The following is a 144,179-nucleotide window of genomic DNA, read 5'->3' as shown; positions in this document are numbered from 1 at the left end:
TATAATTTATAGTGCTTAAGCCTATAGTGATGACTAATATTTTGATCAAGGCTTTTATATGCGAAGAATGTCTTTAGGGAAAAGTGATACATGACTAGATGAATGCCCTAAAGCCCTGTGTAATGGACAACAATTGCTTAACTTAAGATGTTATATTTAAGCATGAGTTAAACATTTAGAATTATATACTTGGCAAAGATGCCTTGTCCATTTGGAAGTGGATTTTACTTCAGCATGCTATAGTCAATGTTTTTATATTTTAACTGGTATGTATATATTGGCTTGATTTTCAACGGTTCTCAGTTTTACAAAATAGTATAGTGAAAGTATGTACTAAGAATTTTTATATTAAGCTCGAACCACTTCCCAAGCCTACAGTCATTAGTACCCCTATAGCTAATCCTATGTTCTAGGGAAGAAATAAAGATTTATGTAATTCTTATTGGATTCCAATCTTCCCTTGGTCCTATGGGATTAGCCTTCATGATGACCCACACCATTTCGTTATCCGTACCTCTGACACCTTTAAATGGACATGTGAATTGAAGGTGCCTTTTTCTTTCATCAAACAAGCATGTTATGTATATATGTGAATTATTATGCTTATCACTCTATTTCAACTAGATAAGGCATGAAGACTGCTTTGGGATTTATCAGAAGACCCCTTTTTGAAGAATTTTCTTTGAACTCTTAAGAGTTTATCATGATAATTCTTTTCATTTTTAGCCTTTGATCTACTTCTAGAGTTATCTCCCTTTTCTTTCTCCAAATAGATAATTTGCAAAATTTTCTTAATCTTTTTCCTTTCAAGGGTGGCATGATATTCTTTTAATTCTTTTAATTGATTTGCCACCTTTTTATTATCATTTTGCAAAACTTTTTCTTCTTTCTTAGTTAGCAGTTTATGCATTTTAAATAAATCATTCTCTACATTGTTATAAGAAGGCATGCTAGCATCATTAAATTCATCATGTGATTCATTACAGAATTTAACACAATAATTATCATATGAATCACTACATGGGTTATGTTGACTTTTTGAGTTCGATCCCTGTTTTGATGCTAACAAAGCACCAGTATCTTATGTGTGCATTTAGTATGTGAACAAGTTTTCATTTCAGCATGAACATAAGATACCATAAAATGGAAGCTAACAGGGACATAAAGCTCACACACTCTTGGCGAATTCCATGGAAAATGAATAGCAAGAGAAGAAGACATTTTGATTTTAGTTGTATTGCATTTAATTTTAATATTTTTGGTTTGTAATAATGCATACATCTGCATGATATGTTTGAAAGCTCAGAACGACCTTAGGCTGACTATAGGGGACCTAAAAATTGCACCAAAAACCTTTTTCTAAAAATTCTAAAATCATACAAAGGTTTTGGAATAGCTTTAGGGTCAAATTAGGGTTTAAACTAAGGGAGTTAGTGAGCTCAGTCGACCTGTTTTAGTATTAATCAACTTGGTCGACCGAACCTTGGAAAAGTCAACAGTTTGACTCACCTTGGTCGACCGACCTGTTTTGAACTAATCTTCCTTGGTCGACCGATCCATTAAAATTTACTTTTCCAACCACTTGGTCGACTTACCTTGTAGTTCAAAATTGCCTTGGTCAACTGAACCTAATGAATGGTCAACCGGCCTCTTGCCATGGTCGACCAAACCCATGAAGGGTTCAGAATCGCATTTCTTTTGGTCGATCGTCCTGTTCAATTGGTCAACCGAGCTAAGCCAAAAAATTCAAAATTTACATAGGTTGGGCGACCGACCCTTACCCTTGGTCGACCAAACCTCTCGGGTTGCCAAATTTTTATCGTGGTTAAAGGAGGTTAATTTTAATTAAACTTCATTAATTTTTTTCCAAAACTCCTCTTATGTCCCCAACGGTCATAATTTTCAGGAAATCTATAAATACCCCCCCAGAACCTCAGATTAGCAACTTTGATTAATTTCAAAATCCTATCAAATTATTTTGTTAATCAAAGCTCCCCCAAACCATTTTAATGCAAAAATCTTTTCTTCGGGGCAAAATATTTTAAACTCTCTCATACTCTTTTTCAATCTTTCTTTTGAAAAATATTTTTAGAAGAGAGTATTTTACTTTGGGCATTTAGTTTGTATCCATAGCATATACTCTCACTTAAGCTTTTATTTCAAAATAATTTGGAGAGTATTCTTAGGGTTTCTCCCATAGTTTCTTTGATAAACATTCTTGTGGAGAAATTGTTTATGGCATTGTGAATCTTTGCACAACTCATTGCAAAGATTCATAAGCTCACTTGTGCTTATTGAGAAAATTCTTTTTGAGCTAAAAACCCTAGGTTTTTCTATATCCTTTATTGAAAAATATTTTGTTTGAGAAAATGTGTGTATCATATACATCTTTTTCAAATTAGTTTACTAAAGCCTTGTTATGAAAAGAAGTAAAAAGATGGGATTTTTTATGTTGTTTTCTATTCAACTACTGAAAAGCGTTTAAATAAAAGCATACAAATTAACAACTACTGGAAAGCAAGTAAATATCTATGTTACCTTACTCCTACAAAGCAATGCTGATGGCTAAATCAGGCACTGGGTGCCATTTTGCTGACTATGCTCCTTTAGGCTTCAATAGAAGTACTAACCCAAGAATCTCAGGCTAAAGCAGGAGAGGGACGTACAAGGTAACAAGGTAGCAAGGGTGCACCAACCAATTGGAGCATGGTTGGGAACCAAAGTATACCCTGTCTTAATGATCACATACACCTCTGAGGAATTCGTAGCCAACTATTTCCCCCCTAACAAAAACCTAGTAGTGCTTATCCTTATCTGCAACCTTTTATCACACACACAACAGTAAATCGAAAGCAAGTAAAGAAAGCAATAAATTGAAAGCACATAAAGGAAAAAGCATGTAAAAAATCATCCCTTTGTATTCATCACGTCTGTCACTAATGTGAGGAAGTACAAAATAAGACCATGTAATATACACTGGAAAACAAACGAATGCCGCCAGTTGTCACAGGCTGTCAGAAACTTCATGCACCGCCCAAAAATCTTCACTACTCCTAATCTAACTTGGCTCTCAATGACATCTTAGGTCTATCACTAACCTAAGAGAGGACAAAAGAGGAACCCAGAGCTTGTGATCATAGCAAATACTTATAGGCTCTAGGGTTTACAAGGTTTGTTTTATAAGTTAGGAAAGTTTGTAGCAAATTTCGCGCAGAAGATCGTCGCTGTCGACCAAGTCGCCCCTATGTCATTCTTGTGCGCGCCTTAGTCAAGACTCATGGGAAATTAGAAAGTAGAATCTTCAATGTCTTTGACTACGTCGCACCTCAGAGTCTTGCTGGTTGAGAGGATGGTTGAGACTTGTAGGATCTCGATCCTCAGGAAATCTCGGGAACTCGATGTGGTCGCCCCTTAAGGTCTCTTGGTCGAACACTTCATCAAGACTCTCGGTATTTTAGCTCTTAGTTCTGTCTCAGTATCTCGATGTGGTCACCCTAGCGAGTCACTTGGTTGAGCACTTGGTCGAACCTTGGAGCACTCTAATCTCAGTCTGAACCTTGGAGTCTGTAATGGAAAACTAGGTTGCCCTTATGTGTTGTGGGTCATGCCACATGGTCGAGCATCAGCTTCTTGTCCCTTGATGATCTAAAGCTTCCAGAGCTTGGTTGAGCATCTAATTTGAGCTTTGAGTACTCCAAATCCTCATTGGTTTCTCGTAATGCCTAACTCCATGGTTTTAACCTGTTTTTCCTAAAAAGACAAACAAACCTTGCATAACTCTGAACAATAATAACTCTGAGTAAATACATAGTAAAATGAGGATAAAAAAAGGTAAATGAGGGTCTAAAATCATGCATTTTAGGGACTCGTCGCATCCTTTCATTGGATTGTATCCTTGTTCTATTTTGTTATCATATTTAAAGGATACCCTCCTGTGGCGGTAAACGAGAAATGACCAAAGAGCAGTGCTCAAAATATTCATATACTCCATAATGCTCTTTGTCCAAATAAGTTAGGACATATTCTCTAGCTTGCTCATCCAATGTAATGTCCTGCTTCTTTTGAATACTCTTCTAAATGTAATAGAAAATTTTATTTTTAAGATTATTTATTCTATATTTCTCTTGTTAGCCTTAGAGGCTATGTGAGCTTAATTGTCTTGTTTCGATGATAACAACCCATTAGTGGTTCTAGGTATGCTTATCTTTGCATGTTAAGTCATGGTAATTATATTTACAAATGCAAAGATTAAGTAGATTCTTAATAGGTTAGACATCATCAAAAATGGGGGAGAATGTTAACCTTGGTGGCTACACTATCATAACTTATTGTGTTTTGATGATATTAACCTACTTGTTGTTCCTAGTGTCTTCCATCTTTGTAGATTATGCTTAGTACAGGTACAAGTGACACTTTCATGAAGTATTGGATTGAAGGAAAAGATTGGACCGATTTGACGATCAAAGTAGGAAATATCAAAAGGTCACGTACTCAGATGAGTCCAAGCCCAACTGATGGAAGCTTCATCATTGAATTATTTGTAATAAGGGTTGTGTGTGGTAGGAACTTGTTGTAACTCTTGCATTTTGTTTCTACATAATTTTTGAGCAAGAGTTGATCCAATGCATGCATACTAGGACACTTGAGTTTATAGGATTTCACTAAAAGTCACAAACTCAATTCATAGTTTTCAAAGTTAATATTTAAGAGTTTGTCAAAAGAATCTGAAACTCAAAATATGTTTTCAAAAGAGACAAGTTTTCAAAATCTTGGTATTTTGAACATGTTCATACTTGTTCCCGGTCTTATCAAAGCATGATTAATGTCCTACAGCTTCAAAGAAGTCAAATACTTTTTATAAAAGATATTCTAAGCATATAAGATATCAAATGATCTTTTAAAGAGGTTTTCATAAATCAAGATATCTTATATTTAAGTGGAAACTCACTTTGACAAGTTTTAATCTTCGTTAGACTTTATATATTTTATATACCTTTATCCAAGAATGTTTTAAGTGATTAAAAAGCTTTTTGGTTGAGTTTAAAACCTCAGTTATGCCCTTATCAAATTTCCTGAACATCCTTCAGTATTTGGGGCATAACTTTTGCTAGAAAAGTCCAAAAAGGGCGATCTTGGTGTCCTTGGAAAGTTAGGAAAAAATCTCACAACTTTTATGTTGATGACACTAGTCGACGAGTAAAACTAGTAGCCAACGCAAGTTTCTTGCCCAGGTGACAAGTCGATGAGTGCAGGGGACTCGTCGACGAGTGGTCTCAGGTCGAGCGCTATAACGGCTAGAAAATGACTAGTTTTGCTTGGGAGTTGCTCCCAACGGCTAGTAAGGGTTTTTGGATGTATATAGAAGTCCATAGACTTGTTTAGCATGGTTTTGATGATTTATACAAGCATTTAGTGAAAGATTTCTTTGAATCCAAAACCTAGGCACTCTTGCATTCTAGTTATTTATTTCAAAGTGCTTAATCTCTCTTACCCTCTAAATTGTGTTTGATTCAATGCTTGGGAGATTAAGTGTGAGGTTTGTTTTGTATTTATTATCAACTCAAATTAAAGGAGCATCATTTGTATTTAATCATCTTCTTGTAAAGGTTCTTTGTGAACCAAATTGTAAGGTTCTTGGTGAACCATTTGGTGAAGGCTCTTGGTGAACGGGGTAGGGATTTGTTCCTGAGTTGTAAGGCTTGCTCCGCCGGTGAAGGAGTATTCATAGTAGACTGTGGAATCCTTGGCTTGGTGCTAAGGCGTGGACATAGGCTTGGTGCCAAACCACATAAAAATACCGGTGTTGATTTTCTCTCCTTATACTCTTTATTATTTGTTTTGTGCATGATAATTTCATATATTGTGATATAATTGCTTGCATCTTACCAAGACTTTTGCTTTATAGAGAAAATTGTTTATATGTGAAAAGAGTCTATTCACCCACCTATAGACTATAAACTCCTGGTTGGGATGTCCAACATCTCGCACAAGCTCTCAAATTTATATTTTCATGCATTAAAATTTATATTTTTAATTAAATACCTAATTATTCTCAATATTTTAACATTGTGTTCTATTTATAATATTTGGGTTTTGTTAAGTAATTTATGAATTTTTGGTATTTTTTATTGCAGGACAATTATTGGAAGCTAAAATCAACACTACTCTGTAATCTGTGCGTAACTTTTTCGTTTCCGATCGAGGCAATTCAAAATGCTCTGGAAATCCGAGAAAGTACTCTACAATTTTCGTGTTTTGAACTTTGAGAAATATGAGCTGTAGGAAGGTCAAAATTATGCTTGAAAGTGTAAAACTAACTATGTTTAATGAAAGAAAAAAAAAAAGAATAAAAGCCTACTTTGATATGACCATGTGAGTGGGCTTGAAGCCCATGCGAAAGTCATGCGTTGGGGTTCCTTAGGGCAGCCGAAATTAAAAAAAAAAGGGCTTTTGATGGCTTTTGAAAAGTCAAAAAGGTAGGGCTAGACTTTAGGTTTTATTATAAAGGGCTCTTTAGTTTATTATTTCTTGAGGTGAGTAGGCTAGGGTCTAGGGATACTTTTGGGAGGTCTTTCTTTTTGCTCCTTTGGAGGCCGTGTGCAGCACTCTTGGGAGGCTTCTCCAATTCCTCCTCTTCTCCAAACACACACGACTTGTTCTCTCTCTCTCTCTCTCTCTCTCTCTCTTAGACAACACTTGTTTAATTATTAGTGTTACTTTTGTTTTATTTACAAGTCTCCATTATAATATTTATTTTTTTTGATTGGGTTATTATTATTAAAGTAAGTTTTTTTTATTCAAAGTTATTGTTGGAATTCCAAGTTGGTTGGGTTATTTTGGATTATTAAGTTTAGATATTTTCTTTTTGTTTCACTTAAAGTCTTTAGTTGAATTTAAATATTTTGTTGGGTTATTTTTCTCATCAAGTTTTTTTTTTTTTCAATATTATTGTTGGAATTAATCTTGGTTTGGATTAATATTCATTGTTAAGTTCTATGTGTTCTCTTTAGAATCTTTCTTTAGGATTTAAATATTTGTTTGGTTAAGTTTAACTTTTTAGTTGGTGTTTAATTGATGATTTTGAGGTTGAATGCTTAAATTGGTTAATAAAGTTTTGATCTTTAGGTTTTTGTCCGAAATTTTCATACGCAGTATTTATTTATTGTCTGAAGATGATTTGATGACCGTCATTCGTTACTTGTTATTTTATGCGTGTTAGGTTCTTATTTTATGTTTTAATTTTAGGTTTTTAAGTTATGTTTTAGTTTCATCACAAAAATCTCAAAATTCTTTAGAAACTGAATTTGAACTATGTTCAGTAAACTTTTTTTTTTCTTATTTTCTTTTGGGATTTACACGAAATTTGGAGTTCAAACTGCATTCTCTAAAGAGACAATCTAGCCATTGAGCTAATTATTACACGACTAAACTCCTATACTTGGGATAGCCTTCGAGCTGCTCATTTTAGAGTGAGTCAAGTTTTTGGCGTCGTTGCCGGTAATGTTAGTTTTAGTTTCAAACTAGTGTTTTTCCTATTATTTTAATTTTTCTCATAAAAAAGAAAAAGAAAAAAAAGAAAAAAAAATTAAGTTTTGAAGAAAATATGGTTGCACCTGCACCACGCACGCTTATGAATTTTTTGTAGCCCACGCCTGAAATGATATCTATGACACCTTAATTTTATGGGATGAAGTGTGAGAATCCATATCAACATTTAACTGATTTTGAGCTTGGATGTGTTACATTCATAGATGGAGCTGGTACTAATCAGACAATTAGATTGCGTTTATTTATTTTTTCATTGAAATATAAGGATAAGAAACTAAGCTCACCCATCATGCTCATTTCAAATTCACTTTGCATGCATTTGGAAAACTCATTACACAACTCATCATTAGTTGCTCCAAAAATGATATCGTTAACATAAATTTGAACCATGAGCATATCATCATTTTTGGATTTGACGAAGAGTGTAGTGTCAATCTTGTCACGGGTAAACCCATTTTCTAGTAGAAAACCACTAAGCCTCTCACACCAAGCTCTAGGAGCTTGTTTCAGTCCATACAAGGCCTTAGATAACCGGTAAACATGATCTGGATATTTACGATTTTCAAAATCGGGTGGTTATTCTACATATACTTCTTCATTAATATAGCCATTTAGAAAAGCGCTTTTAACATCCAATTGAAATAATTTAAAATTTTTAAAAGTAGGATAAGCAAGTAGCATATGAATGGCTTCCAACCTAGCAATAGGAGCATATGTTTCATCAAAATCTATCCCCTCTTCCTGATTATAACCTTGGGCAACTAGTCTAACCTTATTCCTAGTTACTACTTCGTTCTCATCTTTCTTATTTCTATATACCCATTTCGTTCCAATAATTATATGATCATTAGGCCTAGGAACTAGGGTCCACACTTTGTTTCTTTCAAATTGATTAAATTCTTCTTACACGGACATCACCCAAGACTCATCCTCTATGACTTCTTTAATATTTTTAGGTTCTTCTTGGGATAAGAAAGCTCAATGACTCACTAGGTTCTTCAAGGAAGATCTTGTGGCTACACCAAGAGATGGTTCACCTATGATTTGATCTACAAGATGGTTCCTAATGAATCTCCAATCTCTAGGCAACTCCTAAACTTCATTTTCATTATCATTATCTTCAGATGATTTATCATTTACTTTTGAACTTTCACTTGCATCGTTTTCAATAGATAATTTATCTAAGCATTTTCTAATATCAATATCGTCTTCGTAATCTTTCTTAGAAAATGGATTTGATTCATCAAACACGACATGGATAGATTCAATGACAGTCAATGTTCTTTTATTGAAAACCCTATATGTTTTACTATTAAGAGTATGGCCTAGGAAAATGCCTTCATCCGATTTAGAATCAAATTTCCCTAGATGTTCATTATCCCCAAGCACAAAGCATTTACAACCCAAAACATGAAAATAGGAAATATTAGGTTTATGGTTGTTCCACAATTCATAAGGGGTTTTATTAAGTGACGGTCTAATCAACACCCTATTCATGACATAACAAGCAGTATTTATGGCCTCAACCCAAAAATATTTAGGTAAGTTATGTTCATTCAGCATAGTTCTACCCATTTCTTGTAATGACCTATTCTTTCTTTATACCACACCATTTTGTTGAGGGGTCCTAGGTGTAGAAAAATTATACGACATGCCCTCTAGGTCATAATAATTTTCTATGCCTTCATTTTTAAATTCAGTGCCTCTATCACTTCTTATATGAGTTATCTTATAACCTTTTTCATTTTGAATTTTCCTACAAAGCTTGGTAAACTATTCACATGTTTCATTTTTATGTGAGAGAAATAGCACTTATGTGAACCTAGAACAACAATGACAAAAGCATATGATTTACCACCAAGACTTTGCACATAATTAGGATCAAACAAATCCAAGTGAAGCATTTCAAGTGGTCTAGTGGTAGATATAAATTTCTTTTTCTTAAAACTAGATTTTGTTTGCTTACCCATTTGACATGTATCGCAAATTTTATCTTTTACAAATGATGTTTTAGGCAAGCCTTTCACTAAATATTTTCTTTCTAGTTTTGACAATAAGTCCATGCTAGCGTGTCCTAATCGCCTATGCTACAACCAACTAGCTTCATTTATTATAGAAAAACAAGTTACTTGTTGTGGAGCTAAGTTATCAAAAGTCGTAGTGTATACATTTTCATGGTGATCTGCAGTAAAAAGCACTTTATGATTTGATTTACATTCAACAATGCACTTATCATTTTCAAATGACACTTTGTATCCTTTATCACACAATTGACTAATGCTCAATAGATTATGCTTCAAGCCATAAACCAACAGAACATCATCAATGAATAAAGAGGGATCCTTACCGACCTTACCTATGCCAATAATGCGTCCCTTTGCATTGCCACCAAACGTCACGTACCCTGCATCTTTGGGAACGATTGATGCAAATTTTGCATTATTGCCGGCTATGTGCCGTGAGCACTTGCTATCCAGGTACCACCTGTCCTTGGAGGAGGACGATCTCAAAAATACTTGCAAAATAGACGAAGTGACTGATGCTGGTCTCCAAATTTTGTCGGGTCCACGAGGGTTAGTAACTGGATCACCCTTAACTACCCATACTTTTCTAACTTTCGCATGCTTGTTCCTAAGTAGACAATCAAATTGAATATGACCAATTTGTTTACATTTAAAACATTTCATTCTACACTTAGGATCTTTAGGAGGGACTTGAGATTTTGATTCATGTGTGAAATGTCCCAAGTAAATATTAGTTCATCTAACATTTTCAATACCATTAAAACTTAGACCCTCTTTACTTAGAGAATTTCTTTCGGCACCAAGTAGTTTTTCAAAATTGCGTTTGCCCTCAGTGACTTTAAAAACAACTTTAGGGCTATCCTCCAATTTCCTCTCAAGTTCAGCAATAGTTACATCTTTTTCTTTCAAATTAGAAGCATGAGAGGATTTTGCAATTCCAAACAATTTTGACTAATTTTCACATTTCTTTTTCAAATCATCATTTTCTTTGGCCATTTTATTCATCAGTTTGGATGCACGAATATATTCAAATTGCAATTCTTTAAACGTAGGCATGCAATTAGAATCACAATCATCAAACGAATAATATGAAGATAAAGAAAAAGAGGATGATACCTCATCACCATGTGCCATCAACACAGATTAGCAACCTCTGAATCGCTGCGGTAGTCATTGCTACTTAATTTATCCCATGAAGTGTCTGCCTTCATGGCTTTCTTATTTTTCTTAGCCTCCTTTTTTAGTAGTGGGTAGTCCGGCTCGATGTGCCCAACTTTGTTGCAATTGTAACACATAAGAGCATTTGATTTTTATTTTCTTTTACTAGACTCTCCTTCCTCAGATGCAAACTCCCTATATCTTTTGTATGAATTTCTACTCTTCCTAAAGAATCTGCTAAATTTTCTAGTTAGCATGGCCATATCATCATCAGTGTCAGGTTCGCTACATTCACTAGATGTATTAGTGGAGGTTTTCAATGCAGTCACCTTTTTCGCCCTATTATATTCATTGAGTCTCTTATTTATGGCTAATTCATAGGTGATCAGGGAACCTATCAATTCATTTAGAGTCATGGCCTTAAGGTCTCTACCCTCAGAAATGGCCCTAGCCTTAGCTTCCCAAACAGGAGGCAAGCCTCCAAGGATCTTCCTAATCATCTCATATGTAGGATAGGTCTTACCTAATGCATGCCGTGAGTTTATAATGTGTGTGAATCTAGTGTACGTGCTCTGAATGGACTCACCTACATTCATCCTAAAGGCCTCATATTCACTAGTCAGCATATCTATCCAACTATCCTTCACATCCCTAGTACCTTTATATGTGACTTCTAACTTATCCCAGATTTCCTTTGTAGTAGCACACGCCATTACTCTATTAAACTCATTCACATCAAGACCACAATACAAAATATTCATAGCAGTAGGATTCAAAATAATAGCTTTCTTATCATCAACATTATACTCTTCTTTAGTTTTAGGAACTCTAGTTGTACCCTCTATTTTCATGGGAACATAATTTACCTTAGAGACAATCATCCACACCTTCCAATCTGTATTTTGAAGGTAGATGTGCATCCTCTGTTTCCAAAAGGTGTAATTAACACCACTGAAAATCGGAGGTCGTGTGGAAGATGGTCCCTCAGGGAAAGGGGTCACAGAGTTATGAGTCATATAAGATCTTTTGCAAAATAACTACTAGTCTATGCAACCTGGCTCTGATACTAATTGTTATCTTTACCATGATCCCAAGAGGGTGGGGGGGGGGTGAATTGGTATTTTTAAAATTAATGCCCTAGGTCAGTATCCTAACAACAGTGTATTCACAACCCTAAAATCAATTTAGTTCAAGTAAAATAAATCAATTGTAATACGTAGCAGAAAATAAATAACACAATTTAATCAACTAAGCATGCACCAGAAAGCAATAAAGAGAAGTGACACGCAGAAGTGTTATCGAGGTTCGGCAAATTACCTACGTCTCCGCCTTGGCTAACAAGCATAAGGATTACCACTATAATGCTCACTTAAAAGGGTGGAGCGACACCTAAACAACTAGGTCAATTAGCACAAGGCTGACCTCAACCTTTACACAATCCTTACCCAACTGGATTACCACCCCCTCAGACCACGCCTAGAAATACAATAGTATTTTTTCAATCAACTGGTACAATGATTATGCTTTCATGTAAAGTAAAGCAGATTTGTACCCAATACATGCAGTCACATACACATCAATGATATGGATATAGTGTAAGCTCAATGATGCAAATAGTTGTGATATCAACACTCAATATGATATAATAAGTGAGATGCTCAAGAGTGTTCAATACAAGCAATATCTTGGAATTTAAGCAAAGCACAGTTCAATGGCAAATCAATATTCCAAAGATATCAATCAGATATTCAAACTAGTTCAAGAGGATTTTCTTCAATGAAATAAGCACACTACTAGTTTGAAAATATTTTGCTTGTTGAAAATATCTTTTACAATAAAAATCAAAACTATTGGAAACTTGCAATAACAATGCAAATATCCTAAGCTTACTAGTTTATCCCAACACAAGATTTATAATATTAAAATTTGTGGGATAAACCTAAGCCAAACTCCCCAAAAATAATATGACAATCACACAAGCAAGTGGGAGTTTTTAGCAAGACTTAGCAATCACAATCACACAAAATATGCTCTCATAATCTCAAAATATATCAAAGGAATGGAAATTTGAGAGTATTTGGACAAAAAGTGTATTTTGAAAAGAGAGGATTTTTTTGCTAATCAAATTGCTAATCGTTCCTAATCCTCACAAATGAGCTTATATTTATAGGCAGGGATAAAATTATAACCATTTGGGACTTGTTGGGAATTATTAGAAAATTTTCAAATAGTTTAAACACAGTTAACTCAACTTAACCTGATTTTACCGTAGTTAAAATAATTTTAACCCGCCGAGGTTCGGGTTGCTGAACCGTGGTTCGGTCGCCCAAACAGACACAGTTTTAAAAGTTATTTAAATAAGTTTGGTCGTCCGTATCATGCTTTGGAAACCCGAACAAAAGTCAGTAGCCTCTGTTCATAAATTCAGGTGCCCGGTCATAGGTTCGGTAGCTCGAACTCATGTGTTCGGTCGCTCGGAGCTCAATTTAAACTATATAGATTGGTTGCTCGAGTTGGTGGAATGTCTCTTTTAAAGGGTTCGGGCGCCCATGGGCAGTACACACAAAATAGTTCGGTCACCTAAGAGACTAAGTCAACTGTTGACGTCTCAACAGTTCGGGCGCCCAAGGAGTTTTAAACTCCTAGGATTCGGTCGCCCGAGCTCCCTCAAGTTCCTTATAAATATTAAATTTAAGTTTATTTTTAACACTCCTGTATTTTATATAATATATGTGAGAGTGTTGGGACCTAGAGTCGTACTATGGTCTTACTGTGCTTACCATACATCCTATATGCATGATATGCAAGTAAGAAATACAGACCATATCCCTAGTTACTATTACAGACCCATATTACAATAATTGAATTGGCAATACAAGTTAAAATCTTTAGAGTCTTCATGTTGCTTCAAATTTCATTCCATGAGATGCTCATCTAAGCCTGCACAAACACTTGAAAAACATCAAATACCTAGGTATTTGTCATTATCAAAATCGGGTGTGACCTATAAGGTCAACAGATTTTAACTTTTTATGAAAAAGGTTTTGTATAAAGTGTAGGTGCCCTAAGGTCAATCTACGGTCCTCTGAGCATTTAAGTCATATCATGCAGATGCATGCATTATTACAGACCAAATAATAAAAAATAAATGCATATACAATTAAAATAAATATGTCTTCTTTTCCTTGTTGCTCTTTTGTCTTCATGGAATACACCAGAAGTATGTACTCTTTAAGTGCTTCTAGCTTCCATTTCCCTTTGTATTATGTGCGTGCCAACATAAAAACATGTACAAGCACTCAATGCACAGATAAGACACTGGTGTTTTGTCAGTATTAAAATAGGGATCATGCTCAAAAAGTCAACAATTTAGAATTTATAACAAAATAACACTTATGATCATAGAATCAATACATGTAGCCTTCGATGAGGCAAATTCATTCACTAAAACAAGTGATATTGAGGAAGCTAAAACAATACAAAAACTGGAAGCCTTTGAAATTAAAGAAGTAAAAGATGAGAACAATGAATCAATCTCAAATGATGAACCTATAGAAAATTTTGAATTACCTAAAGAATGGAAGTTTGTGAAAAATCATCCAAAAGACCAAATCATTGGTGAACCTTCACGTGATGTGTCCACTAAATCCTCATTGAAAAATCTGTGTAATCATTATGCATTTTTTCTCAAGAGGAACCCAAGAATATAGAAGAAGCTTTAAGTGATGATTCTTGGATAGTAGCTATGCAAGAAGAATTAAATCAGTTTGAAAGAAAAAAAGTATGGAATTTAGTTCCTAGACCCATTGATCATTCGGTAATTGGACTCAAATGGGTATTTAGGAATAAAAAGGATGAAAACAGTATAGTAGTACGTAATAAAGGTAAACTTGTAGCTCAAGGATATAATCAAGAAGAAGGAATAGACTACGATGAGACCTTTGCTCTCGTAGTTAGAATGGAAGTCATAAGAATGTTATTAGCCTATGCATCTCACAAAGAATTCAAACTCTATCAAAATGATGTGAAGAGTGCATTCTTAAATGGATTTATAAATGAAGAAGTTTATGTGGCACAACCTCCAGGTTTTGAGGATATTCATAACCCTGATCATGTGTTTAGATAACAAAAGCACTATATGCATTAAAACAAGCTCCTAGAGCTTGGTACGAGAGGTTGAGTGGATTTTTATTAGATAAAGGTTTTTCTAGAGGTAAAGTGGATAGTACACTATTTATTAAATCTAACAATGAAGATATTCTTATTATTCAAATTTATGTGGATGATATCATCTTTGGTGCTACAAACAAAGATTTATGTAAAGACTTTGCACAGTGTATGTAAGATGAATTTGAAATGAGTATGATGTGAGAATTGACTTACTTTCTAGGACTTCAAATTAAGCAAACTAAAAATGGAACCTTCATAAATCAATCAAAATATATAAAGGATAAGCTTAAGAAGTTTGATATGGAAAGTAGCAAACCAATAGGAACCTCAATAAGTACATCTATAAGTCCTAACAGAGATGAAAAAAGAAAACTTGTAGTTATGAAGTATTACCGAGGCATGATAGGAAGTCTACTATATTTGACAACTAGTAGACAGGACATAATTTTTAGTGTATGCATGTGTGCTCGATTTTAGGTAGCCCCAAAGGAATCTCACCAAATAGTCGTTAAAAGAATCTTAAGATATTTAATAGGTACTATTGACTTGGGTCTATGGTATCCTAAAGACACAGCCTTTGAAATCATTAGCTATTCGGATGCAGATTATGCTGGTTGTAAAATTGATAGAAAAAGTACAAGTGGTACTTGTCACTTTCTAGGAAGATCTCTTGTGTCTTGATTCTCCAAGAAACAAAATTCCGTAGCCTTATCTACTGCTAAAGTTGAGTATGTGGCAATAGGTAGCTATTGTGCACAAACTCTCTACATGAAGCAACAATTAAAAAATTTCAATTTGAAATATTCAGTTATACCTATAAAGTGTGATAATACAAACATCATAAATATTTCCAGATATCCTATATCACACTCAAGAACCAAGTATATAGACATAAGGCATCATTTCTTAAGAGATCATGTGCAAAAAAAAAAAAAAAACATCTTACTTGAATTTGTGAATACAAGTGACCAATTGGCAGATATTTTTACCAAACCTCTTCCAAAAGATTGATTTATATCTATAAGAAGAGAACTAGGATTGTTACATAGCAGAGAAGTTGTTTAAAGAGGATATTAAATGAGTAGTAAAGTAGAATTTGAAAGGCAAGTGAGGTCAGGCGATTGAAACATAAGGCATAATCAACTGAACCCTTTCTGACTTGGTTAGTATTTTAGGATCAGTAAAGTCAGGCTACTGCCTGGGTAAAATTTAAATGCGCTAAATTGTCAGGCGACTGATCCTTGATTTTAGTCGACTAATTGATGGCGATTTAAATACCTAAAGTGCGTGAAACCCTAACCTTTCAACTTCCCAAGCACCTGACCCTGTTTCTCTTAGCTCCTCCAACTGTTCTCCTTTGATCCCAAGTGCCTCCATCACTCAAAATCCTCCATTTAAACTTTGAAGAACATCTCTCTACATCATTCTCTCACGATCTTCTAGGATTTCACCATTCATTTTCTTCAAAATGCCAAGAACAAAACAAATAGCAAATCGAGATTATACTTCAAGAAAGTATGACAACAATATCAAGCAATGGCTTGTAACCCCTCATGCAAAGCTGCTATACAGAGAGAATATTCGTTCAACTAAACCTATTCTCAGTAAGGTTCTGGACACAACGTTCTTTGAAGAAGAATTTCGCGACATTTTATCCATGTTTAAAAATATAGGATGGAAGAATTTTATTACTTATCAAGCAAAAGGACTTTATCCGAACTTGGTTAAGATTTTCTATGCTAATATGGTTAAAGGAGAAACGGTAATCACTACCCAAATCATGGGAAAATCTTTTGCTCTCACTCCACAGACCTTGGCAACAATTCTTAATATTCGACAAGGTGAATTTGAATGTCCAGCATTTGGACAATCTTGGATCATGGAACAAGGTTTCACCCCTAAAGAATTTTTACCACTAATCATGATTGAGGAACCAGTCTATTTTGGTCATCCTCCACTGTATAAGCAACTAAACCTTAAGGCACAGATTCTACAGAAGCCAATCACATACAACATCTTACCTCAAGTTGGTTCTCACGAATACATGTCATATTTGGACTATTTTGTCATGTGGTGCTTATCGAAAGAGAAGAAGCTTGATTTATCAAGCTTTATTCTCAAATGGATGATCTCTCGTACAGAAGGTCATCGAGTAACTCTTCCTTATGGAAGAATTTTGAACCTCATATTTGCTCATCTCAATATAACCTCTCCATCTAACCCGTTCATCAAGCGTACCCATTATGATCTTTTCACCTCTACTACACTTAAGCAAATGGGTTATGAAAAACTAGATCAAGGTTGGTTTCCTAAGTTTAATCGTAGACTCCTACAGGCTCAGGAACAACACCAACCAATTTCACAACCAGAATAGCACCCTGCTCCTACAACTGATGATGCACCATCTTGGTTTTTATTTTACCATCAGCAATTCACCGATTTTAGTGGTGAAATGAGAGTTGGCTTTCGAACTCTTCATGACAACTTTGCTACTTTTCGAGTTAACTATTCTTCACTGGATCAATGACTTGGTCATATTGAACAACATATACCTGTTATTCCTAAGGAAAAGATCCAATGGAGATAAGTGAAGCAGACACTGAAGAAGAAGGAGATGAAGTAGATGATGAAGACTTAGATTTTTATTTTTATTTTTGAAATTTGTATGTCATAAATTTGCTTTGTAATTCTTGGATGTTTCTCATGTTGCTTTTGACTCCTTGCTTCCAACATGATGGATGTTATTTTCTGTTTTATGCAAATGTGGCTCTATGTTTTGGATGATATGTGTACATTGTCATACCTCTCTTTTTAATTTATGTCAAAAGGGGGAGAATTTTTTTGAGCAAAACTGAGACAAGCAAAACTGAGCATTAAATCTGAAATTGACATAGCATATAAATATGACTATAACTTGCTAAATATTGATCTTGCTAACTGATCATGATATTGACATTGATCTTTGACATATACGCTGACTTAGTATGCCTTCATGATATATAAATATTGTTAAGTTGATGCTTATTGTAAGGGGGAACCTTTTTAAGGCTAATTCATTTTTGTAGCTCCTTATTTGTCATCATAAAAAAAAGGGGAGATTGTTGGCCTAACAAGGCTTATGAATCTTATTTTTATGATAACAAATCAAAGGAACTTAACATATTTGGTTAAGTGATAATGCTTCAAGATTCAAGTAGTCTTAATAAAAGGTTCAAGATCTCAAGTGTTTAATGAAATTCATTAACAGCTTGGACTTAAAGATAGAAGCTCTAATGAAGCTTAAAGTCTATTGAAGAATGAAGTCAAGATAGACTCAAAAAAATGGAAGCAAAAGCATGAAGACTTAGTGTTTAGAGTATATAATTTTTAAAGTCTCATGTAAGTACTTCATTAAAATTCAATATAAGTGGTTGAAATTCTTAGGAACAATTATTGACTTAGAGATCTGATTTTGATCTCATTTAAGTTTTTCAAAATCAAAGGGATAAAATGTTGAAATAAAAGTTTTTGGAAATTTCTAAAAGTTGTAAGATCAAGCGACTGATAGTTTTCATCAGTTGACTAACCTAATTATGCTAAAAAATGTTGAGCAAACAGAATAGAATCAGGCGACTGATCTCTTAGGCTCGGGCGACTAACTTAGTACTATCTTTTGAAATATATTGAATTGTAAAGGCGACTGACACTACACTGACTTTCAAAATTTGTTGTTCTATAAAAGATTAGGCGACTGACCCCGCTAGTCTCAGTCGACTGACCTTCGATTTTTCGAATTTAAAATAGTGAGGGAAAGTCTCCAAAACTGATTACTTGGTCCCCAAACTTTGTGAAAACATGGGAAACACTACAATTAAGTTGGGGAATACGAAATTTAAGTTTTTCTATCTATAAATACATGTTAAACCTAAAGATTAAATACACCAAAAATTACAAAAAAAATCAGCTATTGATCAAATTCTCATACTTTCAAAGAGTTCTTGCTGAATACTTTGTTGAAAGTTATTGCTGAGTACTTGCTGAATTAAAGCTTACGATTCTTGTGCTCTAACTGAATTTTACAATCTAAGAAAGAACCCCGGTGATATTTACTTTGAGTTTCATCCATTTATTTGTTTATTTGTTGAAGTATATTGTGCTTTTAACTTGTAAAAATATGCTCTAACTGAGACTGTAATCATTGGAATCCTTATAGCTGTTGCTTGGGACAAGGACATAAGCTGCAGGCCGAACCTTGTAAAAATACTGTTCTAAGCTGTTCTCCCTACTCTCTTTAAATTTTTGCAAAGATATTAAATGTGTGTATGATCTTTATATCTTGCTAAACCTTTAGGAGTGCTTGAGTCTTGATTCTAAAGCATATTTAAATTCAACATACATTAGCTTCAAAGTTCTAATTTTGAATATTAAAACAATTGCAAGGTATTTTAAATTAAAAGTTTTCAAAAATCAAATATCTGAAAATTATAATTCATCAATTGGAGTAAAGGAATAAAATCTACATTTTTGAATTTGAAATCTGAGTTTTATTTTTAAACTATCCTAATCTGATTTTTTAATTTAATCAACTGAGTGTCAAAATCAAAATTTGAACTTGAGATTGAATATTGGTTAAACTTAATTGATTATCAATAGTATTGTGGTTATTGGTAAATTTCGGAAAGTATATATTGCTGAGATTAAAATTCAACTAAGGAATTTTTAAATACAAAGTAAAGAAATTTTAAAAACTCAATTCACCCCCCTCCCTCTTGGGAGTTCACCTTACTTTTTAGAGACGTTCAAAATTTCTTCTCATAAACTATGAATGAACAAATCTCTTCCCCGCCTTGTAAAATAAAACAAAAAATCAATTAAAGTATTCCAGTTTCCTAACAATCACTAGAGAAGGTAGCTCTGCCCGACCAAAACACAGCATTCCATGGTCCAACAGGTCAAGGGCACCTTAGGTTTTACTCTCTAATGACTTCAAAAGGAAATGGATTCGTGGAATGAAATGTTTAGTCGGGCTTTGTTCATCATTGTTCTGATGTGGAGGATCCACATGGGATGTGGCAAGCAGAGAGCATACTAGTTTGACTGATGGAGGCTTCGAAGGATTCCTTAAGTTGCCATGACTCTGATACCAATTGGGAACTTAGTGTAAGATTGATAATAAGAAACAAAAGTGTTGACTTTTTGAGTTTGATCCCTATTTTGATGTTTACAAAGCACTTGGAACTAATGTGTTCGTCTAGTACTTGAACAGGTTTATGATTCAGCACACACATAAGGTAAAGGAGAAATGGAAGCCCGAAGGGCTTAAAGAATAAATTGTCTATTGTATTCCATGAAGAACCAGAAGAGCAAAATAAGGAGAAGAAGACATTTATTGTTTTTATCTTGTAATGTATTTAATTTTAATTTGGTCTATAATAATGCATGGCATGCATGATGTGATGAAAAGCTCAGAATGATCATAGACTAACCTTAGGGGACCAATACCTTCAGGAAAAACTCTTTCTAAAAATGCTAAAATCATATAAAAATTTTTAGGGGAAAAAATAGGGCTAAAAACAATCTTACAAAGACTTCGTCGACCAACGCTACGTTTTTTAGCTTAATTAAATAGCTCGGTCGATTGACCCTCTTAGGCTTAACAAGCCTTAGTTGACTAACCTAAAAAGTTGACCAAAGTCAAAGCCTTAGTCAAATGATCGATTTTTAACACAGCTTCCATGGTCGACCGACCTCTGTATATTTGACTTTCCACCTTCCTAAGTTGACCGGCCGATTAGTTCAAAATGACCACGGTCGACCGACTTTCCTTCACAGCAAACCGTTCTCTTGTCATGGTCGACTAAACCCACAAAGGGTTCTAGATTGCCTTTAGTTAAGTCTACAGACCCGCTCCTTGGTCAACCGAGCCAAGCCTAAAAATATTAACTTTGTTTTGGATGGTCGACCAAACCTCTCCGGTTGGACCATTTTTAAGCGCTTAAACATAATTATTTTTTTATTAAACAAATTCAAAAATCCCTAATATGTCCCTAACTGTCAAAATTCTCCTGGATTTTATATATACCCCATTCATTAGTTTAATTAGCAAGGAGATTAGCATAAAATAAAATTAAAAAAAAACTCTCAAATTTTCACTCCCATTTTTACACTTTCAAGCAAAAATTTCTTACTCACTTCATCATTCTTTTGCAAAATCTTGTAAGAAAGCATTTGTTTATGGCATATATTTCATATCAAAAATTATTTACTCTCATTGTTATTCATTTTTCAAATCATCTTTCTAGAGAGTAAATCTAAAGTTTCTCCATATATTTTTCTTTTATAAATATCTTTAGAGAAAACTTATTTATTGCTTGTGAATCTTGCACACATATTGCAAGACTTCAAAGGCTCACATATTCTTCATTGCAAAAATTGTTTTGAGAAAAAAGCCTAGTTTCCTTTGAACCATATTTTATAATATCTTGTTGGAAGAAATTATTTGGGGTTAAACCTTTGAAGCACTCATCATATACACTTCTTTCAAAGGTTGCATTATATTGTGGAGAAAATTTACATACTCACATCTGAGCTTTAAATCACATCATACGTGAGTGTATTTGTACTTATTGTTGTACACATCAGCTTTTTAGAAGCAATCTGGTTGTACGAAATATTTTATTGAATATCTGTTATATTCCCAACCTGTGGTAGGAAAAGGGAGACTTGCCCTGTGAAAAGTCCCGATTTTCTCAAACTCGGTTAGGAGAGTACCAGACTAGTTTAGACCCGACTAAGAGAACTAGATGCACCATCCTGTAAGGTGTTGTAAAGGTTGGAGTCAGCCCTGTTAATCTGACCTGGGGTTTCCCTTGCCTAGTAAGGAAAGGGTATTGTAATTGGTGTCGCTCCACCCATAAGTGAGCAACTTAGTGAATCCTTTTGCTTGTGAGCTCAAGGCAAGGACATAGGCAGTATTGGCCGAACCCTGATATCATTTTCTATGTCTACTCTTTATATTCCTACACTTTAATTTCTTGCACATGTATGCTTATATCTGATTTATTTTATAGTTTGTACATGTGTTAAACATTGTGAATGATTGGAAAATACTGAGCTTGTCATATCTGATTTTAATATCTGCTCAGTTATATTGTCTTGGGTTTTGGAATTGCGTAGAAAGCCCCTAGATTGTGTTTCACTGAATTGTGATTTGAACCGAACCTAGGCAGAAATTTTTAAATACCCAATTCCCCCCCCCCCTCCCCTCTTAGGAATACACCAATTCCAAAAAGTAGAACAAGGAATAATAGAATAAGAAATACACTAAGAGATATTTCATTAATTGAACATGTTGAATACAAGACAAGAGGGGAAGGCAAAAGAACAATTATAGGAGACTTTTAGTTCTCGCTTGCTCTGTTGTTCTTCGGGCTAGAAGACTCCTTATATAGAATAGAGAAAGGGAATATGTTGTAGCATATGTCATTACAATACATGCGACTAAAGCTACTTTTCTAAAGATACTTTTTTTAAAGCTAAGATAAACAATGCAAGACAAATGATATAAAGTTGAGGTTGATAATACAGAAGAACTCTAAACATGGGACCAAGACACAAGAGAACAGAGAGCTAAGTTGGTGATGTCGTGGAATCATATAGATCATATCTTGCCTTGTATTCCTCTTCTTCCTCTACAAGATAGAGGGTCATGACTTCAAGGTTTTATAAAATACAGTGCCAACCTGTTTGTTATATAGGTTTTATAAAAGTGAGGGAAGAGGACTGAGGAATGGGTGGTCTTGGCTCTTCCATCATATTGGCATTCACTGGGTTGAACAGGTCTTGTGGTAGCTTCTCTAGATCAACATTATTAAAATAACGCATATCTTTCTTGTTTCAACCCAGTGGGAAGCTAGTAGGTGAGGATCTGTGAATGAATTTTCTTTGAAACTTCTTATTCTTTCACATATAGGGAAAATGTTGACATATCTCTCCCCTCCTTAAGTTTGGACTACACCCTTAAGATGGAAAGTGACTAGTAAACAAGGATTCAAGTTAAGGTCATATCTGTTGCAATGGACTGGGACCCTTAATCTCTTTCAGATCACTCAGTCCTTGGCAGAGATTAAGGCCCAGCTAATCCAAGCAAATTGTGCGGACAACCACAGTGAATTTTTAAAGAAATGTTCAAAGCCATTATTGAAGAATTTAAAGTTCTTCGTCAACCTTCCCTTCAATAAGAATGAATATATCAACCTAACAAAGGCAAGTCATAAGGGAATGAATCCATAACACTATTCTTTGGCCTAAAATAAGATAACCTAATTGTAAGAAGGACTTATTGAGCCAACAAAGTCATAATGGGCTTATGAGGCTTTCTATGTGTTGGAGTTGGTGTATTCCCAAGAGGGAGTGAATTGGGTATTAAAAAAATTATCCTTCCTAGGTTTGGTTCAAATCGTAGTCAGTAGCACACAACCTAGGGTCTTTCTAAAACAGTCTCAATTCCCCAATCAATTAACTAAGCAAAGATTCAAAGCATATATAGCAGGATCAATAATTTATAATCATACACAATAATAAAACATGAACATTCAAGTGCAGGAATTTAAATTACGAAAATTAAAATCAAGCATAAGAAATGTTATCAAGGTTCGGCCAACAATGTCTATGTCCCCGTCTCAAGCTCACAAGCAAGAGGATTCACTAAATTTGCTCACTTGCGGGTGGAGTGACACCGTTTACAACCTCCCTCTCCTTACCGGGCAAGGGAATACCCCAAATCAGAACAGGGCTGACCCCAACCTTTACAATACCTTAACGGGATGGTGTACCTAGTTTTCTTAACCGGGTCTGAACCAGTTCGGTGCTCCCTGAACGAGTCAGAGTAATTTGGGACTATTCACAAGGCTAGTCTCCCTCTTCCGACCACTCGTCGGGAATACAACAGATAATCAAATAATTTGTGTACAATTGTAATGCTTCTAATACAAGTAGATGATGTACAATAATATGCTCAATGCACTCACATATGATATGAAAAAAACTCAATGTGAGAATATGTTTTTCACAAAAAATAATCTTTGAATAAAAATATGTATAATGAGTGCTCAAAGATTTTATACCCATATAAAACTTTTTCTCCAAAAAAATATTTTTCCAAATGAAGTACTGGATAATCTAGGGTTTAACTTTCAAACTATTTTGCACAAACAAAGATGAGCTTTTAAAATCTATGTGCAAAAAGGTTTCCAAACAAGAATGTATTTCTCCAAAAATATTTATCAAGGAAATATGTGGAGAAACCACTAAGTTTACTCTCAAAAATATTTTTCAAGGAAGAGAGAAAATGAGAGTACTTGTGCTTTGAATAAAGAAGTAAATGCCCAAAAATATACCTCCTTAAACAATCCCCAAAAGCAAAGAACTTACTAATGAAGAGTGTAAAGGATATAATCTAAGCTCTCTTGAAAATGATTTTGAATCGAAAGAGAGTATGAAAGATAAACCTTTTGAAGATGAAAAATCATAAAAATGTTTGGGAGAATTATCTAGCTAATCATCTTGCTAATTATAAGTTATAAAGGGGTATATACAGGCATTGGCCAAAAATATGACCGTTGAGGGACACGCTCGGTATTTTGGAAAAGTTTAATTAAAAATAAATGACATTTTAGACCTTAAAAAATTTCCAACCCGAGAGGTTCGGTCGACCATAGTCAAGGTTTGGTCGACCACTTTTATAAGTTCAGTCAACTATGGAAATTTTAAACTACAGGTTTGGTCGACCATCTCAGGACGATTCTGAACCCTTCGTAGGTTTGGTCGACCATGGCTTAGGTTCATTTGACCGCTCATATGGTTTGGTCAACCAAGGCCAATTTGAATTACAAGGTTTGGTCGACCAAGTAGTTGAGGTGTCAGAGTATCATGGTTTGGTCTACCTAGGACAGCGCGTTCAAAACAGAACGGTTGATCGAGCGAAGTTAACATGTTGACTTATGACCGGTTCAATCGACTAAGGCATTTATAATGCCAATGGTTCGGTCGACTTGGCTTAGTCAATAATTTGACTTTTTAGTCAGCAAAGTGTTTGGTCAACCAAGCTAATTATAACTAGAAGGGTTCGATTGACCGAGGCTATTCAAAAACACAATTTTGACCCTAATTATGACCCTAAGTTTTACCCCTATTTGTATAAATATGTCATTTTAGCTTAAGGATAATTCTTGAAGTGCTTGGGGACTTAAGGTCAGTCTATGGCTCAGGCTTTTTAATTAAGCCCAAAAATCCAATGTCAGTCGACCGAAGTATAATTAATTTTGGCCCTAAATTCATTTTGAAAACCCTGTTATGATTTTAGTATTTTTGGAAAAGATTTTCAATGTATGAAGTTGGTCCCTAAGGTCTGACTACGGTCTTTGAGCTTGTCATTCACATCATGCATGTCATGCAATTATTATAGGCCACAGACTAAATACATATATAACTTAAAAACAAATAATGTCTTCAATCTTCTTTTGCTCTTCTTGTTCTTTATGGAATCCGCCAAGTGCATGTGAGCTCTAAGTCCTTTCTGGCTTCCATTTTCCTTTTCCATGTGTGTGTTCTGAATTATTAACCTGTTCAAGTACTAGGCGCACACATTAGTTCCAAGTGTGTTTTTAATATTAAAACAGGGATCGGACTCAAAAAGTCAACACTATGTCAACAAGAGGGCTGAACAAGCTAGGGGAAAACTTAGACTCATTATAAATTATCAGCCCCTCAAATCATTTTCTTACTGATGACAAATTTCCATTATCAAGTTGGGTCAGCTTATTCTCACAATTATTAAAGGCCCAAATATTATAAAAAATCGACTTGAAAGATAGCTTTTGGCAATTGGGTATCCATCCAGATGATAGGCCCAAGATAGCTTTCTCCATACCCAATTTCCACTACCAATGGACTGTCATGACATTTGGGCTTAAGGTGGTCCCATCCATCTTCCAAAGAGCAATGATTAAAATCTTCTAACCTATCCTCCATCATATCTTAAGATCTATATTGATGATATTCTGCTATTTTCAAAGAATACAACATCTCATGCTATAGCTCCTAAATCAATTCATAGAGATTGTTGCACATTATGGAATCATGCTATTGGAAAAGAAGATGATAATTGGTGTTGAAGCAATTGATTTCCTTACGATGAAGATAAGCCCAGGAAAGTATGAACTACAGCCACATATTGCAGCACAGCTCAACACTTTTCTAGACACTCAGATGACAATAAAGCAACTACAACAATTTCTTCGTATTGTCAATTACATGGTAGATTTTGTTTCAAGGCTCGCAGTATATACAGCGCCACTACATCAGCTATTGAAAAATAAAGATGTGCCCCCATGGGAATATAGACACACTAGAGCGATAAAGTCTCTTAAAGGTATGGCTATGCAATTGCCACCACTCTAGATTCCTGACAATGGAAAAAGAATCTTGCGAACTAATGCAAGCAACAAATACTAGGATGCAGCTTTAGTTGAAAAAAAAGAAGATGGGACTAGACGCATCTGTGGATACGAGAGTGGAGCATTCAAAGAATCTGAATTGCATTATCACTCCACATTCAAAGAGATCTTGATAGTAAGAAAAGGATTGAAAATTTCAAGTTTCGTTTATCTGGGCATACTTTTACACAAGAAATGGATATGCCATCTTTTTCGAAGATAACACAATTCAAGAAAAGATCCTCTCGCAAGGATAACTTCTTAAATAGGCTAACTGGTTCTCACATTATAAATTTGAGGTGAAGCACATCAAAGGAAAGCACAAGATCTTTAGTGACTTCCTTTCGAGACCAACCAACCTCCAAGTTCTTTTCATCATGATATCCTCGTCTTCTTCAAGCTCGTCCAGCTTCACAAAAATAATCCAAAGTCTCCCCAGTGAGATCCAGGACAATATTCTTTGTCATACCATTGATAAGGGAAACACCAAAACGATACAAAGGCTTAAATCCATTCTTCTTTCCAACTATGGTCTGGTTGACGCCCCATTTAAGTATGTTGACTGGCACCCACTCTGTCCCTACGTTGATGGTCTCTAGGTACCCACCTTGTCCGATATTAATTTCCTTAAAGAGGTATTCCTTCTCTTTGGCATCTTGCCAGATCATACTGTATTGCTATGGTCGTGCACAAGCCATGGACATACATGTTCATCACAAATAGAAGGCAAAGGCCCCAAAAGTACAACTATCTAAAATATTGGTTCCTATTTTTTAGAACTAAGGAAGAGTGGGTGAATTGGCTTGATTTCATGACAAGATTTCCATATTTACTGGTCACTTTCCATCTCAAGGATGAAACCCAAACTCAAGGAGGGGAGAGATATGTCAACATCTTTCCCCTATATGAAAAGATAAGAAGTTTCAAAGAAAATCAATTTGCAAATCCTCACCTATCAGCTTCCCACTGGGTTGAAATAAGAAAGAATGTGTATTATTTTAATAATTTGATCCAGAAAAGATACCATAAGGCTAGTTCAACCCAATGCATTACCAAGATGATGGAAAAGCCAAAACCACCCATTAATTAGTCTTGTTCCCCTACTTAGTCCTGTTCCCCCACTTCCCACTGGGTTGAAACAAGGAAAATATATGTTATTTTAATAATGTGGATCCAAAGAAGCAACCACAAGACCTGTTCAACTTTGTGCATTACCAAGATGATGGAAGAGCCAAGACTACCCGTTACTCAGTCTTGTTCCCTCACTTTTATAAAACCTATATAACAAACAGGTTGGCCTCTAGATTCCTGACAAGGGAAAAAAGATCCTACAAATTGATGCAAGTGATAAATACTCGAGTGCAGCTTTAGTTGAAGAAAATAAAGATGAGACTAGGCATATCTATGGGTACAAGAGTGAAGCATTCAAAGAATTTGAATTGCATTATCACTCCACGTTCAAAGAGATCTCGGTAGTAAAAAAAGAAAGGATTTAAAAATTCGAGTTCCATCTAATCAAGTATACTCAGAAATATGGGAACTATTGGCAACCATGAAGTCGTGACCCTCTATCCTACAGAGGAAGAAGAGGAATACAAGGCAAGATATGATCTATAAGATGCCACGACAACACCAACTCATCTCTTCCTTGTTTCTTGATCGCATGTTCTGAATGCTTCTGTATTGTCAACCTCAACTTTATTTCATGTGTCTTGTATTATTAGTTTTAGCTTTAAAAAAGTAGCTTTAGAAAAGCAATTTTAGTCACATATATTGTAACAACATATGTTACAGCATATTCCCTTTCTCCATTCTATATAAGGAGTCTTCTAACCCAAAGAGTGACAGAGCAAGCGAGAACTAAGAGTCTCTTGTAATAATTTGCTTGTCTTCTCCCCTCGTATTGTATTAAGTATGTTTAATTAATGAAATATCTCAGTGTGTTTCTTGTTTAATTCTTCTTTGTTTTACTCTTTCTTATTATCAATCCTACATTGAGTGCCGAATTGGACCCATAAAACGGCAGAGCAAGCAAAAACTAAGAGTCTCTTGTAATAGTTCTCTTGTCTTCCCCTCTCGTCTTGTATTCAACATGTTCAATTAATGAAATATCTCTTAGTATGTTTCTCGATCTATTATTTCTTGTTCTGCTCTTACTTATTATCAATCCTATACTGAGTGCCCAATTTTACACCATTAAAATACGAAGTTGTGGGGTCTTGAACAAAACACTCCTGAAAGATCAAAGATCCAATTTGTTAGAACTTGTCTTCCCCTCGTCTTATATTCAGCATGTTCAATTAATGAATTATCTCTTAGTGTGTTTCTTGTTCTATTCTTCCTTGTTTTACTCTTTCTTGTTATCGATGCTACACTAAGTGCCCAACTTTCTATCATTAAATACAAAGAAGTGAGGTCTAAAACAAGCACTCCTAAAAGATTAGAGATCCAATTATCGTCGTAACTATTACAAGAGACTTTTAGTTTTCACTTGCTCACTCTCTAGCCCTAGAAGATAGAAAACATGCACCTTGGAAACAGAGGCTGCTATATCATAGAGATTGAAGACCTACAAAACCGTTTGACCCATTTCTTTTTCCACTACATCCCCAGAATTATTGATTATTCAATCAATACACGTCAAGGATGGACTGCATTTACTGCTCAAGCCAAAAAAAAATTTGCCAAGCTACCAGTTCCCTATTGTTAAGTCACTGTTAACCCCATATATTCTTTATTTTTCTTGTTCACTGCGCTAATGTCTTTGGTTACAATTTTCTCTTTCCTCAATAAAATTATTTATCCAACAAACAAAAAGGAAAAATATTATTTCTACACATCAAGATAACAATGAAAATTAAAATTAAATTCTGCAAAGGGACCCAAGCCCCCCCCCCCCCCCCAGTCCACATTAAACTCTAGTATTAAAAAATTGGAACTTTAAATAGTGTTCGATAGCATGAATTTGTTAAATTTGTATTGATATGGGAAAAAATTACTAATACTTTTTTTTAATACTTTGTTTAAATCCACATCTAAGACCCAAATCGATGTTCCCAAATGCAAGGTTAAGGAAATTGCAGCAGCAGAACATATTGGCAGATCTAAATTCTTGCCATATTGGTGGCTCTTCACAACTTCCACTTGCAATTTCATTTTCACAAATAATAATAAGGTTCTGTAAAAACAAACATGTGCAAAGTTGTAACACACCTGCCGAATCAGGGATTAAAACACTCGATATTGATATATATTTATAGACATTAATGGCAACACTTTCATTAAGCACACATGGTGCATTATCCATTGTTGTGCTCTAGAAATCAGGGAAAAGTAATCGCTCTTTACTGTTCCATTATGTCCATGTATCAAACCTTTCCAGTTCGCTGTTTCTTCCTAAATTCAAGGAGAGAAGCAAGTTGAGCACAGTTCCTTTTGGCTTCCTTCAGTTCCTTCTCCAAATCCTCAACCTGTGTCACATTACAGCAATCAAACCATATTCAATTGTTGCATTTCCATTGATTGTCAAATACCACATCCTACAAATTCAAGCATTTGATCACAAGTGGGTCTACGAAGAACAATTTTACCTACCATCTGTTTCAACTCGTTCTCTTTTTGTATATGCGCCTCACGCCTGAAATGACACATAAGGGCAGCTGACTTCAAATGTCACATAGGCGCACAATGCTTTGCAATAAGGACAATTTTAATACATAGCAGTAAGCCCATGAAGAGGAGAAGCATTACTATGTGCCAGCTAAACTCTCTAGTATCAACATTTCATTTAATTTATACAGAACATAAAAAGGAGCAACATGTTCATTCATAATGAACAAAAACAGGAGAAAGGCACATAATTTAATGAACCAATTAAATTTGGATGTATTTCAGTCGAACATTATAGAATTATAAAGACACATTTACAATGCAAACATTTTATGCCATAATGTGGTGTTAGGTACAGGAATACAAAATTTGGGTAAATTTTCAAATTTTAAAAGCTCATTTAATTAATCTCTAATGCAGTTTCCTAATTTATTGATATGCCTAACTTAAATCAATTAGTAAACATTTGACTTGGCTTACCCTTCAGGATCCCCGTAATGTGTTTCATGCAATGTTGGATATCCACTTATGGGAACTCGTGGAAATCCTATGCTGCTAGATTCCCAGGGCAAGATCCCCAAAATATGGGTCTTCAAGGCCCATCCCTCCCTTAGGTAATCTTGAATGCCAGAATCCAACTTCATGGGACAAAAACATCCCTACCATTGACCGCTTTTTGGACAAAATTGTTCCTTCTTGTGCGCTACTACTACTACTACTAATAACAATATTAATAATAATAATAATAATAATAATAATTGTTATTGGTTATCATTATTTTTTTATATTTACTATTATGATTATTACCATAAAAATATTTTAAAAAGTCTTATTATTGTTTATTTGAATTATTACTATTAAATAATCATTGTTGTCTTTGCTGCTATTATTTTCATTATTTATTTTCTTCATTATGATTAGTATTATTAAAAATATTACTAAATATTATTGCAATGACTATTATTAGTATTTCATATATGCATGTAAATTACAAGAATGTAAGTTATCATTACAGGTTAAGATAGATCGTAATCTTATATTCCCAGGAATCCTAAAGAGAGCCAAACAAAAACATTCCCACAAGATGGTTGTCATATTCCCAAGAATAAGATTCCCAAGAAAGAGATTCCAGGAGGGCATTAAGGATAAACTGAGCCAAACGCTTCCTTAGATGTAATGCTTATTTATTAAAAAAAAAAATGAAGAAAAACATTGTTGGAACTTCAATGCTAACATCTTCAAATGCATGCCAAAAAGGATGAAATCTACAAGGACTGCAGAAACGTCTTCACTTGTGCTTGATTTGTAACATTTAATGGAGGCCTTCATTGAAAGTTATCCTTTCCTAACATTTTAGAACCTCGTGATCAATTAATGTCATTACACAAGATAATTTTACTTTAAGTGCCATACTCCAAAAGAACTACAATTTTATTTTTTCATGCAAGACCACACAATTGAAAGATGGCTGCATGTTTGTGAAGTTGTAACAAAACCCTAGACTGCTAGATAAAAATGTATAATTTTTACCTCATGAACAGTTCTATGTTCTCGTCAGCTAGCTGATCAATGGATGTGGACCCAGAAGAATCTATAGACATTGCTTCTTTGAAGGTACCCTGCAATAGATGGCACACAAACATAAATGACAACTAGATAACTCTTATAATAAGAATACTGCATCATACAAGTTGTATTATAAAAATGCGATAATTTGACACAAACACAAAGGTGCATGATCCTCCAATCAACATTTCCACAGTAGCATTCTAGAGCTCTTGCATACAATGCTTCTCAAAATTTCCACGGTAGCATTCTAGAGCACTAGCATATAATGTCTTTGTAGCTGTTAATAGTATGGCATTTCCAAGGAAGGATTGATCTCGTCTTGTCCCCACCTTCCCTTCAGCACACTTGTGTGAATGTACTTGATAATCCTTACAGATGCAAATATATCATTACTCGGATGAGAAATATTAGGGAAAAATACAATGACTTGCCTTGAATTTTGTCAAAAAAGAATCTCCCCTTAAATATAAAAAATTACACTGACTTCTCCTGTTAGTGATGTCCAATAAAAGGTGTAAGATTATATTTCTTTTGACATTTTTTACCCTCATACAAAAGAAGCTCCACCACTGTTTCTAGGCTAAAGACATTAGCATAGTAAATTACTAAATTGACATAGTTCAACTGCAATTCATGACTGTTTCAGGAGACATGAGATGAGAGATAATGGAGTCTAAGGATGGGAAGAGGCTCCATCATCGTCAAATTACGGGGAAGAAGGTTTGGGTTCTATGGAAGAGACACATGATGAAAGGGGAATAGATTCAATAAAGATTAAGAGGAGAAGAAGAAGAGAATGGTGATCGGGCACAGAAGAGGAACCCTCATTATCATTGTCAAAGCAGTAAGCACCAGGTTCTGAGTGTTCATCCTGGAAAGATGAAACAGAATAATTTCAGCCTGGAAACAAACATAAGAAGAAGATAGCATTAGAATATTTTGGAAGACTCAAAATGTTTTCATCAGGAAAAAAGGGCAGTTTAAGAAAAATAAGATGACATCATCAGATCCAGTGTGACTTGCTAACATTTGACAGGCGGAGAGGTAAGAAGTGGTAACAAAACTCAACGTTATGGAAGGTTAGAGGAAATTATTAATTATTAAGGGAAATTCCAGTCATTTTGATAAACTCTAAGGAAGGTCACGTTCCATTTAGGAGCATGAATTTTGGGCTTTGGATTTGAATTTGCGTAGATTTGGACAAAACTCAACACAATTTTGTATCACATTTATTCCAAATCCACACAAATCCAAATCTTAGGCTTCTCCCACACACGGGGTCCATGTATTTTGCCCAAAAGACTGGTTGAAAGAGGATGTTCTGGAAACTGTCATTGCATGTTGAACCCTTCACACATAATTTATCGCATTTATCACACCTGCTGTTTATGATAGAGATTATTTATGGTCACTAAAGCATCTTTTGTATCCCTCGCATATTCTGACTACATTTTCATCATATGGTATAATTTAGTACTTGGGAAAGGTTTTAAACATTCTATAATTAATGCTTATATCAAATTTAATGTTATTTAAACAAATTTAGTTCTTCAATTTGCAGGCACTAAAAAATGAATAATCACTAAAACCATACTATTTTTAAAAAAATATTTGATATTTCAAACATACATGAGTATAGAAATGTAGACATTATTACTAATTTAGTAATAACATTCCAATAAATATCATGCGTGTTATATGAATGTACAATGAATGCTACCTCAATTTTTTATTTTCATTTTTGGATAAACCTGTTACATTAAAAAATGAATACCAAGATATCAAGGCTATGATCTGGTTTGCACCATTGCCTACACTTAATTAAGCATTCAGTTAACTAAGTTCAGTTTTCCACTTTGCTCATTTCCGTTAAAACTGCACATTCTGGCAATCAATTATAATCATAAAGCATGCATAAATGTTGTAAACAAAGGTGTTTCATGTTACTCACATCAGCAAGACCAATAACAGGCCGAAAAGCAGGTAATTCAGTATGAAAGTTTACTGGGCAGCTGCTTCCAGGTTGCATGTTACTCATATCCTGCCTTGAATTTGCTGAGATACCAATAATAGGCTGGTCAACTGGCAGCTGCTTTTGCACATTAGCTGTGAGCCCAACAGGTGACTGCTTCTGCACATTAGCTGTGAATCCAACAGAAGGTACAGAAGGTCGAACAGGATACTCCTTTGGCACATTCCGTGTACCTGGGGCCTGGAGCCCAATTAAGTGACAGTTGTTTTTCCTGTGTTCACCAGAACAATTTCTACCAGGTCAAAACCATGTCAAGCCTCCTCCCACATCAGGTTGAAAACTAGGAAAATAAATAAAGAATAATAGAATACTAATAATCAGCATAATGGCAAGAAATTCCTTTCATCAAGGGAGCAGAAAATAATAAAATATAAATAACAACATTTGGTTAAAACATGAAAAAGAAAAAGAAAAACTATGACAGACTATATTCACACCACCATCAACTAATTCCACTTCACAATTGTGAATGCTATTCATATGAAATTTTTTAGTAAAGAAAAATTGAAATAATAAAGGCACCAAAGGGGGTGCTAACCCATGCACAAGAGAGAACCCATTTACAAGCCAAGAAATCTTTAGATGGACTGCATATCCAGTTCAGTTTTTTTCAATATACTAAATACCAAAAGTTTAAACCCTTTAACCACCTATCTTTGAGCCTTCATGAGAAACAGTTTCTCTCCTTCAAATGTTCTCACATGCCCTTCACAGAACCTCAATTTTTCTTTTTCCTTTTTTGGTTTAGGGCAAAAGAAAATTTTCATTAATAGGAAGAAGATTTACACAAGAGAGAGTGGGACATCTCCCCAAAAAAGCCTGGAACAATCCAAAAGAAAACTACAACTGAAAAATAACAAAAAAGAATGATCAACAGGCCAACAGGTTCCTCCAATCTCTCTGTAACTCCTGGAAACTAATTCCTATGAAAAATCTCAAACTAACACACCACAGTGAGGTCAAATACTAAATTTTATCCCAAACCATCATTCAATTTAATTTCCCAGTGAATATCCGTGCATTATGCTCCAATCATAACCCCCATAAAACTGCAAGTACGCCACACTTCAATAGAATTGCCCTTTCCTTCTTCCAAATTCTGCAAAAGAAATAGCGAACAATTCTCCCACCAAAGAAGGACATACCCAGCTCTCTCCTGAAATACCACACAGCTTATGCCAAATCCTCCAAGAAAATTCAGTGCAAAAGAAGATGAGAAACTGTCTCCAAGTTCTTGTATCAAAGCACACACACATCGGAAGAGAGCACCTTCGAAGGTCTCCTGATTTGCAGCAAGTTTTTGGTATTTATTTTACTAAGCACAACCAAGCAAGTGAAAGCCTTACTTTTTTAGGGAGTCTTGACCTTCCAAATGATATGATAGGAGTGGGAAAGAAGAATTGGAGTTACGAATTCATAAAAAAATCTGCAAGAATACACTCCCAACTGATCCAAAGACCGAGACCGAACATCCATCCCCAAAGAAAGATTACTCAAATTCAATAAAGATATCAAAGAAGGCAACTCAACCATCTCCCTGTCGTTAAAAGGTCTCCTAAAATGGAGATTCCAGCAAACCAATAGGCTACTCAAATCCCCAACAAGGAAAGATGACTCTTTTGCTCAAAACTCAGTCGAAAGAGACGAGGGAAAGAAGTGGAAAAGGACGTGTTACTCAAAAAATGGATATGAGAATCCATCCCCACATCAAATTTAGGGTGAAGGATGAAACAACGACAGATTTGACAAATGGACCTCCACAGACTCTAGATAACCCCAAAAATAGTGAGAGGGATTAACATAATCACACTTTTCTCTTTGAAAACCCACTGTAGTCAGCCCATAGCTTCTGAGCAAATAAATCCGCACACAGCTGTAGTCCACACTCCACAGTGATGGAGAGGCCCTTCTAGATTGGCCTTGGAGTTCATTCAGCTCGTTGCTGGTTGTTTTCGTCTAAACAATTTTTTTTTTCAATTCATCAGGTGGTCTGTCACCTGTGTTAAAAGAACTGTTGCGCACTTGTGAAAATATTTATTGTGCCACTTGTTTTTTGGGGGATTCGAAGTTAGAAACGAAGGTGAGGCATAATTGACCACAGATGTTTAAGCTTGAGATCAATTTTCTTTTGCACAACTGCATGACTTTTTTTTTCTATTTAGAGTACTCATCTTTCTCTGGTTTTATTTTGTTCTTTGTTTTTTCACCTCCTTTCAGTTTGATATTAAGACATGTTCCACAATTTTATTTTATTTTTTTGTATTTGAAATCTAATTCAACAAAAATAAGTTGAATTCACATTCACCAAGTTTTTCCACCCTCAACTTGTCCATTCTTCTTTAGATAAACTACCCCACAGAACCATTCTTCATCCCAGGACTTTGAATTGTTGGACCAAAGCTCTTCAACTTCCACAAAAACTGCCACCAATCTGAAGCCTATGTTCTTTTTGGGTAATAAACCTGGAGCCTCTTACCTTGGTCTTCCTAGAGAGGCTCGAGAGGGTGTTATCAAGAGAACTCCCTCATGCAAAAAACACAAAAAGGTTAGTGGCCATGGAAAGGAAATTGCTCAAGTAGGTATTTGATGCAGAACAAGACCTACCCAGGGTCACTGAATGCCGTAGTGGCAGAAGTGGAAGAGGCAGAGTGGTTGGGCTGACTTCGGGGCCAGCAACTAACCTCCCTAATGGTTTAGAAGGAAGAGGAAGGGGTGAAAACCCTAATGCTTCAACTCAAAAAGAACAGGTTTGGCAGGTTCTTAGCTCTGGGCCTCTGGCAGAAATTAAAGCAGGTGGATCTTAGTACATCAACTTTCCAGAAGGCTTTGACTTCAAGGGGTGCCATAAGATCTCAAAAAGGGCTGCCCAATTGCTTGGTTCAGGTGGGGAAATTAAAAACCAAAAACAAATTTGGTTTTTTTATTTTTGTGGGGGCAAACTGCACCAAAGCGATCCTCTTGTGAGAACTGAAGTTACTGAACAGAACCAATCAATTTAGTTTGGTTTTTCAAAATGGAAACCGGACCAAACTATCCGAAAATTAGCTTAGAGAAAAAATAACTGGCTGAACTGTTGAAATAACTCTTTATTAATTGTTTGGTTTGGATTCTTAAAATAGAAAATATTCAACTCACCTCATAATGAAGAAACCACCGATAGTCTACATTTGGTTTGAACAACTAAGCACAAAAATATGAGATGAAATAGCCATAGAAGCATTCACAAAGAAACCAATGGTGGTGTTCAATTGGTTTTAACAATTGAGACCCAAAATATGAGATGAAAAGAACTAAAGTTAAATTGGTCCTTGGAATTCAAACCTTGCAAGACACTAATATAACTATACAAATAACAAGCCTAAAAATCTTGGAAAGTGAAGAAACCTCAAAAGAACAATCCACTGAACCTTTAGTCCATGTTTTCATAAGACCATGACGTCAAAATAGACAGAATATAATAGTCCATCAAAAAAGAATACATTTCCAAATAAAAAATAAGATTTAACAATCCCTTAACTCCAAGTCTTCAACTCTCTGAGTAACCTTAGCAGTCCAAATGAAATTTTAAAGAGAAATAAATTCCCCACTCCATTGCTTAAGCCCATGGCCTCTCACTCAAACATCAACGATGGGAAAGGCTCCAAAGTAATCTTCAACAAATATGAAATTTTAAACATTAGAAAGTCAAATAACTAAAATACATGCCTTGCACATTTTTTTCCAATAGAAAAAGAAATTCATTAACAAGAGAGAGAAGAATTGACAATGGATGGAGGATAAGAAATCCTCCTAAAAAGCCAATGAAACAAAAGAAATTATAGTTAATGCTCCCTTCTAACTGCTTTGAAGATTAGCCAAAAGTAATCCCCAGATAGAACAGAAAGAATGAACCAAAGGCGCAAAGAAAACCACTGTGTCACATAGGGTACAAAGTGGGGTTGCTTTGCCATTAAAACTCCTTGCATTCCGTACTGTCCAAAGGATGGCAAATGCAGCACATCTCCAAAGAACCATCCCTTTCTTCCTTCTCCAAAAGCCTCTATAACACACTTTTAAGAAGGCTTCAATTGTTCGTGGGAAGGCCACATCCTCACCAAAGACTGAAAACAACCTAACTAAAGGCAGAGGCCTCAGCAGTATAGTTATCTCAAAGACCAGTTTCTATTCTTCAAAACTGAAGAACAATGGGTCAATTGGCTTGATTTCATGACCATGTTCCCATATGTATTAGTCACATTTCATCTCAGAAGTGAAGTTCAGACACGGGGGGTAGATATGTCAATTTATTTCCCATATGTGAAAGGATATGCAGCTTCAAGGAAAACCTATTTGCAAACCCACACCTGCCAGCACCCCATTGTATTGAAACAAGAAAAAGCATGTGCTATTTCAATAATATTGATCCAAAAAAACGGCCTGAAGACATGTTCAACCTGATGCATTACCAGGACACTGGAAGGGCCAAAAATAGTCATCATTCAATATTGTTCCCCAAGTTCTACAATACTTTCTTAGCAAACAAGTTGGCAATTTACTATGTGGACCAAACGAGCAACAATGGAACCATTAATGACCTGGAAGTAATGGCTTGTTATCCAGCTGAAGAAGAAGAAGAAGTACAAGGCATAATATAATCACTGATATGTTATGTCTGCACCAGCTTTATCATTATTAGTTTTTACTGTATTGCTTTGTGTCGTAGTCTTTGTAAGCTTTATGTCATTCTCACTTTGTAAAAACATATTTTGTAAGGAGTAAGAATAAAGAATATGCCACAACATATTCCCTTACTCCCCTCTATATATAAGGAGAGTTCTAGCTGAAAGATAGACAAAGCAAGAGAGAACTAAGGGTCTCTTGTAAGAGTTCTCTTGTATCTTGTATCTTGTACTTTGTATCTTGTACTTGTATCTTGTTCATTTAATGAAATATCTCTCAAAGTGTTTCTTGCTCAATCCTTCTTCTGTTGATGCTACTGGGTAGCATTCATTGTTGATAGGTTGGATATAGGAACACTCTGGACTTGGATCAACCCGATAGCTCTCAAAATCTTCATCTTCAAGAATCTGATGGGTCCATTTGCTTGCTTTGCAAGAAGGGCAAGGATGGGTTCTTCGTTTTGGTGATCATCTAGAGAGAACGGATTCAATGTCATCATTTGAATCCCAGTCTGAGACTTTATGCAACATCTGGATTAGTTTGATTCTCTCTCTCTCTAAGGACATTTCTTTGTGTAATGTCCCTTTTGGTAGCAGATTTAACATCGGTGATCTTTTGGGACCTTCCGTGCTCCTTATTTCTCAAATATTTCCATTTTTTCTCTTTATGCTTAGATCTTCTAGACTTTCTGGAAGAAATACATTTTCTCTTTCTCCCATCGAACAAGAGCGCTACTTATCTCCTTTACACTTGATGAGGAGATCCGTTCTTTTACATTCTTTTGTTATCTTCATGTCTACTTCCTGGACTCTCCTGTTCATGTCATATTTTCTGCAAAGTGCATCCAAATTCATGAGAGCACTTTGGTAAGTTTACTGAGAAAAGTATTTTCAAGTCTTTCTCCATTCATTTGGAGCTCTCGAAGAGCTTCTTCTACTAATGGATCTGGAAGGCTATTCAGGTATGTTTGCTTGAGATTGATATCATATGGTCTTGCAGAGAGTGTAGTATATTTTGGAGATAAGATTGTAATGCTTCTTAAGATCTTTTCTTTTAAGCGAACGGCATTTGATTTTCAGCCAGGTAACATGGTCTTCCCATACTCCACAGAATTCCTCAACGAATGTGGATATGAAGACAACGAGATCTGGGACTTGTAATATTTGCAATTTATCAATAGTCTCCAAGATTTACCCACCAAACTTTGAATCTACAAACAAACTTGGAGACAGCCCTTCCGATGACTTCCTTTAGTGTAATCCACTCTTTCATTAATTCAGTTGTGCGCCAGGCATGGAGCTCGAGGATTTTATTCCTCCACTTATTTGGTGGAATTCCTTCTCATGATATAGTTGATCCATTACCACTTGAACTGCTTGGGCTTTGCATCGAGATAGCAGATGAGGTGTTCTCTAAGAGATTGATGTTATCATTTATTTCTTCATCATCAGTGGGATTGTCATATTCTGATCTATGAGTGGATTGTTGGGTCATCATAGTGACTCTGGGGGGCTGTATCTCCTCTTCAAATGAACATTGAGATAAATCATCTTCTATTATGATGGAAAGTGTTGGAAGTGGAGTCTCTTCTTTTGGTGCTTCTTCAAGATATCTTCATGATGGATTTGCCATCTATGCTAGTAGTTTGGAAATTGAGTGGATACTTGACTCACCGACTTTTTGCTTGTCTTTTTTCTGTGTTGTGGAGGTTATCGTTGTTTCAACCCTTTAGGTTTGGGTTAGCTTCTGAGTATGTTGCCTCTTTTTCATATAGAGAAAGGATTCACTTCCTCTATAGGAAGTCTGCCTTGATATAGGCTGGTAAGCTGGTTAGGGAGAGCTAAATGTCAGAGTGGATAGTGGGAATAGGGGTTCTATCCTCACCGGTCTGTTTTGTTGTTGTTGGCTCTGCTTGAGAGAGTTTAGCTGAGCTTCAATTTGTTGCATTTCTGCTTCTTTCTTTTTGAAGGCAGGCGAGAATGCTATAATGTGTTGGATCATTTGCATAAGCTCTTCACGGACCCTCTAGATATGATTCTGGCATTTATCAATAAGGATGGTTGTAATGTCAAATTTATTCTCAACTCTGTTAGCTAGCTCCTTTTGGTTATCAACAATTTGTTTCAACATCCTGTTCTGCACAAGGGCATTTTCAGATTGCCATTTGAGAGTTGCTTTAGCTAGAGAAACTTGTTTAGTAAATCTATCTGGGTTGATGACAAATGGATCTCTGACCTTCCAAGAATGTTTTGATCTTGACCTCGTATCTTCATATTGTAATGGTGGGAAATCACCAACATAGTTTGAGGGTCTTAATATGTTCATATGAGGAAGATCATCACGTGCCTCTTTCTCTCCATATTTAAAATAATAGTCAAATTTTCCTAATGGTTCTCCCAGCAAGCCAAATGTTGGATCTCTGTCTTCGTATCTCTTTTTTAGCTTTTGTTGGAAATTCTTCTTCTTCTTCTTCCACCTTCGTCTGTTTTCTTCTTCAAAATCATAAATGGGATCCTTTAGACATTCATCACACATGCAGTCAATACCAAACCACTTATGGCCGCTCCTGGTCATGGGTTTGTAGACAGGAAGGCTATCTCCCTTGAAGTACGGGATTGGGACTTAAGATCCTAGAGATGTTGGATCGGCCAGGTTGATGGCACTAGCAGATGGTTTGATCTTCACCTTATGTTCTCTTGGAGGCGCTAATGACAATTGATGTGGTTAAATCATCATGGTAGGAAAGACATGTTGGGAAGTTGAGTCAAACAGGGATCGATGGCCTTCTAGGAAGGAGATGTGAAACATTGTCATTCTAAATGGATTTGTAGACAGGGTCATGAAGTATGATCAACTTGGGGATGCGATGTAGTTGTTTGTACTTGGTGATCCAACACTTTGGAAGGAGCTTGAGTGGCTGTTTCCTGGGTAACTGCCTTGGCATATATATGTGGCTTGGGACAAAGGTGGTATCATAATTGACAAAGAGAGCTTGTTGGCTTCCTCAAGGAGTTACCAAGCCAAAAGAATGATTTTGGAATCCGTAAACCATCTGGTGATGAAGAGTGGCTACAACAAAAATAGAGATTTGGGGTGCTCTGACAAACTGGACCTAGACCTTGAGAGCAATTTTCATATTCAAGTTTGATAAGTGCATGCAAAAGTTGGGGAAGATTGTGAAGCTAACAATTCTTGCATTTAGTGTTGTTTGTGTAGTGGCAGTGAAAGCATGCTCGTACTTGCAAAACTTCAAACCAAGGAGCAAATTTCTAAAGCAAACAGGGAGACTTTTCCTCCCATGGAAGGTAAGGTAAAGGGTGAAGCTTCAATAATCTCCTTAACGCCCCTTGGAACAGCTGTCTTGCCAGTGATCTTCTTCAAAAGGTTTAAGGGATATGTCGGCCTTACAAGGCTTAACATCCTATTTTGATGCTAACAAACAAGTGAAACCTAACATATTTGTTGAGTAATAATATTTCAGGGTTTAAGAAAGAGAATGTGCTAAAAGCTTATATTTCAAAGAAGGTTGATCATATGAAGCTTAAAGCATGGATTTCAAGATGATATTTTAAAGCTTGAAGTATATGAGAGAGAGCTTGAAAGTATATCAAAGCTTGAAGAAAAACAAGAGAGGCAAAAAGAAAGCAAAGCAAGAGAGCTTAAAGAAAAGACAAGCAATGAAGACTCAAGCGCCAAGAATGTTCAAAGTCCTAGAAGTCTTTATCTAAGTGCTATTTTAAATATCTTTTGAAATATTGTTGAAGCTCTTTTAGGGCTGAATATGGACTTAGAGACCTATTTCAAAATCCCGGAAAATGTTTTATGAAAGATCAAATCAAGAGAGCAAAACTAATTTTAAAAACTAAAAATGAAAAATGAAAGATTTTCAAAAAGTGGACTGGTCAGCCGACTAACCAGAAAAACACAAATATTGGTCAGCCGACTGACAAAACATCAGAGTGGATAAACTGCCCAGCCGACTAACAGTTTGCACTGAGATCAGTCAGCCGACTGACACACCCAGCCAACTGACACTTTGAACTGTGTCAAGCTAGTCAACTGACATTTATTTGGGTTAAATTCTAAATAGACAGAAAGGTGTCAGCCGCCTGTCTAGCCGACTAACCTGTGAAAATTGCTTACCCAGTCACCTGTCCAGCCAATTGACTCTACAGGAATTTGAATTTTTGAATTTAACGGAAAATTTCTAAAAATTAGTTTTTCAAATGTGAACGTTATAAAAACTTGGTGGACACTCCAAGTAACTCGGGGAACAAGGAAACTAATCCAAAAAAGTCTATAAATACTACCTTAATCCCAATAAAGTAATAACGAAGCAATTACACAGCAAACTTGCATTCAATCTCTCACTATCTCTCAAAGTTCTCTATTGCTCATACTCTTGCCGGGGGAAATCATCTGAATTGCTGCTGAAACATCAACATACGGTTCTCATACTGAGTTTTTCTCAAATCACTAAAGAACCCTTGGTGAATTCTATACTTGAACTTCAATTCTATTTCATATTGCTATTTAAATTGTTGAAGTGCATAGTGCTGAATTTGTGCTAATCTACTCTGTTTTGAGAGTGTTCTTGTATGCAGTGTTTACTTCATATCTCTTGTAGATTGTGACGATTCCAAGATTGTTGGATCATTGGCTAAGCGTGAGGATATCACTTAGAGAGGCGGGCTCTAGCCTAATTGAAGGAGTGACCGAGTGAGGTGATATCACTTGGAGAGGTGGGCTCTAGCCTACTGAAGGAGTGTGTAAACAGTATTGTTCCGCCCGGCAAAGGAACTGGTTGTAGTGAATCCTTTGGTGGTTTGCCAAAGGAGAGGACGTAAGCTGGGTATAAGCCGAACCTCGTAAAAGTCGTAGTCTCACTCTCTCTTTCCCTTACTCTTTATTTTCAGCACATATAAATTGCGTGGATGATTTAATTTCTTAATCATATATACTACGTAAATTTGGAAATTAAGTAAACTTAAAGTCCAATTTTGATTTGGGTTGCAGACACTGAAAGGGAGTACGTTGATTAATCCATACTTTGTGGAAACCATAAGGGGGTACGTTAATTGGTTAACACTCAAAGATAAATTAACTAAGAGTTTATTTGAATTCTGAATTTTGGGAAGAGTGTGAATGTTTTGTTGAAAATCATTTTGAGAAAGCAAATTCATTATCACAGGGCTTGAATCAAACTTTCATATATACAGGGCTGCAAACAAACAAAAGTGTAATATTATATCTTAGTTTGGATACTATGGTTGATTGGAAATTTGATTGGTTTGGTTGATTGATTGGTTACTTGATTGTTTAAATACTTGTGTTGTGGATGTGAATTGAATTTTGTTTTAAGTATTCATTGTGTATTTAATAACTCAAAAAGAAGTCAAGAATTCGTTAAAAGGAATTAAAAGAAATTTTTAAATCCAATTCACCACCCTCTTGGGACTACACCTTGGTTTTCAGGATACTTGGTCTTGTCACAGACATAATATGGATTTGTGATCTGGGGATTTTTGGTTTGAGGAACAAGCCCATCTTTTGGTACATAATCTACCTCATACATGCAATCGAGACAATCTAGGTTGAACACAGATGAAGATCTAGGAAAAGAAATGAAGATTGGAGACAAAGTGATCATGGCTCTAGAAGACATGCTTACTTGATTGACACATTCAGAGCCTCTTCTCACTACCTATTAATGATTGGACCTTTTGCGCATCTTATGAAATTATAAAGCACTCAGGCATTCTAAGTATTCCTATTTCATATCTATCACCAAAGAAGTCAGCTCTGCCCAACCAAAATACAACCTTCTCACGGCCTCTCTACAGGTCAAGGGCACCTTAGGTCTTAATCTCCAATAACTTCAATGGAAATGAGTGCTTAGAATGAAGCATTGAGTCTGGCTTTGTTCATCACAGTTCTAATGTGGAGGATCCAGACAAACTGCCTCCTCATAGTAACGTAAATGAGGTCTAAATACCCCGTCCCTAATTTCCCATCATCAAGGTATTAAACACACATGCTAAAGATATTAAAACTAGAGATAGATGGCATGCGATGCACAAAAAACCCTAGATGCTTAGCCCTATTTTTTTGAAATTTTCTGAAGTTTTTGAACATTTTTTTGAGATTTTTAATATAATGACAACAAGCATAAATATTTAAATAAATAGAAAGACTCCAATTTTTTGGGGGGGCTTTTTGTCATAATAACAACAACAATAATAGTGGGCCACACATTTACGCATACTTAAAACACATTTACATATGCTATCATTTCATATACAAGAAATTCATGAACCATAATGCAAGCTTATCTACTCACATAAACAAATACACGCATGCACACACCCACACTCATGCATGCATACACATGCACTAACACGTGCATATGCCCATCAACACAAACACATGCACAACAACACACCCATGCATGCATACACACATTTATGCATGCAAACTCAAATACATGCACATGTAATGACAACACGCACATGCACACACATGTATACTAGCATTCATGTTTATGTACATGCATGTCCACTTCTTCATATACACACATCATGCATGCATATTCACATACTCACAAACTCAAATGTCCAAGTTAGCATTCATGCATGCATGAACACCTATGATGCACTCATGGGCACACATGCACACGCATATTCAAGCACTCAAGCATGCATGCTTGGACACACATCAAGCTCACACATATATGCATACTTACCTACTCATGCACACATGCATGCATGCATGCACACATACACATGCATGCAAACATACATACATGAACACCTACACATCAATGCTCATTTTTACACATATATGTACATGCATGCAAACATTCATGCATAGAAACTCTCATACATGCACACTCAAATACCCACATGTACATATACATACATGCATGCATACACAAGCACATACCCATGCATGCATACACTACACACATATTCATGCATTCACTCATGAATGCAAACAAATCAAGACACATAAATATGCAGAACTAACATGCAATACACATGCATACAGTATACACATTCATGTTCATACCATGCATGTACACTCATGCATGCATGCATCCACACATACATGCTCACTTCATCACAACACACATGCACTATGCTACAAATGCACATACATACATGCATACATGCGCCCACATTCATGCACACAAGCTCCTACCATGCATTCACACACACACATCTGCATATGTGCACAAATGTGAGAGAGAGAGAGAGAGAGAGAGAGAGAGAGAGAGAGAGAGAGAGAGAGAGCAAAAGAAGCTAATAGTGGGTTGGTTTGGACCTCAAGTCCTCCTGACACTGAGGCAAGAAGGGAGTGCAAGAACTGGGAAAGGGAAGAGTAGCGTTGTACAAAAATTACCAAAAAATCAAAAAACCGGACTGAAACCGAACCATTTAACATTTCAATTCACTTTTTGGTTTTGGTATTTCATCTTTAAAAAAATTAGTTTTCAGTTTTTAAAATAAACCAAACGAAAAAACCCAAGACTGAACTATCAATATATAATTTAAATCATAAATATGTTGTTATATATTTATTTATTAGTTTTTTATTTACTGTAAACATGCTTATTAAGATAATTTATTATCATCATCAATTATACATAACTCAGATTTAAATAACTGATTTAGAAAGGGGGTGGAAGCTTTTATAGATGTGAAGAACGCAATTCCTTTCTCCCAAAAAGTGTGGGATAACAGGACTCTGAGTTTCATAAGGCATTGTAGGCTTGCAGCAGATAACTCTTTGTCGCACATCGAAAGACTTTGAGCATCCTCCCCCTTATACGAAGACCCCCTTGCACTCTCTTTCAACCATCCTGATGGATTTGGGCTTGGACTCTCACAGCGATGGTAGCATGGGCCTGCCTTCGAAGTTAATTTATGCTCTCCTGGTCATGAGCCAAGTATTTTTGAGTTATATATTAAAAATTTAAGTAACCAGTTAAAAAACCGAACCAAACCGATGAATTGGTTTTTTTTGTTTCAACCCGAACCACAATTACCAGTTCGGTGTCAGTTTTGGGAAATTGAAAACTGAGAATTTTGTTCAGGCATCAGTTTAGCACAAAACTGAACCGTTAAGAACTGATCACACCCATGAGAGAGAGAGAGAGAGAGAGAGGTGAAAACCTCTAGAGCCGGTGATTAAAGGCCACCCCCCAGTGGGAAGGCAGCGCTCCTTGATTTTTTTTGGTTATTCCTCCCCCTCCTTTATTCTAGCTTGTAGAATTCTTTAGGGCAGGACATGGAGAGGAAGGAGAGTGGCAAGGATGACCATGCAATTTTGTGCAATGGGTGGTTATGGTAGAGCATGGGGCACAAGTCGCTCGAGACCATGGGGAAAAGGCCACCAAAATCAGGTGGATGGGGCAACTCATGGCCACCAGGTGCGGTGCTGGATAAAGGATGGAAAGGGAGGGGACAAATCAATGCCGTTTTGCCCCTCATATATTTCTTAATTAATTTAGATACTTGGTGGAACAATGTCATTTTGATTATGCTAGATGAGTGCGTGCACACACTTGCATGCAGGTACCACATGCAAGTGCATGCGTCCACACACCTAACTATTTTTTCTTTTACTTAATTCTCGCACCAAAATGACGCTGTTCAACTGTGCTGCGCACATGCACGTGGGTGGCCGCACACATGTGCATGCACTCACACGCCAATTAATTGATTAACCCCTTTTTTTTTTTTTTGGCCACTGGACCCAGAAAAAGATACCCAAAAAATCCAGAGGCTAAAAAAATAGAGAAGAAGAATTATAAATAAATAGGTGATTTCTCAACTTTTCGAGCAAAGATCCCCAGACCTCCCCGTACAGTTCCAGACCATTCAGAACCAAAATGGTTAAAAGGAGCGAAACTGACATGAAATGGCAAAAATAAGGTAGGGAGAGGAAGCAACTAAGGTTTTGAGCTGTCCTGGTTTTTAACACAATGTCCCAAATACAAAATAGCAAATATGTGTCGGCTTGTGGTGAGAATGCTTCTCATTTGTTCCTGCATTGTTGATACACTTGGAAGGTTTGGAATAATTTGTTTACGGTCTTTGGGAATCAGTGTGTTTGCCCTTCGTCTCTGGAGAACGTGTTGTGTCTTTTAGGGGTTTTCGCAAAGGGAAGATGGGGAAGATAGGGAAGAGATAATGAGAAAATGTGTTATTTGCAGTGATCCAGAATTTTCAGCAGTTCGTTTCTTTATGTCGATCATTTATGGAGTAGGGTGACGTTTTTTGCATCACTTTGGACCACAACAAATGGTGTGTTTAGAGGACTTTCTTTGTTAATTGTAGATGCCTCATTCCCCCCTTCTGTTTAATCTTTTAATCTTTTTTTATTTTCTAGTGTAATTCTTTCTTCATCAAAAAACTAAAATAATCTTTTCCCCCTTACTGACATTTCAAATGATGAGCCAAATCCAAATCCATGGGTTCAAATCCCAATATCCAAATGACCCCTAAAGTGCCAACACAAAAAATATCTAAATGAATATATATGCACACGTGGATACTCCAGACCCTACAAAGCTTTGAAATTGATCTTGTTCCCACTCACTCCATGCTTTAGGATTCAATAACCTCGGAATATATCAAGACTAGTAGAAAAAGTACGCAGAGACAACAAACCAGTATTCCAATTGCATTTGTTTTAGCTTATTTTCCAGCCGGATAAAAAGAGATGATCTCTCAAAATCCTGCTTGTCATGTGCAGGTTCTATGAAATTTGCTTCGAGGACTCCTGCAACATAATACAGTAAAACAATAAAATAACTGAATTTTATAGAAAGTTTGACAGCAGAATATTGCAGGGAAATTGCATACCGACAACACCATTGCCGATTGAATTACCATCAGCAGTGATCTTCCAGAAGGGCTGGAAAAATGTGAACAAAACCATCATATTAGTAATCTGAGTAGTATTTCACTGACCTATTGCACAAAGTTCAAAGCATCCGTCAATTAAATCTTCTACTGGAAATGGTGTTTCAGATTGTCGTTTGAATTGATGTTCTGGATCTAAACTACCATTTCTCACTAGAGCAGTGAACACTCTAGAACTCAAGCTCATAATAGAAGAACTTGCATGAAGTTTCAACAAGTTTACATAAGCATTATCAAAACATACCCTGATGAGGCGGTTTTTATGGTATACATTGAATCCACAAATTCCAAGAGCTGGTGCCTCTTTGATGAATCCAAGTTTTGTTTCCACAGAAACCTGCACTAGAAGAATTACCAATACTTTATGACACGCGCAAATTTCCATATTTCAACTTCAAAAATAACTTGTATTCTAGCACTAGAGATTTTGGTGTTCAAACTTCTGTAAACTTCACTATCTCTGTATGCTTCTGCAAAGAAAATGAACCCTCGAAGTGACTGCCCCAAAAGTCAAAATAAAACTTCGAAAATGAGTGTCTATTTACCAAGCACATACTCGGAACGAAACAATGAGCAAGTAGTGTTAAGGTGAAAATATGGACTGCCAACCGTCTCTTCCATTGAAATAAAAGATCCCACAGCTAGTGTCCACAAAAAAGTAAAATAAATAATCCCATTCATGTCTCCCATTGTCAGAGGGAAACTCCACAAGGGATTCAAATAAATAAAACTGGGAAATTAAAAAAAAATGATAAAATTTGCCAAGATCAAATGAGCAGATGCTCTCCAAACTGGAAATTAACCAAGATATGGGTGCCTTTTTGTTGCCCTCTTTTTCATTCTAATGGAAAGAAAGAACCTTGTGGATAAATTCTTCTGTCAGAAATTTAAGCTGGAGAAAATGTGATAGTAGTTCAGGAAAACTCCAATCAGTCAAAACACTTGCAACATCATTTTGAGTCTCCTTGTATATTGTGTTCACATCTCAAGGAAATCTGAACTAAAATTCCAATCAGTCAAAACACTTGCAACATCATTTTGAGTCTCCTTGTAAGTTGTGTTCACATCTCAAGGAAATCCAAGATAAGGGTAAATTGGCAATACAGCGAGAACATTTTCAGTAATAACATGAAAACAACATTCCTAAAGTTGCCCAAAGTGTACATCATTCATCAGATAGACAATAATACACAGGAATATATTTGCTACCAAACAAAAAGATGTTATAGAGGGGAAATAGATGAAGGTGGTTCTTCTCTCCAAGAATCTTACCTCTTTAGATGCCATGCCAAGCTGTGGTTTATACACCACTACTTTGGGATATTTCAACTCATCTGCAATATTAAATTGCTGCACAGTTTTTCCCCTTAATATAATGCGAAAGTTCGTAAGTTTTCGGAGGTACAAAATGGAAGCATATGCCTGAATAGAAATATATCAGCAGATGGTATTATTCAATACATCAAAACGCATAATATAAATAATAAAATAAATGAAAAGAAAGTACTCAAAATACAAATCTCATGTGGATACCCTTAGGGAGTAGCGGATCCGGTATGAAATATGGGATTGGATTTCAGCCATTCTCTTGTTTACTTTTGACAGAGTACCTCGATTAGCTTCATCTCTCAACCGTATATCCTACATCAAAATCAAAAAGAAAAAGAAATAAATTCTTCAACCTATAAAGTTATTTCACCAATCCAATGGACAATGCGCATCATAATCACCATCATAAAAACTGAAAAAACACATAATCATAAACACGAAAATAGGTTAAACTATTAGTGCCCACACTTATATCAAACATGAGAGAGAGAGAGAGAGAGAGAGAGAGAGAGAGAGATGCATGCACAAACAATGACAATAAAACCAAAGGCTCATCCCACGGAGTTTCAATTTGTTATAAGACAAAAGTAAAACAATGCTCTGGGAATCTAAGTGACAGGCCACATAAGACAACAATCTTCGCAGTTTCTTCCATCATTTTCAAGGAGTGCGTATGGGCTGACTCAATCCACCACCTCTAATTCTACAAAGGGCGAGTTGCCCCCCTCAGTGGGCAAACTTCTCCTCTTAAAAAGTAGAAGTTGGATATACAATGTTTGGTATATAGATTTTTCAGCTTTAATAGAACTATCTCTTTAGGGGAAACTTTTAAAAATTAAGGACTTCTTTCCAACAGCTCCTTTTTGGCAAGGGAGCCAAACAATTTTTACAACAACCTAAATCAACTCCTTTTCATCAGTCATAGGGGGGCAAACTCTAAAACATCAAACTCAGCTATTGAGCTTACATCCTTCACATTTACAAACAGAAAAATCTAAAGAAAGAAAGAAGGGAAACATTTTCCTTGCATAGAATACTAGAACACAGTATAATGCAATGCAGATTGAAGCTAGCATTGATCTCTGTTATGTACTTAAATTTATATTATCCTATACAATGAATGGCAGAACAAATTTCCCCCTCAATTTTGGTATCAACTCTGATTTAGTACAATAACAACAGCAAGCCTTAAGTCCCACTGGGTGGGGTTGGCTATATGAATCATTTTCCACCAATTCACCCGATCGAGAGCATTTTCCACTACTAAATTAAAAGCTCTTAAATCCTTCCTCACTACCTCATTCCAAGTTACTTTAGGCCTACCTATAGCCCTTTTCATGCTAGAAATAATAACAAACTCACTCCTCCTCACAAGTGCGCTATTAGGCATGCATTTCAAATGCCCAAACCATTTAAGCTGCCGCTCCCCCTTATCTTGTATTCAATCAATGCTATGCCTTGTTTATTACGTATATTCTCATTCCTTAATTTATCTTTCAATGTTATACCACTCATCCACCTTCATATTCACATTTCAGCAACGTTTACTTTTTGCACACGTTGTTTCTTAGTTGCCCAACATTCTAAACCATAAAGCTAGCTGGCCTTATAGTCATCTTATAAAACTTTCTTTTTAGTTTTAAGGGTATTCTATGATCAAACAACAGGCCTAACGCACTCTTCCATTTTACCCAACCTCTATGTATTATCCTATTCAATTTCCCCTACCGCTTGGATAATAGATCCAAGATATTGAAATCTACAACAGTTATTAATTTTTTAATTTCTTGATTTTTAAGTTTAATCTTCTCTCAACTACACCCCCTTATGTTACTAAAATTACATTTCATATATTCTATCTTATTACTACTTATCCTAAAACCTTTAGACTCTAAAGCCGTTCTCCAAAGTTCTAACTTAGATTGCGTAAATCCTGCAGTAGCAACGGAACTGGGGAAAGTATATAGAAAAGATTCCACTCCACTCTTGCTTTCATCAATCAAGATAATATCATATTATCATCTACAAACAGCAAACACCAAGGGATCTTGTTTTGATATTCCAAGTGAATTCATCAATTACTAAAGTACAAACGATATCGACTCAAAGTAGAAACTTGACGTACACCTATTGTGATTAGAAAATCTCTAGATTCCCCTCCTACAGCCCTAATGCTACATACAAATCCTTAATAACATCAATATATCTATCGCATATCCCCTTCTTTTCTAAGCCCACCAAAGAACTTTCCTAGGACCTCTATCATAGGCTTTTTCTAGGTCAATAAAAACCATATGCAAGTCCCTCATTTTTTTCCTAAACATTTCCATTAATCTTCTTATAAGATAAATAGATTTTATTGTCAATCTCCCTAGCATAAAATCAAATTAATTCTCAGAAACCCTCATTTCTAGTCTTATTCTTTGTTCAATTACCCTTCCCCATAGTTTCATCGTATGGGTCATAATCTTAATTTTGTGATAGTTATTACAATGAATATCACCTTTGTTTTTGTCTAAAGGTATTAACGTGCTCCTCCTCCATTATTCTAGCATTTTCTTAATTTTTATAATAATGTTGAATAGATTAATTAACCATATACTTCCTTTATCCCTCAAATATTTCCAACTTCAATTGGTATGTTATCTGGTCCAGTAGATTTCTCACTTTTCATCTTTTTTAAAGTCATCTTAACTTCAAGAACTCTAATTTTGAAAATATATCTTCTATTTTTCATCTTTTCCTCATTTGTCACTTCTAAGTTCAATATTGCATTTTGGTTTTCATTAAATAGCTTATCTAAGCATCTCTCTGCCACCTCTCTTTTATGTCTTTCTTATTTAGTTAAGAATTATCATTATCGTCCTTTATACATTTTACATTACCTAAATCTTTGCACTTTCTTTCTCTAAGTCTAGCAAGGATATAAATGTCTCTTTCTCCTTTTTTTGTATCTAGTCTAATATATAAAGTATCATAAGCTCTATGTTTAGCTTCACTAATGGCCCTTTTTTTTTTTTTTTTTTTTTCCTTGCAACTTTACACATTTCAAGATTTTCTAGATTTTTACAACTTTGCGATGTTTTTTTGTCTTAATATCATTTGGGATTTCTTGATCCCACCACCAACTTTCTTTACCACCCAAGCGTCTTCCTTTGGACTCACCTCAAACCTCTTTTGCTATCTTTATGATAGAATTAGTCATCATATTTCAAGCAATATTTGCATCTATCTTACCCCTTATTTTCCAATCACACTCTTTGATCATTTTATCTTTGAATTTTACCATATTTTATCCCTTCAAGCTCCACCGCCTAGTTCTCATGTTGATTTATGTTACTCTTTCTCTTCCATTTTTTAGTCTGTATATCTAAGACTAGAACTCTATGTTGTGTAGCCAAACTTTCACCTAGGACAACTTTACAATCCTTACAAGAAAGACAATTTCCCCCTTCTTAGTTAAGAAGAAATCTATTTAACTTTTATTTTGCCCACTCTTAAAAGTTATTAAGTGTTCTTCTCTTTTTATCACGCAAGTATTCAATATAATATAATGGTAAGACATGGCAAAATCTAAAATTATATCACCAACCTCATTTTAGCCTCCGTCTCCATGGCCTCCATGTATCGCCTCATAACCTATATTATCCTTTCCAATGTCTCTATTCAAATCAGCTCCTATAAATGTCTTTTCAAACAATGGTATTCCTTGTAAAAAAATTTCATAGCAAAACAGGGAATCATTAATAGATAAAGAATTTACAATAGGGAGAATGAGATATCTCTTGAGAGAAACTAAGACACTCCAAAACTAAATGATGGGGATCGGCAGCCACTTCCCCTTTCGTTCGCCGACATGGTGACACGTGGACGGCCTCTAGAAGTCCACCACCATTAAATCTGTTTTGCAGGAACCCATGATTTGATGTGCAAATTTCTCTATCAAAACCATCCCATCTTCAAATGGGTTGAACACAAAAGTTGTGGGAAATTTTGTTAGCTTTCTTTTGATACCAAGATCGCTTTATTTGGAGCTCTGTAGCAAAAGCTATGGCCTAAATACTGAAGCATGTCCACGGCTGAAATTATCCATCAGCAGTTTGCAGATTTTCCTGAGAGTCTCGACTAGGTCGCGACCAGGACACCTTGAGGTGCGACCAGGTCACCTACGCACTGAGAAAATTCCAAGAACTTCGACCAAGAGTGCGACCAAGAGCAATGGGGATGCGACCTAGTTGAAAATGCCGTCGTCTGAACACCAAAACAAGCGAGCTTGAGTCCCATTAGGCCCCGCATAGGATTGGCCTCCCTTTTGACTTTGTTTACATTTATTTAATTGCTTTATGCTATATTATGAGTTGTGTTAGGTATTTAATTTGTGAGAGAATTGTGTGAGTTAATGAGTTTATAATTTGTGAACATTAAGTGAGTTGTCTCTCATGCCTATATGGGAAGCGTAGGTCAGTTATTGCTGTGTCTTTCTTTCCCCTACATATATTGCTATTGTAAAACTGAAAGGCGGCTAGGTATTGTTATTGAATGAAAAAAAAGGTTCTTCCTTCGTAAAGCTTTGAGCTTTGTTCCGATCCTTGAGATTGAGTGGCGAGAGGCTACGACGTTCTCCTCGAAGATCAGTTGGTGTGAGACCAACACCTATCAAGCACGTCTTTATCATCTCTTATCCTTCCACGCCATTCGCATACAAACAACAACAGCAGATCTTACACCTATTCACCGAAAGCTTGAGGATTTCTTGGTTTGATTCAAGCTCATTGATCATTGGTAAGATATTCAGCGATTCCACACGGTAATATCTATCCTAATCCCTTCCTAACTCTATTTAAAATCCTTGTTTAAGATCCCATAAGCCTCAGTTGCATAAAACCCTAAAAATCCAATTTTGTGTTTCAGTCCCGTCGTAGGTAAGGCGACTGACCCCAAGAGTTCAGTTGACTGACCCAACCCTGCCAGCCCAGAAAACTGAATTAAAACTTCCTAGGCGACTGACCCTGAACCCAAGTCAACTCAAGACCCCAGAACTTGAAATTTTCAATATTTTTACACATACTTGCTTGTCAATTGTGGGAATATGATTGTGATAGCATAGACTTATATTTTCTTGAATGATTGAATAGCATTTTCATAGCATATCACTTGATTCTTTTGTGAAAGAACCATTTGGGAATTGAATTTTGAATCACACTATAGACCTTTTCAAAATCCTTGAACCAATGTGATAAAGCATGATTTATTTTTTTTTACGTTTGGTTGGTTAAATTCTTAATTCAGAGTATTTCTCAAGTATGTTGATTAAGGGTTGAAACCCATAGGACTAGGTCACCCAACCCCATCCTACATCACTAAACAAATAAAAATACCCAAGAGAAAAGAGATTATCAAGTCAGTGTGTTCCTCCAATCTCTTTGAAACTCCTAGAAGCTTGCCTATAAAAAATCCATAACCAAAACATCACATTGAGGCCAAGTACTTAATTTTTTTCCCGAAACTAGCATCTAGTTTAATTTTTTCCTAGAATATATCCGAGTATTACGTTCCATCCATAAACCCATAATACCGCGAAAAAATCACACTTCCATAGATTTGCCCTATCCTTCCTTCAACCAAAGCTTACAAAGGATATATCTAAAAAGTCTTCCACCAAAGGAGGACAAACCTAGCTTTCTCCAAGCATATTCTTGTAATTAATTCACATTGCAAAAGAAGATAAGAAGTCGTCTCAGAGTTCTTGTAACAATGCACATATACGTTAGGAGAGAGAGCGCCTTCATAGGTCTCCTAATTTGCAACAAGTTATTACAATTTATCTTATTAAGCACAACCAACAAAGTGGAAGCCTTAATTTTAAGGGGAACCTGAGCCTTCCAAATAGTGGAATAGAGTCAGAAAGAAGAGTTAGTATGAATCAAAAATTCAAAAAAAAAAATGAAGAAATATTGCTCCCATTCAATAAAGATAACAAAGATGACAATTCCATCATCTCCCTATCATTGAGAAGTCTCCTAAAGTGGAGATTCCAGGAAACCAAATGGCTACTCAAGTCACCAATAAAAAAAGAAATGGCTCTATTTTGCTCAAAACTTAGATGAAAGATATGAGAGAAAGAAGTGGAAAATTATGTGTTTTCCAACCAAGGGTCTTTCCAAAAAGGGATATGAGAACCCCTCCCCACCTCAAGTTCAGTGTGAACGGCGAAAAAAGGATAGATCTGGGAAATGGACCTCCATGGACTCCCCAAAGAACATCTTAAATTAGCATTGGTATCCCACCCATTCTCCCATCACAAACTTACTTCTTATTACTTTATGCCAAAGGGACGATTCTTCTAAGGGAAGCACCATAGTCATTTAGCTAGAAGAGCGATGTTTTTAGACACTAGCTTTCCAAGACCAATCCCCCCCCCCCCCCTTTTTTTTTTCAGATCTACAAACCTCAGCCTAGCTCTCACTAGATGGACCCTATGCCCCCCCCATCCCAGGGCGACCACAAAAAATCTCTCATAATCTTCTCAAGCTTGCTAGCAATCCCCACTGGAATCTTAAAAATAGACAAGAAGTATAATAGGATGCTAGCAAGGCAAGCCTGAATCAAAGCAACTCTACCCCCAAGAGAGAAGAGGGCTCCCTTCCAACCACCTAAACACTTTGTCATCCTTTCCACTACCGGTTTCCAAAAACTTGCTACTCTAGGGTTACCTCCGAAAGGAACACCTAAGTCAAAGGTCAATCCAAAATACCACACCCCACTTCAGTAGCCCACTCCCTAACACACTCAAAGTTGCTAAATGCTAAACCACTCTTCCCCTTATTAATTTTAAGCCTAGACACCCTCTTGAAAATAAGGAGAATAACCAAGATTCTCCTAAAAGAAAGATTGTGATCATCTAAAAATAAGATGGTGTCATTAGCACACTGGAGATGAGAAACCACCATACCCTCTCTTCCCACTTCTAAGCCTCTAACCAAACCCCTCTCCACTGCCCTATCCACCAACTTAATCAAAACATCTAGTACAAGGACAAACAAAAACGGGGATAAAGGGTCTCCTTGTCTAATGCCCCTCAAAGCACCAAACCAAGACTTAGGCTCACCATTCACAATTACCGAAAACCACACACTAGACAAACAACCCCTAATCCAATGACGCCAACACTCACCAAAACCCTTTTCTTGCAAAAACTCAGAAACTCCAACTCACTCTATTGTAAGCTTTCTCAAAATCTAGTTTAAAAAAAAAAATCCCTCTTCTTAGTCCTGCAAATATCCTCTACCACCTCATTGGCAATTAAAATAGCATCCACAATCTACAATACTATCCATATCTTCCCAAATTTGTCTTTTAAGGTTTTTTGTTAAGCCTAGTTGGGGAGCATACACACTATTTACTATCTCCAAGCCTAGAGCTATTTGATTTTAACGATCGCATCCTAGATTCTTTTAACATCTACCATATTATCTTTGAGGCATTTGTCTACAATGATTCCCACCCCATTTTCATGTTTTTCTTTTTGAATGTACCAAAATTTAAATCCAGATTTTTAAATTTCTCTAGCTTTCTCCCCTACCCATTTCATCTCTTGAAGGCAAATTCAGTTACTTTTTCTTCTAAATATTATTTCCACTATTTCCATTTTTTTTTTTTTTTTAGCAAGTGTCCCTATATTCCAAACTACTAATCTAGTAATCTAATCCTAGTTTCTTGTTGCTAACTTCTTAGCCCTCTCCCTTCTATACTAACCCTATCTATTCCTTTAATCCGAGTGGATTTGGTATGGATTGATGATATAAGGAATTGACAAGTTTTGCGCTGGTTGTCAGTTACCTAACACAACCTTACTCCTTTATCTGGGCTTGGGACAGACTGTGTGTAACGATAATTTGCATTACATAGGCAAAATGTAAGTTCGAGTTCAATTTTTCTGGATGCAAACTTATTTCACATAGACAATAAAGCAAAAACTAAAAACCCACACAACATAACCTGAGCAATCTAAACGTAATTCAAAACTAATCTCCACTAAAAACCCTACTAAAATCTTACTCTGCATTGAGTTCGCAAATTTCTAAAGCACGCCCTACAACCAGAAACCATACAAACTTCACAATGCACTTAAAAGTCTAAAGCATGCAATTTTGGCATGTGAATCCAAGCTAGACTAAAATCAAAAACTCATACAATAGTACTTTTGAAAAATTTTGTATAATCCAAGATTTGCAAAAGGAAAACACAAAATGCATGTGTTAAGCCTATAAATTGAAAACACAAAATCTAAATGCATATGTTAAGCCTACAAATTAAAACACAAATTCTACTCTGCTAAACAGTAATTTAAGAAAAACCACATCAAGAGAGGAGAAGATCCCATCGATGGCCAAAATGGCAAGGTTGTATTCCAGGAAAGTTGGATGCCCAATAAAAGGGGCGATGATAGCCAACCAAAATACCTTAGTAAGTACACTTTAACACTGAAAATTTAACGACGATAATGAAAATCTATAGAAGAATATGAAAAGCAACAAGGGATTGCAATAATTCTTCAAACCAAATTCAAGATTAGCAATGGAGTTGAGTAGTCAACGATGAATACGTAACCTCTCATGTGACTCACGCCACCTTACACCGATGTGGTCAAAGCTGCCCTAAAAAGAAGAACGTTAATGGGGTTGCTCAACTGAGGTATAACCTGGGATCTCTTGGTGATTATTGTGAAAAATGAGCTTGATAGAATTTAGGTTGCACAGAGAACCCCAAATCTGTCCACGGGTTTTTATTTTATCCCAAATCTCACCGAAATGGAGGTCTGTGAAGGCCGAAATCTAGAATAACAAACCCTCCAGTACCTAAAGGTTCTTTTCTGCCACAATATTGAGCGAAAATGGGCAATCTTGCACAATCTTGAACAATGAGCGGCACAATCTTGAGCAAAATTGTATCTCACGTCGAGTGACAATGACCTTCGCTCAGAGAGAGCACAAACAATCAAATGGCTGATTTGCTTGATTATGGAAGTATGGAATTGCAAGGATGAACCGAAGAATCGAAAGAACGTATAATAGATATCAAATGCCAAAAGAAGCATATAATTTGGAGTTGGACAACTGGAATTGTTCTCAAATAATTCTTTTTTGAACTTCATTACGAAATTGTTCCTACCTGAGAATCAATCTCCTCGGTATTACTCCATTCCTTTGATCCTTTGGAGCGATAGAATGATTGAGAAATCAGGAAGTGAGCAGCTGTGCAGGGTTTGGGTTCTTGTGTGGAGACTCGGATGTGGCAAGGGTAGTGGATGCCGGCGAAGATAAACATGTGACAGTGGTCATCAATGATGAGAGCTATGTAGTCATAGCTCACATTGAAGGGTTCAAAGAAGCGCGCAGCGACCACCGAGAGGCAGACAGCCAGAACCAGAGACGATAATCCCAGAAGAAATAATGGGAGCGTCCAAATAATCAATCAGTCCTGATTTAGTCTCCAAAAAAAAAACAAGGCTTTTGATGATCAGCAACAAGAAGTTGACGAAGTAGTTGCTGCTATCAAGGTTAATTAAGAGTGAAACAGCAACCAAAAAAGAAAAAACGTTTTTCCAAGAATGCTGGGAATATGCAGGATGTTTAATGAGTTCAGGAGAAACCTGCATGCACAAGCCAAATCTGTTTATCACCATAACAAATTTAGAAAGGATCAAGTGGGGTCTTGGGCTGAAGTGCAGTCACAAAGATGAGTTGCTAATAAGGAAAATCTCTGGAATGATTACCGACAACAGAGAAGATGTTGCAAAAAAGGCAATAGAGATGCAGGAAACTAAAGGGAAAAATAACACTCATTTTCGATTTCCGGTCATGTGGAAAGAAACGCATGCACTGGATCTCTCAAATAGGCAAAAAGGAGCTTATGTTGAGTGATACTTAGAAGTGTGAACAATTAAAATGGCAACTCACACAGGTGAGTTTCTTCTGACAAGGGAGAAATGGAGGACTGCTGCAGCAGTGAAGCATAGCTAATATGGTTAGTTGCTACGATGTTTATTAGTTGTTGTCACCTATGTGTCACAATTATGGTCTAGACAAGTGTGTCATTTCCTAAGTCCCAACTTGATTTACCAAGTTCATTTATGAGTCAAGTTCCAAAGTTCATATAGATGGTCTCTTCTTTTTGTTATCAATTTTCCTAGGCACATTTAACATGCAAGTCTGTTATGTACTTCTATTTTATGTCCACCCAGATAATGAATGGTGGTACAGAATTTTTCCCCTACTATTCTGGTTATTAATTCTGATTTGTTCAGAATTTCTCAAGAACTTGGAAGTGTGTGTTGAGATTTCACCCAGTGGCTCCTTCCATAGCCTTCACGGCTTCACCCACTGTGTTTCTGTGCAAAAGGATCTCTCTTTGTCACTAAACCTCCCTGTATCCTACAGCACATTTCCACCATGCGCACTGCATCAGTAATATATTATTATTTCTCTTTCTGTTTTCTGTCTTAGGGGCAGTGAAGAAACATGAAGCAACATGTTTGTTTGCATTGCTAGAGCTAGTTTTCAATTTCTTCTGTGCCCATTTTCAACTGTGGTGACAAAACTTAAAAACCTTCAATTTGTTGTAGAAACTTGTTACCACAGTTTTTTACAATAAAAAATTCATCTCGAGGACAAAATCATTTTGAACACAACTTTTTAATGAAGAAAAATTAAAATAAACTTGCCATGTAAACTTAAAATAAAATAAAAATAAGATATCTCAAGTCTTCTAAAATTTTGAAAAAAAAAATAAGAATCTCAACCAAAAAGTAATTTACCATTTCCCAAAATGCATATACAATAGGATTGTTCTTGGAGTATTGAAGAGTGAGCTAAAAAGCACGATTTTTAAATAAAATAATAATTAAGTAATTCATAAATTTTATTATAACATCTCTTAAATTCTATTCTTTTGTATTTTTAAATATTCCAATCATATTTTAACTGACTCAGGCTTTAAATTTAATTCTAATGTTAGTTTGATTTATTGAGATTTCACAACAGTGCAGTTAAATTGCCTAGTACTTTATGACAAAAAATTTTATGGCGATTAAAAGATGGTATTGTTGAATAATTGGGTAAAATGGAAGACCTAACACAATGATAGGTCTCTCCTTCTATTTATAATATTTGTCAAGGACATGACAAAGACCATAATGCCCTCACTAACTCTCACACATTAACATAACACTAACACACTAACATAGGCAACATCATAAAATCTAGAAGATAAAGCAAACCCAACACAGTGCATGGGAATATTCATTTTTTCCTGCCTCCTAAGCACTATTCCTTCAATTTGAGGGTAAAAATCTGCATTTGTGTTGTTTCTCATGACATCCTTAATCTCATCAAATATATTATCTATTGCCTATGCACCTCATCCCAAAAATCCTCGCTGCCTATGCACCCAGTAATAGAAGCTCCAATTTCTTTTGTTTTCTCGTCACCATATGTCAACCAATCTTTCCAAGATTTTAGGCATAAAGTTGTTGCTAAAGCATCCCTCACATCTACAAGTCATTTAAGTAAAATATAGTGAGGAAAATCTTGTCTTAGCCACTTTCGGTAGTTCTAATCTGGATTGGGTTCTAAAAATTGCCAATGTTTGTTGGCAATTTTTTATATGCTTGACAATTTTTTTTGGCCCGTTGAATATGTGTCTTCTAACCAATCAAACTCAGAAGCTAAGTCCTTAAAAATCAAATTCAACATATGAACTACACATGGGGACCAAAAGATATGAGGATATACCTTTTCTACCTCCTTACCAGCCACTTTACCATTTGAAGCATTGTTGGTAACCATTTGGATCACACTGGAAGGCCCCACGTCATCTATGGCTTTCAACAATAATTGTGCCATGTTTTTTTGATAGAAAAAGAAATTGATTGGGTAGAGAAATAATGCACAATCAGGAGAGAAGACATCTCCTTAACAAAATCTGGGAATCTCCAGGAGAGAGAGAGAGAGAGAGCAAAATAAAATCAGCACACCCTACTAAGAGATTGCCAATCACACTGAAGATCTGAAATACACATCCCCTTGAAATTTCCATTGCCCACACACCATAAAGAATCCATAAAGAAAACCTTTTCCCACACCAACCAATATGGTAACTTCTTCTTTGAAAATATACACAAGTTACGTTACTTCCACAAGCCTCAGAAACTGCAAATAAAGCACAATTCCAAAATGCAATTCCTTCCTTCTTCCTACCAAACTCCACAAAAGATATCGCCCAGAACTCCTCCACTGTTCTAGGACAAACCCAGCTTTCTCCAAAATAATTGAATACCTTATTCCAAACCTTCCATGCAAAATTGCAATGCAAGAAAAGATTACAGATTCTGAACAATCAAAATAAAGCATAAATATATCAGGAGAGAGAGCCTTTAAAGGCCTCCTCATCTGCAGCATGCCATCAGTATTTATCCTATTATGCACAACCAACCAAAGGAATGCCATTTTAGGGAGGACTTTGACCTTCTAAACAACTTTGAAGAATGGAAAGGAGAAATTGGTAACCAACCAAGAAATCACAGAAGGATTTACAAAAACAAACACCCAAAGAATCCCACAACCAAGATAGACTATCATCTTCAGAAGATACCCAACAATTATTCAACATAACCAGTGTTTTAAAAGGCAAAGGCATAAGGCGAGGCGTTTTACCCTCCGCGAAGCAAGGCGTTTTACCCTCCGCGAGGCGAGGCGTAAGCCTTAAGGCGTTGAGGGGTAAGCATTTTGGGACTATATTTTTTAAAATAATTAATAAATAAAATCAATTTATATATAATAAAAAAATTAAAAATTATAGAGAAAAATATTAAAATATAATTTTTAAATATCATATAGGCCGATTTTAAGTTTTAACTAACAAACACAAACAATATATATTATAAAAATAAGTATGAGCCATAAGAAAAAGCCAAATTTAAAATGTCTCAAGATTCTAATTTCTAAAAGCCAGCTGCAGCCAACACAGTGGCAGAGAGTACGAGAGGGTAAGAGGGTCGCAGAGAGAGGCGAGAGACTGCAGAGCGTCGCTGCAGAGAGACGACAGCTCTGAAGGGTTCGTTGAAGGGAAAAAACACGTCAGAAGGAGTCGTCGGAGGCAGATCTGAGTTTGGAAGGGAATGTCAACTCGTCGGAGAGAAACGAGAAGCTTAGAGGAATCGTTGGAAGTGAAAAATAATATATATTATTTTATTATGCTTTGGATCTGCATTGCAGCAGTGATTTGATGGGAAATAAAATATTAAAACTTCTTTTTAATTTTTATAGCATAGTTTCCTAAGCCCCTAGTCCCTACCCTCAACCATGGCTAATTTTTAATAATATATTATTATTTCGACTCTTTTTACTCCTGCGTAACCCTATGTCCCTGCTCTGCCGTAAGCCTCTGTCACTTTGGCCACTACTTCACTTTTCTAATAATAATAAGAATAACAAAAAGTTTGTAACCATTAAAAACAATTAAAAAAACAAAGCTTTGTAGGTTAGGGTATGTTTTAAATCTTGGACTACTCGAGGATGGACTTGCTTTCCCAACGACGGCTGCTGCAAACTTGCCATCAATTCGCATTTGGGAACAAACGAACTGGAGCAAAAATCTTTTTTTTTTGGGGAGGAGGGGGGAGGGGAACCATTTTTGGTGATTTTGTACTTAATTATAATATATATTAAGTGTAAAATCAATTAGCTATGTACAAATTCATAATTATAAATAATAAAAAATAGCAGATATTTAAGAACTTAAATTTTAACCTTTAGCATTTTATGTGTTTACTCTTTTACTATTAATGCTTTTAAAATATATATTTTACAAATTAAAACAAATTAAAGCGGTCTAATCGATGCGTGAACCCATGTCTGGCCAGTTCAAACCAGGTTGGCTGGTTCAAGATTGGGTTGCTCCATTCCTGGTTTTCCAGCTTCACCTGGACCGAAAAGGTGGCCGGTTCCAATTGAACGAGGTTAGACCAGCCGGTCTGGTTCCATTTTTAAAACCATGCAAAAAACAAAGTACAACATAGAGGACAAGGAGTCCTCAGTGGATGACTAAAGATACCAAAACAAATTATAACCTACTAAATGAACCAGGAACAACAGTATAAGTATCAATTACAAAAGCGCTACATTCCATCTCTCGTAAGGTCGGACAATTATAATCCCCAAAAAAAATCAAGAGAGTGCACCCAAAGGGATGTGAGGAAAGTCACTCTATCCCCAAGTAACTGTGGACAGGTTGAACAACCTTTAAAATTCCTAGAATTCCTCTCAATCCACAGAGTCCAAAGGATGGTGAAGACAGCAGCAAACCAAATAGCTCTTCTGTTTCTATTCTGTCCAAGAACCCCAAAAGTTGACCAATAGCAAGTCCTCCCAACTTTCTCGGGGCCACCCACTATTCCCCTGCAGGGGAGAAAAGGGCATTCCAAAGCTCCAATTCTACCCTACAATGCACAAAAAATGGGCATTTATTTTGTTGCTTGCATCAGACATGAAGCACATGTTAGGACTAAGAGCTTTATGGAGCCTTCTCCACTAAAGCAAATCCAGCATGTTAATCCTTTAAAGGATCACTGTCCAACCAAAAGCTCAAGTCTTCCCAAGGACCTTAGCCCTCCAAAGAATGTGGATCAAGGAAAAGGGTTGGGGAAGGGAGGTTTTAGAACGTGAGATAGAAAGGATTTAGAAGTGAATACCCGAGGGATCACCCTCCCACACTCTTCTGTCTTCATGAATGGTAGGAAAATGATAATCTAATAAAAAAAGAAGGATAGTGAGCTCTTTGACCTCTCTTCCATTAAGATTCCTAAAGAAATGGAAATCCCAAAAAGGACAACCCTAGAAGAAATGAAGGAGATGATGGCAGATTTGTCAGCGGCCTTAACTTTTGTTGGCCTGATTCATAAGAAAGCAGATGCCTTAAGCATAAAGGAGTTCCAAACTATCGGCTTAGTGGGGAGTATATACAAACTCTTATCCAAGGAGCTTGCCTCCAGACAAGAAAGAACCCTGGAAGTCGTTGGACAGCATGACATGCTTTTGTATCAGGTATACATATTTTGGACGCTGCCGTTATTGCTTCCAACGTTGAGGATAACTTCTCCAAGACAAAAACTAGATATGGAAAAAGCTTTAGACCATGTTAGTTGGAATTTTCTCCTCTGCATTCTTTAAAGAATGGCATTAGGCAACCTTCAAGCAAATGGAATCATCAATGTATCACTACCCCAACATTTTAATAGCAGCAACTTCAGAATTTTCTTAATTTTTTAAAGGGTTGACAAAAGGAGATCCCCTCTCTCCCTTATTGTTCAACATGGGGATGCAACTGTTAAGCCTCCCGCTGCATAAAGCCATTGATGAAGAGCTTCGTAAGGGTATAGTATTGAGAAGAACGGAAGAGGAATGGAAATCGCCTATCTTCTTTTTGTTGATGATACCACGATCTTCTTTATGGAAGAGGAATTATCCATCGTTTGGAACCATTTATGCAGAAGTTCTTTTTAATGGTTATTTAGTCATTTAGCATTATTATTATGTGTTAGTTTGTTAGTAAAAAGTGTGAGTTAGTAAGGGTGGTCATACCTATTGTACTTGACATACATTATAAATAGAGGGAGAGACCTATCATTGAGGCTAGGTCTTCCATTTTACCCAATTATTCAACATGGTATCTGAGCATGATTCTGAAACCTAAACTTTAATTGTTACCACCACCATCAAAACCAAAGCATAAAACCCAAAATCCGCTGCATGTCTACCATCATAGAAGAATTTCCAGCAACACTATAGCCCTAGAAAATAGCCAGCAGCAGCCGAAAGTCAGACCAGTCACTGGAAATTTCCTAGGCAACACTGCCAGTTCAAGAACACAAAATCTACAATAGATTTTGCAAAAACAACACCATAGTCCCACAGGCACTGCCGATCTGCCTCCCACTAGAATCCCATCTCCACGAAGCATCCTACACGCCCTCACGCGCTGGTTGAAGGCTGCCAGGGCAGACCCCATGCACCGCACGTGAAGCTGCTTTCAGGCATGTTTTTGACCTGAAATCATCTGGCAGTGATCCAATCCCTCTATTAACATGTTATTGGAGCTTTTCATGATGTTTTTTGTCCAAAGATCTCACCTTTTTTAATTGCTCATGTGTGGCACCCATGGAATAGTTGTTTGACACTTCATGAAGCATTTTGTCAACGGTTATAGAGTTTATTGGGTCTGAAACAGTGGGATTCGCTGTGTTTTTTGATTCAATGTTCTAATTCCTTCCATATACCAAAATATCAATATGTTGGGCATGCATTTTGCTCAAAGATTCAACCTTTGTTGTGACCATGCACTCGTGGTAATTCGTTCGTTGTTGTTCGGTGTTAGTAACAGTCATTGGTGACTCGCTTGGAACAGTGATAGTGCTCATAAGCTGTTTTTTGTGAGGCTGCAGCAGTGTTATATAAGTTTGTTGGTGATTTGTCTAGGATAGTTTTGGTGGTTCACCTCTCCAATTGTTCCAATGTTGTGTGTTGTTTTCTTGAGGGCTGTGTCTTAGTTTCTTGGTGCTGCAGCAGCCTTGTACTGATTTATTTGTGACTTGTTCACAGTGAGTCCCCTTGTTCATGGTTGTTCCGATTGTTCCAGCAATTAATCTTGTGATCATTGGTCTGAGTTTGATGGAGTTTGCAAATCCCAAAAGTATGGTTCCCTCATTAGTCACTTGTTTGAGTGAACTTCGTACTGCGACAATATCAAAGAAGTATTCAAGGATTCTACAGTATCAATTGTCTCAACAAGCTTCTTATCACATTGCGTCTTTTGCTTACCCTACTGTCTGTATGTCATCTAGTATCTTTCCCACTAATCCTTGGGTTATCGATTCTGCTGCCATTGATAATATAGTGCAACCAACTTCTTTTTTGAACTCCAGTATCCTAAAAATCTACCTCAAGTTACCTTGCCGATGCGTCCACTATTGCTGTTAAGGGGATAGGAACAGTAAATCCTACTCCTTCCATCACTCTTTCTTTTGCTTTATACATTCCCAAGTCTCCTTTGAATCTCATGTCAATTAGTAAGCTTACAAAGTCACTAATTTGCTTTGTCACATTCTTTCCTAATTATATGGTTATTAAGGATTTGAAGACGAGAAAGACAATTGGCATAGGACGTGAGGCTCGTGGAATCTACTTTGAGTCGCCTTCTCCATCCATTGTCTGCACAGTCGCAGCTACACCACTTCAAATCCATTGTCGCCTTGGTAATCCGTCCTTGGACTAGTTGAAACAACTAGTTCCCACATTGAGTTCTATGTCTAATCTTGAGTGTGAGTCTTGTCAATTGGGAAAACATCATCGTGATCCCTTTGCTTCCCAGGTCGACAAATGGTTGGTTAGTCCTTTCATGCTAATCCATTCCGATATTTGGGGTCCTAGTCGTGCCACATCAAAGTTGGGGTTTCCGTACTTTGTTACATTTGTTGATGACTACTCTAGCATGACTTGGTTATATTTAATGAAAGATTGTTCCAAGTTGTTTGATATCTTTTCTGCCTTTTGTCCCCAAATAGAAACTCAATTTGACATGCCAATCAAGATGCTTCGTAGTCATAATGCTTGTTCCATTTGTTGACGGCTACTCTAGGATGACTTGGTTATATTTAATGAATGATTGTTCCAAGTTGTTTGATATCTTTTGTGCCTTATGTCCCCTAATAAAGACTCAATTTGATATGCCAATCAAGATACTTCGTAGTGATAATGTTAAGGAATACTTTAGTACCTATATAACTAACCCTGGAATGATCCATTAGTCCTCTTGTGCCCACACTCCACAACAAAACAGAGTTGCAGAGCAAAAAAAAAACATATTCTTTAAGTCACTTGTACCCTAAAGTATCAAATGAATGGCCCCAAAATTTTTTAGAGTGATGTTATGCTCACAGCTTGCTTTCCTCATCACTAAAATGTCATTCTCTATCCTTCGTGGCAAAATCTCATATTCAGTTATCTTTCCTAAGGCACCTTTGTTCTCCCTTCCTCCTCGTATATTCAGTTGTGTGTCCTTTGTCCATCAATTAACTCAGGGAATAAATAAGTTGGATCCTTGTGCTATCAAGGGTATATTTTTGGGCTATTCTTATACTCCGAAGGGATATTGATGTTATAGTCCTACTTTATATCAATTCTTTGTCTCTGCTTATGTCACCCTTTTTGAGTCTATATCATACTACTCTGATTCGTTGAGTTTTGTTGACCTTGATGAGTCCCTTCCTCTGCCTTGCCTACCATATCCAAACTCATTATCTATGCCCAATCCTTCTACATCTTCATCCAGCTTGAGTCCTTCTCGTCGCTTGGACCATCCCAATTTGCAGGTATACACACGACAACTCAAGTGGGAAGTGCCTCCTCCAGCTTCTACTACTATGCCTCTAGTTCCCTCGTCAGATGATCTTATTTCCCATGATGTCGATCTTCCTATAGTTGTTTGAAAAGGTAAACACACTTGCACCCAAAATCCAATCTCTAATTTTGTTTGTTACGATTTCTTGTCACCCTCTTATTACTGTTTTGTTAATACTTTGTCTTCTGCTGTTCTTCCAAAATCTATTTCTAAAGCCCTATCCCATTCTGGATGGAGGACGGCAATGGTTGAAGAGATGCATGCACTACATGATAATGATACTTGGGATTTGGTACCTCTTCCTCCTAATAAGCATGTGGTTGGCTATCATTGGGTGTACAATGTGAAAGTCAATCCTAACGGTTATGTAACTCATTTGAAGGTCTGCCTTGTTGCTAAAGGGTATACTCAGGTGTATGATTTGGATTATTCAAACACATTTTCTCCAGTCGCTAAACTTGCCTCAGTTGGTTTGTTCATTTCTTTACCCACCACTTGTTATTGGCCTTTACATCAATTAGATGTAAAGAATATTTTCCTAAATGGTGATCTTCATATGGAGGTGTATATGGCACAACCACCTAGGTTGTTGCTTATGAGGAGTCGGGCTTAGTATGTCGGCTCAAGAAATCATGATGGATTAAACAATCTCCAAGAGCATGGTTTGCCCATTTTAGTGCTATGGTACTTGAGTTTGGCCTCCATCAATGTGTAGTAGATCACTATGTGTTTTATCTTAATACTCCATCTGGAAGGATTTTGCTTATTGTGTATGCGGATGATATTGCGATCACTGGTGATGATGATCGAGGCATCCAAAATCTAAAACTTTTCCTACAGAATAAGTTTCAAACCAAGGATTTTTGGGACCATTGAAGTACTTCTTGGGAATAGAAGTATTGAGATCTCGTATAGGAACTCTCTTGTCACAGAGGAAGTATGTTTTTGATCTTTTAGATGAGACGGGGCTGTTGGAATCCAAACCTATTAATACGCCCATGGATCCCAATAGTAAGTGCTAAATATAGGTGATTTGTTGCCTAACCCAGGGCAATACTAGAGACTTGTTGGAAAGTAGAATTATCTCACAGTCACTCAACTAGATATATCCTTCGCAACAAGTGTTGTGAGTCAATTTCTCGATTCCCCGAGAACAAGTCACTGGGATGCAGTAATTCACACTTGAGTGCACCAGGAAGAGGTCTCTTATATCAAGATCAAAAATCACACTCATATTCAAGGATATATAGATGTAGATTGTGTCGAGTCACCTTCCGACTAAAGATCCACAATCAAGTACGGTATCTTTGTCAATGATTATTGGTGTCTTGCAAAAGTAAGAAACAAACCGTGGCGGCTAGGTCGAGTGCTAGATCAAAATATAGGACTATGGCGCACACTACATGTGAACTTGTTTGATTGTAGAACATGTTGAAAGAACTAGGCTTTCCACATTCTCAACCTATGGAGTTGATGTGTGATAATCGAGCTGCTATTCATATTCCCTCCAACTCAATCTTCCATGAGCAGACAAAGCACACTAAAGTTGATTGCCACTTTACTCAAGAGAAACTTGTATAGAAGCTCATTACAACCACTCATGCGAAGTCTAAGTTTCAACTTGCTTATTTGTTCACTAAAGCCTTGGGAAGTGCTCGTGTGAAATTCATTTATAACAAGCTAGGAGCATATGATATATATATAATATATGCTCCATCTTGAGGGGGAGTGTTAATAGTTATTTAGTCATTTAGCATTATTATTATGTGTTAGAGTTTTGTTATAAATAAGTGTGAATTAGTAAGGGTATTATTGTCATACCTATTGTACTTGACATACATTATTAATAGAGGGGAAGACCTATCATTGAGACTATATTTCCTATTTTATCCAAGTATTCAACAAATCTTTTCAAAAAAAAAAAAGTGCTGAATTTAATAAATGTGAATAATAAGTGTTGAGGTGGAAAACTACTAAAAGTTATAAGTAGTGTTTGGTTTTGTTTGAAATAAGTGGTGTTTGGATACTTTTACTTTTCAAATATACTTTAAATTAAATATTAATTTATAATTAACAATTTCATTAATAATCATTTAGTTATTTTAAATTAAAATTTGAATATTTTCTATTAAATAAATATATAAGATTATTATTTTTAATTAACAATAATCTTATTAATTAATGTATATTTATAACAAATGACTATCATATTAACTTGTGATAAAAATAATACTATTGATTAAATTAAAATTTTAATTTATTTAATATTAATTTAAATTAATAGATGGTTCTTCTTCATTCTAGAATTGACTTATATTTCACTAATAATTAGAATGTCATAATACATAGTAAAACAATGTATGATTCTTTTTTTAATATATTTTAAACAAAAATACAAATATTTTATAATTTAAAATTTAATCGATAATTATATTATTTTTTTATAATTAAAATTTAAATATTTTCTATCAATTAAAAAAAATATAATATTATTATTTTTAACTAAAAGTAATTTTTTTATTAATGTATATTTATAGCATATGATTATCACATTAATTTATGCTAAAAATTGTATTAATAATGTTAATTTAAATTTATAGATGGTTCTTTTACTCATTCCAAAATTGAATCATATTTCATTAAAAATTAATATGTTATAATACATAATTAAAAAACATATGCTTATTTTGTAATATATTTTAAATTAAAAATAAAATATTTTTAATTAAAAATTTAATTAATAATTATGTCAATTGTTACTTTAAATTAACATTTAAAATTTTTAATTAAGTAAAATCAATTACAAATTATCATATTAATTTATGTTAAAACAATATTATTAATTAAATTAGTATTTTTAATTCTTTAATATTAATTTAAATTAATAGATGGTTCTTCTTCTTCATTCCAAAATTGAATTATGTTCCATCAATAATTAATATGTCACAACATTTAATAAAATAATATATGACTATCTTCTAATATATTTTAAAAAAACTACAAAATAGCCACTAAAATTTCTTATATTTACAAAACTGATCCCACTATGAACAGTGCCACTTATAAGTAGCCAAAAATCTATCTTTCATTGCTTCTCAAGATTCATTTAAGTTCTCAAAAAAGTGGTTCTGGAAAATCACTTTTTGTAATAAGTACTTGTTACAACACAAGCCAAACACCACTTTTTTGTAGAAGTGTTTATTTTAAGTGATAAATGTTATAAGAAACTTTTTTTAAGTGCTTCTAAACGGAGAACATCAATAGTACCCTCTCAAATCTACCAAGCTACTTCATCTCCCTCATCCCGTTCCTTGATTAAAAGCCAAAAGGTTGAAGATATTCAGAGGAGATTTTTTTGGGGAAAAATGGGATGACAGTTCAATACCATCGTGTCAAATGGGGATTGTTGAGCAATCTATGCAAAACAGGGGTGTTGTGCTCAAGTCCTTCTCTACCTTCAACGAAGCCCTCCTTGGGAAATGGTTTTGGAAATTTATGAACAAGCAAGATCATTTTTGTAGAAAGTCCATAACTTCAAAATATGGTCCTGACCACAATGATTGGCCTTCTTTAGAAGTTAGATAACCTTACAGAGTAGGAGTTTGGAAAAGGAAGGGATGGGAAGAATTTTTTCTCCATCATCAATTTTGACTTGGGAAACACAGATGGGTGGTCACTCTCCTCTTGGCACAAGGCTTCCCACTATGATTAGGTTGGCCTGCCACAGAGATTCACTTATAAGCCAATGAGATCATGATGGCCATCCAACTTGTTAGGAATACACATGATTGGAAGACTCAGAGCTTTTTGTGGATTTCTTTGGCAGCCTTAAAGTTCGTTTCTGAAACATTTCTAATAAACTAAAGTGGACCCTGGGCAATGACAGCTGCTTTACAATGAGCTCCTACTACAGGGAAACTCATAGCTCCAGAAGTAACCAGAATACCCTGGAAGCTAATTTAGAATACCCCTGCCTCCAGAAGGTTGCTATTTATGACAGGGAGGCAACTCTTGGAAAAGATTCATGATAAACAACCTGCATAAAAGGGAACCGCCCTTGGTTAAGAGATGCTATTTGTGCAAGGAAGAAGCTAGACAATCAACCATATTCTTTTCAATCGTTCCTAGACCCATGGTTTTAAATTTCCACAAAATTGTTTAAATTTCCACTTTCCACCACTCTCAAAGTCAAACTGCGAATCACTTTCCATTTTAAAAAATTTCTGTAGAAATTTCCAAAAATCACCCCAAATTTATCAAAATCTCAAAATTTCAGCAAAATTTGCCAAAATTTTAACTATAGAATGAAATTTGTTCGAAATTCAAATTGGAGATTCAAAACCCATATTGAAATTTCTCTCTTAATCTATCTTCTTTCCTTATTGAAACTAAATATTATTACAAGAAGGATATGGATAGCTTTCATAACTTTGAAATTATATGGAAAATTAAAATTTATATGAGCTACAACATTCTATTTGACCATTGATGTCTAAATTATCTGTATTTGTATAATAAATTAATATAAAAGTTAACAGATCTGCAAAGTTTATTTAAATTAGTTGAATGTAGACACCCCAATTTTAACCAGGCCTTTCCGAGGAGACCTCATGTCAAACCTTTCCACATTGTTTGTGAACCCCACACATCTTTGTAAGTCCCACGCTGCTTGTGGACCCCCACACATCTTTGTAGGTCCCACACTGTTTGTGAACCCCCACACATCCTTGCAGGTCCCACGCTACTTGTGGACCCAACACATCTTTGTAGGTCCCACGCTACTTGTGGACCCCCACACATCCTTGTGGGTCCCACGCTACTTGTAGACCCCACGTCTCCGTTGGAACCCACATGGCTTGTGGGCCCCACATCTCCTGGTACGCTAGCTCCGATTCCTTTATCTGGTGCACATTACCCCCTTTAGTACGCTAACTCGGATCCCTATATTCGGTGCATGCTAGCTCGGGTTCCTATAACCCTCAAATGGCTCATGAACCCCATATGGCTTGTGGACCCCACATATCTCCATTGGACCTCACATGGTTTGTAGGTCCCACATCTCCGGGTAAGCTAGCTCGGATTCCTACATTCGGTGCATATTACCTCTTTCGGCATGTTTGTGCCTGCTAACTCGGGTTCCTATAACCCTCAAATGGCTCGGGGACCCCACATGACTTGTGGGCCTCACATATCTCCATTGGACCCCACATGGTTTGTAGGCCCTCATCTCCTGGTACGCTAACTCGGATTCCTACATCCGGTGCACGTTACCCCCTTTGGTACGCTAACTCTGATCCCTATATCCGGTGCATGCTAGCTCAGGTTCTTATAACCCTCAAACGGCTCGTGGACCCCGCATGGCGCGTGGGCCCCACACATCTCCGTTAGGCACAGATTCTAGGACCATTATATTATTATTATTATTATTATTATTATTATTATTATTATTATTATTTATTATTTATTATTTATCTAATTTGTCAAATGCAAGCATGCTTTGTTCCTCCATCATCACTCACCACATGTCTTGTTTCCTCCCTTTATCATTCTTCCCATGCTATATTCCCTTCATCATTCTTCACCCCATGCTTTGTTCCCCCCATCATCATTCACCACATGCTTTGTTTCCTCTCTTTTTCATTCATCCCATGTTATATTCCCTTCATCATTCTTCACTCCATATTTTGTTCCCCCCATCATCACTCACCACATGCTTTGTTCCTTTTTTTATCATTCATCACATGCTATATTCCCTTCATCATTTTTCACCTCATACTTTGTTCCCCCCATCATCACTCACCACATGCTTTGTTCCTCTATTTATCATTCATCCCATGCTATATTTCCTTCATCATTCTTCACCCCATGCTTTGTTCCCCCATAATTACTCCCCTATGTCTTCTTTCTCATGCTTACCCCAAGTTAAGTCTATAAATAGTCTTCTCATTCCAAGCACAAAAAGAAGAGGTCTTTCTTGATGGTAGGAGAAGATTTCGAACATTGAGGTCTTATATTGTGAGTTTGTGAAGTTTTATTTTTTTTTTCTTTATAGATAAGTAGTGAGGTTACGTTTCATTCTCTTAGAAGATCAAGCGGACAACCAATCCTATTTCCTACCGAGTCGAGTCACTCTATCTTAAGAAAGCGCTCCGTAGTGCCTCGAGTTAGAACCGATGAACCACCCTTGGGAAGACGCTGTAGACTAACCCTTGCAGATTCACAGACAGGAAAGGAAGACCGGAGGAGAGGAAGATGAGAGGTAAAACTAATGGACTTTCTCATCCTATGTTACATCTCCGCCCCCTTTCCCGAACCGGCTGCTACCAGTTTATTTATTTTTATTTCGGTTTTTATTTTAAATAACTTCCTTTTAATCCATAAATAAATAAATAAAAACATTAAAAAAAAATTTTCATAAAAAACACAAAAATTCAAAAAAAGATTCAAAAAAATTCAAAAAATTTTAAGGCTTTGAAACTTGCTTACATTTGAAAATTTTTGAAGAAAATCCAAGAAAGTTTCCAACGTGTTTTGCAAAGGTTAGATTTCTTTCCTTACATTCAAAAATTTCAAAAATACGTTTTAAAATCATATCTTTAAAACTATGGCTTTCATGGTTGTTGCCTCAAATTTTATTGTATTCAAAAGAACAGTGAAAAACCTCGAAAAATCAATGGTCTCCACCAAGACCTTAAACTAGTTTTCCCCCAAATCGGTCAACGTTTGACCGGTTCACCATTGCCGGACCGATTCACCCCGGTTTTCTCCATTTCGCTTGTATACTATTATTATATTCAGAAAATTCACAAAAATCACAAAATTTTCAAAAATCCCAAAAGTATTTTCACATTTTGATTTCAACTGATTTTATTTGTGTTATTTTAAGAGTTCGGGAAAAATCACAAAAATCATTTTCACACTTAGGAAAAATCAAAAAAATATCTTTTTAGGCACAAAAAATCATTTAAATCCCTAACAAATTTCAAAAACCTCCCGGAATAGTATTTTTCCTACTTAGAAAAACCTATAGATTCCATAACCCCGGAGAGCGTATTTTGTATCCTATTTTGATTTTCCTTCCCGATGATTACAATCAAGGGCATTGACTCTTTGTGGTATTGGATTAACCCAGTCTATGGTATTTTGGCTGAAACATTCCGATCACTTAACAGATGTCAAACCAGGAGGCATGTTAGGTTAGCCTGCTGTGTGCCATTACTCTATGTTTGGATGATGAGTCATCTGCCGTGCATCCAGGGATGCTTTCGGGCTTCTTTCTCAACGATCAGAATACCTTTGACAGAATTTGAGAAAGCTCGCTGGGAGGAACACGCCAGCAATACTGAATGGAAGGACAGGTTGCAGAATCTAGTCCATAAGGGGATCGTATGGCAGGCGCGATGGATCGACCAGTCTAAAGTAATATACAGATGCGGAAACCTTCCCTAGGTCCCACTGCTAGGCCCTTGGGGTAGGATATCCTACGCTCCACTTATGTTTCGAAAGCAAGTAGGTGCAATGCAGTTCATACCCATGACCCACGGGTTGGCAGATGCTCAGTCCACCTACGAGGCCGACGACAGCCAAAGGAAGATCGGAGAGTTCGTCTTGTCTTGGAGGCACGTGCAAATGGTCTAATCCAGCAGCTAGAACTCGAGAGCCTTGGACAATTATGAACTATGGAGGCGTAACAGGGTAAACCCCCGGGTCCGGCAGGAGACAAAAGCACCAACAGCGAAGGAACAGCCGAGAGAAAGCATGCATCCGTTTGAAAAGGAAGCCTCGAGGGCGCAGTCACCAGGACAAGGAAAGGAAGACTTAGCTAATCCTCGACACAAGCCAAACAAACGACCAAAGATTAAGAGCCCGCAGTCGGGGAAAGAATTGATGGTCTTGAGAATGGAAAAACAAAGACTCCAGATGGCACTTGGTCAAAGGATCCGATAGTTGAGAGAGTCCAAAGCAGAAGCTAAAGAAAAATCTCAGTACACACAGGAACTATAGAAGCGGTATGACAAGCAGAGATACCATTATAACAAAGTGCTTGAAAAGCTGGAGCCGTGTGTTACAAAGGCTAATTCCTAGGAAGCCCAGTACAAAGCACTAAAGCAAAAGATGGACAATGCGGCACTTAAGAAGTCCGAACCAGCCCCAAAAGATTCGAGCTGCCATGACAGGAGTGGACCGAGGAATCAGAATACAGCATCCACTTAGACTATGCAGAAATCCTTTGTATTGTCTGTTAAAAGAAATGTAAAAGGGTGTGAAATGATGATGTGGTTTTTTCTTTCAGAACCTTAGCTAAAGCGCATAGGACTACATGATTGTACCTTTTCACCTATAATTTCATGCATACTCGTAAACATCCATTACGTCCATTTGTCCTAAAAGATGTGGGTTTTTCATGAATAGGGGGTGGAAACAGGCTGGACGTGACTAAGGTCCGGCAAAATTGAGGCAAATAGGCACCCTTACAACACTCACGAAAAAGCTAAGACCATGGCAGAATAATTGGAGAGCCGTGTTTTGGGGATCGAGCAAGGGCAAGAAGAGCTGAGCAATCAAATGGAGAGGATACTGGATCTACTGTCTAACAAGGGAAAAATGGTCCAAGATCAAGAAGAGGAGGCAGATCCTAGCCATCCACCAGGCTTTACACCGATTCATGGGCAGTCGTCCAAATCGCCAATGTTCGCCTCGGAGAGGCCGCCACCTGGTGTGCCCACGTTTGCACCAGCAGCAACAGGAATGGGGATGCCCTCATCGGCAATGGCGGGCGTAGGGACAAGCAAAACTGCAAAAGAATACCGATGTGATGAGCTAGAAGAACGGCTAAGGGCCATAGAAGGGACTCGGGCCTCCAATACCACCAGACCCTCGGATTACTGCCTGGTGCCTAATGTAGTCCTCCCTCCAAAATTTAAAATGCTAGACTTTAAGAAGTTTGACGAGACCACTTGCCCTCCGACCCACCTCCGCATGTTTTGCCAGTCAATAGCCGCTTATGCCGACAATGAGAAGTTGATTGTGCACTACTTCCGAAGCAGTCTCAGGGGGACAGCAGCTAGATGGTATGTCCAGCAAAACAGGGCCCAAATCCGCACATGGGGAGATTTGGTAGATGCTTTCGAGGAACAATATTGTCATATCCTGGAAATGGCTCCTGATAGAATCTCTTTTTGAAATAGAGAAGAAACCGACAGAAACTTTCAGGGAATATGCGCACTGTTGGAGGGACGCGGCCAATCAAGTAGATCCTCCGGTTAGGCGACCGTGAAGCAATATCGATATTTGTAGGGACTTTGAAAGACCCCTATCGTTCACACCTGGTTGGATCCACCCCCCATAACTTCATGGACATTGTGACAGTGGGGGCCAGAGTGGAGGCTGATGTTAAGGCTGGACGGATTAAGGTTAGCAGTGTTGACAGTGGCCTAAGCAAGAAGTGGGTCAAAAGTAGGAAGGAAGAAGAGACCCAAATGATACAGGGGTCCATCAGGAGCCAAAAGCAAAAAGGACGAAGCCAACGGCCTGGGAAAAATTTCTATGTGGAGCCCGTAGTGAACCAGACGCTACACATGGGCCCAAGGCCCCAGTTCACGGCCCCCCAACCAAGGCCACTGCCGACAAACGATCAAGCCCAGGAAGGGAATATGCCCAAGAACACTAGAAGGATTGACCCGATTCCGATGCCCTATGCGGTTTTGTTCCCCCAGTTGCGTGAAAGGGGAATGGTGAGGACCATACCGGCCATTCCCGTCACCAACCCACCCCCTCGATGGTTCGATCCCAACGCCCACTGTGCTTATCATGCGAACTCTCCCGGTCACTCCATCGACCAATGCTGGGCTTTCAAATATAAAGTCCAGTCATTAAAAGATGCGGGGTGGTTCGCCTTTGACAACAAACCAGCGGGCATCCAAGGAAACCCCTTGCCAAACCATGGAGGAGATCAAGTCGGGACGATCGAAGCAAGTCTCAAAGGGATACAGGAAGCCAACCTGGACTGCATGACTTTTGACAGTTGATTTCCAAGATGCACATATGACTGCATGACTTTTGACAGTTGATTTCCAAGATGCACATATCCCTCTGAGACTTGCTTCGAACGTCCCGACCTCATCTCCTCCATGGTTTGGTAAGGGGTTTCCTTTGATGATTGGATTCGACCATGTGCACATAGTGAACTGGATTCGACCACCCCGCATCTTTTAATGACTGGATTCGACCACCTCGCATCTTTTAATGACTGGATTCGACCATGTGCACATACCTCCAAGACACGACAAACTCTTTGATCTTCCTTTGGCTGTCGTCGGCCTCATAGGTGAACTGAGCATCTGCCAACCCATGGGTCATGGGTATGAACTGCATTGCACCTACTTGCCTTCGAAACATAAGTGGAGCGTAGGATATCCCACCCCAAGGGCCTAGCAGTGGGACCCAGGGAAGGTTTCCGCATCTGTATATTACTTTAGACTGGTCGACCCATCGCGCCTGCCATACAATCCCCTTATGGACTAGATTCTGCAGCCTATCCTTCCATTCAGTCTTGCAGGCGTGTTCCTCCCAACGAGCTTTCTAAAATTTTGCCAAAGGTATTCTGATCGTTGAGAAAGAAGCCCGAAAGCATCCCTGGATGCACGGCAGATGACTCATCATCCAAACATAGAGAAATGGCACATAGCAGGTCAACCTAGCATGCCTCCTGGTCTGACATCTGTTAAGAGACCGGAATGTTTCTGCCAAAATACCGTAGACTAGGTTAATTCCTTCCTTCACTTGGGCCACGAAAGCAACAGTTGCATGATCGATGGTTCCTAATTCCTTTGGAAATATAAGCAAGCCATAGATGGCTAGTGCTAACAGGTGCAGTTGGGGCTTCTTCCTTTTCCTCCTTCTTCACCAACTCTTTCAGGTGTTCCCAAGTGACCTTTGAGTTTTCCAGCTTCTGGACCTTCCCCTTAGTGGCTTTAAACAAATCCTTGGTGATAGATGTTCGAGCGGGCACATACGTTTTGTAGGGCTTTGGAAGCTTAGCTAGATGCAGCAATGAGATGTATTCCTCTACGGTCGGTGTCAGATCCATCCCACCCATAGTAAAGCAGCAATACGACAGATTCCAGAATTCCACCAATGCTTCAATCATGTGAGAGTTTACGGAAACATGCAACAGAAAGCCGATGTGTCCGTACATTTGAGAAAACGTCAAACGACTGTGAGGCATCCATCCCTTCCAAATATCTCTCAGCTCCTTCAGAGAATTGGATCGGGTAATGATGTCAACCCTTTCTGGTACCTCAACCATAGATTCTTCGCCTGCACTATCGCCCCACTTTCTTTATTGACTTTCGGAATATAGCTGTACTGCTGACTCGGTGTCATGATGAACTATTGTACTCTCCATAAATGATTCGGGTTTTTACCGGGACCTCGACCAAGCAGATGGGAATGCCTAATATGAAATGCAAAATGTCAGTAAACATGCAACACATTTAAAGGCACAAACATATACATATGAGATTATGAGGAGAAGGATGGAGCCTCTATCCCAATCCCGGGGTAAGTATGTACAAGGGTTTTCTGAGGCCTTACCCTAGGCAATGGGATATGGTCAATCATGTGTGGTTAAGCTCTGACCCTTATTGGAAAAGGTCTACAGATTGAAACTTCATCCTCCCTCACAGAGGTCGGGACGAAACTCGCACTGAGCGGAGTGGTCGCGGGTCCCCATAGGCCATGTCACATGGGAATTGGCACTATTACACTCATTTCTAATCTTCAAAAAGGAAAGTCCGGGTATAGAGCTGTGAAGGTGTGTGAGTTTAACCATTTCAACCTACACCTTCTACCCCTCATCCATCCATTATTCATAATTAAACACATGCTTAACAAAACAACGAAGGAAAGAAAGCAACATGCTTATTCAAAATACAATTGATCACATGCTTAGCCAAAACAAAAGGAACTAATCACATGCTTATTCAAGTACCAAAGCAAGCGAGGCATTCACAATTATTCATGCATATGCAACCGAGTTGTCAATTTGTATAAAAATGAAAGGGAGTAATCAGGGAGGCTTATTTAACTTTGAGATCGAGATAACTCTCAATCTCTGATTAAAAATGGTTTCGGCTTGCGAACTGGGAAAAATGAATGTTTATTTTGAAAATGTGATTTTCCGAAGAAAACATGTGTGAAGGAGTCGCCACTAACCATTTGAAGTGTGGTTAGAACACTTGATTGCTACCCCGTTAGGGGTAGAATCGGTCTGCGTCACCAGAGTCGGGCTCAGGAGTACGGTTACGCAAGGGGAAGGTATTAGCACCCCCTACGCCCGTTCTTACGAACGGTACCAGATTAATCAAAAATTATCCCTGAAATAAACTTGATAAGCCTTTCAAAACTACTCCCTTTCAAAAATCAAAAGAATGAAAATACCTCATAGGTATTCCCTTAGAATCTGGCCAATCCAATACTCCAAATAGTCAATGCCCTTGGTTGCAATCATTGGGAAGGAAAATCGAAAATAGGATACAAAATACGCTCCCGAGGGTTTTGAAATCTATAGGTTTTTCTAAGTAGGAAAAATACTATTCCGAGAGGTTTTTGAAATTTATTCTGGATTAAAATGATTTTTTGTGCCTAAAAAGATATTTTTGTGATTTTTCCTAAGTGTGAAAATGATTTTTGTGATTTTTGTGATTTTTCCCGAACTTTCAAAATAACAAATAAAATCAGTTGAAATCAAAATGTGAAAATATTTTTGGGATTTTTGAAAATTTTGTGATTTTTTTGAATTTTCTGAATATAATAATCGTATACAAGCGAAATGGAGAAAACTGGGTTGAACTAGTCCGGGAATGGTGAACCGGTCAAATGTTGACCGATTTGGGGAAAAACCAGTTTAAGGTCTTGGTCGAGACCATTGATTTTTCGGGATTTTCCAATGTTCTTCCAAATACAACAGAATTTGAGGCAACAACCATGAAAGTCATAATTTTAAAGACATGACTTTAAAAACGTATTTTTTAAATTTTTGAATGTAAGGAAATAAATCTAACCTATGCAAAACACGTTGGAAACTTTTTTGGATTTTTTTCAAAAATTTTCAAATGTAAACAAGTTTCAAAGCCTTAAAGTTTTTTGAATTTTTGAGAATTTTTCTGAATTTTTGTGTCTTTTATGAAATTTTTTTTTATCTTTTTTTTTATGGATTAAAAGGAAGTTATTTAAAATAAAAACCGAAATAAAATCAAATAAACTGGCAGAAGCCGGTTCGGGAAAGGGGGCGGAGATGTAACATAGGAAGAGAAAGTCCATTAGTTTTACCTCTCATCTTCCTCTCCTCCGGTCTTCCTTTCCTGTCTGTGAATCTGTAGGGGTTAGTCTACAGCGTCTTTCCGAGGGTGGTTCATGAGTTAACTCAAGGCACTACGGAGCGCTTTCTTCAGATAGATTGACTCGACTCAGTAGGAAACAGGATCGGTTGTCCGCTTGATCTTCCAAGAGAATGAAACGTAACCTCACTCCTTATTCACAAAGAAAAAAAAAACAAAACTTCACAAACTCACAATATAAGACCTCAATATTCGAAATCTTCTCCTACCATCAAGAAAGACTTCTTTTTTTTGTGCTTGGAATGAGAAGGCTATTTATAGACTTAGTTTGAGGTAAGCATGGGAAAGAAGACATAAGGGAGTTATTATGGGGAAACAAAGCATGGGATGAAGAATGATGAAGGGAATATAGCATGAAAAGAATGATAAAGAGAGGAACAAAGCATGTGGTGAGTGATGATGGGGGGAACAAAGTATGGGGTGAAGAATGATGAAGGGAATATAGCATGTGATGAATGATAAAAAAAGGAACAAAGCATGTGGTGAGTGATGATGGGAGGAACAAAGTATGGAGTGAAGAATGATGAAGGGAATATAACATGAGATGAATGAAAAAGAGAGGAAACAAAGCATGTGGTGAATGATGATTGGGGGAACAAAGCATGGGGTGAAGAATGATGAAAGGAATATAACATGGGATGAATGATAAAGGGAGGAAACAAGACATATGGTGAGTGATGATGGGGGAACAAAGCATGGGGTGAAGAATGATGAAGGGAATATAGCATGGGATGAATGATAAAGGGAGGAAACAAGACATGTGCTGAGTGATGATGGGGGAACAAAGCATGCTTGCATTTGACAAATTAGATAAATAATAATAATAATAATAATAATAATAATAATAATAATAATATAAGGGTCCTAAAATCTGTGCCTAACGGAAATGTGTGGGGCCCACGCACCATGTGGGGTCCATGAGCTGTTTGAAGATTATAGGAACTCGAACTAGCATACACCGGATATAGGGATCAAAGCTAGCGTACCAAAGGGGGTAACGTGTACCAGATGTAGGAATCCGAGCTAGCATACCAGGAGATGTGGGCCTACAAATCATGTGGGGTCCAATGGAGATATGTGAGGCCCACAAGTCATGTGGGGTCCACGAGCCATTTGAGGGTTATAGGAACCCGAGCTAGCAAGCACAAACATGCCAAAGGAGGTAACGTGCACTGGATGTAAGAATACGAACTAGCATACCAAAGAGGGTAACGTGCACCAGATGTAGGAATCCGAACTAGCGTACGAGGAGATGTGGGGCCTACAAACCATGTGGGGTACAATGGAGATATGTGGAGCCCACAAGCCATGTGGGGTCCATGAGCCATTTGAGGGTTATAGAAACCTGAGCTAGCATGCACCGGATATAAGGATCCAAGCTAGTGTACTAAAGGGGGTAACGTGGACCGAATGTAGGAATCCGAACTAGCGTACCAGGATATGTGGGGCCCACAAGCCATGTGGGGTCCACAAGCCATTTGAGGGTTATAGGAACCCGAGCTAGCAGGCACAAACATGCCAAAGGAGGTAACGTGCACCAGATGTAGGAATCCGAGCTAGCGTACCAGAGGGGATAATGTGCACTGGATGTAGGAATCTGAGCTAACGTACCAGGAGATGTGGGGCCTACAAACCATGTGGGGTCCATGAGCCATTTGAGGGTTATAGGAACTCAAGCCAACAGGCACAAACATGCCAAAGGAAGTAACATGCATCGCATGTAGGAATCTAAACTAACATACCAGAGGTGGTAACATGCACTGGATGTAGGAATCCGAGCTAGCGTACCAAAAGTGATAACGTGCACCAGATGTAGGAATCCGAACAAGCGTACCAGGAGGGATCACGTACACCGGATGTAGAAATCCGAGCTAGCGTACCAAAAGGGGTAACGTGCACCAGATGTAGGAATCCGAACTAGCGTACCAAAAAGGGTAACGTGCACCGGATGTGGTAATCCGTGCTAGCATATCAGGAGATGTGGGGCCCACAAACCATGTAGGGTCCACAAGCAGCGTGGGACCTACAAAGATGTAGGGGTCCACAAGCAGTGTGGGAAAGTTTGACATGAGGTCTCCTCAGAAAGGCCTGATTAAAATTGGGGTGTCTACATTGAATATGTTTAATATTAATATTATATACAATTATTGCACCTTATACACTACATACCCATCCATAATGTATTTTATTTATAATGTTTTAGTTCTAAATATTGCATTACCATGTCTATCAATAGTTTCTAAAGTTTCATAAAAGAATTCCAAGTTTACAACAATTATCATCATTTTTTTAAATCAAAATCGAAATTGACATTGACATCGAAATTTCCATTCTTTTTTGAGGCTCAAAATTTCAAAATTTTAGACATTTCTTGGACAAGGCACTAGGATTTGGCCTTTGCACTATTGAGGCAGCAGTTGGTTACTGCTATGACAGAGGAGAAAGAAATTTGAGGTTGGAATTGCTTTTGGTCAAACAAAGAAAGAAAGACAGCTTTGGCACTTATTCCCCTTACCATTTTTGGATTATATGAACATAAAGAAATCTTAGAGCCCTTGAAGGATCATCTACACTGCAGAATACAATCAAAGATGGATGGACTAGCATTGTAACTAATTGGCACAGGCGCATAGAAGCAGATTGTACATGATTGACTCCATACTGTTCTTGACCTTCTTGACACCCTGTATTAAGGGTTTTTTTAACACTTTTTTTTGTTCTTTGGCAGCACCCTCTTGGTGCCTTCTAATGAATTGTATTATTCCTGCTTTTAAAAAAAAAATTGCAACAAAAACTTAAACATTTAGAGGCAATGGATTGTGTAATATTTTAGTTCATACTAAAGTCATTCCATCCTAAAATATTTAATGAAATGCCCAGATAAGAGATATCTCACTTAAAACAGTAACCCTAAAAAAACAGCTGTATAGAGTGCAGCATACCTCATCATCGTCATCAAAACTCAATTCAAATATGCCCTCATCATTCAGCCACAGGTTGTATATAATTACTTTTGTGCCATGCGGTCCAATGTCCTCAAACTAAGAAATATATATACATGAAAAAGACTAGTTAGAAAATATGAATAGATAGACTGCAACCAAGAAGTAGAAACAAGTCATATTTAAATATTCTCAAAAATCAAAAACTACTCAACCGTTTAAACATTTTCCCCGCACAAAATCTTAGAATCTAAAAGTCAGCAAACAGAACCCCCTCACTCATGAGCCCACTTATTAGGGTTCAATGCACGAATTAAATTTCCTAACCTGATTTCAAAAATCAGCTTATTGTCCAAAATATGTACAGTGCATGCGCGCATGAGTGATAAAAATCCAATCCTCAACTTGTTATGCCAAAGTGCACAAGCAGCACAACTCAAACCCCAAAACATAAAGCCTTGTCAAAATCACACTACTACAAATGTGTTCAGGGAAAAATGAAGGTGCTAGAAAATCAACAACCTGCACAAACTAGAATGAAGTGGGTTTAAGAAGTTGATCCACTCAAAATTGCCACACCTATCAAGTAAAAAATTCAGCAACTCAACAAAAACATATTATATCAGTGGATACAGTTTCCTTTCAAATAGTATCAAATTTTAAACCCAGCAACCTTTCCATCAAACACATGTAAATGAAAGGAAATGACATCAACCTTGACAAATCCTTTTACTAACAAAACAAACATGAAAAATTTGAATGCTGCTGTAAAAAGCACAAGCCATGTACAAGGCTACAAGCAAGGTATACAAGAAGCACAAAAAGAGAGAGAGAGAGAGAGAGAGAGAGAGAGAGAGAGAGAGACTGCTAAGGGGAGCTGCTATCCAAAAATCTTTTCCAGTCACAAGCTACACTAAACCAAACTTGATGCATATCAAAAATCACATGACCCAGTACCTAGCACAACCAAAAGGCAAGCCATAAAAATTTTCAATTCAGTGAAATTAAGGCAGTGACATCAACATCAGTACTATAAGAGGCAGTTTCGGCAATGAAGTTGGCTACCACAATGGGGCAGTGGTGGAGGCAGTTGCAACATGAGAGAGAAGGTACAGATATGGTGCAGGTAAATTGGAGGCTTAGGAGCTTGGGAAGCAGCAAAGGCAGTGACGCAGTAATATTAAAAATAGTGGCTTCAATGTTGGCAACATAGTTTTATGGAGGCAATAACATTGATGGCTCGCATGGAGACAAGCCAAGGCAGGTCAAGTGGGGAATTTTGGTTTTACAATATTTGCATGGTAGTGATGACAGCAATTATGGTAGAGGTGAAAACAAGGGCAAAGTTGGAGAAATACATGGTAACTAGCTAGCAGAAGTGGGCAGCCAATTTTAGCAGAGTTTACAAACAGTTGGCATTTTAGGGTTTCCAAAAAGCCCCCAACCTATCTAACATTTTGATGTCAGATCTTCCACAAAGAGCACCATACCTTGAGAGGCACTATAGTTTGCAAGAATTTTGAATAGTTTAGTTATGAGTCAAACATATTACAGTAATTTAGGGATCATTTGGAACTACTAATGCAGAAGTACTTTTCAGAAAAAGTGCTGAATTTAATAAGTTCTGATAATAAGTGTTGAATTAGAAAAGTGTTGAAAGTTATCGTAGTGTTTGGTTGTGTTTAAAACAGGTGGTATTTGGACACTTACTTTTGTTATAGAGACTATAAGATTATTTTTAAACATATTTTAAATTAAAAATTTTAATATTTTTTAATTATAAATTTCATTAATAATGATTTTGATTATATATTGTTAAATTTGAATATTTCGTGTTAAAAAACAATACAAGATTATTATTTTTAACTAATAATAATCTTGTTATTAATGTTTATTTATAACATATTACTACCATATTAAATTATGATAACAGTACTATTATTATTTAAATCTAAAATTTTAATTTATTTAATGCTATTAAATTAACAAATAATTCTTGTTCAAACCAGAATTGAATTATAATAGCTAATATGTATTTTAAATATATTTTTTAAATAAAAATATTAATAATTTTATAATTAAAATTTTAAATAATAATTATATTATTTTTCTAATTAAAATTTAAATATTTTCTATTATTTAATAATTAAAAAAAATCTTATTATTAATGTATATTTATAACATATGATAATCACATCAATTTATGTTAAAAATAGTATTAATAACTAAATTAAATTTTTAGTTTATTTAATATTAATTTAAATTTATAGATGATTTTTTTATTCATTCCAGAATTTAATTATATTTTAGTAAAAATTAATAGGTTATAATGCATAATAAAATAATATATGATTAACTTTTAATTAACCATTTAATTAATAATTATTTTAACTATTATTTTTATTTAATATTTAAATATTTTTATTAAGTAAAAATATCATTTTTTGATTAATAATAATCTCGTTCTTAATATATATTTATAACATATTATTATCATATTAATTTATGTTAAAATAATATTATTAACTAAATTAGCATTTTTAAAATTTTTAATATTAATTTAAATTAATAGATAGTTTTTCTTCTTTATTCCAAAATTAAATTATGTTTCATTCATAATTAATATAGTATAATGCATAATAAAATAATATATGATTATCTTCTAATGTATTTTCTAAATTATAAAATAGTCACTAAATTTTCTTATATTTTCAAAATTAACCCCACCTATGAACAGTATTACTTATAAGTGGTCAAAAGCTATCTTAGATTGCTTCTCAAAATTCACTTAAATGGTTCTCAAAAAAGTGGTTCTGGAAAAGCACTTATTGCAATAAGTGTTTGTTGTAGTGCACGCTAAACGTCACTTTTCTATAAAAGTGCTTACTTTAAGTGATAAGTGCTATAAGAACTTTTTTTTAAGTGCTCCCAAACGGGGGCTTAGTGTGCTGCAGCAGGTTGTAGAGAAATAGAATAACAGGGGAAACAGAAAAGAAAAGAGATGGTGGTAAGCTTAGGCAATCAAACTAGATTCCTAAGTATTAAAGCTTATAAGAAGGCAATCACACCCTCTAAAGATGGCACAAAGCTAGAGAACTTCTAATTCAGTACTGCTTCAAACGAGATCCATACACCGCTTCATGTGGCATCTTATCCATAGTAACTGAGCAAACTTATTGACCAGTAGTCAAAAGCACAAGTTCCTAGACAGCTACAAGTTTCTAAGTACTTGCCGCAATTCCAAGAAGAGCTCATTAAAGAAGGCCTCTAGTGCCACAAAATAAAACGTCTTCTATGGAACCAATATTACCAAAACACCCCTAAAAAAAGGCCCACATTAAAATAAAATAACTCAAATATTCTTGTGACGAGTTCTGCTATAAATTTGCATCTTTTTGCTTCATTTTGCTGACTTCATCCATTCGTTTCTCATTAAGTGGTTTGTTGGCTGAATGGATCAACTGAGTTCAATATTGAGCTCAAAAGCATATCAATGGGGCTAGCAAGTGGCTTCAGGGTTAAACTTCATAGCAGTAAAGATTCTCAAATTTACTGAATTGAATGGTAGATTGTATAACCAAAGGAACCTGTAGCATGAGCTCCTCCTTTGATGAAAAGGGAGACCATTCAAGAATTGTTTTCAAATTGGCAGACCAATCATCCTGAGAGCTATAAATTATGGGCTCTGCCCAATGGTCTGAAATGTCAAAATCAACCTACAATAAAAGTGAACAAACGCTAGTGTCAACCAGCCAGCAAAAAATGCAAATCCCAATTGGGATAATTTAAATTAAGAAATGAGAAGAATCACCATTGGAACAACTACATCATCCTGGCCTGTTGTCCGCAAATAGGTATAAGATAGAAGCCCTACACTCTGAGTTTCTCGGCTGGAGTGCAAACATCACACAATTAATGTCATCTCTAAATATATTCAAACATATTAGTATAACAAAAAATGAATTATTCATTCATTAAGGTAAAATCATTAATTATTTTCCTAAGAAGATGTTAATTAAGATGAATTTAATTATAGTAAATAGATTATTTTAATTATAGGACATTATCCAAATGTTCCATCCCAGCTTCGATGTATTTTCAGGCAATTTTTATATTAAAATGTGTGGTGATCAGTGATTGGGTCCTAACTTCTTTAAGATGAAAATTTGGGCAAATTTATTAAATAATATTCTTAATTAATTTTTTTTGTTAAATAAAATAATAAGAAAGATCTTTGTCGTCTTTTTGGCTCTTAAAAAAATTTTTCAATGATTTTAATTTTTTAAAATTTAAAATATTATATGGTATTAAATTATTGGAATTTGATAAATAAATAAGGGAAACCATTATTTATTTTTAATTTATTTTAACTTTTTTTTTTAATATTAAATTTTAAAACTACACTTGATCCATATGATTTGTTCACTTTTTTAGCTTCTCAATGCTTCTATTAATTGTACAATGTACTACTAGTTTCCAAAATTCTCAAACTACCATACGCACACGTGCGCATATGTGAGTATATATACTCAACTCAAGCCTAAGCTAGCTCAACCAATGTTTATTCTAATTCCTAGTCTACCTGATATTTTTTTTCTTTCCACAAGGTGCATTAAGCACAAGGGGGAAGTATATAAGAAACAAAACAAAGGCATTCATACTAGCCCCACAACAGTAAAAAGAAAATTACAACCATCAAAGCCCTTTAAACCCATAATCTACCGCTACTGTTAAAAAGAATCCTTCGAACAACAGTGTCAATGCCCAAAGATAATCTTTCATATAGTTTTGAGTTCCTCGCTCTCCAAATTGCTCAAGCCATTTTACAGATCACAGAGGAATTAAATTTGCTAGGGCCCAGAGAGGTGAACCACTGAAACTCAAAATCCTGACCATGACAATTCCTTTGAATACCCAAAGTAGCAAGAGAATTATAATAAATCTCCAAACAGAACTTGCAGTCAAAAAAATATGATCCTTGATTTCTGTTAGCAGTACATAGTCTGCATGTTGAAGTAGTTGACTTACCCCATTGTACGGCTAATCCGATGTAGTAATTCTTCTTAAGATAATCAGCCAGCAAAACAGCATGTTCAGGAACATGCTTCTTAAACCACACTAAAGAAGCTCAACAAATAACTGGATTCTTGTGTCTCAACCAATCCCAAGAAAAATTTAAAGAATGAACATCGGTGGGACGAGGGTCCCAGATCATTTTATCTGCTGCATTCTCACGGGGAAAGAAACCAACGGGCATTTTGGCTTTGATATCAGCTATTGTCCCAGACAACATCCTTGGCCAAACCCAAGAAGAATTTGCTAGTATGTCAGCAACCTTAGCATCACAAGGAAGCCAAATTCATCAGGCAACTGAGCACCATAAGAAACTAATGAGGAACTAGAAGAATGCCAATAAATCAAAAAACAGGCTAGCAGATCTTCCATTGCCAATATGACTTTAAATAAAGAATAAACATCCTCCATAGCACTATAGCAGCCAAGATCCTTTTCCAAGTCCAAGTGCATTTGCAGAGGATTTTAAGAGACCACGAGTTTCTCCCTCCAGCATGAATCCAGGTAACCCATAAGAATTAGAAGCAAAGCTATTCCTTTGCATTCAGAAAATTGAACCTTTGTTACACTCAGCAACTAATGTAAACCCAATCCCTCTTTATTGTAAGACATACAAGTATCAAACCAATTAACTTTGCAACCATCAATTCCAATCAATTTCTTTCCACAAGAAATCTTTAAACCTCTGTTCCTATCCCCCCATTACAGCTTTGGGGAGAACAAGAGCAGAACACCAATAGCCCTAAATGCTCTGAAGCAAATATTTAACTAACTAAAGCCTGCCAGCACAGGAAAGGTGTCTGCGAGTCCATGACTGAATTTTTCCTGAAATCTTATCAATAAGCTGCTCACAATAAAATTTACAGACTTTTTCTAATAACCAACTGTAGAACAAGGTAGTTTACAACTGACAAGAACCCTCAGGAATCACAGAAGGTGAATAATTTCCTGTTTGATAGGGCAAGAATTTCCAGCACCAAAAAGCTCCAACTTGTCAAACCTTTACGGATGTGAAAAAAATACAAGATATTTCAAATGCTGATAGGTAAAGTCATAACACCATGCGCAAAAGTAAGGATACCATCAGCAAAACAAAGTCGGAATAGCAACCTTACTACATTTGCTATGGAAAGTTGAGCTGCCAATAGAAGATGCTCTTTTGAGGAGTTCTGTGAGAACTTCCATAACCATGACAAAGAGGTAAGGGGAAATAGGGTACCCATGTCCTAACCTTTTCTTTGATTTGTGAAAACCCTTCCATAGAGCCATTAATTGAGAGGGAGAAACGAGGAATGGAACTACACCCCTGAATCCAACTTACAAAAATTGAGGGGAGATGGTGAAAGCAGCATAATGATGAAATCCTAATAAACAAAACCAAAAGCCTTAAGTACACTTTGAGAGCAAAATCTAGGAGATTTTTGTCTACATGGTAATTATGATGCAGTTCTCATGCCAAAAGCATATTATCCTGGTTGCATATCCCCTTTACGAAGGGAGTCTGACAAGTAATAATAAAAGTAACAAAACAGGATTGCACTTTATTTGCCATTATCCTAGTCAAGCATTTGTAAAGAATGTTGCAACAAGCTATATGACGAAAACCACAAGCATAAGTACGATTCTTAACCTTAGGAACCTGACTAAACAGTGCAGTATTAATCTGCTTGGGAAGCTTTAAACTCCAAAAGAAGGAAGGGCAGAAAGCAGCCCCAAAATCACCTTCAACAATATGCCAACAGAATTTAAAGAACAAAGCATTAAAACTGTCACGCCCAGGGGCTTTGTCATACAAGAATGACAACATGGTCTTCCTGAGTTATTTTTTTTTATAGGACAAAGAAACGATATTTCATTGTAGAGGAAAGAACTACAAGAGGAGAATAAAAAGATCCTCCTAAGGGGAAAATAAAAAAACAAAAGGCCTTCCTGACTTCTTTCTCAACTGAGCTAATAAGGATGTGTTTCTCTCTGTCAGACCAGGAGAAGATAAGACGAACCTTAAAAAAATCAGAAGCACAGGAAATGGGATCACTATAATCTGTTCCAACCAAGTATAAAAATTCAGAATTCATTCTTAATTTAAACAAAATTCTCAAGCCTAATCACCTCTTTATCATATAGGACCCTGTCCTCATTTCTCAATTCTTACTCTTTTTGAGTTATCATTAAGGGAGAAAAACTTGTGGTTCTGAGAACCTATGGCAACCACCCTTCACCTTTGTCTTAGGATCTTCTCATCAACATAACAAGCTCCAAATAATGTCATTGCTAAGCTTTATCTTCAGATACAACAGAATCCTCAATCTGAGACTATAACATATTCAACTGAACTTTATCCAAACCATCCTTCATTGTCTTTATCTTCAGATACAACAGAATCCTCAATCTGAGACTAACATATTCAACTGAAATTTATCCAAACCATCCTTCATTGCCTTAATTTTTCCATTCATTTTAGATAATAATTGCTTGAGTGCTTTTTTGAAAGCTTTAACTTTTTACGAAGCACAAACATAGGAGAACTAAGAGCACTTGTGCTCCAAACCCTCTCAACCATAGAAAGGAAGTCAGGATGCTTACACAGCAAATTAAAATCTTAAGAGGCAAATAAGAACCACCAATCTTCTTTCCAGAATGAAGATGAACCAAAGCAAGACTATGCTCCAAATACCAGGAGAGAGAAAATAAACTAAAAAGATTGAAATTTGGTATTGCATGGCTGATCTCTGATTTGTTAGAACTCTATCAAACTTTCTAGAAAAGCCAGAACTATTTTTAGTCAGGCAAGTGTAGAAAGGCCCAGAGAAAGGGAAATCTTCAAGACCAGTAAGAATAAGAAAATTCTCAAACTCATCAATTCCCGACATGTTAGTAACAAGAATCATGCAAATTACTTTCATTACACCTGTTAACAGTATTATAATCCACTAAATCAAACCGGGGATCTTTTCTGTTTAGAGAACACGACAAGCTGATTCCAAAGAGATTTCCCTCCCTAAGCAATTTGAAGCATGAATGGAAGGGATCCAACAGCAGGATACATTTTGAATTTCAATCTTTAGAGAAATACACTGAGATGAAGTCATAACCTCAATAATATTGATGATAAGGTGATTATATTCCAGTCGTCCCACCCACATCCTACACAGATAAGCAGCAGCACTGTAATTGTGAAAAAAAACCCAATTCTTTTGGATTTTTTATGAAATCTTTAAAAAAAAAAATTGCAGGCTTCACTTTATTTTTGCAAATATCAATCAGACTAAGAGAATGCTTTTTAATGACTTTACTGCCTTCTTTTTGCTTGAAAAGGTCTCATTTACACCCACATGTTCCAACTGACAAGATTAGTCATTTGAATGGTTAGGGTTTTTATTCTCTCCATGACTTTTGTCTTAGAGAGCAAGGGTCACCCTTGCTTCCTTCCTCTCTTATTCCCAATAGGCTGCTTTCAAGAATCATCCCCTCAGTAATATGAGATTAAGCACTTTAATCAGCATCACCCCCCATTTCCAGGTAAACTTTAAAAACACCACCCCAATCACCAGAAGATCCAGTAATCTGCAAAGAAGGAGTTTTATCAGAGTTATTAACTTCTAGTCCCTCCCTTAACAGATTTATACATGAAGCAATGGATTCTTATCAGAACAGACAACAATTCCACTCCCATTACTATGTAAATTGCAAATATAAGATAAACTTTCCCTCCGCAATGAAAACCTGAACTAGCAAGAAAGAGCTTTGTTGCTTACTGGAGAACCAATTGCACCAGAAGTAGATATAGTAGGCACTTCACCAGTAGCCTATAGAAGCAAATTCTTCCATCTCACATTTAGCCTCGGTAGAGACTTGTTCCTTAGTCATTTCGGTAAATACCAGAGAGTCATGCACGGCTTTGACTGAAGAGCACTTAATATCGGAGGGTCAAACAAGATCCTTACCCTTTTCATCAACATCATTTAGGATTCAAGAAAGAATTAGAGGTTTCAATACCACCCCAATCCTTGTGAAAGTCAGTGCCATTCCCTTTATTCAATTCATTAAGAAAAAAATCTTGACAGCATTATTCTGCTTCTTTTAAATGCATTTCATCTCATCCTTACAATCACTGGCCAAGCACCCAAGTATATTCAATTCCTCACGTACTGATTCTTTCCCAAGAGTCATAACCTCACAATTGTAAGTAAATCTACATAACAGTCAATCTCGATACAAATCCTGGCAAATGTTGAAGTTCTTCATCTACTTTGTGGAACTTAGACAAAGAGGGAATCCAACTGAACTAGCAATATAACCAAGTCCAACTGGCCAATAGGGGGTGGCAAAACGGGTCGAAACCCGACGGGTGACCCGTGACCCGCCTATTTAAACCAGGTTTGGGCTTTATACATGCCGACCCATTTATAAACGGGTCAACCCGGAACTGCCTCATATATAAATGGATCAACCCAGGTTCGCATCGGGTCACCCACTGCCTACTATATAAACACATTACACATGAAATCCTAATTTCTATCCACTATTCGTCTATTCCACTCCTGCACTCCACTGGCAGCGCCTGTCTGCCCAGCACACCGACTTTATCAACCAGTTTAACAAGCAAATACAATTTCTAGGAGGGAATCACAAATTCATCTACCACGCCCAACTCCTTCATTGCAGCCATAACAGTTACAGAACACAGAAAGACCCAAACTGGGAAGTGGCAAAGCTTGAGGCTGGAAGTACCTGAATTTTAGGATTAACAGCACACCTCACACCAACACCAAGCTCCCTCCCTCACAACGGTGAGCAGTGGTCGGTGGTCGGTGATTTGATTCTTCTAAAAGCTCACGATGGTGAGCAGTGGTCGATGGTCTGATTCTTCTGAAAGCTCCCTCCCTCACGACACTCGGACGGTGGATATCCATAGTGCTGTTCGGCGTTCGTTTCAGCGAAGAGCTCACTCTTTCAGCAACGGAAGAGAAGAACCAAAGGAGAACTGCGCATTCTAGGGAGTAATTTCTATTCGACTTTGCTTGAGTACTGGAACTCGAATCAAAGCCGAAGATGTGGTTCCAAGATCCAGGATTGGGTTCGAGCGCAAGGTGTTTGACGTTTTTCCTGTGAGGAGTTATGTGCCACGGGCCAAGCTTGTAGAAATCGCCCATCAAGGAGGAGCACCCAGGGCCGCCTGGAGCCAAATGGATTGTTTTTAAATAAATAAAAAAAAGTTATTTTATATGACATGTTTAAAAAAAAATTAAATAAATAAATTATATTTTTTAAAACAGGTGACCCGTTTATTAAATGGGTGGGTTAGGGTTTACCTTGTAGTGACCCATTAATAAACGAGTCAACCCAAACATGTTTAACCCTGACCCGTTTATGATCCTCCTGAACCTGGCCCGTTAACCCATTTTGTCACCCCTACTGACCAACATAGAGAGCGAATATTACAAAAATTCACCTGAACAGGTAGTCTTCTCAGTCTGATAGCCCTTCTATAACTGCAGGAATCCAATAGGATAAAATCAAAGCTGTATTGCCAACAAGGAACATGCGAGGGCTGAATGATAAAACCAAGGGGGCTGTTATAAGGTTGTTTCTTAACAACTGAAAGGGCATGTTACCTGCTTTCAGGAAACCAAGGTTGAATCTCTAAACTGCTGATTGTTGAATAGCTTATGGGGGTTAAAAAGCTGCAAATGGATTGCGTTAAATGCCAAAGGCACTGCAGGAGGTATTCTCATCATGTGGAATGATTTGGTTGTGAATTTGTTGGATAATTCCATCAATACCTTCTTGGTACCCTTGTTCAAAACTAGATGACAGTTGTTCATGGATTTTCACCGGGCTTATGGTCCAGGGGAAGGCTCTTCCAGGCATCTCTGATAGAATGAGCTCACGATGATTATAGATAAATTGGACATCCTCTAAAGTCGAAATCTTCCAGCATGTAAGAGTTTCATGCCTTCGCGAATGATTATTCCCTCATTGACCTTCCCCTCATCAGCGATTATTTCACATGGTCAAATTCAAAACTCTTCCTCACATTAAAGGATTGACAGATTTCTAATTTCCTCTGATTGGGAGGAACATCACACAAAAGCTACACATTCCTTACTCCCTCAGCCCATCTAAGATCACTTTCCCATCTTACTTGACACAGGAGGAATCAAGTGGGGGCCAACCCCTTTCCATTTTGAGAATATGAGGCTTAAGCACAGAGGTTTTGAAGATCTGGTTAAGAATTGTGGTATGACATGCAGATCTGAGACTCAGAAGGGAAGGCCAGCTTTGTGGTTCCCTCAAAACTGAAATTACTGAAGAGAAACTAAAGTGGTGGAATAAAATATATTTGGCAATATCACTCTAAAGAAGAATGAGATCTTGAATGATATTAAGGAGCTAGACACCCAGGAGCTTAGAGGGGGCTAAATACTAGGAACAGATCCAGAAGAGTTACCCTCAAAAAAGCCCCACCGAGGTCATGACTTTGGAGGAAATCGCATGGAGACAAAATCTAGGGCCCTTCGGTTGAAGGAAGGGGACAAGAGTGCCAGTTTTTTCCACCGAGCTGCTATTGCGCAATACAGATTCAACTTGTTAACCAAATTCAAAGTAGAGGGCGAGCTCCTTGTGGAAGAAGGGGATAGAGTATTTGCAATTTCTAGAGGAATCTGCATACTGAGTGGAAGTCCTGGAGACCAACAGTAAATGGTATTTCTTTCAATAAGCTGAACTTCTCAATGCTCGGTGGCTCAACAGGCCTTTTAAGGAAGAGGAGACTGTGATAGCCCTCAAAAGCCACCATGGGGACAAAGCCCCTAGACCTGATGTCTTTAACATGGCGTTCTTCCAAATGAACTAGGACATTCTCGGGCCAGATATAATGGGAGTCTTCAAAGCCTTCCACAATTCATGCATACTAGTGTCTTGCATTAATTCAAACTTTGTTTCCTTGATCCCTAAAAGAGTGGGGGCTTTAAACATCAAAGATTTCCATCCCATCGGCCTTGTTGGCAGCTTGTATAAACTTCTCTCCAAAGTTCTTGCAGCTAGGCTCAAATTGCAATTTCAGAAGTCATTGGGAAATACCAGCATGCTTATGTTGTATGCAGACAAATCATCGATGCTTCCCTCATTGTGAACGAAGTTGCCGACACCTACTTAAAAGGTGGGGAAAGAGGAGAGCTTTGTAAGCTAGACATGGAAAAGGCATTTTACCATGTGAACTGGAATTGTCAGCTTTATATCCTGAGGATGGGCTTTAGGGAAATCTGGTGTAGTTGGATCAGTCAATATATCTCTACACCCTCGTTCACAGTGCTCATAAATGGCTTCCTAAAGAGTTTTTCAGATTTTCAGAGTGTTTGAGAAGAGGAGACTCCATCTTGCCCTTTCTATTTATCATGGTTATGGAAGTTTTGAGCCATGTGATAATCAAAGCCAACAAAGATGGCCTACTCAAGGGGCTTAGCATCGGAGGAAATAGCAAAGATCTGGTAGTCTCCCATCTTCTTTTGGCAGATGATACTATCATTTTCTGTGAGGAAAAACCTGAGAAAATTCATACTCTTTAGTTGCATCCTACTCAAGTTTGATGCAGCCACAGGTTTAAAGGTGAATTTGGACAAAAGTGAAATCATTCCTTTGGGGCCTTGTGATTGTGGGCCCATACTAGCAGGCCTTTTAGGCTGCAATCATAAGAATCCTTCTTATTACTTACCTTGCCCTCCCCATGGAAGCCAAGTTCAAAGATAATAAAATTTGGGACCCCATAGTTAGCAGAATTGAAAGGAAACTGACCAGTTGGAAAAGGAATTACCTGTCAAAGGGTGACAGACTCAAGCTCATTAAAAGCACCTTAGCCAACCTCACTGTCTATCTTATGTCTCTTTTTACCATCCCTAGTGCCGTTACCAAGGGACTGGAAGGTATTCAAAGAAGATTTCTATGGAGGAACACAAGAGAGGAATTCAAATAGCATCTTTTTAGATGGGAAGTTGTTAAATATCCCATGGAAGAGGGAGGTCTTCGCCTCAAATCCCTTCTCACTTTTAATAAGGTGCTTTTGGGGAAGTAGCTTTGGAGGTCAATGTCAGAGAAAATTTTTTCTGAAGGGAATTGATTGCTACTAAATATGGTCTCCATCACAATGGCTTGGCCTCAAAAGAAGTGACTGTAGCCTATGGTACAAGTATTTGGAAATTTATCAGGAGAAGGTGGGAGAATTTCTTTCCTCACATTCATTTTCACGTGGGGAATGGGGAGGACGTGTTTTTTTGGCATGATATTTTTGGTGCGGCAAATCCCAGCTCAGCTCTAAATACCCATCTATCTACAGGCTTGCCTGTGATAAAGACGCCCTCATTTATCAGCCCCTGGACCTCACTAATCATGGGAGTCATCGGACCTTCCAGAAAGTTCCCTTGATTAGAAATGTTTTTGATTGGGAGATTGATACTCTGACAAATTTCCATGATAGCCCTTACAATATTCAATGCTAGGCCACCTCCAATAAGCCCAAGTGGTCCTTGAACATGGATGGAATTTTTCAGAGTCAAATCTTATTATAAACACTTTAGCTACCTGGCGTAGAGTGGCAACGATTTTCCTTGGAAGCAGGAAAACAGCAGCCTCATCAAAGGTTGCTTTTTTCACGTGGGAGGCTGCACTTGAATCTTAGGAAGATCCTCACTTATGATAACCTTCAAAAAAAAGGGCTTGTCTCTTGTGGATAGGTGTTTCTTGCGCCTTGAAGAAGCTGAATCAGTGGAGCACATCCTTCTGCACTATCATTGGACCAAGAACTTCTGGTCTGAAGTTTGGCTATTTCCATGGTCAAACAAAAGTGGGTCACTGCAGCTTCTGTAGAGGGCGAGATTTGGCTTGGAAAAGGATTGGCTCAAATAAGTTTAAAAGTAGGGCACTTTCTCTCATTCCCCTTGCTATTTTTTGGGCAGTTTGAAAAGAAAAGAACAAAAGGGCTTTTGAAGGAATGGTTTCTTCTTCGAGCTGTCATGGACAATTGGGTATCCACGATCTCTAATTGGTAAAGTGGCTGCTTGGGAGGGACATTTGTGTAATCCTCGATTCCTTGATGTATTACATAATGGTTGTATTGATCTTTTTTGTTTTTGCTGGCACCCCCTTGATGTGCAAGTCTTTTTTATTTTTAAAAATTATTCTTTACTTTGCTAACCAAAAATTAAAAGGATTAGACTTAGAAATAAGGAAAAGGCTAAAATTTTGATATTTATTGACAAACATATTTAATGAAGATAAGCTCACATTAAAAAAAGATGAAAAATGAAAAAGATGTAGGACCAGATGACATCCCAATTAAAGTTTGGAAATGCCTACATGATAAAGGAATTATTTGGTTACCTAATTTATTTAACATGATTATGAGAGCTAAGAAAATGTCAAACTGATGGAGGAAAAACACCTTAACAACTATATGCAAAATAAAGGAATATTCAAAATTGTGATAATTATCATGGAATTAAATGTTTGATTATGGAAATGGTAATTGAATAAAGATCAAGTTAAAAAAAAAGGTTTCAAAAAATTAGCTTGGTTTTATGCTTGGGAGGTTGACAATAGAAGTTACATACATTTTAAGAAGATTAATGAAAAAGTTTAGGAAAAAAAAAAGAGGGGCTTGCACATAGATTTTATTGACTTAGAGAAAGCTGATAGGGTACCTAGGAAGTTCTGAGTTCCATAAAATAAGAGTACATAGTAACTATACCAATATCATTAAGGATATGTAAAATGATAGAATAATGATTGGCGTTAGGACTACATGTGGGGAATCTAGGAAATCTCTAACCAAGTTCTGCTCTGAGCCTCTTTTTGCATTAGTGATGGATCAACTTACTAGGAGTATCAAATATGAGGTTTATGTATTGCTTGCAGTTGATATTTTCTTGATTTATGAAATTAGGGTGAAGTAAAATCTAAGTTAGAAGTATGGAGAGAAGCTTTAGAGTCTAGAGATTTTAGGATAAGTAGGCAAAAGTCAAAATATATGAAATATAATTCCAGTTATGGTAGGAGGAATATTAGAAAAAAGATTAAACTTGATGATAAAGAAATTAATAGCACTAGCAGATTTTGATACCTTGGATCTGTTACGTAGAGAAATAGAAGAAGATGTAATGCATAGAGTTAAAGCATGGTAAAATGGTGAAGTGTTCTAATTGTGTTGTATGATCATGGCATACCCTTCATGACCAACTATGCTATATGGATCAAAATGTTAGGCAAGTAAGGAACGTCATATTCAATAAGTAAAAGTTGTCAAAATGAGAATGTTGAGGTAGATGAGTGGTATAATGTTAAAAGATAAATTAAGGAATAAATTCACAGTATGCCGGACAAAGCACCAAGATAAGATGGGGTGAGATGGTTTGGTCAAGTGCAATGTAGGAGTGAGCTAGTTACTATTAGTTGGGTTAGACCTAAAATAACTTGGAAGGGATAGGGGTAGACCTAAAATAACTTGGGATGAGAATGCATAATAATTTAATAACCCTCAAATTGTCAAAGGAAATTGGCCAAGATCAAGCAATTCATGTAGGCGACCCACCTAGCGGGACATTAGACTTGGTTTTTTGTTGTTATTGTTGTTGGTGTTTGTTGTAAATGATTAAGTTGAACAAATTACACTCCAATAAGAAGGTATGTTAAATGCAATTGTACATTATCCATTCAATCATTTTTTACAATAAAATATTTAGTAATTTTAGTATTAATTTTTTTTAGACAAGAAAAGTGGGCAAATTATAAGTTTCACCCTTAAAGTTTTAATATAGTTTTGATGTGGCCCCTAAATTTTCAATTGTTTCAATTTGCCCTATATATTTTTTAATTTGCTTTCAAAATCATCGTTGAACTTCTTACTTTGTTTCAATCTCTCACTTTGTCTTTAATTTGCATTAATAAAACACCTAATTGACAAATTTGGCCTCACTTACCAAGACAAATTGACCCTTTTGTCATGTTTCTACTCTCATTTTTTCAAGTTGTAAGATAAATTAACTATTTGCTCAGAGATTAAGCCCATAATTTAAGAGCATTTTAGTAAAATTAATAATATAAATTTTCATTATTAAATGCCATATACAGCAAATATAAAATTTTAAAAAAAAAATTTCCACAAAATAAAAACAATTTTGGCATTTGTATGGTCTATTCATGCAAATTGACGTCAGACGGGGTTGTTGTAGCATAATAGAAAATTTATGGGGCTATCGAAACAATTGAATATTTAGGGAGCAATGAAACTTGGCGAAAACTTAGGGATGGAAAACATTTTTTTTTCTTTGAAAAATATTTGGGTTTATAAAGAAATTTTTAAAATTTTTCATTTAAAAAGCAAATATTCTAAATGCAAAAAAAAAATCTCCTTGAATTTTTAGAAAATTTTCACATACGCATTAATTATCAAGTATTTTTAATGTTTTTTATTTGATTATTAATCTCAGCAATAACTTAAAATTAATTTATTAAGTTATGTACTTCAATTATTCCAAATTATATATATTAATTTTAGTATACACACTTTTTTTTAATCCAAATGAATACATTTGTACTATCAACAGAATCCTACTATATTAAATGTTGTACTCAAATTAAAATTACTATACATTTATTATGAATTTAAAATATAAAAATTTTAAACATGTGCATAGCACAAGATCTCTGCTAATGTTGCATTATTATTTCCAAAGTTTTCCTAGATTATCAAATCACAAGTCTTGACCATGATCAGAATTTTTTTGCATTGTTATATTCAAGTCAGGAAACGTCAACCCATCTCTTTTGAATGCAATCAATTTCTCTAAACAAGTTTTAACACGATGGGATTGTGTTGAGTCCCCATTATACGAAATAAGTGGGAATTGCCAACTCAAGGTCCAAGCAAGCCTTTTTCACTTTTGGCGAAGTGTAGGCGCATCACTTCTGTGCAAGAGCTACCCTAGAGGGTACTACCAATGAGTTTACCAGCAGTTAGTATCGTTCCACAGTGAGCATGGCAGAATCCACCTGCCAAATGTGAGGTTAACCAAACCTAAGGTCATTCTGAATGTCGATATAACCACCCCTGCAATGAGGGCTGTTCAAAGACCCGCCCAATCCACCCAAACCAAGCCAACCTGACCAAAAGAAATGGTTTCGAACTACATGTGGATTGGTTGGCAGGTCCAATTTATGTATAACTTAAATATATGGTTTGAGTTACGAGTTGAGTGTGCAACCCACCCAACCCGACCCAAACTGAATGTAAATGATATAAATGTAAAATAATAATGGGACTTAACTATAGAAGTAAGCTAGTTAATACTATATATTTTTAAAGAGAAATCAAACATATATTTTGCTTAAATGGCATTTTTCACACTAATGTTTTTAAGGTGACATATCTTAGTTTGCAAATTTTAATCTCACATATTCCTTTTGCATTATTTTTCTTGTTCTTCTCCAAAAAAAGCCAAACCAGCAACCCAACCAAATTCAACCGACAACCAAACTGAACCAAACTATATAGTTAACGGCTTAACTTAGGATTGGATTTTCACCAAACCAACGAGGTTGAGTCGGTTGGAATTTTGGGCTCAATCCAACCCAACCTGACCCATGAACACCCCTACCTGCAATTCAACCATAGCTAGTCGTTCTTCAGCAAAAATGAGGTATATCATATTATTTTCCAAAGAAAATACAAGCACTCGATGAACCAAAACTACCAAACTCAAAAAACACTAGAATGACATTCAAATTGCTCAATGACAAAATTACAAATGCAAGTTCATTTTTCATAGAAAAAGAAGCTTTATTGAAGACATCAAGGAGAAATGGACATAGTAAAGAAGAACAAGAAGTCCTCACCCATGAGAACATTAAAATATATATATATATTAACATCAACTTAGTACAGCCACCCAATCTCGGATGACCTCTCGACAATGGTGTCCCTTAAAAAAGATTATGAATGAAATTGAAAAAAAAAAAATCATATGCACAATCCACATGCAACTTCAAAGATAAGAAAGTACGCTACATGATCCAATACGAGGGGAGGAAAAATACCTAGGATGATTTGCACGACTGAAAACAATAACATCAGCACCAAGTCGCATAGTACTTGTCTTGAATCCATTACCATCTGGAACATACATCCTCAATAAGCATCAAGTACAACAGAAACATGGAAGGATCTCACAATTTCAATGCTAGGAGAATAACTAAATATTCAAAAAAAAAGTAAAGAGAACACCTCACACCTCCAAGAATTGGATTCACAATAGACTTAACTTGCATATTTCATGGAATCAAGGCAGGGGTTCCTACTGATTACTTCAACTACCATACATGCCACAAGTTGTTCAAAGAAAACCCTAAATGCGAATTTCATGCTACTTATCAAAATGGATAAGTTTCTTTAATAAACAAACTCCATTTCACTTTTTGAACCATTAGGTTTGCATTAAGAATGTAAAAATGTCATGAGGATTTCTCCAGGCAAAAAATATGGAGCTGTTGTAATGTGTAGGAGAAGATTCATATGCCAAAAGACACCACAAGTGAGACATTATTGACAAGTGACCAATGAAGTATATGTTTTTCATTGACAATAGGCTTCGGAGAAGGTAGATCACCACCATGGAAGATCACCAATAAATCTGGAATTTGTAGTTATATTTAAGATCACATGGAAGCATATGCTCCTGAAAAGAGTCGCCTTCAGATTCAGAGGTCAACTTGACGGATGGGTTCTTCTTTTAAAAAAGCTTAAGTGCTGGATAAATTTCAGCAATGAACTCATTTTCTGAAAGGGAAAATAATGCTTTTATACTAGTAAGGTGAGTGAAAGGAAAAAAGAGATGGAAATCATTTTTTCCCTCTGTTGCTCCTGCTATTTGGCTGGATTATTAGATAATTTTGAAGTTCCATGAGTCAGCCTAGATCGGAATGGGAAATTAGAAAATGGTTGGCTATCCTTAGCTCAGGATGCAAAAGGTTTCCGCAAAATATTTACTTCGCTTACTAGTTTATTGAAAAGGAGAGGGACAAGAAGATATTGTTACAGACTGACAATGCGCAATTCACCCTCAATGACACATACTCAATTTTGTTCTGCCAGAAAGGAATTGAGTAACTGCTATAAATATCAAGATTAATCATGAAAATGCAATGGTCTTTAATTTTGCAAAGTACAAAACTTCAACTATATAAAAGGCACTCTATCTAACATGCATAGTTGCATGAACAATGACTGAGGCTGAGAAGCATAATATTATAAACACACAAGACAATGTAATTTTCCAATAAAAAAAATCATCAAGCCAACTATTCCTTGGCGGGGGGAAGAGTAAGGATATGCACCTCAAGAAACAATGGTCCTTGAGTCCTTGTTTCAAACCCTAAGCCTACCAGGTTCGAATGAGTTCTTAACCACCCCCAATCCCCCACCCCCAAAGGCCTGTATGGTGCACCATAACCACTGCATGGCTGGGGCTACTACGATGCCCAATGAGGTCAGATACTCTATAGCCATAGCATACACTATTTATCAAAATTATAAATATTGAAAATGATATCATCAAAAATTACATTGTCCAATTGTTGTGTTTGACTTTTTTGATGAGTAACCCAAGCTCATACATTTCCTCAAACGTTCAGGATCCATTCCACCCCCATCATCTGCACAAAACAATCCAAATTATTTAAAAAAAAAACATGAAGAAAATTACAAATCACCGTCTAAATAGTGAAAATAATTAAATGCAAGCACCATACCATGGAAAAGTAAAGCAGGGGAATTATCCTTCATATTGTTAATTTTATCTACCTTCACAAAGGTTGCACCATTTGATATCTGAAAACAGAATAGCGATGTGCATGACCCAATTAGTACCTCTTAGCTCAACTGAGCTTGAGTCAAATTTAAAACCTCAAAATTTCAACAAGTCAATTTTGTGTCCAATGTCAAGTAATTTTTTATAGATGCAACATAATTTCCTTATACAATCTATGTAATAGGTATACATTGGTCACAGCAGAAGACGTCAATTTGCATGGTTAATCATGTCATGTAAAAATAAAATAAACTAGACTTTTTATACATTGGTCACAGCAGAAGACATCAATTTGCATGGAAAATCATGTCATGTAAAAATAAAATAAACTAAGTACTATGGCAATTATAGTACAGTGGCACAACATAAATCACATACATGTTAAGAACAATTACCTCATCAACAGCATTATCCAATAGTTCAGCAATTGCTGCAGGCAAAGAAATGAATAAAGATCATCATCATCATCATCATACATGCGTAAAATACATACATGTTTACATGTTTGTGCAGTATGTCTATGACATCTATGTACAATACTGTCAAATAACACATGTACATTTACAGACACAAACAGCGCACATAAATACTCTCACACTAATCAATACACTTATCCCTCATCTTTATCAACTCAAAGAATTCAAAAACCCCACCAGTATATCCACTAATCAAAAGTCAAAATCAAAGGTTAAATTTACTTCCCTCGAAAATTAAGCTATGAAAGAAATGAAAACATTTAATGATAGCCTAAAACATCATCTCTACAAAATAGGTCATGTTGGAAAAGCAATGACACTAGCACTGTTTCGTGGCCAGTGATTGACATAATGATTCTAGCATAATCACCTGCGATTATTTTCTTAAAAAATGTATATTATTTTTTTTTTAAATAATTGCTAGGTGGTACATAAAACCGTAGAGTAGCAAATTGTGAATGCAAATTCCAGACTATTATAATAAAATTGCATTAATTTGGACAAATTCTGTTACAAAATTATATAAAGTTTTATCCAAAATCACACAGTTCCGAGTTCATGGCCCCATAACCAAAATCTTTCAAAGCGCAAAACAGGCGTCCTAGCCAAAAAAAAAAAAAGTTGAGCAAAAATGAAATATAAAAAATAAAACATAGTAGACATAATTTATGAGTTCAGTTACGTGGGATTTTTTACTCTCCTTTTTTATCCCTTCTTCATACAAGAAATTTTACCTCCAAAAGCCCATTTATGCGAGGTTGCATTGGAATGAAGAAACTTTGGATGGACACGGGCGTGTTCCAGATGACCTAAAATACCAACCAATAAACACAGCTCTATTCAGTTGATCAAATAGAGAGAAAGAGAGAGAGTTGAAAAAAGTAGAAGTAGGTGCAACCTTCGAAAGCAATGGATTTTGAAGGACCAACATTGTAATCCCCTGCTCTCCAGAAGCTTCGCGAGTCGAGGCTTTGCTTATCATTGATGGATGCCGGTGCTGATGGACCACTAGGGTTTGCTCCAGAAGAACTCCGCACTTCTTGTTTGGTTTGCAGTGGTAAGGCGTTTGATGACGACAATGGTCTCCTTCTTTCAGCTCCGGCGGCGTTTTCGTCATCGCTGCTGCTGACGTCCACAACATCCACATCCATTAATTGATCTGTTACTCTCCGTTTGGAAGTGCAACCTTCAAAATGACACAATTAAACTGTACTCTCAATAAGGGTTTGAAAACCTTCCTTCAATGTCTTTTGCGTGCAACTGCAACCCGAGACCGCCTACGCCCTCGTTCGGTTTGCAAAATAAGATTTGGAGTAGAACCGAATCTCAAGAATGAAATTATATTTTTGTATTTAATTTAAAGAATTAAAAATTAGATTATATTTTAATTGAAATATAATTTTTACGAGTGGAAAATTATGGTTGCGAGAATTCAAATAGATTAAAATTAATATTATAATAAAAAAATTTAAACAATAACAAATGCTAATAATATTACTTATTATTACTATTATAATAAAAATTACTAACAACTAATAGTACTTACAATAATAATAAGTAATATTTATGATTATACAATAATAATAACAATAAAAACAATATTAATAATAAAAAAGATCAAAATAATTATTATTATTTTAAGGATGATAATTACTATAAAAACAATAAAAAAATAATGACTAACAATAGCTACAATAAAAATAATATTTATTATTATAAAATAATGATAACAACAAGAGCAGCAATAATAATAATAATAATAATAATAATAATAATAATAATAATAACAATAAATCAAGGATAATAATTATATAAAAAAACTAGTAATAACAACAACAAACAATAATTACACTAATAATAATAATTACAATAACAATAACAAAAATTGATTATAATATTTATTACGATCAAAAAAATACTAACAACATGAACATTATAAACAAAAACATAGGATCAAATTATTATTATTATGATTATTTGAAGGATAATAATTATTATAAATAATAAAATCTAATAATAATAATAAAAAGGGAAATTTTATTATTATTATTTTAAGGATAATAAATGTTATAAAAATAATAAAAATAGTAATAGCAACAATAAAAAACAATAGTTACACTAATAATCAAATAAAAATAACAACAATAATAATGCCAATTGTTATTATTATTATAAAAATAATGAGAATTAATAATAATCACAATAACAATAATAAAAAATTAATAATAATATTTATTACTATAAAATAGTAATAACAAAGAGGAAAATAATAATAAGTGCAAAAATAATAATTATTACTATTTTAAGGACAATAATTATTAAAAATAATAATAATAAATAATAATAACAACTAATATTATTTATTACTATAAAAATAATAACAAAAAAGGAAAATAATTATTATTATTTCAAAGATAATAATTAGTATAAAAATAAAAATAACAATACCCAAAAAATAATATTAAAACAAATAAAAAACATTGTTGTAAAGATAAAAATAATAATAATACAAAATTAAATAATTATGTATTAGGGATTTTTAATATAAAAAAATGACTTATATTTCATTCCATTATAAAAGTGATTCAAGAATACTAAATGTTCGAAATAAATTGAAATTGGATTTCTGCGGTCATTTCATATTACTGACCAAATGCAATAATTACATTCCAAGAATAATTTCATCCTCCCTCAATTCCCTTCGTGTTTCAATTTTATTCTACAAACCATACACAGGATAATGCTAAATATACCCATTGAGGTGCTCCAGAGAAAGCTCTTACCGATTGTAAAATCCTTTCAAGTTCGGGTTTTCTAGTTAACTTTGGCTCTTTCCTAACATGGCAAAATCGATAAAAATTCATTAATCTAAATAGAATTCGGCCGATTTAAAATTACTTATAACTAATCTTGCTAGAGTTGGTGTATTCCTAAGAAGGGGGTGAATTGGAAATTTAAACTTTTTCTTAGGTCAATTCAGATTTCTCAAACAGCATTACACAAACTTAAGGTCTTTCTATATAACCATAAATTCAATCAAATGTTTAAACAATTAAATACAAACATTCAAGTGCTATAATTTAAAATGTAGAAATTAAAAACAGACACAAGAAATGTTATCGAGGTTCAGCCAATATTGCCTACGTCCCCGCCTCAGCTCGCAAGCCTGAGGATTACCACTATTACTCACTTAACAAGTGGAGCAACAACTTACTAAGATGGTGCACCTAGTTCTCTTAATCGGGTCTGAACCAGTCCAGGACTATTCACAGGGCTAGTCTCCCTTTTCCGACAACCAGTCGGGAATACAACGAATATTCAATATACTATTTGTGTACAAGGAAATGTTTCTGATATAAGCAGATGTATACAACAGTATGCTCAATACAACTACAAATTGCACTTCAGTATGAAATGAATGTATAAGGTCAGTGAAGTCTAAATATGAATACTTTCAAGATAATGTCAATATTATCAAACATTATGTGAGAGTGTGTTATGAATGAATCTTTGAGTCATGATATGCACATATATCAATCACTAGTAATATCATCAAAGATCTCAACAGCACAAGCAAATCTCTCAAGGATAATTTATCAAATAAGCATGAGAGATATTTGAATATCAAGCTTGTTTTAAAAAATATTTCACAATAACACAAAGACAAGCCTTTGAATACTTACAACAATAATACAAGATTCACAAGCTCTAGAGAGTGTTCCCAATGAAGACATATGAATTAAATCACAAGGGAACTCTCAAACTTACTCTCAATAAAATCAATATCAAACAAATATAATGAGAGTGTTAGCTAATACGAACAATCTCAATAATACTCTTACCAAAAGATTTTAGCAAATAGGATGAGTAAAAGGGAGATTTTTAGCTTATATGAGTATTTAGAGATTCATAGGATTTTGGCTAATGAAGTTTGTTAATTCACCCTTAATCTTTTCAAATGAACTAATATATATAGACGTTCACAAAAATATAACCATTGAGGGACATAGAAGTCTTTTTAGAAAACATTAATTAACCTTATTTTACTACAGTTAAAAATGTTAAACCCGAGAGGTTTCGATCGACTATATTTTAAGTTCGGTCGACCTAATTGCCAAGTTCGGTCGACTGAGCCATTTTTGAACTGAAGGTTCAGTCGACTGAAACAAGGTGATTTTTGAACCCTTCAAGGTTAGGTCGATTGTATCTGAGTTCGATCTTCTATACTTTATGGTTCGGTCAACTCAATCAAAAATGAACTAGAAGTTCGGTCGAATAAGTTGTTAGGGAGCAAACACGCGTGAATTCGGTCGACTAAGAAAAATACGTTCAAAAAGATTCAGCCAACTGAGTGAAGTCAAAATGTTGACTTCCACCCAGTTCGGTCGACTGAGACATTTTACACTACTAGGATTCGATCGACCGAATTAGTCCACAACTTATTTTTTATCCAAATAAAGACCTAAGTTAAATCCCTATTAAAGTGAATATGAGCCTATTTACTTGAGGGATTCGTATAGTCATTCTATAGTCTTTTTGAGCCTATGCAATCTATCATGCAAGTCATGCAATTTATTACAGACAAAATTGAAAAACTAAAAGCAATACAATGAAAACTTATTCTTCTTTCTTTTGCTCTTCAGATTCCCATGGATTTTACCAGGAGTATGTGCTCGTTGAGATCTTTCTGACAACTACATCACTTTCATGTGTGTGTTATGAATGATTAACCTGTTCAAGTACTTCAGCACACACATTAGTAATATGCGGTTTGTCATTATCAAAATTAGAGATCAGACTGAAAAAGTCAACAATCTCCCCATTTTTTATGATAACAAACGCATCAGAGCAAAATGAGGTTAAGCCTACAAGGGCTCTCCCTAAGGATATGCATAAGTTAAGTTTAAGCAATAAAACACACGCATATTAAAGAAAGAAGACATTTCAGAATAATTGCATTCAATTGTAGCAATAAGGTATGAATACAGACATGAATATGCGCAGCACATACATTTTGCTCAATAAAAGTTCTCCCCCTTTTGGCATTAGCAAAAAGAGCTAAAAATATGTTGAACAAATGTAGCAAAAGAGAACTCCGTTTCTTACCAAATAATAAAAATATATGTAGATAAATATATATATATATATATATATATATATAACTATATTTCCCCCTTATGAAATTATCAAGAAGTACTGGGGGTGTGCTTGCTAAAAAAGAGATTTTAATTTTTAATCGTCAAGCAAGCAACATTCATCTGGTTAAGCATTTTAGCACATCCTTAATATAACCAAACAAAATCAACCATAAAAAATCCTAAAGATCTAAGGAAAGTTAAGTAGGGATCATATGGCAAGCAGATGATTGTAGCAAAATAACATATAAATTCAATATATTTCAGAACATGCCACAATGAATTCATTCAACATCTAAGCCAAAGGTATTGGTGAGCATAAGAAATGAAAATTCAATTTTGGTTGCTCCCCCTTTCAATTTGAATCCAGGCTTAGATATAGTGAATTGCTTATACTTAATAAAGATTAATTTTATTATGTCAAGTAGTATAAGCAATCATTTTTAAGTCTTTTAAAAACAAATATACTCGATTAAGATTTATTCATTTTATCATTCGACTAGTATACTCATCCCTATAGGTCACACATGCATCAGAAAAATATATATTAAGGCATGAAATAAAGGACATAACCGAGAATAATTCATATCAAAACATCGAGCTTTAAAAATGGGATATGATATTGACAGTTCTTAGAAGAGCCTCAATATTCAAAAAGTAAAGCATGATGCATATGAATCCATTTAGCTCTTTTCCTAGGGATGGAACTCGGCTCCCTTAAATATTCTTGATGTTTATGTAAGGATGAAGTTTAATATTTATTTAGTTTTCACTCATTCTTTCAAAAATATTTTAACATTTATTCTATCATAATCATCTTTGTGCAAGGTTTTATTTTAGGAAAAAGATTTTCAAAATTTCGGTAGCAAGTCGTCTGTAAATTGGATATTTTTCTCATAAAATTTGTACCTGATAAATGGTTGTTCTCAAAAGATAGATCATATATGGCATGTAACAACCTAAAATTTCTACCAGCATGCGATTCTCATCACTGCATCTGCCATACAGGAGGCATTCTAGACTATGCATGCAATTAGGTAGTAATCAATAATTTATGAAATATAATCTATCCATCAAAGGATATACATAGTAAAGAACAGAGGATAGTATTGAGTTTAGTGTAGTATTGTAGGCATAAATGTTATAAGATAATGAGAGCATTTTAATTTATATGGCCATGAAAGTGTAATGCTCCCCCCCCCCCCCGAGTTAAGTACATGTTCAACTTATGCCATTTCCATTTCTAAATATTTTAGCCAAGGTTCTTAAGATTTTCAATGGTTTAAACTTGGCGATGGATGCATTTAGGCTTATCGGACCAAAAAGACACAGTGAATATTAGTCTAATGTCTACCTATTTTCTTATGAATCTTAATATGTGTGAGAAGCACAAGATTGAATGACTTTGAATTTTAACTACATGTGCATAGGTCTCTTTCAAATTTAATTTCATCATCTGGATTTGAAACCCAATGCAACCACTTTAGCCATTCAACATATCATGAAGGATATGAAGCTCTAATAGATTTGATTTAATGTTTGAGAGCTTATGAAGCGAAAAAGAATAAATACTCTTAACAGTTAAATTATTAGTAAGTTCAGAAGAGTATTTAGAATGAGTGGACATTTTTCAAAAAATTTTCATGCTTAGTAATCATGTCCAGGTTTGAGCAAAGAGCGTTTAGGAGTGAATGAATTTTTGAATACAACTCTTTGGAGAATAAAATGTATCCTTTAGATATGATTATAATTATGAGCAAGGATACGAGCCAAGGAATGAACAAAATCTCTACCTGATGTGATTATGATATGGTAAAGATTTCCCATGGAAGAAGTAAACCAAAATTAAAGGATTTACAATTTAAACTCAAAGGGAACAAACCCCTGCTGGATGCCTCTAATTTTGATTACAAGGAGGAAGACTTTTATTAGCACTAGATAGATATGGACTTTATTATCGCTGGTGCTTATACTTAGAGTGATGACTAAGCTTTTTTCTAGGCTTTTAAGACAAACTAGTGAGTTTAGGATTAGATGATATATAGTGTAAGATGGATCTCTTAAACCACATACTAGAGTGATGGACAAAATGTGCTTAAATAAAGATATTCATAATAAAACATGGGTTAAGCATTTAGAATTAATTACCAGGCAAACATGCCTTGTCCATTTGGAAGCGGATTTTACTTCGACATACTTTGACCAATATTTTCATATTTTACCTAATCATTATGATATGTATGTATTAGATTCAGATTGGATATGTAACTTGATTTCTTGATGATCTTAGTATGCAAATAGTGTATAGCGAATACATATACTAAGATTTGGAATTTTAAGCATAGGCCACTTCCTAGTGTAGAGTCATCATGTAACGAACCGAAAAATAATGATATTTAAATATTAAAGAGAGAGGGAAATGGAAGCAAAAACGGAAGGAGGCAACAGGCTTCATCGATGAACGCGACAACATTGCATTTTGAATGGAATAACCCGAAACTCTTACACAGGGCCTCGTCGACGAACATAGGGAATTCGTCGACGAGCGCATAAGGGACCTCGTCGATGAGAAAATACCGAGAGAGGTTTTGGGATAGTCTGAAATTTGTCGACGAGGGAGGAGGTTTGTCGACGAAATTCCTTAAAGACTCGTCGATGAGATGACGTGTCTCGTCAACGAACCTAGGGCTATAAATTGCCAAAACCCAAATTTTTTATGAGAATTGGCACAAGAAACTCCTCTCTCTCTCTCTCTCTCTCTCTCTCTCTCTCTCTCTCTCTCTCTCCATAAAAACGTCCACCCCTTCTCTCTTCGATTCCGGGCCTATTTTACGCCGGATCGACGATCCGAAGCCACCACGACGCTCCTGGCAAAGTTCTCTGTAAGTCTGCTAGAGCTGATCGTTGGTGGAGTTGGCTTGGATTTCACCCCAATCTCAGGGTAAGACATTTTATTCAGTATTTGTCTTTCCCTCATTTATAAGAAATACAATACATGAAGAAATACTGATGTTTTGTTTTGGGGAATTTGATTTTTAGGGTGTTGAGTGGAGAACTCTGCGGGTATAAGGCCACAATTTAGTAGGGGCTTTTCAGAGCTAAGGTAAGGGAAATATGCTATGCTAGAAATTGTTATAATGTTAACAGAGATTTTTCACATATGTAATTACCAGCTTACTACCTAGTTTTACAGAATATGAGTTTTAAATGCTTGTGTGGCCTAAGTGGATATTTATGTGATGAAGAACTTATATAGTTTTTACAATGTACCATATTAAACTGAATACACAAAGATTATACAGAAAGATATTCATGCATATACAACTTTTATACAAATAGTTTCATAAAACAGATATATATATATATATATATACGTATACATATACATGTATACAGTTTTACTCAGATCAGTATATATATTACAGCTTTATAGAGAATAGTATATATATATAGTCTTTACAGTATGTCATGTTTCCTATTACCATAATAGACAGAATATATAGATAAAAAATACAGACAGATATACAGAGATAGCATTAAGATGCTACAAATACAGTATACAGAGATTACAGTATTTACAGTACAGAAAGATAGCGTTATGGTAATTTTGGAAACATGATGAAAATAGTAAAATAGTATATATATGTATATATATATAGTATCAGATCCTTGAGGAAGAGGAAAGAATACAGACAAATACAGATAAAGAATACAGAGCACGGTACCGTTGCTATATATACAGATAGAGTGCAACCACATATCTCAGATAGTATGTGGGTATCGTCGACCGTGCTCGGAGAGTATGCAGCTCCCCAGTTCACTGGGTGGAGGGGGCCGATTTGACGAGGTAGCAGCCAGTCCCGAGCCTAGGAGTGGATGCAGTTTGGCCGGTCTGAGTAGTGTAGAGTATATTGACTTATCTAGAGGGCCGACTAGATGAAGTCCCACCTACGAGCTGCACAACCCTGTCATGAGGGGTCAAATCATGACATACAAAGTTCTAGGGATAAAACACAGTTATGTATATGTATACAGCTTTACAATATATGATGAGTATAGTATGATATTAGCAGTATGAAAAGTAGAAAACACAGATGATATAGTTATATTTTAAATTGTGAAAAGAAAGATATGCTTTACAGATTATTTATTGTATTACAATTCAGTTGTTATTTAAAAAGTATTCCTAACTTGGTTGCCACACATTAGTAATAACATATTTCCACTTACTGAGCGTCGACTGACCCTATGACTTTAACATTTTTCAGGTAAGCCAACTGAGCGAGCAGATCAGGCTCGCGGATAGATGGTATATTGATTACCCTGGGTTAGAGGGTAAGTTTGTGTAGGGTTTTGTATTTTGGGACTGGTATTTTGGAGAGAAATGTATTATATAGTTATGGTATAGAAATATGGATTTCTGGTTTGAAATTCGTCATAATCTCAAGGTAAGACATTATATTCAATATTAGCATTTTCCATAGTTATAAGAAATACAGTATACGAAGAAATATTGATATTTTGTTCTGGGAGATGTTCTTTTTAGGGTGTTAAGTGGGGAACCCTACAGGTGTAAGGCCAGAATACAGTAGGGGTTTTTCAGGAATTATGTAAGGGAAATATGCTATACTAGAGGTTTTAGAATGCATATAAGAAGATTGTGTTTATGTATATATCTATCAATTTATTGATCAATTTTTTCCAGAATATTATTATTATTAGAATTACAGTAGAATTACATAAATTAAGCATGAGATTTTAATTACATAGTTGTGTGGCCTAAGTTTATTATATTTTAGCATGAGTGATTATGCAACTTTACAGATATTCAGTTATACCGATTATTAGCAGAAAATGAGACTTATAGTATTTCTTAGAATAATGTGATTTCTAAACCATAACACTCAGGCAGATATTACAGATAATACAGACAGATATTTCAGATATTACAGATAGATATTTCAGATATTACAGATAGATGTTACAGATATTACAAATAGATATTTTAGATATTTCAGACATATATTATAGAAAATTTAGTTAGATAACCCAGATGATACAGTTTAGATTTATAAGTGTTATGGTTGTTTTGAAATCATGTTAAAGTAGCAAGATAATTATATATTTATATATACAGTAATGCACAGTATCAGATCTTTGTGGAAATTACAGACCGATATATACAGCAGAGCACGGTACCGTTGCTATTACAGACATGTGCAACCACATAACTTAGATAGTATGTTGATTTCGTCTAACCATGCTAGGAGAGATTGCAGTCTCCCCGGCATGTTGGGTTGAGGTGGCTGATTAGACGAGATAGATTTGGAAATTAGCCGGAGAGATTGTAGTGGGCCAGATTTACAGATTAATAAATTGGTGGATGTTACAGATATAGATTGGCTTGCCTAGTAGGCCAATCAGAGTAAGTCCAGTCTACGAGCTGCACAACCCTATCATGAGGGGTTATATCATAATATACAGATCCTAGCGTATAGCAGAAGTTCCTATGTACAAATATATCACATAACAACAGTTTATATTATCATATTAGTAGTATGTACAGATAGCAAGCTCAGTTATACAATTGTATTTTAAACTACATTGCATATGTTCTGTACAGTTTATCAGCTTACTCAAATTACAATATCAGTATTATTTCAGTATATTAAATGTATAACTTAGCCACCACACACTAGTAATAGCATATTTCCTCTTACTGAGCATTGTCTTATCCTAATGAATTACTATTTTTCAGGAGATCCAGCTTGGCGAGCAGATCAGGCTCGCGGGTAGAGATTATCTGACACTGCCCATATTGGAAGGGTAGGCGTTTCTGTGACACCGATGTTTTGGGGTAGTTTCTAGTTTTTGGTGATGTCACTGGGTATTTTTGGTATTGTAAATATACTTCAGAATATTATAGTTTTTTGGTATTGTATATAACAGTTCCCAGTTTTTGTATATCGCTGCTTAGGAGTGTATGATATTCAAAGTTTCCTTAGTGCTCCTTTGAGCCTGAGATATTTTCAGTAGTATTTCAGACATATGATATTTATGATATATATATATATATATATATATATATATATAGATGGAAAAAAATGTGATATAAGTAGCAGGTCATTACATATAAATGAACTCTTTTTGAATGATTTATTTATTTAGGCTCTTAGGGGTTTATTATGATTATTCTTTTTATTTTCTGCTTTGATTATAACTCTAAAATAATAATTTGTTTCTTCCTTTAAGCAAAAAATTCTCAATAACTTTTCAATCTTTTTCTTTTCAAGGATGGCATGATACTCTTTCAATTTGTCTAATTGCTTTTCCCTCCTTTTAGTTTCATTTTTCAACAACATTTTCTTCTTAGATAACCTATCTAGAAATTTATGCATTTTCATTAAAGCAATTTCTAGTTTTCCATTACAGGCCATGCTTTCATCATTGAATTCAACACATGATTCATCACAAAATTTAACACAATCATTATATAAATCATTGCATGCTTGTTCAACAGGACTATCACAAAGAGTATCAGATGATTCAACATACAATATATTGCAATATTTTTCACAAGAATCATTGCATGCATCATTAATAGTATTATCAATAGATGATTCGGCATATGACACATCACAACATTCAGCACAAGAATCATCAATAGAGGCAGAGATAGAATCATATAACTCTACAACTATTAAAGCAATTACCCTATCATTTACCACATCCAGAACATCAGAACTTGATACTTCTGAAGTGGTGGTCTCTTCCTTCTTCTGGGTCTCTCCATATTTCTTTTCGAGTTGTTCCCAGATTTCCTTAACGCTAGCACAAGCCATGATCTCAAAAAACATATTAGAACTTAAAGCACGATATAACATTTCTATGACATTTGAATTTGCATGCATCTAGCAAATATCATTTTCATTTAGTAGCATACAATTTCTTTTATTAATCACTCGCTAAGCCCTCCAATCTTTTGATTTTATAAAAATGCTCATTCTTATTTTCCAGGCAGTATAATCAACACCACAAAATAATGGAGGACTGGAAGGTGATCGTCCCTCTCCGAATGGGGATACACCAATGTGAGTCATCTTGATCTTTAGAAAAAACGTTTAAGTCAATGCCTCGAGGCTTTGATACCAATTGTTGGAATTGGTGTATTCCCAAAAAGGGGTGAATTGGAAATTTAAACTTTTTCGTAGGTTAATTCAGATTTCTCAAATAGTATTGCACAAACCTAGGGTCTTTCTATATAACCATAAATCCAATCAAATTTTTACACAATTAAATGCAAACATTCAAGTGCTGAAATTTAAAATGCAGAAATTAAAAACAAGCACAAGAAATGTTATCGGGGTTCGGCCAATACTACCTACATCCCCGCCTCAGCTCGCAAGCCTCAAGATTACCACTATTGGTGACTTAATGGGTGGAGCGGCACCATTTACAACACCTTACTAGGATGGTGCACCTAATTCTTTTAACCGGGTCTGAACCGGTCTAGGACTATTCACAGGGCTAGTCTCGCTCTTCCGACAACCCATCGGGAATACAACGAATATTCAATATACTATTTGTGTACAAGGAGATGCTTCTGATACAAGCATATGTGTACAACAGTATGCTCAATACAACTACAAATTGCACTTCAGTATGAAATGAATGTATAAGCTCAGTGAAGTCTAAATATGACTACTCTCAAGATAATGTCAATATTATCAAGCAATATGTGAGAGTGTGTTATGGATGAATCTTTGAGTCAAGATATGCATGTATATCAATCACGAGTAATATCCTCAAAGATCTCAACGGCACATGTAAATATCTCAAGGATTATTTATCAAATAAGTATGAGAGATATTTGAATATCAAGCTTGTTTTAAAAAATATTTCACAATAACACAAAGACAAGCCTTTGAATACTTACAACAATAATGCAAGATTCACAAGCTCTAGAGAGTGTTTCCAATGAAGACATATGAATTAAATCACAAGGGAACTCTCAAGCTTACTCGCAATAAAATCAATATTAAACAAATATAATGAGAGTGTAAGCTAATATGAACAATCTCAATAATACTCTTACCAAAGGATTTTAGCAAATAGGATGAGTAAGAGGGGGATTTTTAGCCTATATAAGTAGAGATTCAGAGGATTTTGGCTAATGAAGTTTGCTAATCCACCCTTAATCTTTCCAAATGAACTAGTATATATAGACATTCACAAAAGTATAACCGTTGAGGGACTAGAAGTCTTTTTAGAAAAGATTAATGAAGGTTACTCGAGAGGTTTCGATCGACTGTATTTTAAGTTCGGTCGACCGAGCCATTTTTGAACTGAAGGTTCAGTCGACTAAAACAAGGTGATTTTCGAACCCTTCAAGATTCGGTCGACTGTATCTGAGTTCGGTCTACTATACTTTATGGTTTGGTCGACTCAATAAAAAATGAACTAGAAGTTCGGTCGACTAAGTTGTTGGGGAGTAGACACGTGTGAGTTTGGTCGACTGAGAAAAATACGTTCAAATAGATTCGGCCGACTGAGTGAAGTCAAAATGTTGACTTCCACCCAGTTCGGTCGACTGAGGCATTTTACACTGCCAGGATTCGATCGACTGAATTAGTCCACAACTTATTTTTGGCCCAAATAAAGACCTAAGTTAAATCCCTATTAAAGTGAGTTATGAGCCTATTTACTTGAGGGATTTCTATAGTCATTCTATGGTTTTTTTAAGCTTATGTAATCTATTATGCAAGTCATGCAATTTATTACAGACCAAATTGGAAAACTAAAAGCAATACAATGAAAACTTCTTCTTTTTTTCTTTTGCTCTTCAGATTCCTATGGATTATACTAACAGTATGTGCTTGTTGAGATCTTTTTGGCAAACACATCATTTTCATGTGTGTGTTATGAATGATTAACCTGTTCAAGTACTTCAGCACACACATTAGTGATATGTGGTTTTGCATTATCAAAACCAGGGATCGGACTAAAAAAGTCAACAAATCTGTATGTTAAATGTGTCTAATATAATGTTAAAAAAATAAGCAAATCAATATATCCTATGATATCCACTAACCCGCTAACAATTAATATCCAGATTTATAGATTAAATTATCTATAAGGTTCAATCTCACACTCACATTCTCACATTACTTTCAACGCTTCTAAGATTGCCACACGGCTTCACTCGAGCTCAATCCCAAATGTTAATTATCGAGATCAAAAAATAAAAGCTCTAAATTCATTATTTAAAATATATATAATTTTGTGACCTGTTGTTAAATTTTTAAAATTTTGCAATATTTACTATGTAATATAGGCTTTCCCTATTTCTACTTTTGTGATTAGTTATTAAATGTTTAATTTACCAAACTATAATTTTAAAAATAAATTCAGTTTTTATGTTATGAAATATATTGTTCATTGAATGATAGAAAAAAAAATTATGCATGGGATTGGAATGACAAATTATTACCATGCACTACAAATTTCTGATTCAAATCATCATAAATCCACCACTTAAATTGAGTCAAATATGAATTACAATTTTCTTATCCAATAATCCGCTTAAATTGCCACAAATTATTTGCCTTGATCCACCTTGTTAGGTCTAGCCGAATATAAATCCTTTCTCCCTAGATTCTAATACCTCTGCTTTGAGGTTCTAGTAATGATTTTCAATCTATGATCTTTTTAGGACATAGTTCTAAGACTCTTCAAATTTATATACATAGGCTTTTTACTTCTAGGCCTAAGGACCTTTGGATTGAATGAAAATTTCTAATCCTAGGATTAGGGTTATAGATATGTGTAATAGCTATTATGCGCTTAGGGTTTTGATATGAGAAGCTCAAATTAGGTTTCCTAGGGTTAGTTTTTTTTTTTTTTTTTAATTTACAAATTCGGCTCCCGTTAGATGCTTTTATAAGGTCCATTGATTTATGACTACTCTATAACTTGGTCCAAGGTCACTCAGGTTCATCTTCTTCTTATGAATATAATATCCACAAGGCCTCCCTAAGCTCCTCACGTCGTTTTATTTTCTTTTCTTTTCTTTTCTTTCCAAACAAACAAGTCGTACCCTAATAAGGATGATTTAAACCATATCATAAGGACGATTAACCAAAAGTTAAATGGCTTGGAATAAGGCCTAAGTCATCTATCAATTGGATCCATAAACAAAATCAAGTCAAAGCAAACTAAGATTTTAATAGGTGGACCCAAGTTAGCATGGATCTTTCAAATCATGCAAAGTCGACTTAAGTTGAAGGTATTTTCTATGTATAAGCTTAAATTGAATAAGGTATAGAAAAAAAAAACGCATAGGGTTGATAAGATTTGAATTCTTAAACTATATATGTTCATCCAAATTTGATTCAAATTCACAAAAATAACCCAAGAAAGCTCTCAATTTTCTAGGATTTTTTTTACCAAATAATAACTCCCTAGGCTCCTTCTCTATTATGTTTTCTTTCTTTAATTTCCTAGTCAAACCAAATAACCACCTCAAGCTCCTTTTCTCTATTTTTTTTTACTCAAAAAATCCATAGGTCCCAATTCTCTTTCAAGAACTCCCAGAGGAATATCAAGCTCTAAATTAAACGTTTTAGTATCTTCAAACTTAAAACCTCATAGTAGTCCTTCCTTAGCCACTAAAAATTACATATTCAATAGGCATTCAATAGGGCCTTACTATATAGTGCAACTTAATAGTAGATCATTCTCCTTCATCGTTATTCTTATTTACCTTCCAACTCTAATATTTCCAGATCTTTAATATATACCTCTCTATGGCCCTCTAGGTCCACCATGTTTATCCTCTTAAATGCACACTATACTCGGTTCATCCTAGTAGGTTCCAAATTTTGCACAAGGGCAAGGATTTAATTCAAGCATAAACCAAATTAAAAGGCAATGACACAAGCAAAACAACCAACAAAAAATCTAACCTTGCTATGTTGTAAACAAGTAATAACATTGAACTCCTATACTAAGAGGCACATGTGAGTTGAGGTGTAATCCTAAGAGGGGGTGAATTGGATATTTAAAATTTTATGCAAGTATTTAAATATTTTTTTGCTATGATTTAAAGCAAGTGATCTAACTGCACAAATGCAATCAATATTCATAACAAATATGAACAAATATAAATGTGCTTAAATTAAAGAGATCAGGGAAGAGAGAATAAAACCCTTGTTTTTATAAGGTTCCGCAAGGCAATCATTGCCTACGTCCTTACCTCAAGTAACCCACTTGAGGATTCCACTATGTACTCCTTCAATAGGCGTAGAAATCTCTCTCTTTCAGTAGGGGGAGATGCCTTTACAATCCCTCATTCAATAGGCGGAGTTGCCTCTCTCCTTCACAAGGCAAAGATGCCTCTCTCCTTTGCTTAAGCAGAGTTGCCTCTCTCCTTCAATAGGCGGAGATGCCTCTCACCTTCACTAGGTAGAGTCGCCTCTCTCTTTCAATAGGCAGGGATGCCTTTATAAAGTGGAATCAATAGAAATAAATGTATAAAGAATGCTTCAAACTTGAATGGATAAGTACAATAAAAGTACCACACTAATACACTCTCAAAATGATTATGAATGAAGCTCAAGGAGTAACTAGAAGGTGAGCACTTGAAAGATGAACAAAGAATTTGCAAAGTGCTTGAAAATGATTTTCAACAAAGTTAAAAAAGTTGGATTCAAGTATAAGTGATACCAATAATAATACAAATCAAATTCAATCTTTTCTCATCATTTAAAAAAGTTTAGAAACTTGTATTTATAGGCAAGATAATGAGCTAACTGTTTTATTATCATTGGTCTTTAAAAAATAATTTATTGCTTTCAAAACTAGTTGTTTTCAAGCTGTTACGGCTTGAATCTTGCTGACTCGATCGCCCAAAGAATTTGTGCAAACCAGTAGTAACTCGGTTGCCCGATCTCTAAGGTTTGGTCACCCGAATTTCTTGGAACATGAATTGTACACGTCTAGTGGCAATACAAGTTTCTCGAAACATGTTTCAGTATTTGTAGCATAACGTTTGCTAGAGAACTCCAAAAAGGGTGATTTTGGAATCTACAGAAAGCTAATAAAAAATCCCACAACTCTCGTGTTGAAGATTTTTGAAGATAGGAAGATATCAATAGAGAAAATTGCACATCAAGGCGGCGGTAGAAAAAGGAGGGGATTTGGAGAATCTTGTTTTGGGGAGACAAAAAGGGATCGATTGAGTACCCTACTTCAGTCCTAAAGCCTCAAGACCCTTAGTTTTACATTCCAAAAATAATTTTAACACTTTGAAATAATTTTTACACATTCAAAAAATAATTTTTATGAAATTAAATAGTGTCTAGGGTCCAACTAAGGTCACCTATGAGCTTCTTCACATAATCAATGATAGTGTATTCACATAGGCCCTACATTAAATAAATTATTTTAATTATTCAAGTTTGGACTTCATGAGCTCCATAATCATAGTCATAGTCTTCAAGTTTAGTCTTTATAAGCTCCACGTTCATAGCTAAATAACATCGTCTTGTATACTTTATGGCTTTCCAATTTGCATCTTGTTACTGAGCTTAATACCTTAATTTTTGTGAACACACTTAGTAGCACAATTAACACAATTAGATGTCTTGGTTTGTCATTATCAAAACGGAATGAAACCTAAATAGGCCAACAATCTCTCCCTTTTTGATGATGACAACCAAGGAGCAAAATAAGTTTGCCCTTGCAAAACTCCCCCTTACAACATGCGTAAAATAAAAATAAGCAATGTAAAGCATGCTAGGCATATTGAGATTAAAACTTAGAATTTTTCAAGTTATAGTCATTTAAGCTCAATTGTTTAAGCTCAATTTTAACCATATTAGTTTCAAAAGGTATTTTTCTCATAATTCTCTCAAATTTAACCATATAAACATTTTGTTAATAATTCTCCCCTTTTTGATATCAGCAAAATGCGTCATCAAAACATAATATCTTCAAAAATTGTAGTATGACTTTAGAAGTGCAGAGACCTGAACCCATAAAGTAAAAGAAAAATAAATAAAAGAAAAGGAAAATAAATAAAGAAAAGAGAAGAAAATAAAAAGGAAGGAAAAATGGTTTGACTAGAACCAAATCGTCTACGGTTTCGTGGGATTCAGAAAAACCATCAACTGTTTTCCTGCAGGGCAAACTATTGAGAGCATATAAGGGTGTTTTTGGATTTGGCACAGGCCAAACTGTCAATGGTTTTAGGGAAACAGTTGACAATTTTGTGCGGGGCAGCAACTCTATAAATAGAAGTTGAGTTATTTTTTTAGAAAATTTCCTCTCTCTCTCTCTCTAAAAAACCTGGGGTTTCGAGAGTTGATCTTTTTTCAAGTTTCTCTCACTCTCTTAACCCTAATTGGAGTCCGTGCTTGCTCTTTGGTCGTATCTCTCTTCTCTTAGCTTGTCATTCTCCGTCCTCAGTGAGTTTTGGAAAGTTAGGGTTTTGCTTTCCCATTCGTTTTGGGTCATTTTTGAGAAAAAACAAGTAAGGGGAATAAATTATACTAGTTTTTAATTCAATTTGAACCAATTAAATTCGAGTATATATACTTGTGTATATATGTATGATTTTATGAACGGGTTAGGTATTTGAAAATGATGGTTTTGATTATAATTCATATTTGGGGAAAAACCAATGTGAGTGGGGTATATTAATTATTTACAGTATATAAGAGTATGATTAATACTCAAACCGTGTGGCATGAGAATAACTCTCCATAATAAACTGGTTGTGATTACTGTGGTGAATGAATTGATATGTTTGGATGAATTGAATTGTGTGGTTATTTGTATGTATCACAATATAACGTTGGCAGGCCTAAGGAGTTTGTTTTACTGATATACTATGAATAGGTCATTGGGAAATGTAACAATGAATGTCGATTGTGATGAAACTTGTGCAGTATCCTGTGTGGATGTGAAACTTGTGTAGTATCCTATGTGGATGTGACTGAAATGTGTGATTGATGTTGAATGTGTGTGGGCACACGTATGTGAATTTAAATGCATGAATATTTATGGCGAAGTAAAACTCTCCGCCCGAGGGCTTACCGAGTAAAGTGAGTGCCCTGATAAGTATCAGTTGTAGCCTCACCCATATTAAAAGGGCAAAACTACAAACGGTATCAGAGTAAAGGGGCGTTACATGTATGGGCGTGTAATCTCCCCAATCCTGGGGAACTTTCGCTATAAATATTGGTTATGTATGTGTAAATATAGTATATAAGTGTATTAGCAGTTGTTGTTGTTGATTAACAAACAAATATATATTGTGTACACTAAAACTCATCTGTCACACATTGTTATAATTTATTCCATCCTTACTGAGAAGTGTCTCACCCGAGCGAATTATTAACTTTTCAGGTCCTTTAGGTGATCGAACTTAGCAAACTCCAGGGTAGAGTTTAGTTTTTGGTAATTATGAGTAGTTGTAATATATGAAGTATTTAAAAGTTATATTTAAATTCCTGGTTATGTAATATAAAGTGAATGGATACACTTTTTGGATTGTATAGAATAGAACTTTGGTATTTTAATAGAGAATGTTTAATTATTTTCGCTACGTGAATGATATTTTTGGTATCAGAGATAGGTGAATGGAACACATAACACCCTGAGCCCCACTTGGCAGGTTTGGGGTGTTACAAGGAGAATTTAAATTTCATGATATTTCTAATACCAAATGTCACGAATGCTTTTAATTCTTCATTTTGCGGCTAAAATTCTCCTCCTTTTGATATTATCAATAGAAAAAACTTTGTTTTAAGCTCTCCCTCTAAGTTCATTCATTTTGCATATGATGTTCATCATTCATTTTGCTTATGATATTCTTCATTCATTTTGAATTTTTTTGCTAACTCTCTCAGTTGCTCTATTTTCTCAAATTGAGCATCATCTCATTTAAATTTGAATGTTTGGGTGAGTAGATAAGGGCTAAAGGATTTATTTTTCAGTGCGGGGGTAAGGGTTTTTAAAACCCAAGTAGCATCCATTTGATAAAACTCGAAATCCTTATGGGATGCAAAGACAATATTATGCAAATGACTTTTCAATTTAGCTACCGGTGCATAGGTTTCTTTGAAATTGATACCTTCTCTTAGTTGAAACCTAGTGCAACCAATCTGGCTTAATTAGTTGCGAACAACAATGCCATTTTTATTTTATTTTTTATTTTTTTTGGTTTCCATTTGGTTCCTATAATCATGTGATCAATAGGCCTAGGAACTAAAGTCCAAAATTGTCTTAACCCATTTCATCTTTCGTTGTACCCTATGTAAAGATTTACCAAGTGTTTGATAAAGGGTTGAGAGTTGATTAGGGAGTATGTATTTTTTTCAAAAATAAGCATAATATTTTCATGCTTGTGGATTAAGTACGATAAGTATGTCCTAACTATTTTGGCAATGAGCATTTAGGAGCATACGAATCTTTCTTGAACAATGCTCTTGGTAATAGGAAGCATTTTCTCCTGATTTACCACTAATGGAAAGATATCCTACAATTTTGAGTAAGGATATAAAAATATGACTAGATAGTTCTTTACCAAATTGATCACGGTTTGGTAAAGCTTTCTTATGGAAGAAACTTGCTTTTGCATTAACAATAACTAAGGAATTTTTCATAGGTCAAGTATAGAGGGAATATTCTATGTTCAGTTAATGAAAACTTGAATTCCTTAGAAGATACCTCTAATTTGATCATGATAATCTTTACTAGGTTTGAGAAGGTTTCACTAGTAAAGTTTGATAAGCTGAATTATAAGTGATGACTTATTTTTCATTTTTTGAATGCTTTTGAACTTTGATCAAGCATTAATGTTCCAAGATGAGTTTAGGGTTGGATGGTACACAAAACTTACGTTGTTATGATTAATGCCCTAACGCTCAATTATGTGCAATGGACAATATATGCTATACTTTAGATGTTCATATTTAGGCATACATAAAACATTAAGAATTATATAACTTAGGAAGACACCTTTGTCCATTGGAAGTGGATTTTCTAAAGCATGCTTCTAAGACTTTATTCAATAGTAGATGACCTATGTTATTCATCTCAAAAATACAATTTTTGCAATAATTTAAAGCAAGTGATCTAACTACGTAAATGCAATCAATATTCACAACAAATATGAACAAATATAAATGTGCTCAAATTAAAAAGATTAGGGAAGAGAGAATAAAACCATGTTTTTACAAGGTTTGACAATATTTGCCTATGTCCTTACCTCAAGTAACCCGCTTGAGGATTCCATTATGTACTGTAAGAACCAGAACCGTGATATATGGAATAATAAATAAAGAGAAGGGTAGAATTATAAATTGAGTAGGCTTCATCGACGAAGTTAGAGTTCATCGACGAAGGCCTCTTGTTGTTCAGTGACGAATTTCAGAGGCTCATCAACGAGGAGAAGTCGAGAGGTTTCGAGAAACCGGGAATCTCAGGCTTATCGACGAGGACACCGTCTCGTCGATGAATTGTCTTCAGTGCCTTGTCGACGAAGACGCCATCTCGTTGATGAGGGCGGCCAAGTCAAAGAGCTATAAATATACATTTTCATTACTTCTCAGCTAAGAAATCTAAAAATCTCTCTCTATTTCTCTAAGAACTTGAAGTACTCTCTCTCTCTCTCTCTCTCTCTCTCTCTCTCTCTCTCTCTCTCTCTCTCTCTTTTTCTCTAGATTTCTTCCTTGTACATTGCGGTAATCGTTGATCCAACGTTACCACGAGGATCAGGGAAGGATTCTCTACAAGATTTATGGATCGGATCTTCGTTTCGGCCATTTTCGGGTTTTGGCTCAAAATCAAGGTAAGACTTGGTTTTCAATTCTGATTCGGTAGTTATGTAGAGAATAAGATTGTGAGTATATTCTGTACTGTGGTTTATAGGTTTTGGAAACTCGGTTCGTTATTTAGGGGCTATAGAGTTCGGGATTTTTCGTTTGGGGAAAGGTAAGGGGATTTTATTTATGTTGGTTATTTTTGAAATCAAACTTGGTAGAATTGTTTTTCACGCTCCTGTGTACATTTTGGTTACTCATTTGGGGGAATCTAACGGGTAAAATTATAGGTTTGTCATGTTACTGTTTTGGGAAAAGTGGGTATTGGGTTGCATCCATGATTTTGTTGGAAAATTGTAAATATATTGTGATATATATTGTGTTATAGGGATGACCATGCCTTAACTTGTTTAAACTGTATATGTTTGGAAAATCATGATTTTAGATTACCTAATGGGTGTGGTTTGTTTGGTTATATGAGCATGCATGGTTGTGTTTTGTTAAAATGCAATAGGAATTGGGTTCTGAATTGTTCCAAGTACTGAAAGAGTGTCCGACTCTATATCCGAGGGCATGAAATATCGCCTGCCATGTGTGGCAAGAGTGTCTGATTCTATATCTGAGGGCGTGAGCCTTACCGGCTGTTCACCGAAGGGTGTGGATCCGCCAGTTGTACCGGTACGATGCCATGGTAGTCTGGGACTAGCCATGTGCCAGGAACGCCGTGTAATGTGGGCCGGCTTTGGGTCGAAGGGTGTGACGACACTGGGTTACTTGATCATGTGTGTGTGCGTGTATGCACTGTACTGGAACTGTTTTTTGAAAATATTGGAATTACATTTAACTGTGTATGTTTTGTGTCATGATAACACTCGAATGCCACACACCTATATAACCTGGATCTGCCTTACTGAGAGGTGTCTCACCCCTGCTGTATGTACATATTTTTCAGGTCCTTCAAGTAACTGGAACTAGCGTCCTAGTGTTGGGAGCATAGTGGTCAGTGTACTGCGGGAGGCACTTGGGTAAGTACTAGGACTATATCGGGTGGTCTTTTGTGGTTTTGGCTGACACCCAGGTTGTATTTTGTATTATGGATCCTAGTTTCTTTTGTATAGACTCTGGTATAGTACGAAGTATGTATAGAATGACCCTTTTCCGTTGTGTATATGGTTGTATATGGATGTGTAAAGGGTGCCTAGGAACCTCACGGGGTCGGACCCTCATTCATTATGGATTGTCATGATTGTTTGTATAATACAGGGACATGTTAGGTTACTAATTCACCCCTGGGTCCCATTACTGGGTGCTGGTAGTCAGCGAATTCTCGAATGTGTTTCCAGAAGATTTACCCAGTTTACCTCCGGACTGTGAGGTGGAGTTTGCGATATAATTGCTGCCTGGCAAGGCACTGATCTCTAAAGCTCCACACCGGATGGCTCCAGCAGAACTTTAGGAGTTGAAAGAGCAGTTGCGGGAATTATTGGACAAAGGCTTCATTCGACCTAGTGTTTCACCTTAAGGAGCTCTAGTTCTGTTTGTGAAGAAGAAGGACGGGTCGATGCGTATGTGCATTGATTACCGTGAGATTAACAAGGTGACTGTGAAGATCTGTTACCCTTTGCCTTGTATCGATGATCTCTTTGACCAACTGCAGGGGACTCATGTCTTTTTGAAGATCGACCTATGGTCAAGGTATCATCAGGTGAGGGTTAGATCTGAGGATGTTGTGAAGACTGCTTTCTGAACCAGATACGGCCACTACTAGTTCTTGGTCATGCCTTTTGGGTTGACGAATGCTTCGGTAGTGTTCATGGATCTTATGAACAGGGTTTTCCATGAGTACCTAGACCAGTTTGTAGTGTTGTTTATTGATGATATATTGGCATACTCAAGGAGTTCGGAAGAGCATGAAAACCATGTGAGGTTAGTATTACAGATTCTGCGGGAGAAGAAGCTGTATGCTAAGCTGAAGAAGTATGAATTCTGGTTGAATAAGGTTGCATTCTTTGGCTATGTGGTTTCTAAGGGCAGTATCTCAGTTGATCCTAGCAAGATTGAAGCTGTGGTCGACTAGGTGAGGCCGAAGAATGTGTAGGAGGTTCGGAGTTTTCTAATACTGGCGGGTTATTATCGTCGATTCATGGAGGGGTTCTCTAAGTTGTCTGGGCCTCTGACTCAATTGACTAGGAAGGGGGTGAAGTTTGAGTGGACCAGTGATTGCGAACAGTGCTTTTAGGAGTTGAAGCACCGACTGGTTACTACTTCGGTTTTGACCATTCCTGCTGGGGATGACAGTTTTGTGATTTATTGCAATGCGTCTCTAAAGCGTCTGGGGTGTGTGCTTATGTAGCAGGGTAAGGTAATAGTGTATGCTTCTTGGAAACTAAAGGAATACGAGAAGAATTATCCTACGCATGATCTAGAGTTAGTTGTTGTTGTATATGCACTGAAGATCTAGCGATACTATTTGTATGGTGTGCAATGCTAGATTTTCACTGATCACAAAAGCCTCAGGTACTTTTTCACGCAGAAAGAGTTGAATATGAGACAAAGACGGTGGCTTAAGTTGATTAAGGACTACGATTGCACCATCAGTTATCACCCGGGGAAAGCTAACGTGGTGGCTGATGCGTTGAGCCGGAAGTCAGAGCATGCGGCCGTATCTGTAATGGTAGCTCAGCATCACATCAGACGAGATCTGGAAAGCTTGGGCATAGAGTTGGTATCTGGTGATCATCAGAATTTTATTGCTAGTTTGGTGATCCAGCCAACTTTGTTTGAGCATATTAAAGCAGTGCGCAGGCTAGTGATGCAGAGTTAGTTGAGGTTGTATAGAAGGTGCAACAGGGGTTGGCTGTGGATTTTAACATCTTTGAGAGAGGTGTGTTGAGGTTTGGGACTAGGTTATGTGTTCCGAATGACGACAATGCCATTAGAATGATGATTCTAGAGGAAGCGCATTGTTCCTTGTATACGGTACATTCGGGTAGTACGAAGATGTATCGGGACTTGCGCGAGACCTTCTGGTGGAGTGGTATGAAAAGGCAGATTGCTTAGTTCATGGAGCAGTGTCTCATGTGTCAGCAGGTGAAAGCTGAACATCAGAGACCGGCAAGGCCGTTACAGCCCTTAGCTATTTCGAAATGGAAATGGATGCATATTTCCATAGATTTTGTAACCGAATTACTGCCAGCACTTCACGAGCAAAATGCTATTTGGGTGATCATGGACAGGTTGATGAAATCTGCTCACTTTTTATCGATGAAGGTTAGCTATCCTTTGAGTAGGTTAGCAGATATGTACATGCATGAGATAATTAGAATCAGTGTCCATTGTGTCAGATCGAGACCCGAGGTTTACTTCTTGATTCTGGTCAAGCTTGCAGAAAGCACTGGGGACGAAGCTTATTTTAAGTACAACGTTCGACCCCCAAACTGATGGACAGTTGGAGAGGAAAATACAGATCTTGGAGGATATGTTACGGGCTTTTGTGTTAGACTTCGGTGGTAGCTGGATATAGTTTATGCCATTGGTAGAGTTCGCCTATAACAATAGCTTCCAGGCTAGTATTGGGATGGCACCGTTCGAGGCTCTGTATAGTCAAAGGTGTCGATATCCTCTATATTGGGATGAGGTTGGTGACCGTCAGGTGTTAGGACCTGAACTCGTGCAGTAGGTATCTGAGAAGGTGGGTTTGATCCAGGAAAAGATTAAATCAGCTCAGAGTTGGCAGAAGAGTTACGCAGATGTTCGCCGCCGTGAGTTAGAGTTCGAGGTGGGGGGTAAGGTATTTCTGAGGATCGCTCTGATGAAAGGAGTGATGAGATTCGGGAAGAAGGGCAAGTTGAGCCCAAGGTATATTGGACCTTTCGAGATTCTTGAGCGATTGGGTCTGGTAGCCTACAAGATTGCACTACCCCCAGCACTCTCGAGGATCCATGATGTGTTTCACGTATCCATGTTGAGGAGGTACGTGTTGGATCCATCGCATGTTGTTAGTTACGAAGAATTGGTTATTGGGGATACTTTAGCGTACGAGGAGAGGCTTGTTCAGGTTCTGGACCATAAAGTTTAGAAGCCACGTACCAAGGACATACCATTAATGAAGATATTGTGGCAGAATCATGAGGTTGAGGAAGTTTCTTAGGAATTGGAAGCGGAAATAGGCCGGAAGTATCCACAGTTGTTCTGAGGTTGTGTACATTGCCCTACTTTGTATTGGAATAGGTGATTACTCTTAAGGAGTCGGTGTATGTATGAACTCCTGAGATGGTTTATGTGTGTAACCACGGTATTCCTCCGCCATAAGTGAGGGTATGTATATGTTGTGATAGGGCTGCGTTATAGTAGTCGCTGGTTTTCTTTCTAGAGTCGAGTGTGTGTTGGGTTGTATGAATGAGTTCATGAATGAGAAATTGTAAATTTCGAGGATGAAATTTTTGTAAGGAAGGGAGGTTGTAAGAACCAGAACCGTGATATATGGAATAATAAATAAAGAGAAGGGTAAAATTGTAAATTAAGCAGGCTTCGTCGACAAAACCAGAGTTCGTTGACGAAGGCCTCTTGTTGCTCGGCGATGAAATTCAAAGGCTCGTCGACGAGGAGAAGCCAAAAGGTTTTAGGAAATCGGGAATCTTAGGCTCGTCGACGAGGCCACCGTCTCATCGATGAATTGTTTTCAGTGCCTCGTCGACGAAAACACCATCTCGTCGATGAGGGCGGCCGAGTCAAAGGGCTATAAATATCCATTTTTTTTACTTCTCAGTTAAGAAATCTAAAAGTCTCTCTCTATCTCTCTAAGAACTTGAAGTACTCTCTCTCTCTAGATTTCTTCGCCGTACGTTGTGGGAATCTTTGATTCGACGTTACCACGAGGATTAGGGATGGATTCTCTACAAGATGTACGAATCAGATCTTCGTTTCGGTCATTTTTGGGTTTTGGCTCGGAATCGAGGTAAGGCTTAATTTTCAATTCTGATCTGGTAGTTATGTAGAGAATAGGATTGTGAGTATATTCTGTACTATGGTTTATAGGTTTTGGGAACTCAGTTCGTTGTTTAGGGGCCGTAGAGTTTGAGATTTGTCGTTTGGGGAAAGGTAAGGGGATTCTGTTTATGTTAGTTATTTTTTAAATCGGACTCTGTAGAATTGTGGTTCACGGTCCTGTGTGCGTTTTGGTTACTCATTTGGGGGAATCTAACGGGTGAAATTATGGGTTTTTCATATTACAGTTTTGGGAAAATGGGGTATTGGGTTGCATCCTCGATTTTGTTGGAAAACCGTAAATATATTGTGATATATATTATTTTATAGGGATGGTCATGTCTTGACTTGTTTAAACTGTATATGTTTGGAAAATCATGATTTTAGATTACCAAATGGGTGTGGTTTGTTTGGTTATATGATCATGCATGGTTGTGTTTTGTTGAAATGCAATAGGAACTGGGTTCCGAATTGTTCCAAGTACTGAAAGAGTGTCCGGCTCTATATCCGAGGGCATGAAATATCACCTACCATGTGTGGCAAGAGTGTCTGACTCTATATCCGAGGGCGTGAGCCTTACCGGCTGATCACTGATGGGTGTGGATCCACCAGTTGTACCGATACGATGCCATGGTAGTCTGGGACTAGCCATATGCCAGGGAAGCCGTGTAATGTAGGTCGGCTTCGGGCCAAAGGGTGTGACGACACCGGATTACTTGATCATGTGTGTGTGCGTGTAGGCACTGTAGTGGAACTGTTTTGTGAAAATACTGGAATTGCATTTAACTGTGTATATTTTGTGTCATGATAACACTCGAATGCCACGCACCTATATAACCTAGATCTGCCTTACTGAGAGGTGTCTCACCCCTGCTGTACATACATATTTTTCAAGTCCTTCAAGTAACTGGAACTAGCATCCTGGTGTTGGTAGCGTAGTGGTCGGTGTACTGCGGGAGGTACTTGGGTAAGTACTAGGACTGTATCGGGTGGTCTTTTGTGGTTTTGGTTGACACCCGGGTTGTATTTTGTATTATGGATCCTAGTTTCTTTTGTATAGACTTTGGTATGGTACGAAGTATGTATAGAATGACCTTTTTCTACTGTGTATATGGTTTGTATATGCATGTGTATAGGGTTCCTGGGAACCCCACAAGGTTGAACCTTATTCATTATGGAGTGTCATGATTGTTTGTAAGATAGAGGGACATGTTAGGTTACTAATTCACCCTTGGGTTCCATTATCGGGTGCGGGGTGTGACATGTACTCCTTCAATAGGTGAAGAAACCTCTCTCTTTTAGTAGACGGAGATGCCTTCGCAATTCCTTCTACAATAGGCGGAGTTGTCTCTCTCCTTCACTTGGCGGAGATGCCTCTCTCTTTTGCTTAGGCGGAGTTGCCTCTTTCCTTCAACAGGTGGAGATGCTTTTACAAAGTGGAATCAATAGAAATACATGTACAAAGAATGCTCCAAACTTGAGTGGATAAGTACAATAAAAGTACCACACTAATACACTCTCAATATGATTATGAATGAAGTTCAAGTAGTAACTAGAAGGTGAGCACTTGAAAGATGAACAAAGAATTTGCAAAGTGCTTGAAAAGGATTTTCAACAAAGTTCCAAAGGTTGGATTCAAGTATGTGTGATACCAATAATAATAAAAATCAAATCCAATATTTTCTCATAATCTAAAACCATTTTAGAAACTTGTATTTATAGGCAAGATAATGAACTAGCCGTTTTATGACTATTGGGCTATAAAAAATAAATTATTGCTATCAAAACTAGTTGTTTGCGAGCTGTTGCAGTTTGAATCCCACCGACTTGATTGCCCGAAACTAGAATATTTTTAAGCCAGTAGCAACTCGGTTGCTCAATCTATGAGGTTTGATCGCTCGAACTACGTAGAACATGAATTGTGCACGTTCAGTGGCAGTACGACTTTCTTGAAACACCCTTCAGTATTTGGGGCATAACTTTTGCTAGAGAACTCCAAAAAGGGCGATCTAGGTATCTAAAGAAAGTTAAGAAAAAATTCCACAACTCTTGTGTTGAAGATTTTTTAATATGGGAAGATATCGATAAATAAAATTGCACATCAAGGCGGAGGAAGAAAAAGGAGGAGATTTGGAGAATCTTGTTTTGGGGGGATAAAAAGGGATTGATTGAGTACCCTGCTTTAGCTTCCTGAACTTCCTAAAGCCTCAAGACCCTTAGTTTTACATTTCAAAAATAATTTTAACACTTTGAAATTATTTTTGCACATTTTAAAAGTAATTTTCATGAAATTATAGAGTGCCTAGGGTCCAACTAAGGTCACCTATGAGCTTCTTCACATAATCAATGATAGTGTACTCACATAGATCCTACATTAAATAAATTCTTTTAATTCTTCAAGCTTGGACTTCATGAGATCCATAATCATACCCATAGTCTTCAAGCTTGGTCTTTATAAGCTTCATGTCCATAGTCAAATAACATCATCTTGTATGCTTTATAGCTTTCCAATTTGCAAATTGTTATTGTGCTCAATACCTTAATTCCCGTGAACACACTTAGTATCACAATTAGATGCCTTGGTTTGTCATTATCAAAACAGGATGAAACCTAGATAGGCCAACAACGCACCATAGTAAAACATGCATCCAAGACTTGCCACAATTTCATAAACACATAAATATTAAAAATGTAAAGGAATAAAGCAAGGTAGTCACCCTGCTTGTGGTGGATATAGAATACATCCTCGAGGAGGGGGGAGGGGGCTCTAGGCATGTGCTTTATGTAAGGGCTAACCTCATTTTATAGGCATCTGTGCAGATGTGGATAGGGATATTTTTTCTATTTTAAATTTATTTTTCCTAATTATTCCCTTTGTTAGGCTAGTAGAGGGAGTATTCTCCCTCCTCTAACATGTGAAAGGGTAAGTGGGGCTCCTACATATAAAGTGGGATCTTTAAAGGGATTTAAGGGGAATGATAAGTGTTTTAAGCATGTGCACTTGAGATGTAAAAAGCCTAATTGGGCTTGGCCTTGAAATACAAAAACCTAGTTAGACCTAAATTGGAAGGTAGGACCCAAAATGAGTTAATTTTTGAAAGTATGATTGAATTTGGTCTTCTATTTGAAAGCATGACACAATTAGGCATCCAATTTTGGAAACCTAGAAAAACTGGACCTCCAATTTGAAAGCATTTTTCAATCGGGAAACAAGATTTGTGCATGCCTTACAAAGTTTGGATATGAATACTGGGTCCTTGCAGACAAAGATGAATTGAAGATGGAAGAGCTTAAAGGTGACCCCCTCCCCAAATGCTCATGTTATATTTATGTTTTTTTTTAAATTTCTATTGTGTATTTTTTGAATGTTTATCTGTTTATTTTGGATAGTGTAAATGAGAAGGAGAGATAGTGTAAATGTGAAGGACAGACGTAATTAAAAAGTAAAACCTCTTTATTTTATGCTTTCCAATAAGGAGAGAGGAATTGAGAGACAATGAATGTAACATTCTAAGAGAGACGATCAACCATAAACACAATTAGGTTTACCAAAACTCATACTTTTAGACACTATCTATATTTTTCGTTTTTTTTTTTTTTTGCAATATTTAGGGAAATTTGCAGAAAATGACCCAAAGGCCAAAAAATCAACACTAGAACACATTTTTTTATTCATATGAAAATTAACCAAAAAGAAGCATTTTGAAATTCAAATGAGAAAATGCAAAAGAATTCTTTTTTTTTTTTTTGGTGAAAAAAGATATAAAATTTACTTAATCCTTTAATTTAGCTTTAAAAAAATACGCATTTATAACTGAGAGAAAAGGAAAATACTATGTTTTAGTAAATTGTCTTCCTGAAAAGATACTATATCAACAATAGTTTTACTCTACAGATGGCCCCTCACAAAGTTGAAGTCTAAACCAATCCTATGTAGTCAATATCTTCTTAGTATGTGCACGATATGGAATTGCGACATTATGTCAGAAAATTATAGTATTTCTTAATAAAAATTAAAAAAATTATATTTATATAAATTCGAATAATCTTTCAAAAAGTGTGCTTTTAAGAGGAAATTAAAATGCAATACCTCATAAAAAGAGATGTTGGATTTAGGGAAAAAAAGAAAAAGAAAAGAAAGAAGTTGGATAAAACACCATTGGGGTTTTGTAAAATCCAATATTCAAGTGTAGGTTTCATTTGCTCAAGGCTAAAAAAATGAGAATGCACAAATGCAATGTTTTTTCAAAACAAGCATCAAGGATGGGTTGGGTAAGTGAATGAGTGATGGATTGGGTGAAAAAAAAGGTAATGGCATTTAACTGACATACTCTTATTTATTGGCCTAAGTAGCAACCCAAGAGGGGGATGAATTGGGTTTAATGAAAATTACTTTCTTGATATCAAATTTAAAACAAATTCAAATAAATCAACTAAGTCACATGCAAATTATATTGAAGCAATTAAATAAAGAGACAAGGGATAGAGAAATGTGCAAACCCTATATAATGGTTTGACTATCCCTATCTACGTCCACTCTCATAAGTCTAACGACCTTAAGGTTCCACTAAACCTCTTACTTTAATGGTAATAAGGACACCAATTACACCCCTTACTTTATCCGGAGCCAAGGACACCAATTTACAAGATTGGATACAAAGAAATATTATTATCACAAGGATTGACTTACAAATTGAAGCACACAATATGATTATAAAAACTCTCTCAAGAATATCAAGCTAAGACACAAGAATTTTGATGTTTCTCTCGTTGAGGAAGATGAGCAAATGAAAATTAATAAGAGGTTGAGAGTACTTGGATATGCAAATATAATAGCAAAAGAATCTTCCGTTTCTTCAGGCTTAGGAGGCAAATATATTTAGAGTTTGAAGTCAAACTAGTCATTTTATGCCTATTAGGATGTATCAACTATCGCTCGATCGACTACTTTTCCAAGTTTGATCAACCCATGAATAGCCATTAGACACATTCAGCCTACGATCCACTCGATTGGGCAGCCTTTCTGTCAAGGCCGGTTGACCTGCCTAGTAGGCTCGTCAAGGCTTGGGTCCTTAACTACCAAAAATAATATTTATAACCTAACTAATCCCAAGTTCAGTAGAACAAGGAGTGAGTTTGGTGTTGATCTTCAAGGACTCAGTGCAATTGTTTACCAATTTTGATATAGTTTACTACGCTTTGAGCAAAAGGGAAAAATATGGGATTTTGGGTTGTTTTCTAAATTACACAAGCAATGAAATTAAAATGAAATTACTTCTAAAAAGCAAGTCTCTAGTTGTGAATCCGACATAGGCTGTCGTTTGCAATAACTACGTCCAGTCACTTATCCATACTAGAGTTAGCGGTCAAGAAATCTGCTCAAGTGACATAGGGTAGTAAGGGTGCACCAATCTTCTGGAGCATGATTGGGAATCGGAGTATACCCTATCTAGCGAACACAAATTCCTCTATAGGAACCGTACCCTATTACGCACAGCTAACTGAATCTCTAGCCATGATGTCCTATCCCCTAGGGTTTCATCACAACTAGAGAATTAAATGTGCATGGAAATTAAATACATGGTATTTAAATTGCATAATTGAAATCAAAGCATTGTAAATTGACAAGTATTAAAAATGGCATCAATTGAGGCTCAAACGCCTGCCATTAGAAATTGGGATTACAGTTGAGAACCAACTACTCTACAGATCTAATCAAAGCTCTAGGGTTGTCACACAGCCTCAAAGAACCAACTCAAAACTAATCTAATCTACGTGGGAGCACTCAGAACCTGAAGGTTGTCACAGGCCTTTGAAGAATCCGAATACGAACCAGACATGAAATTCAAAGAAAGCAATAAACCTAATCTAAATGACACACAATGACACTCTAGGTCTATCACTAACCAAATAGGGGCCAAAGGAGAACCCTAATCAATATGTTCAAAGTTTGATTTTATACTCAAAAGGGTTTACAATAGATTGATTTCAAATCAGGAAAGTTTTGGCAGAAATCTCGCGAAGCATATTTGCTGGGCTCGATAACTCTTGATCTAGTCGCACCATGACTTCCTCTTGGTTGCGCGCTAGTCATGACTCTTAGGAAATTCTTGAGCCAGTCTGATGTTTAGCTGACCTGGTCACACCTTCTTAGTTCCTTGGTCTTGCCCTTTGTCAAGAGCCTTAGTAATTCAGCTTCAGTCAGTACTTTGGAATCTTCATTTTGTGACCTTATCGCCCCTTGTGATTGCTGGTAACACCACACAATCGAGGAGGGTTTTGTTTGCTTTGATGAACCAAGGCTTTGAAGACTTGATTGAGCACTTGGATGAGTACCCTCGTGCTTCCCATTTGCTTCCTTGCTTTCTCTCATTGCTTAACTCCTCAGTTTAAGCTCCATTTTCTTGAAACATGAACACACTATGCATAACTCTGAACTACGATAAGAAAGGATAAATACAATAGAATTGAGAACAAAATATAGGTAAATGGGGGCCTAAAATATTGCATTTTAGGAACACATCACTGCCCTTTGGAGCAGTCGACTTTGGCAAGTCGAATTGTCTAGGCATAGTTGCCTAAATCAGTCTCATATCTTTTGTATTTAATTGTTGCGTCTTAATATGATATTCTTATGAGTTTTAGTACACACAACTGAAAGTGGTGGTATGCTGGGATAACACATGTCAGCCAGAGAGTATATAGAGTCAGAGGGGGGTGAATGGACTCTTTCGTGTATTTTTGGCTTTCTTTACAAAATAAAATTCTTGGAAAGATACAAGCAATTATATCACAATAAATCAAATGTAAATCATGCACAAGACATAAATAATAAAGAGAAGGGAGATAAAGCTTAACGCAAGTATTTTTATGTGGTTCAACACCGAGCTTACATTTAGACCTCGAGACAAACTCAAGGGTTCAACAATCCACTAAGGAACTCCTTCACCGGCGGAGAACCCTTACAACTCGGGAACAAATCCTTACACTTGGGAAAAAATCCCTACCGCTCACCAAGAGTTGTGTCGGTTCACCAAGAACCTTCACCAAATGGTTCACAAAGAACCTTACAACAAACAATTCACAAAGAATCTTTACAAGATGATGGGTATATAACACAATGCTCCTCAAATGAGCAAATATCAAATACAAGGCAAACCTCACACTATTCTCTCTAGGATTGAATCGCACAAGATTAAAGAGCAAGAGAGAATTAGCACTTGTGAATGATAAATTATATGCAAAGTGCTTAGGTTTTTATTCAAAGATATTTTTCACTAAGAATGTAACGACCTCAATTTTTTTGCTATATATATATTTTTTCCACATACTAATAATACTCCAACACCATAAGACGTAGTCAAAGTCAACCCGGACCCATAGGTGCCGGGGATTTACCTGTTTATACATACATGTCATTTAAGCAGTGGAACTATAATATACTTGACTTATATACAATACCAGAGTTTCACTGCTTCTACATATACACATATACACCCCAAAAATTCATCCTGTCTCCGACTCGACTACGTACCCTGTAACTGAGGTAATACCAACGAACTCTTCTATCACGAAACTTACTCCACTCATCTGTTGGAGTTTCCTGAAATATTTGTAATGCTGGGGTGAGACACCTTTTAGTAAGGGAAATGGACCAATATCAGTATGTGGCAAGGTGAGTTTTATCATATTATAAACATATGCTGCAAATAATATAACTGTAATATATCTTTAAGTTGTAATGGATAATGCATGAAAATCTATACTTTTAAAATATAATCTTACTATAACACAATGAATTTTCATATCATTTAAGTGATCTGTTAAATCTATATATTATAGAAATCTTACTTTGGATGTATGACTGCAAATCATGAATTAACCCCGCATGACCCGGGTTGTACGGCCCGTAGACTAGACTTAACATTGGCTGGCCTACCAAGTTAAGTCAAACATGACTTAACTACGCACGATTGCCCACCCATCTTGGCCTGCCCATCCTCTCTTCGTCAAACCTCTAACAAGTCAGTATAAAGAGGGTATCCTACTCACCGCCTACACTTCGAGGCTAATCGGCCTCCGACCCACACTTCCTGAATAGTGTGGTTGCACTGTCAGTTATACACCAATCTGGTCCGCCCATCCTACTATCCATCAACCTCTAACGGGTTGGCACATAGTGGGTATCCTGCTCTCCGAATGGGCATCCGACTCTCCAATCTGGTTAGCTAGCAACGGTACCGCACTTATAACATACGTAACCATCCAGGTTCTGTTACTATATAATACATTTCATATAATTTATTTCTGTTCATAAATAACATTTTCATATTTTTGAAATAAAATTTGGCTGTTACATAATTCTGAATATAAGTTGTCATTTCATAATTTTTGAATAAACTGTCATACAAAATTTGGGTTTCACATATTTTTAAATAAAAGCTGACATATTAAAACTGATCACAACATCTGCACTGGCTATCATTTCATGGCATCTGCGCTGACTATCATAACACGGCATCTGCGCCGACTGCCATATTATAATATACTATAAATATTTTAAATTATGTACTGTTTATGATCTTTCTAAAAATTACTGTAAAATTATTCTTATTTCATGAAATATAATATATTCTGACATATTTTTATTTACATTAAACTTATACTCATGCCACACGAGTGAATTCCACGCCATATTATACTATAACATGCTATAAAATTTGTTCAATACCAGTATTCCCAAAAACTACATTAATTTATAAATAAATTTTTGAAAATACCTGACCTAATCTATTCCCTTACCTGTTCCTTGAGAAGCCTGTAGAAAAATCCTAAATCATGCTTATAGTGTCCAAAACTCCAAACCCTGAAGTTACATTAATGCCAATTTAAACAACTCAAACCCCAGTATATTACCATTTAACCCCTTTCCTAGGTTAACATATTCCAAATAACTGCATAAACCCTAAAATAACTTACTTATCCTAATTTTGTGATGGTGCTTAAGAACCCCAAATCAACAATCTACTTTGGTTAAGTTATAGAGAATCTCCCCGAGATCATTGTGGTAACTTTCGATCTCCGAAACGGGGAAAAAAGGAGCCAGCTTGGAGGAGAGAAGGAGGAGAAACCGAAATTTAGAGAGATAAAAACAAAACGAAACTAAAACCCTTGCAGAAAATTTGATTTTTGTGTATATATACGTGGCTTTGTTGATGAGACACGTGTACTCATCGATGAGTCAAAGAAGGGTGTTCGTCGACGAAGACGATGAGTTCGTTGATGAACCTTTAATGGCCTGAATTTCCTGCTCTCGGTATCTTCTCGTCAACGAGACGCATGTACTTCTTCGACGAGATCTAGAAGGATGTTTGTCGAAGAGAAGCCTGGGTTCATCAACGAATGCCTACTGATGCTCCTTTAATAGAATTCCTTTTTTCTTTTTTATTTTATTGTTATTATTTTTACGGGTCTCTACATTTTCCCCTCCTTTTAAAACTTTCGTTCTAGAAATTTGCTGAGTATAACGTTGGCCTTACAAGGCTTAAAATCTTATTATCTTGTTTTGATGCTAACAAACAAGTGAAACTTAACATATTTGTGTGAGTAATGATTTCAGGGCTCGTATATGAGAAAGCAAGGTCAAAGTGCTCACAAGGATCAAATGAAGCTTAAAAGAGTTAAAGCATGAATTTAAAGATGATTTAAATAAAACTTGAAGATTATGAGAGCATGCATATTAAAGTGAAATTGCTAAAAGCCTAAAGTACATTGAAATCTTGAAGAAAAGATGGACTCAAAGTAAGGACATACATGAAAACTTCAAGAGTTGAAGGAATTTTAAGAAAGTTTTATATAAGTATTTCATTCGATTTCAATATGGATATAAGAAGCTCTTAGGTTAATTCCTTAGACCTAGATAACTTTTAACATACTTGGAAAATATTTTTATAAGGTCAAATTTTTTTTCAAAAAAGGTTAGAATCATTTTTGGAATGAAAAACACGAAAAAGAGGATTTCCCAATTGTTGTCATTTTTCATACATCCGCATTGAGGTGCAATTTTCTCTATAAAAAACTCCTTATTTAAAAAAGTATTAAACATGAAAGTTGTAGGATTGTTTCCTAGATTTTTTTTTGACACCAATAAAACCTAATTTAGAGTTGAATAGAAAAAGTTATGACTAAAATACTAAAGCGGGGTTGAAGCTATCAACCAACTGAACACTATTCACGGTGGAACATCAGAAGACTGAACAGGACACTTCGGTCATCTGATCCTTAAACCTCGGTCATCTGAAGTTATCTTCAGTTGACTGAAGATTAAGTTCAGTCATTTGAAGTTTTTGCTCAAGGTTTTTTAAAGAGGCAGAACCACCTTAGACAACTGAACTCGAAAGTTCAGACGCTGAACACTGTTAACGGTCATATTTTTTAAAAGTTTTTAAATTCAAACTTATATTTCTTATGCTCCAAACTTTCTATAAACTTGGGAAACACTCCAAGCCACTTGGGGAACATGAAATAGACTTGATTTATCATCTATAAATAACCCCCCAAGGCTAAGGATTAAACACACCAAGAAAATACAGCAAACAAACTTTCTTGCTCTTAAATCACCCAATTCTCTTAAAGCTCTCTTGTGCAATCAATTTATGAGTTTCACTACTGAGATTTGCTGTGAATTTATCAAGAAAATTCTGAGTCTACTCTTATTTCTTTCAACCTAAAAAGAAGGCTTACGGTGATATCTACTTGAGCTTCATATTTCCATATTGTAAATTTGTTTGAAGTATATCAGTTTTCAACTTGTACTAATCAGCTCTTTGTGTGAGCATTCTTTGTACACATCTATTTGATTTATATCTTGTAGATTGACGATTCCAAGGATTATTTGGATCGTTGGCTAAGCAAGGGGATATTGCTTAGAGAGGCGAGCTCTAGCCTATTTGAAAGAGTGACCGAACGAGGGTACATCGTTTGGAGAGGCGGGCTCTAACTTATCGAAGGAGTGTGTAAAGGTTTGTTCTGCCTGGTAAAGGAACAAGTTTAGTGAATCCTTTGGTGGTTTATCAAAGGCGAGGACGTAGGCTGGGTATAAGACGAACCTCGTAAAAATCTCCATCTCACTCTCTCTTTCCCTTACTCTTTATTTTTAGCATATTTAAATTGCGTGGATAGTTTAATTGATAATCATATATACCACGTAATATAGAAATTAAGTAAACTTGAAGTCTAATTTTGATTTGGGTTGCGGAAATTGAAAGGGAGTATGTTGGTTATACCATACCTTACGGAAACCATATGGGAGTACGTTACTTGGATAACAACCCAAGGATAAATTAACTAAGAGTTTAGTTGAGTTCTGAATTTTGAGAAGAGTGTAGATATTATGTTGATTGGATGATGTATTGCATATCATATTGAAGAAGCAAAACAATCAATATAGGGCTTTATATTAGCAAGTACAAATTTTATATATATAGGGCTTATATAAACAAATAAACTATTTTAAGTGCTGCAGGTAACTTGTGCTTGGTAAATAAATTGGTTGTTTGGTTTGGAGATTGTGCTTAATTGATTGGTTATTTAATTGTGTTGTTGATTGGATAAAGGAAACTAAGTTCTTGTGTGATTAACCAATTAAACAAACAAGTCAAGAATTGGTTAAAAGAAATAAAAAGAGGTTAAGGATTCTTGAAGAGAATTAAAAGAAATTTTAAAACCCAATTCACCCCCCTCTTGGGACTACACCTTGCTTTTCATATACATGTACTAACCTATAAAGGAAAAACTCGCTGTACTTTTATTAATCACCCTCACTTATGGCAGAGGAATATCGTGCTTACACGTACGATTCTGGGAGATTACAATAACTAACCAAAATTCCCCCAAAACCCACTATATCCTATAATCCAAACACAATTTATACATATATTACCCTACACTACATAAAAAAAAATTGAAACAATACTAACCTTACCCAAGCTATTACTTTACTTTTTTTGACTAATGCTTATCCCCACTGAACAGATGTACATTTGTCGTATCTCCTCTTCTAACTCCCACGAAACTTCCTCCACTGCATGATTCCTCCACAATACTTTCACTAGTGAATTTTTCTTGGTACGCAACTCAAGTTCGGAAGCTTTGACCCGGTATCAATCCCGGTTCCAGGAAGACTCCATTCTGAAAATGAATCCTGGGAATGGATTACCTACTCGGGCCGGTCTTATTCAAATAAACCGAGAAGGGCAGGGGGGAAGGTAGGCTTCCTCAAAAGTCATTTGATCTAGAAGAGACCAAGCTTAGATAGATGAAGCGGAAGAAGGAACAAGGCTTGAAGGCGGATTAGCAAGGGAATTAATCCGATGAAGCTATTCCTCCGCTAGAATAAGGGGGCATGATCGCTGATCAGCAAAGGAAGCAGTCACATTCTGTTCCTTTCTATCTAGAATCTGCACTGGTATTTCTTCATATGTTAAAGTATCTCTAAGCTCCAACTCCTCACAGCTGATCACATGGGAGAGAT

The 144,179-nt window shown here is 36.1% G+C and overlaps 1 protein-coding gene across 1 annotated transcript; it reads right to left on the bottom strand.

Moving 5' to 3' along the window:
* Window positions 1-29,498: 29,498 nt before the first annotated feature.
* LOC131160808 (protein MICRORCHIDIA 2-like) lies at window positions 29,499-106,031 on the bottom strand. Its single transcript, XM_058116692.1, has 18 exons — window positions 105,599-106,031; window positions 105,435-105,509; window positions 104,620-104,654; window positions 104,166-104,244; window positions 103,980-104,069; window positions 102,456-102,531; window positions 88,108-88,186; window positions 87,884-88,012; window positions 84,297-84,395; window positions 49,706-49,813; window positions 49,445-49,594; window positions 48,417-48,509; window positions 48,113-48,164; window positions 47,918-48,029; window positions 33,504-33,795; window positions 31,514-31,602; window positions 29,969-30,011; window positions 29,499-29,844 (listed from the first exon to the last, which is right to left on the bottom strand). The coding sequence occupies exons 1-18, from the start codon at window positions 105,849-105,851 to the stop codon at window positions 29,743-29,745; spliced, it is 1,956 nt and encodes a 651-aa protein (XP_057972675.1). The 5' UTR covers window positions 105,852-106,031; the 3' UTR covers window positions 29,499-29,742.
* Between the last annotated feature and the right edge of the window lie 38,148 nt (window positions 106,032-144,179).

This window comes from Malania oleifera, chromosome 1, assembly GCF_029873635.1.
Source record: "Malania oleifera isolate guangnan ecotype guangnan chromosome 1, ASM2987363v1, whole genome shotgun sequence".
NCBI classification, from domain to species: Eukaryota; Viridiplantae; Streptophyta; class Magnoliopsida; order Santalales; family Ximeniaceae; genus Malania; species Malania oleifera.
This window is presented reverse-complemented; position numbering and strand designations above follow the sequence as displayed.

What these genes read in the sequence shown, in the direction of transcription:
- LOC131160808 (XM_058116692.1), bottom strand. Translation starts at nt 105,851, where the DNA reads ATGGATGTGGATGTTGTGGACGTCAGCAGCAGCGATGACGAAAACGCC. An exon ending in ATGATGTAGTTGTTCCAATG is followed by an intron (nt 88,013 to 88,107) that starts GTGATTCTTCTC and finishes CTTTTATTGTAG; the next exon opens with GTTGATTTTGACATTTCAGA. An exon ending in ATAAAAACCGCCTCATCAGG is followed by an intron (nt 48,165 to 48,416) that starts GTATGTTTTGAT and finishes ACATTTTTCCAG; the next exon opens with CCCTTCTGGAAGATCACTGC.